At 35.1% G+C, this 144179-nt stretch overlaps 4 protein-coding genes, 1 long non-coding RNA gene and 1 other non-coding gene across 14 annotated transcripts in view; 1 reads left to right on the forward strand and 5 right to left on the reverse strand.

The window, feature by feature from the left end:
* Window positions 1-286: 286 nt before the first annotated feature.
* On the reverse strand, window positions 287-37313 carry LOC18434675 (Mitochondrial substrate carrier family protein). Of its 7 annotated transcripts, none has more exons than XM_088850530.1 (10): window positions 36543-37313; window positions 35366-35481; window positions 29938-29995; window positions 28086-28235; window positions 21820-22030; window positions 20911-20956; window positions 19580-19700; window positions 19338-19413; window positions 18601-18836; window positions 287-413 (listed from the first exon to the last, which is right to left on the reverse strand). In XM_088850530.1, exons 1-9 carry the CDS (start codon window positions 36619-36621, stop codon window positions 18605-18607), a joined length of 1089 nt encoding a protein of 362 aa, XP_088706656.1. In that variant the 5' UTR covers window positions 36622-37313; the 3' UTR covers window positions 287-413; window positions 18601-18604. The 7 variants fall into 7 exon arrangements, 6 of the variants coding, with proteins under 6 accessions (XP_088706656.1, XP_020523231.1, XP_020523230.1 ...); XM_020667572.2 differs by lacking the exon at window positions 287-413 and adding an exon at window positions 7249-7397; XM_020667571.2 differs by lacking the exon at window positions 287-413 and adding an exon at window positions 14847-15080.
* Window positions 37314-40626: 3313 nt separating this feature from the next.
* LOC18434674 (uncharacterized) lies at window positions 40627-43274 on the reverse strand. The gene is given in 3 exon segments (XM_088850531.1): window positions 40627-41320; window positions 41355-42595; window positions 42859-43274. Coding segments are annotated over 3 exon segments (2085 nt in total). The 5' UTR covers window positions 43142-43274; the 3' UTR covers window positions 40627-40759.
* Window positions 43275-70971: 27697 nt separating this feature from the next.
* On the forward strand, window positions 70972-92208 carry ATP3 (gamma subunit of Mt ATP synthase). The gene is made up of 9 exons (XM_011625270.3): window positions 70972-71163; window positions 72424-72467; window positions 72593-72745; window positions 78313-78426; window positions 86324-86451; window positions 88743-88865; window positions 88966-89085; window positions 91117-91238; window positions 91857-92208. Exons 1-9 carry the CDS (start codon window positions 71069-71071, stop codon window positions 91924-91926), a joined length of 969 nt encoding a protein of 322 aa, XP_011623572.1. The 5' UTR covers window positions 70972-71068; the 3' UTR covers window positions 91927-92208.
* An 8576-nt stretch (window positions 92209-100784) lies between these two features.
* Window positions 100785-111558, reverse strand: LOC148780021 (uncharacterized). Of its 3 annotated transcripts, none has more exons than XR_016043429.1 (3): window positions 108825-111558; window positions 101678-101889; window positions 100785-101327 (listed from the first exon to the last, which is right to left on the reverse strand). It is a non-coding gene; the product is annotated as an uncharacterized LOC148780021 (long non-coding RNA). The 3 variants fall into 3 exon arrangements; XR_016043427.1 differs by having other exon boundaries at window positions 101515-101889; XR_016043428.1 differs by lacking the exon at window positions 108825-111558 and adding an exon at window positions 103516-103966 and having other exon boundaries at window positions 101515-101889.
* A 5872-nt stretch (window positions 111559-117430) lies between these two features.
* TRNAN-GUU (transfer RNA asparagine (anticodon GUU)) lies at window positions 117431-117504 on the reverse strand. Its single transcript has one exon. It is a non-coding gene; the product is annotated as a tRNA-Asn (tRNA).
* A 15699-nt stretch (window positions 117505-133203) lies between these two features.
* LOC105420700 (DNA-directed RNA polymerases II and V subunit 8A-like) overlaps window positions 133204-144179 on the reverse strand; it is a 13267-nt gene continuing 2291 nt past the window's right edge. Inside the window, exons 4-6 of the mRNA XM_088850532.1 lie at window positions 138553-138710; window positions 135571-135662; window positions 133204-133612 (exon numbers count right to left, since the gene is read on the reverse strand). Coding sequence (XP_088706658.1) covers window positions 133501-133612; window positions 135571-135662; window positions 138553-138675 — 327 coding nt within the window. The 5' untranslated portion in view covers window positions 138676-138710 and the 3' untranslated portion in view covers window positions 133204-133500. The remainder of the gene's footprint in view (window positions 133613-135570; window positions 135663-138552; window positions 138711-144179) is intronic.

The following is a 144179-nucleotide window of genomic DNA, read 5'->3' on the forward strand; positions in this document are numbered from 1 at the left end:
TTCTTTGGTATTTCTTTTGGTTGGTTTTCATTTTGGATTGACCATGTTTGTGGTAGAATAATATCTAACCAAGTAATAGTTTTAGTAAGAATTATATTAGATTTTTCTATATTGGTTTGGAATAAAATAGTTTGATCCTTCTTATCTGTTTGCATAATATTTGGACAAAGGGAATTCATTACTTTGTAATATATTCGATATACGATAGCTAAGTTTTGGTATCAGAACCATCAATAAAAATATAGTTACAGTATTACTGTAGGCACCTAATTAAATTTACCTCTAAGAAAGTTGGTCTGAGAGTTAAGGCCAGAGATGATAGTCGTCTAAGCAAAGTACCTGCCAAGGCCAAGAAGAGCCGCTTAGGGGAACACGCTGGACCCTTGATCGTCCAGATTGTCATTATCCGCAACCTACAGATAGCAAATTTAATTAGAAATCTTAAAGGTAACACAGTAACTCAACCTCAAACCCTAAGAGTTAAAAATAAGGAAGAGATAATAATCAATGACGTTGAAAAACATATACAAAACTAGAATATTCCTAAAGTACCTATAAAAGACATTTATCAAAAGGGAACATTTAAATTCAAACTTGGATATGCTATTAAAACATTAGAGGAAAGTCTATCAGTAACTAAAAATCAGGAAGACTTCCAACTGTTAACTCAAAAAATAATTGAAAAACATAAAGACAACAATTATAAGTATTTACACATTGGATTAATACAGATAGCCATAAAACCTTTATCTCGTTTAGGATTAAACAACTCAGTGCTCGTATGCCTAAGAGATACGCGGCACAATAAGTTTTCGGACTCACTCCTAGGTATGGTTGAATCCAGCCTTTGTAGTGGACCCATTTATTTCAAATGTTTTCCAAATTTTCCTGTCTCCTTAACCGACCTTAATATTTTAGATATCTTAACGATAAATCTTAAAACCCATGGATCCCAATTAGATATCAAAGGAATTCCCTCTCCGACACTCAGCATTCCTACACCAATACCTAGCATTTCAATACCTCTATCCAATATTCCAGAATCATCAGAAAACGAAAAAATGAAGATTCTTGAGCATAAAACTCTAATGCTCCAAGAAGAGGAACCAATGATAAATGATACTCTAGATAATAGAGAATCTGCTTTTATGGATACCTCAAACAATGATCTAAATAGGATAGCATATGGTAAAACATGGAAACCATTCACTGCTTTACCATACTATAAGAGACCTACCCCTATTGATGTACAATTAGAAGAAGACGCTATACATCAGGCTGTTTCCTATTCGGGCAGATCAATTGTTAATTGGACAATAGATGGTCTATCCAATCTAAAAATATTAGATGTCATGAGACATATGACGATGTTTGCATCCGCTAATAAAATGGAGGGCAATCCGGATCAAGAAGTTGCCAAGGCAATAATAATTGGATTTACTGACTGGTTAAGAGGATGGTGGGATTTCTATGTTGATGATAAAATTAAAAATAGAATCCTCACTAATACGAGACAATGGACAGCTAGAAATGAACAAAATCAAGAAATAATCTATACCGAAAGTGATGCAGTAAACACTTTAATATATACTATTACTCTCCACTTTGTAGGAAGTACAGCTTTATTAGCAGCAAGATCGGAAGATTTGCTGTCAAACCTACGATGTCCTACTTTATCTCATTAAAAATGGTATAAAGATGTATTCTTTTCTAGATTATTAATACGAGAATATTGTCAACTAAATCATTGGAAAGAAAAGTTTATAGCAGGCCTTCCCTACCTATTTGCTGAAAAGGCCAAAGAAAGACTCAGAAAGAAACATAATGGAGTTATCATATACTCTGCCTACACACTAGGAGAATTATCAGCAGAAATATGTGTTGAAGGACTAGCATTGTGTACTGACCTAAAGCTTAAACGCCAACTCGATAAACAACAAATTACTAAATGAAAAGAGCTTGGTGAGTTTTGCGAACAGTTTGGTTATCATATAGATAGAAAACATAACTCGGAAAAACTGTACAAGAAAAAGAAAAAATATAAGAAAGAAAAATATAGGTCTGATAAAGTACATAAAAAATATAAGAAGTCTAAACAACAGAAATTTATAAAAATGTTTTCTCCCTACTCTAAAAATAAAAAGAAAATACCAGTATGTTATAAATGTGGAAAACTCGGTCACTATAAACATCAATGTAAAATAAAAAAGAAAATCGATGCACTACAACTAGATTAGTCATTAAAATCAAAATTATATCATATTATCAATTATGATGATATATCCTCTTCAAATACAGATTCCAATGTATCTTTAATAGGAAATATCGAAGACGATGATTTTATATGGACAGAATTGTCAGATTCCTCAGACTCCTCTTCTGATGAACAATCTTCCCATCCAATGCAAGAATCTACTTGTGCTTGTCCTATCCCCTCACAAAATCTTCACACCTTAACACAAGAAGATAATCTAATTTTAGACCTCATAGAGAAAATTGCAGATCCAGATGAAAAAAGATCTGTTATTACTAATTTTATCAATTTAGTTAAAACAAAAGCAAAAACACCTCCTATCAATAAAACACCAGATGAATATAATTTTGCCTCTATTATGAAAAGAGTAAGTGAACAACATCTCACTAAGCAAAAAGAACCTTCTATCTCAAAACTCAAACAAGAGATCAATGAAGTAAAGAGAGAAGTACACCAATTGAAACAGAGAATTAAAGTTTTAGAATTACAAAATCTATCCAATCAAAATTCAGATACAGATGAAATCGAGTTCAATCATCTCGTCACGACATACAGTCCTGATCCATCAGAAGAAACATCCTAAACGAAACCACTAATGATACCTGAGCATTCTCCTTCAGTTAATCTTTTAGATAAAATTATTATACAAAAATGGTTTGTTCAAGTCACTATCATAGTAGCAGAAGATTATAGATTTCAAACATCAGCCTTAATAGATTCAGGAGCTGATTTAAATTGTATCAATGAAGGATTGGTACCCACAAAATATTTTGACAAAACAACTCAAATCCTAAATACTGCAGATGGAAGCAGACTCTTTATAAATTACAAATTATCGAATGCTGCTGTTTGTAATAATCATCAGTGTATTCAAACACCATTTATTATAGTCAAAGGACTAAGCCAAGCATTTATTCTTGGAGTCCCATTCCTTACCTTATTTTATCCCTTATCCATTGACCATACAGGAATAACATCTATTTATCAAGATGTCCCCATACACTTTGAATTTATTCACAAACCAAAACTCAAATAAATAAATAGTGTAAAAAGTCAATTACAAAACAAAGAAAAATTTCTCTGTACGTTAAAACAAGAAATTAAATATAAATATGTGGAAGAACAATTACAAACTCCAGAAATATTACAAAAGGTCCAACAACTTCAACAACAGATAGAAACTACTATCTGTAGTGAACATCCCAATGCCTTTTGGGAAAAGAAAAACATAATATTAGTCTCCCATATGAACCTGGATTCGATGAAAGACAAATTCCTACAAAAGCAAGACCAATTCAAATGAATACTACTCTACTTGAAATGTGTAGAAAAGAAATTGCTGAACTCCAAACTAAAAAACTTATTAGACCGAGCTCATCACCATGGAGTTGTGCAGTCTTCTATGTCAATAAAAATGTTGAAAAGGAACGTGGAGTTCCTCGATTAGTTATCAATTATAAGCCATTAAATAAAGTGCTACAATGGATAAGATATCCAATCCCTAATAAAAAAGATTTATTAGAGAGAGTAGCAAATGCTTGCCTATTCTCCAAATTTGATATGAAGTCAGGATACCGGCAAATTCAAATTAAAGAAGAAGATAAATACAAAAAAGCATTTAATGTTCCATTCGGACAATATGAATGGAATGTTATGCCATTCGGATTAAAAAATACTTCATCAGAATTCCAGAAAATAATGAATGATGTGTTTAATGCTTACTATCAATTTATGATTGTTTTTATTGATGATGTTCTTATCTTTTCCGAATCCATAGATGAACAAGTCAAACATTTTAATACTTTTATTCATGCCGTAATACATGCTGGATTAGTTGTAGCTGCAAAAAAGAGTACTTTATTCAAAACTAAGATTAGATTTTTGACACAATATTCATCAAGGCACCATTATTCCTATAGATATATCCATCCAATTTGCTGATAAATTTCCTGATCAAATTCTAGATAAAAAAGAACTTCAACGTTTCTTGGGATGTCTAAATTATATTATTGATTTTTATCAAGACCATGCTATGGATGTTAAACCTCTCCATGATAAATTAAAAAAGCATCCTCCACCGTGGGCAAATATTCATACCAAAGCCGTACAAATAATTGAACAGAAAGTGAAAACTCTCTGTTGCCTTTCTGTTCCTCACCCTACTGCTTTCAAAATTATTGAATGTGATGCTTCAGAGTTGGGTTTAGGAGGAATCCTAAAACAACAAGTGGATGGTCATGAACAACTACTCAGGTATACTTCTAAGGCCTGGAATCCAACTCAACAAAATTACTCGACGGTAAAACAGGAATTACTTGTTGTCCATTATGTCACAAAATTTTAAAGTGATATTTTCAATCAACATTTTCTCATTCGTACTGATTGTAAAGCCGCTAAAGATATTCTGCAAAAAGATGTTCAAAATCTTGTTTCCAAACAAATATTTGCTCGCTGGCAGGCAATCCTTTCTGCCTTTGATTTTACGATTGAACACATGCACGGTTCTGCTAATTCCCTTCCTAAGTTCTTGACCCGAGAATTTTTATAGGGGGTGTCACACTGAGGCTAACGACGAAGACACGCCACTCTTTACAGCAAATACTAAGAATACTTTGTCCGATTTACCTACTATGAGCACTCGAAGCAACTTCTCCCGCAATGAGAAACGCCCACTGGAAATAATACCTGTTTTAGATGAAAATCCGCCTTTGGCAACCCTTTCACCTTCTATTTCACCCATTCACCAAATCACCTACCCAGAAGCTCATACTTCCACTCCAGCTTTCACTCTTGCTGAATCAAGACCGACCCAAAGGCCTAATATTCCTCGCTCTTCATTTATCACAAGAGCATTTCTCATGGACATTACCATAGAAGATCACCATATCAATATGGATCCAGCTAAACTTGCTCCCTTATATCTCATCAATCACCTGAATCCTACAAATGGAGTCAAAACTCGTGAATATTATGAGGCCATCTTAATGGAAACAGGGTCCATCTCAGTTATCCATTATTACCAATAGAATACACGAGTAATTGCATACTAAAAAATGCAAATTAAAAAGCTGTTATCATATGAGGAGTGGGGTTGCAATCCTCCTAAAGGCAAAAAGCTAAAATATACTGATTTTTCGTATAAGTATTATAAATATGCCGAATATATAGAAGCATGACACAAAGTATTTTCTTATCAAAACCCAAATCATTCTCATAGTTGGTATATCCAATTTCGGTGACCTATTTTTGAAAGATTCCCAAGTTGGTTTAAAATCTGGTTTTTAATATGGGGATCAACCACTGATATTTTGCCTCCTGCTTTTCAAAATGCCCAGGAGCAGTTTGCTAGTTTTAATAATATTGATATCAATACAGATCCTCACCTTTACTTTGTTTCATTATACCAACTCCCATGGATCATGAAATGGGAATATTCTATCTCTGAGAATAATACAGCCGACCATACTTATATTCCCAAACTTGGCAAAACCATTTCCATTAAATAGTGGGACATTTTTAATATGGACCCCACAACAATCGTCCCAAATAGAATTTCTCCACAAAACCCATAGACAATCCCAATCCAACTGGATATAATACTGCCAATACTTCATTAGATTTTCCCACATATCTGAGAAACATGCTTCAAGCCAATCCCAATGCTACTAAAGAAACCCTTGAACAACAAATGCGAGAAATCTTTGCAAAAGCTGGACGAAAACCAGTTTCATCAGAGGAAACCGTACAATCATCTCCAACCCGTGCAAATAAATACTTCCCACTCGAAAAAACCGATCCAGAAGAAGAAGAAGATGAGGATGATCCAAACGAATACAGCCAAAGACCTTGACACTATGCTGCACTATGCCCGAGGTACTATGCTCACCGACATATATGACAAAGAGGTACTATGCTCACCGACATATACAACAAAGAGGTACTATGCTCACCGACATAAGAGATAAAGAAGACTATAGCCACTCACAAAGACTGTAGCCACTCATGGAAAACGACAAAGCCTACCGACACATGAAGACAAAAAAGATACTATTTCAGGATGCTATTTTGTCTTATTCTCAACACTATTCCAGGATGCTGTTTTGTCTTATTCCCGACCACAAGAATATTTGCTTTTCTTTTTTGATTTTGTCTTTTCCCTTTACGTCTTTTCTCTCTGCTTTATGTCCACTCAAGGCATCTTCCTCCTTTGCCTTCGTCGCGAAGGCTCCTCCCTCTCTTGGCTATATAAGGCATGCTCCTGCCTCTTCCAAAGCAGGTCAACTTGAAGCCTCTCTCCCTATGTTCTGCAACTCCGCTCCTCTTCTTCTCTCTCTTTGCTCTCATACAGCTCTCCTCTCTCTCTGCTCCTCTCCTCTCTCATTACTCTGAAAGTTTTCCTCTCTCTCTACGGCCCATCTTTATGTTTCAACTACTACTCCCTGGCATTTCAGCCGCTGTCCTGACCTCACAACCCATGCTCTCTAGGTCTCTGTCTAATTTCCTACTCTACTAAAACTTAGGTTCTATCTTTCCTTTTTTCTTATAATTTTCTTGTATAATTATGTGCGACTGCAATTTTCCTTCACTCCCTTCATACTGTCCATAGCATTGGAAGCTCTTTTCCAGTTACTGTATTTGTAAATTGTAAGTGTGCATTTAAAATTTCTCTTTTTGTATGTACCAGACAATGCTATGCTTTGTATACTATGATGGTTTGTTAATGTACAATACAGTTTGATGATATGCAATTTAAATTGTTATTTAGTATCAAAATTGGCAATCACACCCACACACAGTGGTTTGTAATAGATATCTCTGTCATTCCGTTTATCTATATACTTCTCTTTTGTCTAAATTACAATCGGATTTTACATGAAATATTAAAATATAATAGTTTACTATTTACCTTCCTGCTTTAGAAGTTTACTGTAGATCCTTGCGAGTTTTGGTATCCGAGCCATCAGTAAAAATATAGTTACAGTATTACTTTAGGCACCTAATTAAATTTACCTCTAAGAAAGTTGGTCCGAGAGTTAAGGCAAGAGACGAAAGACGTCTAGGCAAAGTACGCGCCAAGGCCAGGAAGAGCCGTTTAGGGGAACACGCTGGACCCTTGATCGTCCAGATTGTCATTATCCGCAACCTACAGATGGCAAATTTAATTAGGAATCTTAAAGGTAACACAGTAACTCAATCTTAAACCCTAAGAGTTAAAAATAAGGAAGAGATAGTAATCAATGACATTGAAAAACATATACAAAACTGGAATATTCCCAAAGTACCTATAAAAGACATTTATCAAAAGGGAACATTTAAATTCAAACTTGGATATGCTATTAAAACAGTAGAGGAAAGTTTATCAGTAACTCAAAATCAGGAAGACTTTCAACTGTTATCTCGAAAAATAATTAAAAAACATAAAGACAGCAATTATAAGTATTTACACATTGGATTAATGTAAATAACTATAAAACCTTGAAGTCGTTTAGGATTAAACAACTTAGTGCTCGTATGCCTAAGAGATACGCGGCACAATAAGTTTTCGGACTCACTCCTAGGCATGGTTGAATCCAGCCTTTGTAGTAGACTCATTTATTTCAAATGTTTTCCAAATTTTTCTGTCTCCTTAACCGACCTTAATATTTTAGATATCTTAACGATAAATCTTAAAACCCATGGATTCAATATGACTCCTGGATCTCAAAATTTAACTATCGTATATCGAATATATTACAAAGTAATGAATACCCTTTGTCTAAATATTATGCAAACAGATAAGAAGGATCAAACTATTTTATTCCAAACCAATATAGAAAAATCTAATACAATTATTCCTAAAACTATTACTTGGTCAGATATTATTCTACCACAAACAAGGTCAATCCAAAATAAAAACCAACCAAAAGAAATACCAAGGAATAATATTCTCAACCAAATAATAGAACATCAAGATGGAAATATTGAAATAAAATTTCCAAATAATAAATCATAGGATGATTTAGAAATACATAGAAAAAGGAACAAAAAGCTATTAGTTCTAGCAATAAAATCTTGTCATACAACCCTAGATGTTATAATCCTTCCCTCTCCATCAATATCTACGACATCTTCAGACTTATAACTATAAGGAGTAAAACGAACAGCTGATCATGTAGTAATACCCACTTATACATCTGAACCTGATACAGCAGATTTCCAAATACTCAAGTTACAAGTCGAAAAAGATATAAATATAGAAGAATACTTAGAATATAAATTAACCAAAAAGAAGAAAAAGGTAGATATTGAACATCTAAAACATGATTATCTCGCCCTAGAAAACCAAGGTATTAGAGAATGGTATTTAAAAACATTTCAACCAAGATTAATAGAATTATTTCAATAAAAATACAATAAATTCCTGAAAAAAGAAAGAGAAACAAAAGGATTCTTTATCTGGTTACAAGAAATTTGTGCTCAATATAACATTCAAATTCCTCAATTTAATATTCAAACAATAGAAGAAAAAACTTATACAAGCACAGATGGAACTACTACTTCTAGTGCAACACCTTATAAGGTTGTACCCAAGGATATGGGAGAGAAACATGAATTAATTCCTCATATTGTAGAACAAAATAATTATACTAACCTATATATGCAATCATTAGGAAAACAAGCTGAGCGCATAGAACGACTGATTACTCCTCAACCTAAAGGGGTAACTCCTCCTATTCCAAAAGCTGTTTTATTTAAACCTCCCCCAGAACTTAATAAAACCAAATTTCATGTAGGGGAAGATAATAAAACACTCATAGATCAATTAATATCTAAATTAGCACAATTAGATATCAAAGGAATTCCCTCTCCGACACTCAGCATTCCTACACCAATACCTAGCATTTCAATACCTCTATCCAATATTCCAGAATCATCAGAAAGGGCAAAATGAAGAATCCTGAGCATGAAACTCTAATGCTCCAAGAAGAGGAACCAATGATAAATGATACTCAAGATAATAGAGAATCTGCTTTTATGGATACCTCAAACAATGATCTAAATATGATAGCATATGGTAAAACATGGAAACCATTCACTGCTTTACCATACTATAAGAGACCTACCCCTATTGATGTACAATTAGAAGAAGATGCTATACAGCAGGTTGTTTCCTATTCGGGCAGATCAATTGTTAATTGGACAATAGATGGTCTATCCGATCTAAAAATATTAGATGTCATGAGACATATGACTATGTTTGCCTCCGCTAATAAAATGGCTGGCAATCCAGTTCAAGAAGTTGCCAAGGCAATAGTAAATGGATTTACTGGCTGGTTAAGAGGATGGTGGGATTTCTATGTTGATGATGATACAAAAAATAGAATCCTTACCAATACGAGACAATGGACAGCCAGAAATGAACAAAATCAAGAAATAATCTATACCGAAAGTGATGCAGTAAACACTTTAATATATACTATTACTCTCCACTTTGTAGGAAGTACAGCTTTATTAGCAGCAAGATCGAAAGATTTGATGTCAAACCTACGATGTCCTACTTTATCTCACTACAAATGGTATAAAGATGTATTCTTTTCAAGATTATTAAGAAGAGAAGATTGTCAACTAGATCATTGAAAAGAAAAGTTTATAGCAGGCCTTTCCTACCTAAGTGAACAACATCTCACTAAGCAAAAAGAACCTTCTATCTCAGAACTCAAACAAGAGATCAACGAAGTAAAGAAAGAAGTACAACAATTGAAATAGAGATTTAAAGTTTTAGAATTACTAAATCTATCCAATCAAAATTCAGATACAGATGAAATCGAGTTCAATCATCTCGTCACGACTTACAGTCCTGATCCACCAGATGAAACTTCCGAAACGAAACCACAAATGATACCTGAGCATTCTCCTTCAGTTAATCTTTTGGATAAAATTATTAGACAAAAATGGTTTGTTCAAGTCACTATCATAGTAGCAAAAGATTATAGATTTCAAACATCAGGTGCAAAAACTCCTCTTGTAAAAGGTGAACCACCACAATCCCTATATGAAATCATTACAACACCTTATAAGGTTGTACCAAAGGATATGGGAAAGAAACATGAATTAATTCCTGAAATTGTAGAACAAAATAATTATACTAACCTATATATGCAATCATTACGAAAACAAGTTGAGCGCATAAAACGACTGGTTACTCCTCAACCTAAAGGGGTAACTCCTCCTATTCCAAAAGCTGTTTTATTTAAACCTCACCCAGAACTTAATAAAACCAAATTTCAATTAGAAGAAGACGTTATACAGCAGGCTGTTTCCTATTTGGGCAGATCAATTGTTAATTGGACAATAGATGGTCTATCCGATCTAAAAATATTAGATGTCATGAGACATATGACTATGTTTGCCTCCGCTAATAAAATAGCTGGCAATCCGGATCAAGAAGTTGCCAAGGCAATAGTAAATGAATTTACTGGCTGGTTAAGAGGATGGTGGGATTTCTATGTTGATGATGAAACAAAAAATTGAATCCTCACCAATACGAGACAATGGACAGCCATAAATGAACAAAATCAAGAAATAATCTATATCGAAAGTGATGCAGTAAACACTTTAATATATACTAGTACTCTCCACTTTGTAGGAAGTACAGCTTTATTAGCAGCAAGATCGGAAGATTTGCTGTCAAACCTACAATGTCCTACTTTATCTCATTAAAAATGGTATAAAGATGTATTCTTTTCAAGATTATTAATAAGAGAATATTGTCAATAGATCATTGGAAAGAAAAGTTTATAGCAGGCCTTCCCTACCTATTTGTGGAAAAAGTCAAAGAAAGACTCAGAAAGAAACACAATGGAGTTATCATATATTCTGCTTACATATATAAGTTTTTTCTTCTATTGTTTGAATATTAAATTGAGGAATTTGAATGTTATATTGAGCACAAATTTCTTGTAACCAGATAAAGAATCTTTTTGTTTCTCTTTCTTTTTTCAGCAATTTATAATATTTCTTATGAAATAATTCTATTAATCTTGGTTGAAATGTTTTTAAATACCATTCTCTACAACCTTGGTTTTCTAGGGCGAGATAATCCTTTTTTAGATATTCAATATCTATATTTTTCTTCTTTTTGGTTAAACACTGAGGCTAACGACGAAGACACACCACTTTCACTTGCACTCCGGCTCTTTGCAGCAAATACTAATAATACTTTGTCCGATTTACCTACTATGGGCACTCGAAGCAACTCCTCCCGCAATGAGAAACGCCCACTGAAAATAATACCATATTTAAGTGAAAATCTACCATTGGCAACCCTTTCACCTTCTAGTTCACCCATTCACCAAATCATCTACCCAGAAGCTAATACATCCACTCCAGCTTTCACTCTTTCTTAATCAAGATCGACCCAAAGGCCTAATATTCCTCGCTCTTCATTTATCACAAGAGCATTTCTGATGGACATTACCATAGAAGATATCACCATACCAATACGGATCCAGCTAAACTTGCTCCCTTATATCTCATCAATCATCTGATTCCTACAAATGGAGTCAAAACTCGTGAATATTATGAGGCCATCTTAATGGAAACAGGGTCCATCTCAGTTGTCCATTATTACCAAAAGAATACACGAGTAATTGCATACTCAAAAATGCAAATTAAAAAGCTGTTATCAGATGAGGAGTGGGGGGCAATCCCACTCAAGGCAAAAAGCTAAACAATACTGATTTTTCGTATAAGTATTATAAATATGCCGAATATATAGAAGCAGGGCACAAAGTATTTTCTTATCAAAACCCAAATCATTCTCATAGTTAGTATATCCAATTTCGGTTACCTATTTTTGAAAGATTCCCAAATTGTTTTAAAAATTGGTTTTTAATATGGGGATCAACCACTGATATTTTGCCTCCTGCTTTTCAAAAAGCCCAGGAGCAGTTTGCTAGTTTTAATAATATGGATATCAATACAGATCATCACCTTTATTTTGTTTCAATATAACAACACCCATGGATCATGAAATGGGAATATTCTATCTCTGAGAATAATACAGCCGCCCAAACTTATACTCCCAAACTTGGCAAAACCATTTCCATTAAATAGTGGGACATTTTTAATATGGACCCCACAACAATCGTCCCAAAAAGAATTCCTCCACAAAAACCCATATACAATCCGAATCCAACTGGATATAATACTACCAATACTTCATTTTTTTCCCACATATCTGAGAAACATGCTTCAAGCCAATCTCAATGCTACCAAAGAAACCCTTGAACAACAAATGCGAGAAATCTTTACAGAAACTGGACGAAAACCAGTTTCATCAGAGGAAATAGTACAATCATCTCCAACCCGTGCAAATAAATACTTCTCACTCGAAGAAACCTATCTAGAAGAAGAAGATGATGATGATCCAGACGAATGTAGCCAAAGAACCTGATACTATGCTGCACTATGCCCGAGGTACTATGCTCACCGACATATATGACAAAGAGGTACTATGCTCACCGACATATACGACAAAGAGGTACTATGCTCACCGACATATGAGACAAAGAAGACTGTAGCCACTCACAAAGACTGTAGCCACTCACGGAAAACGACAAAGCCTACCGACCCATGAAGACAAAAAAGACTGTTCCAGGATGCTGTTTTGTTTTATTCCCGACATTGTTTCACGATGCTATTTTGTCTTATTCTCGACCACAAGAATATTTGCCTTTCTTTTTTGATTTTGTCTTTTCCCTTTACGTCATTTCTCTCTGCTTTATGTCCACTCAAGGCATCTTCCTACTTTGCCTTCGTCGCGAAGGCTCCTCCCTCTCTTGGCTATAAGGCATGCTCTTGCCTCTTCCAAGGCAGGTCGACTTGAAGCCTCTCTCCCTATGTTCTGCAACTCTGCTCCTCCTCTTCTCTCTCTTTGCTCTCATACAGCTCTCATAGCTCTCCTCTCTCTCTGCTCCTCTCCTCTCTCATTACTCTGAAAGTTTTCCTCTCTCTCTACTACCCATCTTTGTTCTTTAACTACTAGTCCCTGGCACTTCAGCCGCTGTCCTGACCTCGCAGCCCACGTTGTCCAGGTCTCTGTCTAATTTCCCACTCTACTAAAACTCAAGTTCTATCTTCTTTTTTTTCTTATAATTTTCTTGTATAATTATGGGCGACTGCAATTTTTTTTCACTCCTTTCATACTGTCCACAACACTGGATGCTCTTTTCCAGTTACTGTATTTATAAATTGTAAGTGTGCATTTAAAATTTCTCTTTGTGTATGTACCAGACAATGTTATGCTTTGTATACTATGATGGTTTGTTAATGTACAATACAGTTTGATGATATGCAATTTAAATTGTTATTTAGTATCAAAATTACACCCACACACAGTGGTTTGTTATGGATATCTCTGTCATTCCGTTTATCTGTATACTTCTCTTTTGTCTAAATTACTATCGAATTTTACAAGAAATAGTAAAATATAATAGTTTACTATTTACCTACCTACTTTAGAAGTTTACTGTAGATCCTTTATGGATACCTCAACCAATGATCTAAAAAGGATAGCATATGGTAAAACATGGAAACCAATCATTGCTTTACCATACTATAAGAGACCTACCCCTGTTGATGTACTATTAGAAGAAGACGTTATACAGCAGGTTGTTTCCTATTCGGGCAGATCAATTGTTAATTGGATAATAGATGGTCTATCCAATCTAAAAATATTAGATGTCATGAGACATATGACTATGTTTGCCTCCGCTAATAAAATGGCTAGCAATCCGGATCAAGAAGTTGCCAAGGCAATAGTAAATGGATTTACAGGCTGGTTAAGAGGATGGTGGGATTTCTATGTTGATGATGAAACAAAAAATTGAATCCTCACCAATACGAGACAATGGACAGCCAGAAATGAACAAAATCAAGAAATAATCTATACCGAAAGTGATGCAGTAAACACTTTAATATATACTATTACTCTCCACTTTGTAGGAAGTACAGCTTTATTAGCAGCAAGATCGGAAGATTTGCTGTCAAACCTACGATGTCCTACTTTATCTCATTAAAAATGGTATAAAGATGTATTCTTTTCTAGATTATTAATACGAGAATATTGTCAACTAGATCATTGGAAAGAAAAGTTTATAGCAGGCCTTCCCTACCTATTTGCTGAAAAAGCCAAAGAAAGACTCAGAAAAAAACATAATGGAGTTATCATATACTCTGCCTACACACTAGGAGAATTATCAGCAGAAATATGTGCTGAAGGACTAGCATTGTGTACTGACCTAAAGCTTAAACGCCAACTAGATAAACAACAAATTACAAAATAAAAAGAGCTTGGTGAGTTTTGCGAACAGTTTGGTTATCATATAGATAGAAAACATAAATCGAAAAAACTGTACAAGAAAAAGAAAAAATATAAGAAAGAAAAATATAGGTCTGATAAAGTACATAAAAAATATAAGAAGTCTAAACAACATAAATTTATAAAAACGTTTTCTCCCTACTCTAAAAATAAAAAGAAAATACCAGTATGTTATAAATGTGGAAAACTCGGTCACTATAAACATCAATGTAAAATAAAAAAGAAAATCGATGCACTACAACTAGATGAGTCATTAAAATCAAAATTATATCATATTATCAATTATGATGATACATCCTTTTCAAATACAGATTCCAATGTATCTTTAATAGGAAATATCGAAGACGATAATTTTATATGGACAGAATTGTCAGATTCATCAGACTCCTCTTCTGATGAACAATCTTCCCATCCAATGCAAGAATCTACTTGTGCTTGTCCTATCCCCTCACACAATCTTCACACCTTAATACAAGAAGATAATCTAATTTTAGACCTCAGAGAAAATTACAGATCCAGATGAAAAAAGATCTGTTATTACTAAATTTATCAATTTAGTTAAAACAAAAGCAAAAACACCTCCTATCAATAAAACACCAGATGAATATAACTTTGCCTCTATTATGAAAAGAGTAAGTGAACAACATCTCACTAAGCAAAAAGAACCTTCTATCTCAAAACTCAAACAAGAGATCAATGAAGTAAAGAAAGAAGTACACCAATTGAAACAGAGAATTAAAGTTTTAGAATTACAAAATCTATCCAATCAAAATTCAGATACAGATGAAATCGAGTTCAATCATCTCGTCACGACATACAGTCCTGATCCACCAGAAGAAACTTTCGTAACGAAACCACTAATGATACTTGAGCATTCTTCTACAGTTAATCTTTTGGATAAAATTATTATACAAAAATGGTTTGTTTAAGTCACTATCATAGTAGCAGCAGATTGTATATATATATATATATATATGATAAATTTTAAAAATGCCTACAGGCGAATTGCTACAGTGTTTCGTCCCTGTTACAGACATACATGTCCATGACAGTTTTGGATGGATGGTTTTGCCTAAAAACTGTCACGGACCTACGGGAACCATGACGGTCCCCATATATATTTTGCGTCAATTTTACTTGAAAAAAATTCCGTCACGGACATATTACGTCCGTGACGATCTTTTCTATACTTTCCCATTTACCTTTGGTATAAGGTGGTCACATTAATCTTGACCAATGGATGTGATATTGAGTGGCTGTAATTATTTCATTGACTAAGCTCAAAGTCCAAAAAAAAATTGTCAAACTTTGTGACACATCCAAGCTATCAAATTCACATCGGATGGTTGTAAGTAATTGTGACCTCCATGTACGGAAGATAAATGGTCTCATTGTATATATATATATATATATATATATAGGAAAAGTCTTCCCAACGCCTATAGGAGAAAATAAACAGTGATTTCACCTACCCTCATCACCGTCCAAAGTTCATCGCACGATCACGATTGTCCGATAGTGTTTTATTTTTCATTTTTTTTCTACAAATCGAAATGATCTAAAATTTGGAGCATGTGTACATCTTAGTGAGGCACACCTAAAAAATATATATATATATATAAAAATTGGCAAAACAAATTGATCAAAATACCTTTGAAACATTTTGGGGGTATTTTGGTAAATTTATTTCATGTAAAATATTTTTTTGATATTTTTTGTAGGTTCGTCTATTTTTTATGAACATTCACTCCAAATTTCAGATCATTCTGATTTGTAAGAAAAAAATGAAAACTGAATCATTACCGAACAATTGTGACCATGCGATGAACTTTAGATAGTGATGAGGGTAGGTGAAATCACTATTTATTTTCGCCTATAAGCATTTTGTAGTATCTTCCATGTATACATCTTAGTGAGACGCATCTAATAAAAATATGAAAAAAAATAATTCGTATAATATAAATTAACCAAAATACCCCTATAAATTTTCGAGGGTACTTTGATCAATTTATATATATATATGGAAAGTCTTCCCAACGCCTATAGAAGAAAATAAATAGTGATTTCACCTACCCTCATCACTGTCCAAATTTCATCGCGCGGTCACGATTGTCTGATAGTGTTTTATTTTTCATTTTTTTTTCTACAAATCTGAATGACCTGAAATTTGGCGGGTAATAACATCTTAGTGAGGCACATCTAATAAAAATATAAAAAAAATTATCCGTGTTAAATAAATTGACCAAAATACCCCCAAAATTTTTCGGGGGTATTTTGGTCAATGTTTTTCATGTAAAATATTTTTTTTTTATTTTCGAAGATTCCCCTATTTTTGATGAATGCACGCTTCAAATTTCAGATCATTCCGATATGTAAAAAAAAATTGAAAAATAAAACTACCTAACAATCGTGATCGCGCGATGAACTTTAGATGGTGATGGAGATAGGCGAAATCACTGTTCATTTTCGCCTATAGACATTGTGTAGTATTTTATATATATATACATATATATATATATATATATATATATATATATATATATATATATATATATATATATATATTAAAGCAAATCTCAAGTTTGCAACATAATCCTTTAAATATACAAACACCCCATTGGTCATATTCCCATACATGTACACTCCACCCAAACACGTACACTCCACCAAACAGCTCCCTTGGCTCGTAAAAAAAAGTACAGATTCCTTAGTTCATGTCATGGTTATACAATTGAATTTTTGTTGATTTCATGGTTATACAACTTCTTTTTGTTGTCCTCCATTCATAGGGCATTTTGATCCTTTGTACTTTCCTCTATTTCCCTACTATTGTTTCTTTCCCTTTCTTAGTTCTCTCTTCTTCCGGATTAATAGACAGAACTCCTAACTTGGTAGAACAATCACCCCCCTTTTTATTTAGTAACATAGTCACGTGATAAGGTCATGTTTATTTTTTTTGGGAAAATTCTCCGTACGCCTGTTTAGAGGCCAATGTACCTTCTCTCTTTAGGAGAGGTAAAATCAGTGTGGATTGAACCAATGTGGTGTTGGAATAATCAACAGCATAACTAATCAACCTGTGCCTGGATCCCAATTATTGAGCAGGTCAGCTGGCTTTGGCTTTTGGGGACAAACTTTAGGGGTGAACCCTTGACCTCCGTCTACCATTAGGTTAAAGTCTGAGGAACATTGTTCAAACTTAGTATACATCAATGCACATGCACTATCAGTTAGAATTTTGTAATCCATTCTCTTTAGAGCAAAGGTCAAACATGAAAGTTCCAGGTCTAAAGAATGGTCAAATAGGGTCAGTTACATGTATGCTATTATGATTTTAAAAAAAGTTTGTTGACAATGTTATCATACTTGAAATATTAAACAGCATTAAGTTTCAACAGTATTACCTTATTGCATCGCATTTCCTTTTTGCATGTCAAACGTTGGTAATTTATTATGATTTCATATGTGAAATAAACTTACAACATATGATTATTTATTTGAATTCCAACTTAGGATACATAAGTCTGCATATGATCACGCATTTCACATGTCATTCGTGAGTACATATGCTCCATTACAGTCCAATTTTCATATTCGACACTGACACAATGCATGAAATTTATGATGCAGAATAACTTCAAAACAGTTACCATTCAAACAATTTGAAAGAAAGAAAACTAATATCATAAAGGAAGAAAAGTTTCTCCAAGCCTAGACCAAAGGGTCCGGCACTTGTCTAATGGAACATAATCTTCAATCAAATGACCCAGTTTAATAAGAAGGGGTCATTTCAGGTATCTATACAAGCTTGTGAAGAGGGAAGAGCGTTCTTTGCTCAAAGGAATTCTAAGAATCAGGCTTCCATGATGATGATAACAAAAAGAACAATTTACAAAAATCGAAGCCACCAAGAACATTAACATTGAAATTGGTAATGTTTTTTCCACAAGAATGGTAATGATTAGCGAAGATGAAGGAAACTCACGAAATCAAGCAACTTTTCTCATTGTCGAAGAGCCAGTGTCAATTGATATGCTTGCGATTTCATGGACATCACGTTCAACTCCATCATTGAAATGGTCTCTAAGAAACTCAACTGCCATGAAAGTAAGAGCGGAAGCAGGCACATACCATATGATTCGAGGCACGCTTCCCCTAAAGAAACCCTTTGCTCCTTCCATTAACCATATCCTCCTCACTGCATCCGACCAACCCTTGTACCTAACAAACAGTCAAAAAAAAATCCAAAATCTAAATAATTCTTAACAGTAACAATAGTAGTCATCAGAAAAAAAACATTGAAACAAATAATAAAAATTTGTCTAACAGGTAAGCGATTGAGACTTCTTTGCCCAAATCTTATAATTATCCAAACTATATGTTAGAGTTACTATAAAAAAAATAAAACATTTATGTATCATTGGATAGTATAGAAACTACTTTCATGGATTACATAAGACAACTTCCATTATTTAGGCCACATTAGGAATGCCATTATATGGTGACTTCCATAATTTTTTTGCGGAGCCGCTAATGGTGGTCCATCAGAAAATGCAACAATCCCCAGTTTTCCTTGGTGGTAACTTTTTTATTCAAAACTAGTAATAGTTAAAGCTGTAAGACACTGGAAAGTTTGGTCAATTATATGGGCAATTGTCTGTGAAGGATATTTTATACTATTCACCAAACTTTAGGACTAAATGGAATAACCAAAAATGGTACCTAACTGGAGAAGATCCCTGAACTTGCAGCCTGGTCTTGATGACATCTAATGGAGTTGTGAGGTATGCACTGACGCCTGCCAAAGACATTTAAGGGAAATTAAAGGCTAGAGACGGAATAGACTTGGTCAAACCCAGTCTATCCAAGGTAATCCAGAAAAATATTGAATGTGTGCATAAATTAAAACTTAGCAATACAAGCATTGTGTGTGTGCGCACGTGTGTGTGTAAGAGAAAGCTTACCACCAGCTAATCCACCCAGTATGAGACCCTCAATGGAATTATAGCTATAAGAAGTTGGATAAAGCAACCATCTCTTTTTCGAATACTCTGCGAAATCCTTCAAGGCCTCATAAAACATAACCTGCATTTATATGTACTCTCCAGATCAAAATGTCAACATTCAGAGCAAAACACAGAATAAGTTGAAGGCTAGGCATCCCCAGATAAATGTAAACATATCACATTAAAATTAAGTTCCGATAATGGACAAGGATTGAAATGGTCTTCTCTAAACTGGAAAACATAGAGATGATTGCATTGTAAAAATTGAGTTCCACAAAGTACGTACGACAAAGGGTATTTTATAAAAGGGTGTGGTTTCTATAAGGCTGAGGCCCTAACCAATCAAAGTAAGGCGCATGTTCAAATAGTGCCAAAACATGTCGTTTCCATATAAGAAATCTTTGTAATGACCTGAAATTTTATTTTTATATCTAATTATAATATTTAAAGATTAAAAAATAGTGTAGATCAAGCAGATCTATGAACACTTGAAAATCTTAGAAATTGACGGTCTAGACAATATACTACAAGATGCACTATTTCCAAGACTTGAAATCTACTTTTTCTCATGTCTATACATCTTGAGGCCGAGATGATCGAATGGAGGGATTCTTAGCATCGAAACAACATCTTCTAGTGATTTTTTGAGGTGCGCCTTAAATTGATTGTTTAGAGCTTCACCCTAATATAAACTTTTTCCTTTATAAAATAAAGAGCAATAGTCCAAAGGTCCCTATGGCAGTTTAGTGAACAGGGTATGGTTTGTCATGCCTTGTACTATCAAGAGGGCATTCCAAACTTTTTTCTTCTTTTTTTTTGTATTGGTGTGAGGACAATCAAATCTCAAATTCTCTTGCATCCAATGGGACTCCCAAACAACACCTTACTGGATCTGTTTAGCTTGCTCTATAAGGTGGTCAAACTTTGAAGGATCTAATCCAGTTCTTATCCAAGCAAGAAACACGTACAAACTCATGTGGAGAAGTAAAGCATACACATCCTGAGTATGGTATAACAACAACCACCATGGATGGAGATAAATAATAGTTCTGATGATGAACATTCACCTTGGAACTACTTTCATTTTCACTGACAGTCTTAATGACAAGCAGTCACACACCACTTGTGTATTGTATACCATACGGGAATCTATATGCCATACTTAACCTTTTCAAGTGTATGAAGTATGAGCAGCTAGAACTCCCATACAAGATTATTAGTTAAAAAGCAAAGTAAAAAAAAAAAAGAGAGTTAATGTTGTGATAATGTAGCTTTGTGAGGAAGAATACCATTAGACCTGCAAAGGGCACATCTCTAACAAGTGTAGACCCATATCTGTTAAACCAAACCAAAATAGATTAAAAATGTGAATGACTTATGTCCCACATGTATTTTGCACATAATGAATTATAGAGATCCACATATGTAAGAATAATTTATCCATGCATACATGACACAAAAGACTCAAATGAACTTAGATTATCACCACTATTGGAACGTGACTAGTAAAATCCAAGACTAAACAAATCCAGATCCACTAAAATAGACGAAAAATGACGTAGAATGTATAGACCATGGATGCCAACAAAATAGCAACTGGAGCAGCCAAAGAAATGCATTATAATTGATGAGAAAGCCAATGGCAACATACAGCCAAGAATATAACAAACAAAAAATGAATTGCATCCTATAAGAGTGCAAAGTCTTCATATAGCAGTCTTCTTTCCTTAATAAGCAGCATCGGTTAAGAATGATAGTATGCATTCATGAGTATCAAGATGTGGTGGCAAGAGTATGAAAAATATGTAGCAAAAAGACCCAAGAACCCTCCAATTCAAAGTCAAGCCCAGAGAAAAATAAGTACTTAACATATAGCATTCTACAAAAGATATACCACAATCCAATGGAACACAATATGTAGCATTCCAAAGGGTAAATCCAATCCAACCTATTCTCGTAATGAACAAAAGTGGAGATTTTGTTTTTTTTTTTGTTTTTTACTTATCAGAAGGTGGAGATTTATTGTACTGGGGCCTACCAGAATGGGCAGTAAAATGCAATTCGGGTCACTGCCTACTGCCATTCGGGCCACTACCTTCTGTACACCATTGGATTATAGTATTCTTCCCAAAATAAATTTAAGAGAAAAGTATTGTGCACGTCTAAATTGGTCCCCACAAGAAGAGATATATAAATACCCAGCATACAATCCCCTTAATCCTTGCTGCTTCCTAATGGAACACGCTGCCTGAAACATTCCAGAATAGTATCCATACATCTGCTCCCCAGATTTGTGACAGATATTTTCCTTAGCAAGAACAGCACTCCAAGATTTTCTTGTGCCTTGGACCTGCATACGCTGTTTCATCACTTCGCATGGCACATATACAAAAGACCCAAGAGTGTCTCCTGAAGAATAACGAACAGCAAATAAAAAGCTTACGACAAAGCCATGCATAAATAGAGCGACATATTCAGTTCAAGATATTTAGAAAAATAAAATTCAGTTCAAGATATTCAGTTCAAGATATTTAGAAGTGATAAGATATTAAGATATTCACTTCTATATGTTTTTTTTTTTGATAAAGTTAACTTTGTATTACTGAGAAAAGATAAATTACAGAGATAAGATGATCGGCATCTCTCAGTAAAAAATGAATCAACCAGCCATGTACAAAAATGGGCTTATAGAACCCGCCCGATTACAAAGATATACAAGGATATTCACCTTCTAGATGTTAAAAGAGAACAAATCAAAAGAGATGCTCAAATGCAAATGGAACTTCTTAGTGTTGCGTCATTTAGAGAAGAAAATTGGATCAGTAGGAACAACATTTACACTTATGGTGCAATTATCAAGAATAGCTGACCCCAAATAGTTGGTATAAGGTTTGGATGATGATAATGATGATGGTGCAAATCTCAAGTATCTATGACGAGCATGTCATCATTCAAAAGGAGTATTAAGGAAATATTTAAGAAGGTCACATGCACTTGCTAGAAACAGGAGCATAGAGCTAGCCTAGTCTTCACAAGGGGTTGAGCTTGGGAAGTGTCTTGTTTAGTTAATGTAGGGCTGACAGAGAAGAGACCAGTGGCAATCAGATAATTCTTTTAGTAAGTAGGATGACTGCTTTTTTTTTTAAACTGTACTGTATTGTATTAAAGGAGAATTACAGAGTGGGGGGGGGAGAGAGGGGCTAGAGACCTCCCACTAGACGGGGGTTCTATACTAAAAAATGGGCCAACCACAGAGTGGAGTACAAAAAATGAGGATAACCCCTTACATATGCACAGGAATACTTAAACCTGTTTTTACTTATACTTTACTTAGAAAGACTATTTAAGTAATACGGATAAGGAGGTAAGATCCTAGGTTATCTTAGAGGGCCATTCCAGGATCACGCATATAGCTATGAAATTTGCAAATATTGGCGGTGACTTGTAACGGTAGATAGAGATTAATAGATGGGAAGATGGGGAAGCAGCATGCGATTATACTATAAAGGACAGAGAAAATAGTTGAGGGTATTGGATTTCCTCTGATGGAAGGCTCAAGGCAATAGAAATGTTTCTTTTCTTTTTGTGAATAGTGGGAAACATGGATGGAGTATGAAGATAGTTTGCAGGGAAGTAAGGAAAACATAGAAAGGATGGAAAGTCACACGACAAGTGAGAGGCAGCCCAAGAAGCAACGGTTTACTAGTTGCAAAAATCATCTAGACTATAGGATAATCAATTTTCATAACGATGGTGATTCACTTGCTACCATAGAAAGTTGAGAAATAACAATATATTGGCTAACAAAAATACTGGTCTAAAGTCAGTTTCGGTCCAAAAATTTGGCTGCGAAAAATAGGGTGACAAAATATGGATGACCAAAAATTTGGTAAAAGTACCGTGAGTATTTCAGATTTCGTTCAAAAAAAAACAAAGAGAGATATAAAGTTTGAGATGTATAGGTGTTATAAAAAAAAAAAGATGTTATTTTATAGATGTCATGAAATATGATTACAAAATTTGCAATAGCAATCCACAATTAATCGATAAAAATTATACTGAACTAATAAAATTAACTAAATTACTTTATGTCTCATCCCATGAACCAAAATTGATTACAAAACAAGGCAAACCTAAATATTATGAGGCATAGTAGAGTCATCAAAATTAAAAGAAAGGTAAAGAGCTATGGAGGGCCGGCATGTCCTCACAGTCATATAGCCACATGTTATCATGATCAACATTATTTGTGGCCGTAACTCTAGCTCTCTTTTTATTTTTTATAAAATATGCTTTTTTTAGGGACTATGTCCCATTTAGGGGGAATAAGTTGCTGAGTATTTTTTTTTTTTTAAAAACCATGGGTACCAGGATCAAGAGTGAGATTAGATGCCGGATTGAGAACGGGACCATGGTATTGATAAATGCATGAAGATCCATGGGATAGGAATCAAGATCCGTACAACATTAGTTAAAAGGGATCGTGATCCCATTATGAAAGGGGTACATACAAATTTATCCAGGATCGAATGACAAAGTACATGGGATTGAAGTCCGTCTAGCTTAGAATCAAGGCTCCCAAGATAGAGTACTCTAGCTTTGGAGCGAAGTCCTTTAAATGATATGGTTAATTTTTTTCTGAATTCAAAAACTAAAGTATCATTAAAGGGAAATGTTTATATAGAGCCGAGGCTCTAAACAATCAAATTAGAGCCCACCTCAAAAATTTCCCTAAAAGAAGTTGTTTTGCTGCCCAAATATCCTCAAATTGATCATCTCCACATCAAGATGCATGAACATGAGAAAAAAATGGATTTCAAGTTTTGAATAGTGCATCTTGTAACGCATTTTTGAACCGTCAATTTTCAAGATTTTCAAACTTTCATAGATCTGCTCAATCTGCACTATTTTTTAAGCTCTAAATTTTATAAATAAAGATGAAAATATATTTAAAGCTGTCACAAAGATTCCCAATATTGAAACCACATTTCTCGACATTATTTGAAGGTGGGATTTACTTTGATTGCTTAGAGCCTCAGCTTTATACAAACCGCACCAATCATTAAATACAAAGAATCTTGTTCTATTTTTTTTTTTTTTTTTTTTTATATTATTGGAGTGAGTATCATAAGTGAAGTGAAATTGAAACCCCAAAATGAGGATTCAAATTTCAGTCCTCTGGGATAATAGAAGCTCCAGAGTATGATGGAAATGTAGTGTGCTTGTTTTCCCTGGTTTGGGTCCTTTGGCTTAGATGCGATTAGGCATGCAACTGATCAAACACCGTCTAAATTAAAAAGGAAAAAAGGGGTCCAAAGGCAAAGAAAGGGTCAACCTGCAAAGCGGATATAGTAAATGAGAGGGCATTAGAGATAAAGATCAATTGCATAATGCTTATGGAGCTTCCAATAAGTGAAATGAAAAGAATTTAAGTTAGGACATAGCACAACTTTAGCTACCATACATCATCTACAGATTCCATAACGTAATATGGCAACAGCTTGTACGTTATGGTGTTTATTTTCATTACTTACAAGGTCAAAGTTCAAACTACACGCTTCAAACCCTGGTTGGAGTTGTTGCCATTGGGACTGTTTCTCCACTGGTTGTCTCTATACCGAAAGCCAATTCAGATTTCAGAATTTTTAAAGTTAAGTGCTCTTACACACACACACACAGAGATTATGGGCTAGGGAGTTAGAGAGAGGATGGGTGGGGAAAAGGGGGCTGTCCAGTACATGAGACTCGACATGGGCGAGTGATCTTCACTACCAATGTAAAAGTAACTCAATTCCACATTGGTGGAGGCTCGAATCCACTTTACTCATGGACCCATGATTTAGATGAGAGGGATCTGAATCCCATTAACCAGGAAGATGGATCCCCAACTTTGAGCATCTAGATCCCTAAATTCAAGAAACGTCTGGAATTGAGATCCCTTGTCCTCGAACACAGAATCGAGCTTCCAGGGCAAGAGCGACCACCTACTTGGGAGATCCCGGTAACCATGGGAAATACATTTTTTTGGCAACACATTTTTTTGGGAAATATAGTGGTGACATATTTTGTTCAACTTGTTGGTTAAATTAAAAAAACTTCTACATTAATGAAGATAGGGAAGTTTCAAAAAAATATAAAGCATCATAAATATTTTCAATCGAACTCCTAGAAAAAGAGATATATGATTCCACATATCGCGACACATCCTAAAAGCCAAGCAAAAGTATAATAGTATCACATAGAAATCACCACATTTTATTAGGAAACCCCAAAATTCCAATCTCTAAATCTATGTACTCTGATGAAACAGGGATCTAATTCAATTCATCTAAAAATATCATTAAACCACAGAAAAAAGATTATACTTGCAACATACAAACCACCCAAACAAAAGGTGATCTATAAGCCTCCCGCTCTCTCTCCTCTGCCTATGCAACAGCTGTATACCTTGCATCCTACACTTGAAAGTCTACCATGACAAAAATTTGTCCCCAAATGGGGAATATCTTAAACCATTGATTTCGCTTTTCTTTTATAGCAAGCAAATCAGATTTTCCTGAGAAGCTTATTTATTTTTACAAAACAGAGATTTTTATTTATTTCCCAAAATATGGATTTGAAGTCAAATGGAGATAAGGAAGTTTTGTAGTTTAAGAGTTTGATTTACAACAGAATAGGAAAGTTGATTTTTAAAAAAGTTCTAAAAAAATCAATAATGCACATTTTAAATGGTTTAAGCAACGCAATTTTTCGCAATTTTTTCAATAATATGGAGTTTAAATCAAATTCAAAACACCTGAGTTCTTTCCTTTTTATTTTAATTTTTGGGAAGGACATGTTTCTAATGGGGACATGCTAACTATGTCTGCAATAGGATGGAACTCAAAAGGAAAAGCAAGGTAGCAAAAGGCTTTTAGGGAAGGTTGAAAGACCCGAGAAGTGGAGTGTGCCTCAAGTTGTGAGGAGCGCATTGAGGCCTTCCCTTGGACTATTTCAATTATTTTCTTTTATCTATTATTTTGGGGCAAATATGAGACTTGATTAATGATGCAGACTATGCAATTAGGATTTCTCGGGCTTTGAGGCTAGCCTTATGCATGATTGGAAACCAATTTTGTTTCACTGACTTTGTTGAAGAACAGATTTCTATCCATTCCAGATTTCAAATCTCACCTCCCAGGAATTAAAACTAGTCCCTCGTTAGACTAACACTAACTAATGGCTGCTAAATTGGTTTTGTTGGAATACTACCACAAAAAATGTAGATTTTAACCTTATCAAGGTTCATGTTGTTCTCCAAACATGTTATAGGGTGTTAAAATGGAAAATTAGTGACCGATCTTTGATAAGGTCTCATCATATTGTCAATAGGGAACTCATACCACTTGATACCATTTTTATCTTTTGAATGGTAATACCACTTGATTCGCACCAAAAATGAGATGGTAAGAAGAAAATTATATCACGGTAAGTCTTCCGAACTTTAATTTTATTGTGACCTGTTTCCAAATTCTGGAACCAGATTCAGCTGTTGGATCTTCTCCATATTGGTGATAGCTTCACATAGACAAGTAACCAAATTGATCTAGAGTTCGAAGAAAAAAAAAAAGTTGATTCAGTGAGGACAACAGAATGAAGCTTTCTAATATCGTTGACCTGGGAGTAAACGTCTTTTCGAATCAGTGCCTTTCGAAATAATGATAGTTTGAGAATAGGTAGTTGCAGGTGCATGAGTGCAAAAAACTTTTGACTCACTTAAATCCATGGAGATAGTGAAATCCTTACCAGTGGACGTTTCTAAATCCATAAAAACCATACTATCTCAATTCTAGTGGATATACATGAATAAGATACTCATCCTATATGTCTAGGCAATGTATATTTATGGGACTCTTAGGTGCAACCACATGTTAAAAACTGACAACAAAAAGAATGCTGGCTTTTTTGCCATTCCAGATCTTCAAAAGTGGTTTGCCATCATCATCCGGCCTTTTTCGTCTACCCCAGAAAGGCAATAGTGTAATAGACCTTCAAAAGATTTTATTTTTTTTCTGAAATTGTTAACATGACCGTCAAAAGAATATTGTGCATTAAAAAGTAAAAATTGCTACGAAACATTAGTGACTTGAATGGCCACATTAAGTTGTAAGATGCAACCCACAGGACACAACACAAGAAAAAGAGAAAGTGCCAATAGTCATGGGAAAAGTGAACCTATCTATCATATTTATGCAACTGGAGACTGGATATGAATGCTCCATCCCCTATCTTAAAAGATGCACCACAGTTTTCCACTACCATAAACATACTCAATTCAGCTGAACAATAATATTAGATGCTAATATTGTTAGATAATAGCTACATAAGACTAATCCACCGAAAAGTATAAGAGCGGGGCGTGCCTGGAAATTTTATCATTATTTTGTAATTGCTAAACCATCATGGATAACTAGTAATTGCTTACCAACTCCACCAGCAATGAAATGTGCCCAATGACCCCCCAAATTAGGATGCATTTCCTCCACCCACTTTTTTGTAGACTCGATAACACCAAAGTACGTAGCACCTGTGGCTAGTGATCCAGTCAACCCAGGAGCAATTCCCCGATAAAAGCCTGCATGAATTACAACATTAGAGCAAGAGTAGAAGAGATACTATACGTCAATAACCAATGAGCCACATAAGCATTATAGTAGGTGATATAGGCAATCGTAATCATAAGCATCTTGATAATTTCTGAAAATGAGAAGGGGCAAGATGAGAAGCCTTTTAGAAACACAGAATATAATGGGGAAAAAGGAGCATAATTACAAGGGCTTCAAGTCTACAGAGATCCTATTCCACTATGAACATATATGATTAGAAACATAGATACAATTATAAAAATCAACTGTACATGATTTCTCGTGCCTGGTAATAAATCAGACACACCTGATGTCATACATAAATGAAGTGGCAACACTGTACATATCACTATCACTAATAAGGCCTAGAATTTCCAGTCATCTTTGGAGTTAGAATGCCCAAATTATCCAATTTGGTGAATGTCTCTGTAATAGTAAAGCAAGGAAAGGTAGTTTACATGGAAAAGTAACTCTTTTTCAGGATTATAAGCAATGAATATTTATAGAAATGGAAACCTTTAAATAATTGACGCAATTAACACATTCTAAATGCAAATGATTCACCCCAGAGATACCTTTAAGACACCTAATTTTGCTGAAGCTTCGCGTGGCAACAATCTGTTGGGCCATTTGGACTGAAAGAACAGAAAGGACCTCTATGAGCTCATCTACCATTGCTTCCAGCATAGAGGAGCAGGTCAGGGCCTAAGTGATCTTCTAAGCACTAGTTAAAAAAGAATTCCGGGGCTGCTCAATCACAGATTTCCTCACACAATAGAAAACAATGGCATAGAGAGATGACAGAGATCAGATGCTTAGAAACCTTGCCTAAAGTACTGTCAAGTTAAACTTTGATAGTAATTCTACAGGAAACTCAGGTCCCTCGGGACTAGGAGGGGTCTTACGAAATCATGATGCAAAGTTCGCATCACATTCTCTGGCGCTGCTGGTGCTATTGATCCAAAGAGGCAGAGGCCATCAGCCTCCTCTCAGGAGTTCGCCTCCAAAACCAAATTGGATATCAATAATCTCTAAAGGTGATTCGTCTAATGTTCTGGCATGGGAAAAAGGTGATTCAAAGGACACGTGGAGAACAGCCCGATATTTTGATGAAATTTGGGACAGACATTAAATTATATAAAGGCAATTTTTGAGTGCACATGGAGAGAAGCAAATTGCCTAGAAGATACACAAGACAAGGCGGGAATACACGGGATAGAATTCTTTGTATCACCACCAGTTCTGTAAATCAATTTTGTGTCTCAAACTATGTTGATATCAGAGAGTTATAGGAAATCTTTTACATGAGCATACATTAATGCAATCCAAGTTACTAATCAAAATAAATAAATAAACAATTCTGTTTCAACACAATATTACATCGCACACTTTAGTAGGACAACTTGGATATAATCATAATGATTATTAACTTGGAAACAAAGAGACATTGGTTCATGAACAAATCCTAAGACCGAACATGAAGATATATTGTACACTCAAGTTACCTGTACCTCACTCATAGTTTGCTCCACATAAACATCAATTATTTTTCAAGTTTATCATATTTTAAGTTTATCATAGATGCTAATAAGTTTCAATGGTCAGCGAAATCAACCCTAGGATTCCAAAATTAGTTCTTTATTCAGCACTTGCAACAGAAAATTTAGTTTGAGCAAATTGAAAGCCATCTACCTCTTAATCCATCTGCAGTCCAAACCGTTCGCACCATCTGTAATATGCTCTTTTGGCCCTAAAAAAGTTAAGAATGAAAAACAGGAAACAAATAAACAAAAATTATAATTGCGGCAGAGAAATCTACAAGTTCACAAATTCTAAGAGTATTTCAGAACAGTAGTATATAATATTTATTAAGTCAAATTAGCAAAACCATCCTAAACAGCATGTTCAGCCAGAATGAAACAACTCAATATAATGCCATTTCTTACGAGTAGTTCAAATGTAAAAAGGTGCCTAGATCTTCCAGACATGGTTAACTTTAAGGTCCTTTAACCAACTAATGCATTATATGTTGGAAATAAAAGAAATAAGCTTTATTGTATTTGATGGACAACTGTCATTTATCTTTTGTTTAGCCCTTATTTATCTTATGTCTCCAAATAAAGGCAGTAATTCCAACAATATCCTTCTTCACAAAGAGGGTATAATCAGCGTGACTTCTTTTGAACCTAAATTTCAGCAGTGCCTCACTGAATTTTTTAAACTATGCTCTCGGAGACTGTTTAAGTCCATATATTGTATTCTTTAACTTGCAAACCTGTCCTGTCTCCCCCTTAATCTGAAAGCCACAAGGCATGGCCATATAGATTTCTTCTTGGACGTCTCCATCTAAGAATTCATTCTTAACATCTAGCTGATGGAGTGGCCACGATTTATTTGCAGCTAGTGAAAGAATAATCCTCATAGTGTTCAACTTGACCACATGCACGAAGTGCCTTGGTAGTCTATACCGGGAGTCCGGGTGAACCTTTTGCAACCAATCTTGCTTTGTACTTTTTAATGGTACCATCAGCTTTGTATTTTATAGTGAATATCCATCGACATCTACAACAACATCTACAACCTTCTTCCCTTCAGGAAGGTTAGTGATTTCCTATGTATTATTCTGCTCAAGTACTCGCATCTCGTCACCTATAGCAGCTTTCCATTGAGGTTGTGAAAGTGCTTCTGCAATACTGAATGGTATTCTAACAAAAGACAGATCACAAAATTGTAGGATATGAAGTTTTCTATAGGGTGTTGAGTGCAAGAACTTGTATCCTTACGAATAGCAATAGGTAAGTCCAAATTAGGATTCTCTGAGAGGATGAAAGAGCAACAAGGGTCAAGAACAGTTTCTGATTCCGGGTTAGCATTCGTGGTATGGTCGCTTAGAACTTCGATTTATACCATTTTCTTCCTCCTGGTATACGTCTCCAACTCCTTCTCTGAATGTGCACTATTCCTTTCAGATAAACCACTTTCTTCATATAGAAGTGTAGGAAGGGGAACAGCTGATGTGCTCTCTTCACTAAACTATATCTTATTCTCGCCTTGAAGAGAGCACTCATGACCTCTAAAGGCGAAGTATGGAACAGATTCAAAGAAAGTGACATCCATGGAGACATAGCGGACCTTGGTAATAGGATCATAACACTTGTATCCCTTCTGATGAGACGGATACCTCAGAAAAATACATTTGGCAGCTTTAGCATCAAGCTCGTCCCTTTTTGGACCAAGGATGTGGACAAACATCCACAAAGGTACAAGGAACATGAGTGAGTTGGGATGAACAATTTCTGTGGGAGATTTTACCTCAAAAGCACAAGAGGGCATATGCGTTATATTAAAAAGACACCATTGAGAACTGCTCAAACCAGAAAATTTTTGGAATTTTCATTCCCAATAAAAGAGCTCGGGTGACTTCCAACAAGTACTTATTTTGTCTCTTAGCTATACCATTCTGCTAAGTTGTGTATGGACAAATTGTTTGGAACTCAATCCCTTGATCAAGAAGATAATCTCAAAGTTTGTTGGACATATACTCACCCCCATTGTCAGACCGCAAGACTTTAATTTGTGCATCTATTGAGTTTTAACCATTTTTTGATAAACTTGGAACTGATTAGCAACTTGATCTTTGTGTTTCATTAGATAAACAGCTGTAAATCCAAATCAATCAGTCCACGAATGTAACATAAAAACGAAATCCAAACACAGATGCAACTGTTGACGGACCCCACACATCAAAGTACATAAGAGAGAAAGGGACATCACGCGTTTTATTGACGAATAGAACATGAAGTTCTACAATGTTTTGACAACTCACAAATGTCACATTGCAATAGAATTGACCCAGAGACTCAAACAATTTACGAACTAAAGAACGCAAAGTAAAAGACAATGCATGACCAAGTCAGGTGTGCCACAAATACACCTTTTCTTTATTAGCAATTGAAGATGTGGTTGTCACAGTCAAGGCACGATCAGGAGTCTCCAAAATGTACAACCCTCAATTTTCACGACCATGCCCAAATGTCTTTCCCAACATCAAGTCCTGGAATATACAGTGAGAAGGGAAAAAGGATATATTGCAATTTAGAGTCTTTATGAGATTACTAACCGACAGGAGGTTACTAGAAAGATTAGGAATATGCAAGGTGGATGACAAGTTAACAAAAGTAGTAATATGCATGGTTGCCTTGTCCTTGATTGGAATAAAAGATCCATCTGATATTTTAACTGATTCACGACTAGAACAATGGATATAAGAGGAGAACAAATCAGCCATACCAGTCATATGTTCAGTTGCTCCAGAATCAATAACCCAAGGGGTTTTAGAGCAATTTACATAGATATGATGCGTTGATGCACATATACCTGATTGTCCAATGTGAGATTTATAGAAGGAAGAACTTAAATGGAAGTCAGCTGCTTGAGATCCAACAGCTCTCTTTTAGGAATAGTCACCAACTCTTCTTGAGGTTCAAAGGAGATGGTGTCTTGCTGCCCTTGAGCAACTGGGGTAGTACTTTCACTGATTGTTGCTGAATTTATGGAATTACTACCCTTATTGTGTATGTTGATGATAGTGTTATGATAGGGGATAATGAGTAGGGCATTAAAGATCTTAAATCTTATTTAAGCAAGGTGCTTCATGTTTGATATCAAAGATTTAGACCCCTTAAGTCATTTTTTTGGGAATTTAAGAAGCGAGATCAAAGAAAGGGATAGTCATCTCCCAGAAAAAATATGCGTTACTTGTTACAACAAATGGGGATGTTAGGATCTAGACTTGCAGATACTTTGATAGAACTCAATCATAAACTTCATGAAGAAAGGGGAGAGCTACTCAAAGATCCTAATCAGTATCAACGAATAGTGGGCAAGCTTATATATCTCACAATCACTAGACCAAACATTTCTTATGCGGTTAGCATGGTCAATCAATTTACACATGAACCACATAATCCCCCCACCTTGATGTTGTGTACAAACTACAAAAAAATAAGATATCTCAAGTTTGCACCAGGGAAAGGGATATTTTTCTCAATCAAGTACATCATGATGTTGCAGTTTACATAGATGATGATTGGGTTGGTAGTCAAACTGATAGAAGGTCCACAATTGGCTATTGTACCTTCGTTTGGGAAACCTGGTTACTTGGAAAGCAAGAAGCAAAATGTGGTCGCAAGGTCTAGTGTTGAAGCAGAATACAGGGCAATAACTCATGGTACATGAGAAGCAATGTGGATCAAAAGCGTTCTTTTTTATTTGGGTGTTAGAGTTAAGCTTCTCATCACTCTATATTGTGACAATGAAGCAGCTATTCATATCGTAGAAAATCATGTTTTTCATGAAAGGACTAAACATATTGAAGTAGAATGTCACTTTATCAGAGAGAAGGTTGCGGCCAAGATCATTCAGACTCCTCATGTGAAGTCTAAAGATCAATTTGCAGATATCTTCATCAAAGGGATTGGACGGGACAGATTACATGATATCACAAGCAAGCTAGGCATGATTGATATTTATGCACCAGCTTGTTGGGAGTGTTGGAAATAAAAGGAATAAGCATTTCTATTTGACGAATGGAACCGTCATTTAATTTTCGTTTAGTCCTTAGACATTCACTTTCCTTCTCTCTCTCTCTCTCTCTCTCTCTCTCTCTCTCTCTCTCTCCCCCGTTCTTCTCCTTCTTCTACATCATCTTTATCTTCTTTCCCCACTCTCTCTCTCTAGATCCCACCAAACTGTTTTCTTCTCTACTTTAATTTCAACTCTATATACCCTATAAGGCACCTTTCAAGACTTCAGGTAAGACAACATTAACGGTTGCCTCGAGGTTTGGCATTTAAATGGTGTTCAAATGAATGAAAATTATTTTGACAACATGAATACCTCCAAACAGCCACAAATACAATGTTTCTGGAGCAAACAAAACATATTGAGACAAATAAATATTTCGTTCATTAGAAGTTAGCAAGTTGACTGAATTAAGAGTAGTTTCATTGCAGCCCTTGGAAAAGAAATGTCTAAGTTACTGACTCGCAATTAATCTCCACACACCAACCCAAGCGGTGTTAGACCCCATTTGGACACACTAATAGTCATATCAAAGAAATAGCTCGGCTTACCTTTATGGGCTAAAGAAGTATATTCGCTTTCTCGGGCGGAGGAAACAGGTTCTTCTTTTTCATAGTCTTAGGGGCATTTCAGAGGCATTTTGTAGATAATCAAGATTGCAAAAATAGGCTGCTCAGTGAATAGTAGCAGACCAACCTGAGATATCTATCATTCTTAGATGGGTGGATAAGAAAAGTAGCATCATTGCTAAAATTCCGTGCACGCAAATGGGGCCTTAAAATGCATCACTATTCATGTTGGCATTGTCACTGTCTATGTTTCTTTTTTGTTTCATTACAGTTTTTCATATGGACATTCTCATAATTTATGCTCAATCCCTTTTTCAGACAAAAATAAACATCCTTTAAATATAATACATTTAAACTCACATAAGGAAGAAATAAAACATTTGATTACCCTCCCAATATTATCTTAATTCTTCACACAAGGAAATTTCGGATAAAATTCTCTTCTATATTTCACCCTTGGACTAGGACACATGATGTAGAGCCACAAGCCAAAGCATGGACTGGCACCTTACGTTCTACTAGGCAAATAGGGACTTGTATGGAGTTAAATGCACTTCCATTGGAAGCAAGAAGGTGAAAGTACCAAGTAAATTTGCATTAAGCAACAGGATAAAATTAGGCATCTAAAGTTAGTTTTTTCGGAAGTTTTGAAATGAAAGAGCTAGAATTCAACAGCTTAAAGAAAATGTTCTTCAGCTGCCCATTCCAACTTAAAAACATGGTAGAAACTATAAATGGGGAACAATGCTTTTGTCCTACATACCCAGAATTTAAGCATTAAAATATATATAAAAAAAAACAAAGACAAAAACAAAACAAAAAAAACTCCACATTATGTAAGCAAGCTATCCGAACACATATAGACCCAAGAAAAAAGAAAACCTATACTCCAATGAAATATCAAACTTTAGCTACAGCTTGAAGCTTTATAAAGAACTAAATGCCGGGGAAAAAATTCATATTGTTACCTTGCATCCATCAATTATAGCTGAACTTTGCAATCTAGTTTTCAATGTGTCTATCGGGTGCATGATACCTTCCCCAAAAGCCCCAGCTAGGCCACCCCACACAAATTCCCTCCATACTACATGACAAGAAAAGCACATCAGAGGCCTCCAACATGTATACTATGGAAACATACCATCAACTACATCAATAATATGCATAAGTACAATATGTAATCGCTCAATAGCCATAAAACTTAATGGACATTTTCACCATGATGCCAGCCAGTCAAGATATGGAAAACGAAAATTCAATTGGCATATAGTTCTTAAGCATGTTTTATAAGTCAATAATGTAATGAGATTAATTAGGGAGCCAATATAGTGCTCATGTTTAAAATATCAATACAACACTAGGAAATAAATGGGTATCAGTTTCCATCCTATAATAATATCAACTTTCAAGAACTAGGCTATATTTTCTTTTATGCATAACAGTTGCATCAAAGTCCCAATAGAAATTTTTCCTTATCTCGGTTTTTTTTTTTTTTTTCTGATTGGTGTTTTGTAAAGATGAGTGTTACCACAACTCACAAGAACTTTAAGCAATCATCTAGGGTTCATAAGGTGAATTATGGCTTGGCATTGGAGATTCTAGCAATCCAATCTAGACTACCCATTTACAGAGCCAAATGCAGTGTTTGAACATTTTATTTTTTCCTTGAGCGATGATTAAGCTTCAAATACTATACATAATGAAATTCCATTCTAGTTAAAAGGTAACAGCAAGAAACTGAATACAAAATAAACAAGACAAATATCTCCCAGAAAGAGAGAGAGAGAGAGAGAGTTGCCATTCCAAATTCAGAAGAGCAGGAGCTCCAAACAAATTGACCCTCATATTAAATGAGAGAAGAGAAATGCTATCCAGAAGGGAAAAATCACAAATTACAAACAAAAATAACCATCAAAGTAGACGAGAATAATGAGGGAAATGAGATAGAGAATTGTCACTCCAAATGGAGAAAATCAGAAGCTCGAAACAAATTAAGAGAGACAGAGAGAGGGATTTTATTCTACAATTAACAGATAGTGTCAATAAGTTATCATTGAAATGAATAGAAGAAATGCCACCATATCTGCAGTTTCAAAAAGCAATAGGATGAAATTCATAGAAGATAGTGAATAAAGAGCAGAGTACCAAAGAACTGAGCGGTGTTTGCAGTGCTCAGAGAAGTTCCAGCCACTTTATCGCCCTCTGGGCTCATTGCTTCAACCATGGACGCCAAAACCTTCACGTTGGAAAGACGGAGTGACTCCTGGTATTTGACGGTAGGGGTTTGGGGTTTAGGGTTTAGGGTTGGAAAGAGGGAGTGACTCCTGGTATGTGACGTTGGGGGGTTTAGGGTTTTCAGAAGGCGAGGGCGAAGAAGTAACCAAATGTTTAGAGAGAGAGAGAGAGTGCTTGAAAAACGGTATTAGGCTTCAGGGTTTAAGTCATAGTAGAGAGAGAAATGAAACCCCACCATTTGAAAGCTTGAAATGAAAGAAAGAGAGCCGAAACATACAAGAGAGCGAAAATGGGCTGGATGGGAGGGAAGAAATTGGTTTTGAAAAAAAAACATTGGGCCTAAATCCTAGGGTTACAAAGGTTAAAGGAGAGATGTGACCGTTCGATTCATCGCTTGTTTGATGAACAACAGCAGTCAAAAGATGGAACCCAAATTTTCAAATCACAAAGAACAAGAGAAGTCAAAAGATGGAACCCAAATCACAAAAAATCTCGTGCTCACCCGTTTGGAGTTGTGTTGCTCACCCTAAATAGTTAGAAAAATGCTCAAATGAATAATGATGATGATCATAAAAAAATTCTCCTAAATACATCTTTCACCCAATGGCCTGTTTAGTTCCCTAGATTGAGATTTTTGGGACTCACATTTTAAGGATATGTGCCAAAAAATTGTGTTTGGATGCATTTTGATTGAGCGATTCATATTTATGTGGGAATTCACTTTTCCACCTTTTAAACCAAATAGTTGGAAATGATAATTTTACCAAAATAGGTGGAATTCATATTTCCCGTACATGATGGACTTAATTTTTGCGGTAAGTTGTATTGTACAAATTTTTTGGGATCTACCTAAAAGAGAAATGAAATGACTCTGGCTCCCCCTTGCATCGACCCTATTGCTATAATATGTAAATAATATTTTATAAAAACATATATTATTTTATATTATATAATATTAGATAAGAGTAAGCTGGACAACTATAATGAATAGTAATATAGGTCGAATGGGAGCTGTCAGATCTTCATAATGTAGTTCATAATGCATATCCATATGAATTTTAATATTTTTTCTAAAAATCGAATCATAATGAAATTTTAGACGTGTGTAAAGTAGGGCACACAATTAAAAATATATAAAAACATATTTCTCAAAATATAAAATAACTGAAATACCCCTAAAAATGATTGGGGTAATTTGGTCATTTTAAATTATTGAAAATAAATTTTTTATATTTTTATATGGTGCACAATAGTGTTAGGTATATATACCCAAACTTTCCTCTTAATGAGATTTATAGAAATTAAAATTAAAATATTGATATGTATTTTGAACCACTCGATGATGATCTGGCAGCTGAAATTCCACCTATATTACTATTCATTATAGCTACCCACCTATATTATTATTCATTATAGCTACCCAACTATTGTTAGCTTTTTCCATTAAAAAAAAGGTGCGGTTTCTATAAAGTTGTAATATTAAACAATCCAATTAAGGCGCGCCTCCAAAATTTATGTAATTTTGGTGTAAAATGTTATTAGGATTATCTCAAAATCTATTTTCATATCTAATTATAAAATTTTAAACTTAAAAAATGATCAAAATCAAGTAAATCTATAAATATATGAAAATCTTGAAAATGGACAATCTAGATAATGTGTTACAAGATGCACTATTTCTGGAATCCAAAATATTTTTTTTTTTTAAATCAATAGGTGAATCTTCAAAAAATATAAAAAAAATATTTTACATAAATTTTTTTGACTAAAATACCCCTGTAAAGTTTTAGCGGTATTTTGGTCAATTCCTTTTTAATGGATTATTATTTTTATATATTTTTATTAAATGCATCTTGATGAGAAGAACATACATGTAAAATTTCAAGTGATTTTGATTTATAGAAAAAATATTAAAATTCAAACACGAAAAGAGGTCGTGATCGTCAGATCGGCCCAGATTCAATCTGGGCCATTGGCATTTACTATAGAAGTCAACTAGTGGGCGTACTTAATCCACTCCCATATATATATATATATATATATATATATATATATATATATATAAGATACTACAAAACACCTATAGGTGAAAATGAACAGTGATTTCGCCTACGCTCATCACCGTCCAAAATTCATCACACAGTCACGATTGTCCGGTAGTATTTTTTTTTTTCATTTTTTTTTTACAAATCGAAATAATCTAAAATTTGGAGTGTGTGTTCATAAAAAATAGGCGAATCTATGAAAAATTTCAAAAACATATTTTACATGAAATAAATTATCAAAATACCCCCGAAAAGTTTCAGAGGTATTTTGGTCAATTTTCTGTTTTGTAAATTATTTTTTTTATATTTTTATTAGGTGCGCCTCACTAAGATGTACACATGCTCCAAATTTCAGATCATTTCGATTTATAGAAAAAAAAATAAAAAATAAAAAACTACCGGACAATTGTGATCGTGCAATGAACTTTGGACGATGATGAAGGTAGGTGAAATCACTATTCATTCGCCTATAGACGTTGAGAAGACTTTTCATACGTTGAGAAGATTTTTCATATATATATATATATATATATATATATATATAAGATTGCAACCTTAAACAATCCACTTAAGGTGCACCTTAAAATTTATCATAACATTTAATTTTGTTGTAAAAAATTCTTAGTATTATCTTAAAATCTATTTTCACACCTAATTAGAAAATTTTAAAATATAAAATAGTTAAAATTAAGTAGATCTATAAATATACAAAAATCTTGAAAATGGACTGTCTAGACAATGTGTTGCAAGATGCACTATTTTTGGTACTCAAAAACCTTTTTTTTCATATTCATACATCTCGATGTCGAGATGATCTGTTTTTTCAACATTAAAATAACATTTTCGATAGATTTTTGAGGTGCATGTGTGATTCTACATTTTAAGGTTGCAACCTTATATAAACTTTTCCCATATTTATATATATATGGCGCACCTCAAAAATTGTTTCGATGCTGAACAATCAAATTAAGGGGTACCTAAAAAATTGTTTCGATGCTGAAAAACCGTCAATTTGAGAATCTCAACTTCAAGATGTATGGACATGAGAAAAAATAGATTTCAAGTCTTGGAAATAGTGCATCTTATAATGTATTATCTCGGCTGTCAATTTTCAATATTTTCAAGTATTCATAGATCTGCTCAGTTTACACTATTTTTTAATCTTTTAAATTTTATAATTATATATGAAAATAAATTTTCAGGTCCCCCACAAAGATTTCTGATACTGAAACAACATGCTTCGGCGTTATTTGAAGGTGCGCCTTGCTTTCATTGGTTAGGGCCCCAGCCTTATACAAACCACACCCTATATATATTTGTATATTGTCTATTTAGAACTTGATAGCATAAAAACTGACTTATTAATGCAAAGTTTAACATATTTCTAACTAAATGTGAGGTGGTGTCAACACCTTGTATCTCGGCCATGAGCACCCAAGCTTTATCCAAATACTCTCACTTTGCATAACATGCTATCATCACATTCCATGACACTGGTCTCTCTCCAAATTCTCACAAGGAATTCCATGAACCTCTGATCAAGACCTATAATTCCCATACAAACCAAATAAATGAGCAACTCACACAAATATCATAATATGCAGTGAGTTTTTATCAAACTGGCTGCAATTATCATAATTTGCAGTCAATTTGATTATGGCCTTCATACTTTGAATATGAAGGCCATAATCAAAGCATATATAGAGCAAAGGCCATTAAAAAATAGGCACTAGAGATAAGCTATTGGGTTCTCCAACATGTTGAAAAATAGGCGAACTGCCTCGAACTTGCATTCATGGTGAGCTAGTCCACTGTTTAAGATTGTCATACTCTAGAATATCCATGCACAGAAAGGAGCAGGGAGAAAATGAATGCCTCAAGAAGTTGCTGAGATGACAACCCAGACTTTGAGCACATCACATGCCACATGGAGGGACATGCAAGTCAAATTTTTATGGGTGAGGCCATCTGCCAATGCATTTACATCCCTAAATACATGACAAAAAATACAAATGCCGCTTTAAATTGATAGTTACAGGCATATGTTTATGAATCCAGTATGATTCCTTTGTCAATCATTTCTTATTGGAGCATCATAGCTACGTTCAACTTATCTGTCTTGCAACACCCATCAAGCTATGCATTGTAAGTCACCAAATCAGGCATGATCCCTCTCTCTATCATTTTGTGCAATAGTTCTTTGGCATCACTCAGTCGGCCTTCTTTACAATATCCATCAATTAAAACAGTGTAAGTTTGAGTATCTGCCTTTTCACCATATTTTATCATGGTATCCACTAATTCCATGGCTTGCTTGGACCTTCCATCTTTACATAAGGCATCAATTAACACAGTACAGGTGACAACATTAGAACAAAGCCCAATTTCTAGCATTATACTGAACATTTCTGTTGCTTCCCGTAACATTCCATTCTTGCAAAGTCCGTCAATTATAGAAGTGTAACATATTACATCGAGGGGTATTCTCTTTTCAAGCACTTGAAGAAATAATTCCATTGCGACATCTAGAAAGCCCTTTTTGCAAAGACCATCCATAAGCATACCATATATGACAGCATCTAAGTTCATGTCATTGAGAGAAATCTCATCTAACAAAGCCATTGCCTCCTCAATTCTTTCCTCCTTGCAAACCATCCATGAGAGTGGTATACGTGACAATGTCGGGGGGGGGGCATCCTCTCTTACCCATTTCTTTGAGTAAATCCAAGGCTTTTTTAACATGGCTAGTTTTGCAAAGTATGTTTATAACAGTGTTATATGTAATAATATCTGGGTGTAGGCCATTATGGTACATTTCCTCTAATAAGCCCAATGCCTCCTCTATTCTCCCATCCTTGCTAAGACCATCTATGAGTATGTTATATGTGACAATGCTGGGGCGACATCCTCTCTTCCCCATTTCTTTGCATAAAGACAAGGCTTTGTCCACATTATTGGCTTTGCAGAACATGTTTGTAATAGTTCTATACATAAAAACATCTGGGTTCACGCCATTGCGGTCCATGTCCTCTAACAAAGTCAATGCCTCCTCTGTTCTCTCTTCTTTGCTAAGCCCATCTATGAGCGTAGTATACGTGACAATGTCAGGGTAACATCCTCTGTTTCACATTTCTTTGCATAAAGACAAAGCTGTGTCCACGTTATTTGCTTTGCAAAACATGTTAATAAGAGTGTTATATGTAATAACGTTAGGGTCTAAGCCATTACAGTTCCTGTCCTCCAACAAAGACATTGCCTCGTCAATTCTCCCTTCCTTGCTAAAACCACCTATAAGGGTAGTATATGTGACAGTGTTCGGGCGACATTCTCTGTTCCACATTTCTTTACATAAAGACAAGGCTTTGTCCACATTTTTCGCTTTGCAAAGCATGTTTATAAGACTGTTATATGATCGAACATCTGGTTTTAAGCCCTTAAGATGCATTTCCTCAAAGAAAGCCATTGCCTCCTTTGTTCTCCCTTCCATGCTAAGACCATGGACGAGTATGTTATATGTAGCGTTTTTGGGGCGGCAAGATACTCTCTGTCCCATTTCTTTGCATAAATACAAGGCCTTGTCCACATTGTTGGCTTTGCAAAGCATGTTTATGAGATTGTTATACATAACAATATCTGGGTTCAAGCCATTGCAGCCCATGTCCTCTAACAAAGACATTGCCTTGTCTGTTCTCCCTTCCTTGCCAAGACCATCTACGAGCATGCGATACGTAACGACATCTGGCTGACAACATCTATTCTTCATTTCCTCGAGTAATGCCAAGGCACCATCTAGATCATTAGCCTTGCACAAGCCATCCATGAGAGTACCATATGTAACAACAGTCGGCAAAAGTTTCTGGTTTTCCATATCACGAAACAGCTCCATAGCCCTCGCAACTCGCCCTTCCTTGCACAATCCTTTCATCACCATTGTCAATAGAATAACATTGAGATGGTAACCCATCTTGTGAATAAGACCAATAACTCCAATTGCAAAATTGGCTTTTCGGGTGTGGCAAAAACAATTGATTATGGTGTGTGCCATACGAAAATTAGGAGAAACCCAGATTCAACCATTGTTTTATAGAGAGACAAAGCCAATTCTTGTTGTCCAAATCTAAACAAGGATTCCATTACGAAGTTGCAGGTGAAAAGAGAGGGGGTGGAGTCGCAGAGCATACCTTTGAAGAGAGAGACCGCCTCTCTCAACCCAACATCCCCTTTTCCACAGCACGACCGAATGCGCCTCTCCAACTCTAACCCTTGTTGCAATTTAGGTTCAGAAGAATGTGAGCTCCGCCTCCTTCTATCAACAACCGAGGAAAAAGAAGCGCAAAAGGCAGAGTGAAGAGAGAGAAAATAGGAAGGTAGGTGGTGATAGAAGAGCCTACAATGTAAGGGGGATGGGCATAACAAGCCATGGTGGTTCAACAGGGATGAGGAAATAATACCTCTGTATCTCATCTCATTTTACCTTCAAAAGAAGATCACAGAAAGGGTAGAAGAAACTCAGTTCATCAAACAATTATATACATTTGTAGAGAGAGAAAGAGAGATATATGTAGAGAGAGAGAAAGAGAGAGGCAAATCAACAGAAGGTCACCATCCCAAATCGCATGACCCTTTCCCTACAGCACAGTTGTTGGGGGACTCTGCGAAGTGTACTCCCGCGGGAGCACAACGTCCTCCCGCGATAGCATATATCTTTTAACGAGCGTATATGCTCTGCTCCTTCGGCTGAATTAAGTGCATCTACTCCCGCAGTAAGAAGACCTACTGGGGACGATTTTTTTCAATATGAATTTCGAGATCACATAAGAGTTCGCAAATAGGTTATTTTCAAATAAAAAATTTGAATTTTGAGCTTGTTAACACCTGTCACCCTCAAAAAATTGGACGGCCTTTGAAATATTAAGATGTCACTTCTTCAAAGGATTTTGTATAATACAAGACCATTCACTTTTAGTAAAAGACAATATCTTAGCCATGAAATGTGAAATTCCATCGTTTGAAGTATGTCATAGTATTCAATAAATTTTATTTTGGACTTTATGCCTAGTCATAACACATCTCAAACCACGTGACTTTCATTTAATGCTCAATAATATTGTGATGTCTCTATAACAAAAATAAATAGTCTTATGGTATATATTTCCTTTATAATGACATATTGGACGTTTCGAAAAGATGCATTGCCTGATTTAATCAACTAAAAACAATGTTTTAAGAAACCCCAAGACTCCAAGTGACGATAACATATTCAGGGTCAAATTCGTTCATGCATTCCATATCATAGAAACACATGTCTTTCTTATATCATATACTAAAAACGGACAAGTTCTAGAGGTTTAATCCTATGTTACAATTTACATCAACCTCACTTAGGCTAAATACCTTTGATTCGGGTCATGAAATCTATACATTCGATTCTAAAAAAGAAAATACGCAGTCATACATAAATGGAAACAATACCATGGGTATATGGCCCGTATACCTTAACTTAAACGTAAGGGTACTGTAGTATGACTTGTTCTTCTTCGATATTAGGCTTCAAGTGGGCTTGAAAAACTATAATCTCTCTCTATATATCACATATGGCTCAGGAAACAGTCATAGAAGTGATTGGTTCTGGCGATACAGTCACTTTCTATCTCTATCTCTCATACTATCACATTGATTCAATCCTCTCAATTCAAAGGAATCGAACACATCTCTTCATCAAAGAATGAGATTTACATAGATTTATTAACTCTTAACTACAAAATCTTCAGTCCTTATCCATCTACTGGTCTGCATCCTCAAAATTATGAAGTGATAAGCGCAAAAAGTGCAATCATCACATATATTTTGAGCGTATGTCTTCATCTTCTTAATCTAATCTTCAAAGTGATAAGTATATGTTTCAAATGCTCATACAGGTTTCTACTGATGATGATCACACATCTCAATCAATTCTCATCCTCAATTTAAATTCACGAATCCCAAATTCAATAGATTTATCACGTGAGCAAAATCAGGGATTTTGTTATCTCTGATCGAGCATAAGTTCAGCTTCTACAACACAGTCCTAACATGTCATCGTATTTCTTCAATTGATTTTAGATGGTAGATCCATTAATCATGAAATTTAGAGGGATGAAATAGGACTCAGAGATAAACACAACAATCCAAGTTTCACTTAAAATGGATCGTGGATGAGAGAGATCTCATCCGTCAAAGTTAACCTATTTCTATTGGAAATTGTGTCACTGGTGCAACCGCTTCTTAATGGAAAATCCTTTGAATTTGAAATTCGGTAAGCTGAAATAGGGCGAAAATTGTGTCAGCAGAACCAGTATGATACCAGTAGATTGCTAGTGCAATCGTTTCTTAATGGAAAATCCTTTGAATTTGAAATTTGGTAAGCTAAAATAGGGCTCAAATACGAACGCAAAAGTCTAGTTTCACTTTAAATGGATCACGGATGAGAGAGATCTCATCTGTCCAAATTAACCTAATTTTGTTGGAAAATGTGTCAGAAAGACCAGTGGATTGCAGGTGCAACCACTTTCAAATGATAAATCCTTTGACCATGAAATTTGGTAAGATGATAGATAACTCATATATCAACACAATTGTCCAAATCTTCCCTCAAGTGGATCTCATATGAGAAAGATATGGTCCGTCCAAGTTACTCGGTTTTTGCTGAAAACTGCATCAGCATAACCTGTGGATTGCGGATGCAACCGCTTCAAATGTACAAGTCAATAAATGCTGCACCTTTTAAGGATGATAAAGCATTGAATCACGAAATCCAATGGTCTTAATTCCATGAGAAAATTCCTCATATTGTTGGAGAAATCCTAATTTTAGTTACCAAGTGTGATCCTAGCTGTAACGCACAGCGGATGAAGCTTTTAAGGCTCAAACTACTGGGCGATATGGATGATGAGTTAAGCCACCTCCGATTGATATGAAACTTCAAGGAGAAGATTATAATGCCTCAAACATGGATCCTTGAGAGTCTTATCTTAATTCCAAAGCATGAAGTTCTAAAGGTGTCAGTCAAGGCATATATTAACTGACATGAATATGGACATTGGTTAACCAAGTCCAAATATTGTCCAAGTTCTATCACTCTTGGACTTTAAAGCATATGAGGCCTTACACATATATATCTTCAGGGATTTACATAAATATAACAACTTATGGCTAAGTTTCCCTTATGCTCCATCTGTTAAAACCCTATATTCTTAACTGACAGGTTAAAAGAGTCATATCACATCTCGTCCAAAACTCCTCTAATATCCAGTGGAGAGGCATTCATGTGCCATGGAAGTATATGTATCCCAGATTTTCGTCTCAAATTAAAACATTTTTATGATCTCTTGTAGTAAACCGTAAGTTAGGATGCATATATATAACTAATGATGGATTCAAGAAAATATGTATATCAAATTGCATCAGGCTCCTCCACATATCACATGGATAGACTTATAAGGCCTTAAGAGTCTATGTATTTTAGAACTTGTCTCACAATAAGATGACTTTCATATCTTCTATCATCAACCATAAGTTAAACTTGAACATGTGTAACTAACGAACTATCGGTATCTTATCTTTCATCTATCGTAAGTCAGGACATATAGGAGCCGATTGACGAGTTAGGTTCCAAAAGGCATATTGGGGCTTCATATCATGAATCCTGAGCATATCATATGTTCATATCATTGGGCATATCTTAGCAGGTGTTATCAAGAACCGTACTCGTATCTTATTGACCGTCTGTTAAGACAGTTATCCAGCGTTCATCATTGACTTTATTGTATATTTGTCATCTTCAATCTATCAAGAGTTTGTTAGAACACACTTAATCTCATATGTAACAAAAAACACACCCAACATATACAGAAACCAATTTGTAAATTTTCTTTTTTTGAGGTTAGTATGTGGTTTTACATCCCTAAAATTTTGCGTCATAAAATTACTCCTACATTGGTCTTTGCCTCATGGAGTAAATGTACAATGCACTCAGGTAGGACTAAGAAATCTTTTTGGTTTTTAAAACAGTTAATTGAAGTGCTCTCCTCTACTGACAAAGGGACTCAATTGTACGGGTGCAATGTGATCATAGACTTGGGACTCGATAGGAAGACCTGACCTATACCCTTGTATGAGTTCAAGATTTGGACCAAGCGGGTAGGGTTTAGGTCCAAATTTTGGACCCTATTTGGGTATAAATCCAGGTTTATGTGGATTCGACTAGGACCCAGCCAAATTTTACTAACTTATTTTAAAGAAAAAATATAAAAAAAAATCCCTTTATTTTGAAGTCATTAGAAATAAACACTAAAATTTTCAAAACCTCATTCATACCGCTTTTCACTACTGTTGTATTTTTTTATTAAAATACTATTCATGGTTTTCTCAGGTCTCTGAAGGCATCACAGTCCACTCAAACCTATGATGGTTATAGAGGGTTCAAACCCTGGTCGTGTTGGATTTAAGTCATCATGCAAAGTTTGCATTTGAATCATCATGGTACATACATGACCATGATGGTAGGCTACATTATAATAGTTAATAAAAAATTGTGACGCAAACCACAACAGTCGCACCACCGTGATAACCCTTTCACGTACCTTAAATTATTATAATTACATTATAATCGTGATAGTTAGATAGCCCAATCACATATGAAGGAGTGTTGTAATGGCTAACTAAGTGCCACAACCATCAAGGTTTTGTAAGTGTTGTGATTGTCCAAATAGTAACCTACCTTCATGGTTTAGCCATAACTGTGAGGACTTAAACCCCAAACCAAGAGGGCTTGAACCCTCTACAACCATCACGGCTATGGGTTAACCGTGATGCCTTCACGGAGCAACGAATACCATGAAAGGTAATTTAGTCAAAAAATACAAATAATGGTGGAAATGATATGAATGAGGTTTTGAAAAATTTAAGGTTTGTTTTTAATATCCTAAAACTAAAGAATATTTTTTATAATTTCTATATTTAAATATAATACTACCTTTACTCACACACAAACTCTCTCTACCTCTCTCTATTTTTGATTTTTGGGTCAGCTTCAAGTTCCTTCTAAATAATTCGGGTCCAGTTCGGGTTAGGTCGGACCCCGACCCAACCCGACCAGTTCAACGGGCCTATCCGGCTAGCTTTTTTTAAGAACTTATCAAACAATTTTCTCATGGCTCGTGTGTAATGGTATGCACTATATCTCTATAGGCACAGTTTCTATGCGTCCAGCTCGCATGTAGAAATGCAGGCTTGGCAATAAATATATTTTTTAAATATAATTTGATTTTAATTTGTAGAGAATATATAATGTTTAACATGGAAATCATGAATATGAAAAAAATAAATAAATTGAAGACTTGAAATAATAATTATATTAAGAAAATATTTTGACCATTAGTTATGCTTGTTGTTAGATGGACGATCTATTTGCATTCATCTTTAAAATGGATGCTTTATACCTCTAGACCACATATTGTAGAAATGCAGTTCAGCCCCTGCATGAAACAATTTTCCAATCTCTATTTCATAGGGTATGTGTGGATAACAAAGCATAACACAATTTCTTCCCCCTTTTTTTTTTTGATAAATGGTTAGCAAATATTATTGCAACATCAAATAACTTGCAAATCACTACAAAACCAAGTTGGAAAAGAACCTAGGCTTAATTAGTTAGCGCTTGACTATTTACAACGCTATATCCTAGGCTTAATTCCTGACAAGGGTAGGGGCCCTCCCCTCAATGACTCATCCAAAATAAAATAAAAAAATACAATACCAAGTACAATGCATACAAATATAAATTTTACTACTTTTACAACCCACTTAAAAGTAAACAAAGAGTAAAATATTAATAAACACTAAAAAAAAAGAGAGTAAAATATTACTACAATAAACTGCCCTCCTAATCACATTATTTTAAAACCAGCAAAAGATCTTGAGCAAGTGGTTAATTCAGCTGGATCAGCTCCAACCTTTGCCAATTCATCAGAATGGAGATTTTCTCTCTATACACAGTAAAATATACATTCTCAACCAATACACAAATCTTTAAATCCCTCCAAAGACATTGTCAATCTCCACGGTATACCATTTCTTCTTTAATCTATCTTATTATGTTTAAATAATCTTCTTCTACAATGATCTTCATGCAAAAGTTTTTTACCGATTTAATCCCCTTGTAAAGTTTACCTCATTTCAGCCTCATTTGTTGTTACATAACCCACTAGTCTATAATATTTTAACATATTGTCACCATTATGGTTTTTAATAACTCCACTAATCCCTACTTTTCTTTGGTTCCCAAATGAATTTCTATTAAAATTTAACTTGATCCATCCATGCATTGGAGCCTCCGAATTTTCTGGAATTTTCTTGACCTCAGTTCTTTTATTAAATATTATATATTAAGTCTACATGATAGAGTCCCCACCATTATTCTTTATTAGATGACCAATCAGCACAAGTAGCCTAAACGTTTTCACATAATTCTTCCTTCTTTATTACAGTATGTTCAAAACATCTCATATTTTTTACTTACAAACAGCTCCCATACAACTGCCCCTTTAATGGTTTTTCACATTAACTTACTTTTGTTACTCAAACCAGATAAATTCCATTGTAATAATATATCTCAAAGTTGCATAGGGACATTGATCCATATATCTAATATATTAACAACCCAACACCATATAAATTTAGCAAATTTACATTACAAAAATAAATTATCGAAAGTCTCCTTGTCTTGTTTACGCAAAAAATAAACATTTGGTCCTCTCTTTCTCAAAACATTTAACATCAATAACTTTTTCAATGATGAATTCCAAATTAAAGGTCTTATCTTTAAGGGGATAGGTACCTTCCATATTTGGGCCAAGGTGAACACATCCTTGGTGTTTGGCTCTCCTATCATAACATCTTTCTTTGTAAGACAATAATAAAACTGATGCAATTGGATTAGGCATTGCCTATGTTCCTCACTTAAATTCTGATCCACTCTTATGTATCTTCATTTCACATCCCAAACAATTATGAACCTTTCTCCAATAACCATTTATCGCACAGACAAACTCTTCGAAGTCACTTTTCCAAACAGCTCAGGGTATTGCACTTTTAGAGGTCTTTCCCCTAACTATTTTTGTTGCTAAAATATTTCATTTTGTCCATCCCCTGCAAACATGCTTGTATTTCCTACAAGAACTCTCTATTCCGAACTATTCCTTTTCGAATATAGGATATACTTTATTATTTGAACTTTGTGCGGTTATACTCGGTTCCTTGTCTTCTTCATATTTTTCTTCCAAAATTCTTATCCATAGTTGATACTCTTTTATTGTGCATCTCTACTACCATTTTGTCAAGCACTATTCATCAACTTGGGTCTTTTAATTCCCACCCCCTATCTCCAATCGGAGTACATACTTTACTCCAACTAACCAAAACATAACTTCTTCTTATCCTCAGTTTCCCCCTATAAAAATTTCCTCATGAAAGCTTTCAACTTCTTTGCAGTGCCATTTAGCATCTTAAAAAGAGATAACATAATAAATTGGCAATTTTAAAAACCTTATTTTTATCAACGTTATTCTCCCTCCTAACTATGAAAAATTTGATTTCCAAAGATCCAATTTATATTGAATTCTTTGTATAGAAGGTGCACTGAGTCTATTATTTCTAGATAAGGGCAATCCCAAGTATTTAACGGTTAATTTTCCAACACCACACGTTACAATTTTTGCATATCTTCACCTCATCCTCTACACACCTAGCCCCAATTATATGCATCCTTTTTAAGGTTAACTTTCAACCCAGTTAGCTCCTCAAAGCACTTCAAAAATTTCCTAAGAGTAACCATATCTAAAATCACATTGTCTATTGTCTATATGCCATGGGCTCATTCAAACGCATTCATTATCACTCAAAAACAATTTTGTTTATGGGAAATATACGTTTGGGCTTGGTAACTTTAAAAAAATTACGCATTGGTCCATAAGTTGCAGTTTTTATGGTGTGAGATTCAACCTCCCAATTTTTATTTTTATTTTTTCCAACTTTGTCTCTGATCTGATGTTGCATACATAAGTCAGCGTGTTGATTTTATTTTTCATTTTTTCAAAGTTCCATTAGGGGGTTCGATGTCAAAAAATTGAATCACCTCATTCATAGGGTGGTCTGTTTCAAACAACAGATGCCCCTACACTTTATCTCACTCTATGGTGCGTTTTGATATTTAAAACATTGGACTTCTATATACTTGTAAATTTTATTATTTCACCAGTCTGATGTTTCAAAATCAAACATCTCTCTACTTGGAGCACATTCTTGCATTTTCACTAGTCTGATGTTTGAAACAACCTCTTGTCCAAACCACTGACATAATAGAAAGTAGTTTGATGTTTCAGACTGCTCTATTATGTTTTATTTTTTCTTTTATTTTTTATAGGAATTCAAAGATTATATTAAAAACTAAAGTGAGATTACAGAGTCAGAGACAGCTGTCTCAAATAAAAAAGTACCCCCTTTTGCAAGAAAATCAGCCAACACGTTGGCTTCCCTATAAACATGTGCAAAGGAGAAGTTAAAAGGTATAGAAAGGTCTAAGATCTATAACAATACAAGTCTCAACTCCCAAAGCGACTTCTGCTCCCCTTTATACCAGTTAATGACATTCAAGGAATCACCTTCAATAATACATAAAGGTCCCAAATTCCTAGCTACAAAAAATTGCATGCCATGAAAAAGTACATAGAATTATGCATATTTTGCAGTTCTCTCCCCAAGAGGGTCTGCATAAGTAAAAACAATATTTTCAAACCAGTCTCTAACCATTCATCCAAAGCCCGCTAAACCACGGTTCCCTAACTAACTTTGTCAAAGTTGAGCTTAAAGACCCCCAATAATGGGGCCACCCACCTTCTTTTAGGCCTACATTTAATAAAACCCATCTGAAAAAGATTCGGTAAGTTTCTCCTAGCATCTACTTCCGATATATCATGGCCAACTTTTGTAACCGAAAGATAAAGCCAACTTAAGTGCAAGATCTTCCCCAAAATTCTCTCAAAGGGCAAACTTATCCCATCAAATACTCTCATATTCCATTCCTTCCACACCTCCTACAAAATCAAACGTCTCGTGATTTGCCAGATTACCAAGCCTATTCGCGGTAAAAAAAAAAGCGACAAATTTGAAAGAATTCCCTCAACTTTTGAAGGTATTACCATCGATATCCCAAACATAGTTAGCAAGTCGGGGAAGATCAATATATCGGCTCACCATAAAATCGGAAATAAATTGTTTTTATTTTAAAAAGTCAGATGAAAAAATCAAGTAAAAAATACAGATCGGCAAAAAATACTTTATGTAAAAATATCACAAATATATCGGACTAGGCTCAAAAAATCGGAGTAAAAAAAACAGACATGTTCAAAATAAAATTAAGTATAAATCAAAATAAAATTAAGTTGAAATAAAAAATAAAATAATAAGTTGCTGATAAATATACAATATGAATTTTCTCATTAAATGCTTTAACAAACCTCACACATACTTAGTACATAATGCAAAAAAAAAAAAAAAGGGGGCAATGTGAGATAAGTAGAATTGAGTTGGGTACATATTCATTTCTCTGTCCATATGGTAACCATCTCTTTATAACTATAGTTAAGCAATGGGAAGATGTACACCTTTTTTGGTTAGATGAGCAACAAACGCTGTAGACCAAGAAGAAACACAGAACAAGAAGACGAGCATTATGCAAAGTGCGAGAGAAGCAAACACAAAATCTTCCATAAGAAAAGCAGAGTGAATGAGAGAGCATGCATAGGCACAAAGAAACAAGATGGACATATCTCAGAGAAGATGAAGAACACGGCGGACATAAAATCTCAGAGAAGATGAAGAACACGGTGGACATAAACCCTAATCCAAGATTTCCAGTCATGAATTAGGACCGAGGTGGGGCCTAATCTGGTTTTTTTTTTTTAAGCTTTTGTTTTAGGGATTTACTAATCCAAGAGTTTCAGTCATGAATTTGGTTTGGGGATTGAGCTCTAATCTGTCTTATTTTTTCTTTTTTTTTTTGCAAGCTTTTGTTTTAGGGATTTAAGATGTTGTACAAATTGTGATAATTTGGGTCTTTGAGCCCTAATTTGGATGGAATTTTTTGGTGGAATTTTGCCAAGTCAAAATTTGGGGATTTTTTATTCAATGGTTTTTATAGTATTTTATTCTAATTTGATTCAATGGATTTGAACATAACCCTAAGATAATAAACCTTAACAATATACTTGGGGATAAAAATTTATTTTTTAATGAAGTTTTTTTTTTTTTGGAAATAATATACTTTTTTAGACACCATGGAAATAACAATTACATAAAACAGGAAAAAAGTTTTCATCTTTTAGAAGAAAAAATATACAGGTAAAAACACAAAGTTTTTTTGGACCGATTTTTTCATAAAGATCAATAAGGCATGTTTCAGACATTTATGTGAAAAAAACACGTATTTTTGCCGATCTTTTCAAAAAGTCGCAGTTTTATACATTTTTGAAACAAACTATGTATTTTTGAAAAAGTCACATTTTAAACATCGACTTGCTAATTATGATCCCAAGCTGAGCAAAAAACCAGCTCCATAATCGATAAGTAAATGGACAATGGAGAAAAAGATGAGCATCTATTTCACCATCCTCTTTGCACATGGAAGATCTTATCTTTCTTGATGAGATTATCAATAGTTAGTACCTTATTTTGTACTGCCAACCATGAAAAAGCTTGCACCTTACGAGGTAATGACCACTTCCAAATAATGGTAACTTCAGGCATGGATCACCTCCATCGATCATGAAACATCAACTGATACATTGATTCAACCGAATAAATTTCATCTTTATCAATATCGCAAACAACCTCATCAACAACATTTCGAGGGATATATACTTCATTTAGTAACATTAATAAATTAAAGAATTCAGAAAAGATATAATATGAAATCATATTGTATAGAAGATTAATATTCCATACAATCTGATTACCCTTGTGCTCATAGTAATCAAAGATAACAAAATTGGGGTTATCCATCCTTTGGAATAAAGGTGGAAAAATATATTTCGAAGGTGAAACACCTAACCATTTGTGGTACCAAAAGGAGACGTTGCTTCCATTGCCTAAAATCCATCGAATGTCCTTGAATCAAAGTTTTACAAGAATGAATAGATCTTCAACAATAATACATCCCCCTATTACCATTCCTTGCACCAACCCACATTCTAAATGTATCCTCACCATAATTCGAAGCTATCATTTTGTACCAAAGATGATATTTGAATATTAAACTTCTCCACCACCATTTACATAGTAGGGCTTGATTGACAATTTTAATTTTCCTTATTCGTAAACCTCCCTCCTTTTTAGGTGTGCACACCCTATCCCATCTAAAAAGATGAAACTTTTTAGTATCCATCGATGAACCCCAAAGAAAGTTTCTTATTAAAGTTTCGATTTTCTTGGCCACCGATGAAGGGATTTGCAAAATAGACATTTGGTATATTGGTAAATTCGACAACCATGCCTTTACCAAAGTTATTCGTCCCCCCCAAAGAAAGATATTTAAATTTCCACAAATCAAGCTTAACTTGGATCCTTTGGATGACTTTATCCCAAACAGTTAACGGAAGTCGACCATCCGAGATTGGCATCCCTAAATAAGTTATTGGAAAATTCTCCACCTTACACCCCATCACCTCTGCAATCGCCCAGACCATATCATTCGTTACAATTAATGCTAACTACTGTAGTTTTCTCAAAATTAACCTTAAGACCTAAAGCAACTTCACAACATCTTAAGAGTATGACAATGTTACTAATCTGATCAACCTCAGCTTCACAAAACAATAAGGTATCATCTGCATATTGCAAATGAGAAATACAAGGTCCCTTATTTGGCATCTGAAAGCCCGAAAAATGCCCCATCCTTCCGACATTTCTCACAAGCAAACTAAAGCATTCTGCATAAATAATGAAAAGGAAAGAGGAAAGACCTCGAGATGCCTTAAAGAAACCAGTCGGACTTCCTTTATATAGAATAATAAAATCTGTTGAAGACAAACATCCAAAAATCCACTTTCTCCAGTTTTCACCAAATCCCATGTTCTTCATAATGTATAACAGAATACTCCATTCGACCCCTGTCATATACCTTTTCCATATCTAATTTAATAACCAACCCAGCACTACCCTCCTGTGCCACCATAACACTATCAGAAATCAACCTATCCTTGATGAAAGTTGATTGTTAACCTGAGATAATAAACGGTAGCACCATTTTTAGCCGTTCCGCAAGGACCTTAGCCACAATTTTGTAAAGACTTGTTAAAAGACTAATGGGTCTAATGTTTCCAAGATCAGCAATGACCGACTTTTTAGGAATCAGTGCAATAAAGGTGGAATTGACCCCTCTAAAAAATTCTCATCTCCTAAGGAACCCCCTAGTCATTTCCAATAACTCTCAACTAGTCAAATTCCAAAACTTATGAAAAAAGTTTAAAGGAAAGCCATCAGGACCAGGTGCCTTATCACTTGGCAGAGAAAAGACCATTTTTTTTTTTTAATTCATCCATTGAGACATCTCTCTCCAAAAAAGACATTAAATTTGACGGTAGGACATTAAACTCTACCCTGCTTAATCGAGGGGTACATTTCACCTCTGAGGAGAATGCTTTTTTGTAAGTGATTGATGATGGCATTTGTCACGACCCCACTCTTTGGCCCCTACCGTTCACGTCGAAGGGTGGCAGGGTGTGGGTTCATAATTCAGAGGTAGCGAATGCTACTCAAGTCGGAGTGGAACGTTGTTTTAATAAAGCGGTAAACCGAGCAAATCAAGAAAATAAAGAAACTCTATAAAAAAAAATACACAAGATCTGGGTAAAATAAAACTGAAACTTATATTATTACACAAACAACTTGGAGTAATACAATTTGTTCAAGGCATCGATGGTCCGGGTACACAACATCTAACTTCAATACAAACAAAAACATGACCCACGACCGCTAGACACATACAAGCAAAAGATCTATTCGGCAGGTACAAGCTTTCGTCGACCAGATCAATCACCCCACCAGCTGTCCTTAACCTGCGGCTTCTACTCTACAGGGATGGAAAAAGATGAATGAGCTATAAAGCCCAGTAAGAGGATCTAGTTGCTATGCACCAGTGATATACCCATCCAGGCATTATGAATAATTCTTTTGACTCTAAGCAGTCATAGTGGAAAAAGCATTCAATTTAGCAATCTCGTTAATACATTCATCACGGATGGCATATCGAATATCATGACTATCATATAATCAACATACTATCATCATTCACATTCACACATCCAATCATTATCTACTCACTCCTTAAATTCACCCATTCCCGAAGTAGAATCCTTATTCATCAGGCCAAGCCAATATCATTGTTTGAGACTTCAACCATCACTCGGGAGAGAGGGCAATGCCAACGAGTGCCCATTGGTAATGCCCTCACACTCATACATACAGTCCCCAACACACTTTGGGGTTTTTGATATGCACTTCTCTTAAATCACTTTACAATTATCAAACACAAAGGGGGTCATGCTTGGAGCATACCGTCAGATCACACGTCACTTGACATTCATCACTCGACATTTATGCCTATTACAAGATTAACACATGGAATTCACCATTTTGCTCTCATTGGGGTTTCGAGATGATCTTTACTTGCAACTTTAAGTACTCCCGTAAATCTTTCAAATGGCGGTGGTTTGAAAGAAAATGGATCTCTTTTGGTTGGTTAAAAATATGTGGCAACAGAGGCATCAGTTCTGAGTTTTTTTATGAAAGCTATCCATAGTGACATATCTTTGCATTTAATCATATAACTCTTAAATTTGGAAGAATTTTGAAATGCACGCAACATGTGATTTCAAGCTTACTCCCAAATCTTTTAAATGACAGTAGTTTGGAAGAAAACGGACTTCATTTGGTTAGCCAAAATTCATGACAACAGAGACGTCAATTCTGCATTTTACTGAAACTGCCCACAAGGACCTACTAGTGTATTTTGGAGTATAGCTTCTCATTCGTGAAGAATTTAAACAAGGTTTGAACATGAACATTGTAGTAGACGCCTATACGGTTTAAATGGAGGTGATTTTGAGGTATTTGGGCACCTATTGGTTGGTATTCTGTACAAAATTGATGACAGTAGCTGGAATTTTGATGTCTGTTAATCAGTGACATAGTCATACATTTTAAAGTGTAAATCCCTAAATATGAAGGATTTCAAGATTACACAAGAAACAAAGTTATAGTAGTTAAGCATATCTTTTATTCAATACTGATTTGGGCCCATTTCGACATCGTTTGGTTACGGAATGATTTGATACAAAAATACCCACAGTTCCTGAAAATTTCATTTCCCCATTCCTTTTTCACATTTTTACTACATACTCAAGCATAAACAATATCTTTCAAGCTACAGTTTAGTATTCAGTCAAAACCTACTTCACTTAAACTAGATTCACAATAAGATTTTGCAAACATTTTCACTATTTGCATAGACTAAACAGGCATGGATTCAAGCACCTAAATTCCAAGACTTCAAGCTTACTATTGCACATCCATACACATATTTCTACATTCTACTAATCTACACTTCATGCTTGAATAAATTAATGATACATAGCTTCTAAATCCACTTACATGATAAGAAAATGGTGCTCCTAAACCCTTCTTGCGCAGTCTCCTCAAGCTTCCCTTGGTGAGTAGTAATGGGGTAACAATGGGTAACGGACTTGAGAGTTAGCTCTAGTGTGAGAGAGAGAGAGAAAATGAGAGCGTGCGAGGAATGATGTGAGGGAGAGGAAGAGGGCTTAAATTCTCCCTCAGATGGTAGGTGGCAGCCTAAAATTGACAGGTGGCAAACAACCTCCATGCAGCTGGACAAGTGGTAGACACTAACCATGCACGGCAGTGCTACACAAGGCGATGTCATGTGCGACGATGCCACACACGGCGTTGCCATGCACGACAATGCCACACACGATGTTGTCATACACGACGATGGCACACACGGCGTTGCACTTCTATCTCTTCACAGCCGGCACTCCCTCTCTCTCTCCCTTCTTCAAACGGCATTGCCTCACTCTTTTAGTCATGTATGTCTTTTCCTTTTCTCTGACTTGGGAAAAATTTTGGATCGTTACAGCATTAGATATCCCAATGTTATCATCAGGGTCCACTCCACAGTTCAAAAGACCAGAAATATCATTATGATGACTTTGCGCGTTTAATGAAAAAACTTGGTATTTAGATCTCCTTCCTTCAACCATTTCACTTTAGATCTTTGTTTCCAATGAATCTCTTCAACGCTTATAAGCTCTTGCAACTCATTTGTTTTAGAACTTCTCTCCACAATCAACTCCTCAAACAAAACTCCAGAATGTTGCAATACTAAGTCAGCCTCATCTATACTCCTTAACACTTTCTCAATTTTTCCTTTGACAAAAAATCTCTCTTCTTTTTTCCAAGCAATAAACTTATGCTTAACATTTAAGAGCTTCTTGTGAAGTTGGAAATCTTAATAACCAAAAGAAATAGTATTCTCCCAAGAACTTTTAATAATGTCTATAACTTCTTTCTCCTACAACCATCCAATTTTGAGCCTAAAAGGTTTAGGACCCCTGAGACAATTTTAGAGTTATGCATAATAGGGATATGATCGTAGGAAAGCCTAGGTAAAGCTTTAACTGAGGCAAGAGGCAAGAATTCAGACCACTCTCCAGACACCAAAAACCTGTCAATTTTAGACATTGACAAGTTCATAATACTTCCATTATTCCACATAAAGACAGTTCTTGAAATAGGCAGGTCTATAAGAGCATGAGACTCTATAAATCTGTTAAAAAAGACGCATAGCAGACGTAATTGTCCCACCATGACTACTTTCGTTCGACCATCTGATAAAATTAAAATCTCCCCCTAAGCAAATCGGATAGTCAAAATTAAGAAAGAAATATGACATATCACAAATGAACAACAAAAGTATGGAGTCCATAAACATTCATCAATCCCCACTGAAAATCAACATTTGGCCCTACAAAACCTACCACCAAAAAGTTCTATTTTCTAACAACATAAAAGGAAAGTAAAATTGTTGGATCCCACAAAATCCACAGTCCTCCAGAAGCCCCTATTTAGTTAATCCCTGCAAAGTCTATTGCCTCAGGACCCCGCACTTCCCTAACACCGATAAACTGAGTCTTGGAAGTTTGGTTTCCCACATAATTAAAACAATAGGCTTAAACTTACTAACCAAAAAAAGGACGTCTTTCTTCCATTTGAGGTCGCTCAAACCTCCTACATTCCATGAAAGAACAATCATTAAAAATGTTTAGTACATGAGGAACATGGTCCGTCCCTACTCGTACCGAAGTAAGCTTCTTCCAGGATCAACGCTTCCTCCATGGCCTCATTAAAGGTCTCTTTCATAGCCACCGACGAAGGAGAAGAGCTCACTTCAATAAACTTGTTCATCCTCGATGATGACTCGCCACGGTGAAGTCCTCGAGCGAGCAACCTCGCAAATGATGGTATTCCCTTCACCGGGCTTTTGCCTTTCTTCTTATTCCTTCCCCCTTCCTTGACAGGAATTAAAATGCTTACTAGCATAGGGCTTCTCCTTCCCAGTAGCTTGATGTTCTTTATTATCCGCCTTTTTATTCTCTATAATTTCTTTAAAGATCACCCCAATCGGTATATCAAAGTCTATCCCACTATAAAAAACAATTGAGGCTACCTTGTCCCGTTCTAGATCTTCTTAGATCACTTCCTCTGGATTCAAATTAACTGGTAAGACCTCTAGAGCATGGTCGTTCAGAACTTCTACCACTAGGCTTACAGCAACCATATGAAGAAGCAAAGGTCTCTCCTCGATGCGGATAACATTAGAGGGGCAGAAGTGTCAACTTCCACCATGGCTAACCTAGCATCTTATATGAGGCTATCATTATCAGAACTAGCATCTCCACCATCTTCCATCACCTCAGGGACAAACTCCCCCTCTTCCACTACCACATGCTCTTGAACCTCCTCAATCACCACAATGGCCAAATGATTGATTGCCGAAAGATCAAAAGCAGGCCTTTGAGAAGATCGGCCCTTCCTGACTGCCTAACGGTGCAACAAAGGGTACATCTTTCCTAACAAAGCTAGCGCAAATTGGAGGGCCACAGTCGAATGAAGACGAAGACTAGCAATCGCAAAGACATAAGTTAGAATAAAGCAGTTAACCCTCTATTGTACAGAGGCCAACTCCACCGCCTTCACCTCTGCAGTCGGAAGCTTTGAGGAAACCTACCCTCATCCACGTGTGCTAGTGAAAATACCGGGCAAGCCACCACGTCGTGTTCATCAAATCCTTATCCGGTAAACGAGCTTCATATCCCACCTGCAGAGATATGTCGTTTGCCTTCCTCATTTTGGGCTTAGCAAAAGCATGAGAAAAATTCAGTGGACCCTCTCATACTGCTCTATTATGTTACCCAGCAATTCGACATTTTGAACTTCAAACCACTTTGGCCTGACCCAACCTGCGATGAGAAGCCATTTATGCACTCTCTCTCTTTCTCTGTGTGTGTATGGACTCTATTTGCATCTCATACTTGCTCCCCATCTCTCTGCAAGCATCTCTCTTTTGTTTGTGATAATGTTTTGCTTCCACTTACCATCTCTCTTTTATCTTCCTCTTTTTAACTTCCCTAAAAATGTAGAAGCCCTAAATATCTCACCTCTCTCTCTCTCTAACCCTTTGTAATTGCATATATATATAAATGGGAAAAGCTTTCATACGACCTTTCGCATATAGGTAGGAGGTGCAACGGTTGGGATAAAAGCCATATAAAGCAACGGTATACAATCCGTTCTCCCCTTTTTTCAGCGAAAAACCCCTTTCGCGCCCAAATGCTCGCTGAAGCTCGCAGAAGCACTCTCTCTCTTTCTCCACGAAGGATGCTCGCTGAGGCTCGCATTGCTCGATGAGGAAGCTCGCGATAATGCTTGGATGGGCGTTGAAGAAAACCTTGCTCGAAGCTTGCTGCTGAAAAAACCTGTGGTGCTCGAAGCTCGTTGAGGAAGCTCTATCCCTAACTCGCCTGAAAAAACTCGTTTCTCTCTCTAGCTCGCTGAATCTCTATCCCTAACTCTCTGAAACTCCCTCTCTCTGAACCGAAATCGAAACCCTCGAGTAAACCCCCTCTCTCTCTCGCTTGCTAAAACTCTCTCTCTCTATCTGAAATTGAAGCCCAAATTGAGTGGGTTTTCTCGTTGAAACCCTCTCTAACAAATCTCGTTGGGTAAAGGAAGGCAGCTCTCGCTGAAAAAAAAGGTAATTTATCTCTTCTCAATCTTAATCCCTCTTTACTTTCAATTGAATCAAGCCTACTTATTCTGGTTTTTCTTCGAACATATGGATTTTTTTTTATGAGTTCTCTGTGTGTGCCATATTCGACCTTCATATCTTCTTTTATTGCTTTAGATGTGCACATAATCAGTTCTCTGTGTCTGCCATATTCGGCTTCATACTATTATGATGGTTTTTTTTTTAGTTGCTCGAATGTAGTTTTGTTAATTTAGATGGCTTTCTGTTTTAGCCCATTTGTTTGAATGTGGTTAAATATAATAAACCACAAAAATGGTGCTGATGTTTGTTGTATTTTTAAATCTTGAATCCAAGAATCGATTGAATTGTCATGTAAGATCTTCATGAAAAATCAATTGAATTTGCTCATTGTTTATTTATGGTAATACGATAAGGCCTTGTAAGAAATATGAACTTCATCCTATGTGAATTGATTAACTAGTTCAGATTGGTGATTAGTTGTTGACCTGTATGGAATTATTTAAAAAAATGAGCTGATTGGTGTTTTCAAAATGTATGTTTAAATTACTCTACTATATGATGTATGAGGCAGATCCATTAATGCAGCCAAATTCATTTTTGTTGTCTATGAGGCAAATTCTGTTTTTAATGAAAAATGGCATTGCAATTCGCTGCATTCTCCATGGTAATTTAAGAGTAAAAAAAAAATCTATGTTGGTGGTTATTTGGAGTTTGGGTTTCAGGAGTTGAGTATGCCGTGTGAAGCATTGGATCCCATGTATAGAACTCCAAAATCCAAAGGAGTGGTTTTGATCTTGAATGGAACATTGGATCCCATGTATAGAACTCCAAATGTGAATGAGTGGTTTTGGTCTTGAATAGACTAGTATCAGAGTGGGGGACCACCTATGAAGCTCCATCAAGCAATTATCTTTCAACCTTATTCACACGCAATATATCTAAGAGATTTGTTTGTGCGAATCTTAAATCCGGTGATTATGATGTAATTGGTCTTTTTCTTGTAGCCCATGGCTGTTGTGATTGGCATTGTGCAAAAAAAATAGAGCTGTAAGGTATTGTAATGGAGTTTTAGTGGTGTTTGCTTTTAGTGGTGTCATTTATTAAAAAGTACGTGAAGTGTTGAAATCATTAATTGACAAATAAAATATATTTTATTTGAGAATTTGTTCTTTCTTTTGATTGGTGAATGAGGGAGACGTGCCATTGCATTTATTTCTTACCGGTTTTGATACGTTTCCCTTGTTCTCCTTTAACAGGTTTGGACAATGTTCCCATGTGATAAGCATTGTATAATGGACGACGTTGTGATAAGCAATGTAGAATGGACGACATTGTGCACTCATGTGCAATTAGAAGTAAAGAATGAAAAGCCATTTCAGAACTGAAGGGTATAGGGGCTAGTTAAAGGTCAAATAAAAAGAATAAACATTAAACATATTGTAATTGTAGTTTACAGAGTGCTAAAAAATTGTAACCTTTAACTAGTATTTGTTTGATAATTGTTGCTTAACAGAGGATATGTACCTTTAAATAGGTCAGGTTTTTAAGATTATTAGATATAACAATGCTCATTAATGGTGTCTTAATGTTATTGTTGTTTGGGGTTCACTTCTTGTTATCTTAATGCTATTGTTGTTTGGGGTTCTTTTGATTTCCAGGTAAACATCCCCTCAGTTCAATGTCGAGCACTAGAATTTGGCTTTGGCATTGATATTGTGAAAATAGGAGGACCTAAATTGTTGGGAAGTTGGACTATGTTATGGTTAGCCATTGAAAAAAAGAATCAATATTCAGAATATGGGTCACTGACATCAATTTGGTGAATAAGTTTGCCAAAAATGAAAATTTTCTTGGACATTTGGCACGATTGTTTATGAAATTGTTTGCAAATGTTTACTTGTTTAAGTATTGGTTTTGTAAAGGATTATATATTCGATAGTGAAATTGTTTGCAGATAAGGTTAGTTTAGCAGAATGCTGCAATGATTGACTTCTAGAATCTAATGATGCATTTATCACAACAGAATATCATATTTGTATGCCTGGTTCTCTAGATAGTGATAGATTCACTAATGTCCTACAAGGTTGAAGTTTATGTCCTCCTAAAAAGATCTGAACTTATACATTAATAGTGCACGATATTCAAACCACTGCATACTCGCAAATTAAATATATGTAGGAAAGTAGGGGAAGCTGACTTATTGAGAGGAATGTAGATAGGAAAGGAAATTATGTAAGATTACATATGATAGCAATCTTAGAAATGAAAATAACAGAAACAACCATTGCGCTATTCTCTTGTGGTCCTTCAGATTCAGATTGAAGGATGAGAATAAAAAGCTTAAGTAAAGAACCATGTTCACTATCCATATAGATGGAGTTCTTCAACTTCTGGCTTTTCCAAGATAAAAAATCAACAACAACCATTGCGCTATTCAATGGACAACTAGCTGAAGTCACGGATGCTATTGCATAATAAATGAGTTATATTGGTATAAGGAGTGATTGTGCTTCTTATGCTTTAGCGATTGTCACAGATGCTATTGCATAATAGTGATTGTGCTTTAATGCTTCTTATGCTAAAAATCTCATAAAAATACAGAAATTTTAAAGGAGAGAAAGGGAGAGAGTTGAATTCCACAACTACAAGTTGAACCATAATATGTGAACGAGTTTAATTCCACAATGGGAATAATTACATTAATAAAAAGAAAACCCAAAATACTATCACATGTTTCGAATAAGGACTACAAAAATAGAAAAGATTGGGCACAAGCATACACACATTTATTATACACAAAAAATACATCACAACATTTTGCCTTAAATTGTTGTAGATTGCGATGCCTTAAGTTGACATACATCCATTGTTGTGTATTGCAATGCCTTAAATTGACATTTTGCAAGGCGGAAACATATTCATCACACCATTGGAAGAATCCATATAATTGGCACTTGTAGTAAATCGTGTTCAGGTTATTTGGGCTTGCCAATGCTTTCGTAGCACAATCTATAGTGCACTTAGGGCCTTTGTGTATATCCTCGATTACTTGTAGATGAGATGATATTGTTATGGCCTACAATAATTGCATCATAAACATAGTGTGAAAGATTGCATAACTACACATCGTTGAATTCTTGCGTTTTATACAAAATACAGTTGAAAAAACAAATATTTGACAATTTTATACATAATGGTACATGAGAGGGTAGCACTTAATGATAACTAAAGTTTGAACATAGTTAATAATACATTATGAGACACGATTATGAGCAGAGTATCACCATTCAAGCATCACAGATCACGGAACCTGTTATAGAGAGAGACAATTAGAGCAGGAACGAAATTCTCAGACTTGCAGCCTCTTTTCTACAAGATTACAAATTGACTTCACAATTTTGGTTTTTCTTGTAGACATAAGATCATAGAAATCATATAACGCATTAAAATTCTTAGAACCCTAAAATTCTCCAAAACAATTCAAATGTAATGCCAAAAACACATAAAAAATGCACCAAGTAAATCACGTGTGGGTGCACAGTCCACTTATGTCGCTACCTCATAACAAATTGGCAAGTCACATACTGCACATCATGCTAATACATTATTATAGCCATATGCATCCACAAATCAATATCTATATACAATCCTAAATACTTGAAATGGAGATATTTTTTCAAATGGCACATTGTACAGCTTTTGCAAAAACATCAGCAATGCATCTGTCATGATAAGCAATCAAGTGACATGTAAATGCAAGACGCATTGGTAGATTGATGTGTGTTATGAAGATGGAAGGCTGAGTTGGATGTAAGTTGAATTTTTAGCTATCAAATTGGTGATTGCTGATATTGCAGAGTTAAATAGTCAATGAGTATTCTTGTCATTGAGTGCGCCTGTTTATAAGTTTTGTTCCTGAAGTTTTGAAATATGATTTGATGGTTTTTCAGGCTCAACTAAATTTTAACAAAACTACATTCAAACAAATGGGCTAAAACATAAAGCCATTTAAATTAACAAAACTACATTTGAACAACTAAAAAAAAAATCATAACAGTATGAAGCTGAATATGGCAGACATAGATAACTCATTATGTGCACATCTAAAGCAATAAAAGAATAATTGAAAGCCGACTATGGCACACACAGAAAACTCATAAAAAAAAATCCATCTGATCAAAGAAAAACCAGAATAGCAGGCTTGATTCAATTGAAAGTAAAGAGGCATTAAGATCGAGAAGAGGGAAATTACCTCTTTTTTTTTAGCAAGAGATCTTCCTTTACCCAGCAAGATTTGTTAGAGAGGATTTCAACGATAAATCCCTCTCAATTGGGGTTTCAATTTCAGATAGAGAGAGTGAGTTTCAGCGAGCTAGAGAGAGAGAGAGGGTTTAATCGAGGGTTTTGATTTTGGTTCAAAGCGAACGAGAGAGAGAGAGAGAGAGAGAGAGAGAGAGAGAGAGAGTTTCAAAGATGTTAGGGATAGAGATTCAGCGAGCTAGAGAGAGAGAGGCGAGTTTTTTTAGGCGAATTAGGGATAGAGCTTCCTCAATGAGCTTTGAGCACCACAAGTTTTTTCAGCAGCGAACTTCGAGCAACCAAGGTTTTCTTCAGCACCCATCCTAGCATTATCGTGAGCTTCCTCAGCGAGAAATACAAACTTCAGTGAGCATCCATCCTCATGGAGAAAGATAGAGAGAGAGAGAGAGAGAGAGAGAGCTTTTGCGAGCATTTGGGCACGAAAGGGGTTTTTTTTGCTGAAAAAAGGGGAGAACGGCTTGCATACTGATGATTTAGATGGCTTTTATCCCCGCCGTTGGTCGCACCTCCTACCTATACGCGAAAGATTGTATGCAAGCTTTTTCCTATATATATATATATATATATATATATATATATGTGATGAGATGTAAGCCCAACGATTCAGATAGAATTTGGGCCGATCTGACGGTAATAATTGTATATTTTTTCTATAAATCTAAATCACTTGAAATTTTACTTCTCATCAAGTCATACTAAATAAAACTATTAACAACATTATTAGTACACTATAAATTAACTAAAATACCCCTATATATTTTAGGGATATTTTGATCCATTTAATTTTTATGAATTAATTTTTTAAATATTTTATTAGGTGTGTCTATTTTTTAAGATTAGAAGTTCAAAATATTTTTATTAGATTCTCATATTTTTGATGAACACACACTCCAAATTTCAGATCATTCTGATTTGTAAAAAAAAAAATGAAAAATGAAACATTATCGGACAACTGTGATCATGCGATGAACTTTAGACGGTGATGAATATAGGCAAAATCACTCTTCATTTTTGCCTATAGAGATTACGTAGTGTATATATATATATATATATATATATATATATATATATATATATATATATATATATATATATATATATATATATATATATATATATATATATATATATATATATATATATATATATATATATATATATATCATTAAGCAATGACAAATTTGAAATTTTCACAAAAGTACAATGACATTTTTTAAGTTAAAGTCCTGAAATTTTATTTGTAAAGTGTCGTTGTCTTTTAGTTAAAATTTCAATTTTACCCCTTATGGAGATGACAAAATATCTTATGTCTTGTAGTAATATTTACAAAATTACCTCACAAAGGTAACATATTTAACAACATAGACTACAGAATTAATAAATCCACCCTTCACAACTCTCTCTATCTTGAACCTTTGTAATTTGAAAGGTTGTGAAAGTTATAATATCCATATATATATATATATATATATATATATATACTATTTGTTTGCATTTAAATCTAGAATGTTTATATTTATTGCTTGTAGAGGGGTGATTTTCATATACTGCATTATATATGAAATACTACATTTTGTTTACATCCTTTTGTTCCACGTCTTTAGATTCATATATGATGTGCTGACAAACTATTTGAATATATATTTTCTGTTTGTGTTTGTTTGTTATTTTGTTTAATTTGTAATTTTTAAATTTATTACTTGTAGAAGAGGGTTTTTTTGTGGAGTGTGTTAATTATAAGATACTACATTATTTTTTCATATTTCACTTTATTGCTGGTATTTGGATTCATATTCGATGTTTTAACAAACTAATTGAATCAATGTAATGATACAACAATTAGGTACGGGTAATTTGTATATAAATCTATCTAGTTTTCGTATGGTTTCAGTATTACGAGTTACGGGTATTAATGATTTGTTTATCAATATATTATGTGTCCATGTGTTCGTTAATTTGTTCCTATGAGCTTGTCTTTGGTTTTAGTGGCTCTAGTTTGATGGCTCTGTTTTTCTTCTAACAATGGTTATGAGAGAGCTATGTGCAAAAGAGAGAGAGTTGTTGGTGCCTCCCCACAATTTTACTTGCAGAGAGGGATGCGGCTGAGAGAGAGAGAGAAGGGTCACAAGGGCTATAGGATTTAAGCGGATTATATAAAAATTATATAAATTATTTCCCCATGTTAATACGTGTAGTTTCATTTTACCATGTATTGGGCCATTTTATGGTAAAAAAGTATTTTATTTGTATATGCATTTGAACGAATCAAACATATGAAACACAATTTACATACGTAAATATTTATTGGGGAATATTTACATGTGAACCAATCATACTCAAAAATTTACCTAGGCAAAAAATATTAGTTAAAATTTATCAATGCAAGGGTTACTTTTTAAATTCCGTTTCTATGGGGTACCGAAGAAAATTTCCCAGAATTCCTAAATTGCTCCATTGGAATACAAAATTTTGTATTCTAGAGTTAGACGAGATGAGCATGGAGTAACTTTACTTGGGCTGAATTGCTATGGGTTGGATGAGGTTTATATGAGTCTTTAATAGTGTAAAAGTAAGGCGCACCCTCTAAAACTTGTTTGGAGAAATATTTGAAGTATGGGAAACTTTATGATAGCTTAAAAATATTTTTTCACCCCTAGTTAGGAAATTTAAATTTTCCAAAAGTGATACACATCGATTAGGTTTATAAATATTTGAAGTTTTTTTAATATGGACAATCCAAATAACTTGTTACAAGATGTACTATTTTTTGGGCTTGAAATTTTGTTTTTTTCATATACACAAATCTTGAGGCGGAAATGAGAAATTGAAGGATTCTCCAATTTTAGAAAACGGTCTTTTGGAGGAATTTTTAGGTGCAGCTTACTTCAATAACATAATGTTGCAACCTTATATAAACTTTTTCCAATTACTAAAGGAAAATTATTTCATACGACGGTGACTGTATTTCTATATTTGGAGTCGTCGAGGTACAAAGCATCGATCTTCAAGATGGATGCAAATAGGTGGTCCATCTAAAATTAATTGAAACTAACGGTCCAAATGTTTTCTTCATATAATTGTTATTGTAATTTTCAAAATTTATTTATTTATTAATATTCATGATCTCCACGTTAGAGATTATATGTCCTTAAAAATTAAGTCTAAAAATCCATCTCAAAAATAGATTTTTAAGGACTCATTTCTACATGGATTCCTAGAAACCGTGTCCATTACTAAAAGGACATGGTTTCTATGCGGCCGGCCTGTATATTGTAGAAATGTGGGCTTGACAATATATATATATATATTTTAAATATAATTTGATCTTAAGTTTTACAGAATATATAATCTTTAACATGAAGATAATATGAATTTTTTAAAAACTAGAAATAATAATTATATTAAAAAAACATTTAGACCGTTAGTTACAATTGTTTTTAAATGGACGACTTATTTGCATCCATCTTTAAGATAGATGCTTTATACATCTGAACTGCATATTATAGAAATGCAATCCAACGCATAAAACAATTTTCTTTACTAAAATGCCTCTTAATTTTAAAACTTTTTTAGGTACCGTTAGGAAAGTCAAAGACAAACCTTGTAGCGTTAATGAGGTATAATGGGTCTCGGTTCTCGAGTACCAAAGAGAGCTCCACTTGAGTATAAATTGATTTGCAAAGGCTCTCCAAGGATTCGTCTCTCTCTTGTATGTATCATCTTTTTATGAGTATTTTTTAGAGAAAAATACAAAAACACCTTAAGATTACATTTTTTATGTAACTTACCCCCAATTTAATTTTTTCTCACTTTTTTCCCTAAAATAAACTTTCTATGCAAATACCCACCAAAGGAAAATTTCAATTTTTAGATGGAAATGCCCTTCTTGTACACAAAAATCATTTTGGCCTGATTTAACGTTGACTTTTGGACCCCAATAGTACATTGTTGGAGCGCACGTGACAGTGGTGGCGCCCACAAATGCATGATCGTCCTTTATACAATGCCGGACTCTTGGAATCCCATAACATTTACTGTCGGACCGTCATTTGCAATTGCCGAACCGCACTTTACACAGTGCCGGAGTCCTATTGCTGGACCGCACTTTACACAGTATCGGAGCTCTATTGCTTGGGAGCCCCTATTTTGGTGGGATAGAGGAGAGAGAGGTGTGGGTAAGGTAAAAGTAAGAGAGGGTAGTTTAAACATTTTTTTTATTTTTTATTAGGGAGTATTTACATAGAAAATGTATTTTGGGAAAAAAATGATAGAAAAAGTTAGGTTGGGGTAAGCATAGAAAGTGTAGTCTTGAGGTTATAAATTTTTTTTTTATCCTTCCTCTATGAACCTTAATTTAGGGCTCTAATATATGAAATTTTGAAGTCCTAATTTTCAGTTGTATGCATCTTAACATAGGCTTTTTTTTTTTTTTGTTATATTTCATCTCAACTCTTTCATCCTCTAGCAAAATTTTCTAACCCTAATTTTTAAAACCCCAATTTACAGCATTATATCATCTAAAATTGATTTTATCCCAATTTTACCGTTTAAAACTTCTCCTCCCATACCAATTTTTTTTTAGGATCCGGCTTCTATTGCCAAGCCCTAGAAATGTGGGCCTATTAATAAATCTATTTTTTAGATGGATTTTTGGACTTAATTTTTAAAGATATGTAATATCTAACATGGAGATCGTGGATATGAAAAAATAAGTAAATTTTAAAAACTATAGATAAGAATTCTAGTAAGAAAACATTTGGACCATTAGTTTCCATTGTTTTTAGATGAAACACCAACTTGCATCCCTTTTTAAGATGGATGCTTTACACTTTTTGGGCCACACATGTAGTCAAGCGATATAGCCCGCATGAAACAATTTTCTTTATCTTTTTTATCCTTAATTTACTGTAGTATTTTTTCAATTTTATTAAAAAAAAAATATATGGTTGTAAATTAAGGATAAAACAAAATCCGGCCATATTTTATCTAGCCCTATTATGAAATCTTGTGTATAGTTTTGCACTAATTGCTTTAAAAACTTCCTAATGAGTTAACATCTAAGGTAAAAGTTTATATAATGTTGCAACTTTAAAATGTAGAATTAAAGATGTATTTCAAAAATCCATTAGAAAAGGCTGTTTTAATGTTGAAAAATCTTCTAATTGATCATCTCGACATCAAAATGTATGAATATGAAAAAAAGAAGGAGATTTTGAATCCTAAAAATAATGCATCTTACAACACGTTATCTAGATTTTCTATTTTTAAGATTTTCATATGTTTATAGATTTCTTTGATTTTAACTATTTTTGGAGTTTAAAATTTTATAATTAAAAATAAAAATAAATTATCAAATAATTTAATAATTTTTTACACTCAATTACATGGTAAAATTTGGAGGTGCGCCTTAATTGGATTGTTTAAAGTTGCAACCTTATAGAAACCGCACCCAATATCTAGTATAGCTCTATGGAGAGTAAACGAAGCTGCTAGGTCAAACGGAATAATATGTGCTCGATGCTACAATTAGCGAACGCAAAATAAACGGGGCCCTGAAGGCCTCCCTCTCTCTCTCTATCTCTCTCTCTCTCTCTAGGCTGCATCTCTGCATCTTTTCGATTGAAGCGAACATGGCGATGGCGTCGTTCAGAAGAGAGGGACAACGTCTCTCTTCAATGCTTTACTCCCACTCCATTAACGCCCTCAAATCAGGGGTTTCTTCGCAGTGAGTTTCCCATTTATCATCTGTGTAGACTTCTTTTATCAGACTGTTGATTGTGTTGTAATTTTTTTTTGTGGAAAATAATTTTTTCTTCTGCTTTGATGTGTTTAACAGTGGGTATCAATCTATGTTGAAATGATTGATCAATCAAGATGTTTTGAGAAGGATTTGTAGACTGGAATGAGTCGGGGTTCTCCTGATGTGGTTTCTATGGGTCATCCAAATTTTTATTATCATATAAATACAATAAAATATTATTTCTTTATTGTGTCGAGCTTTGTGAGTGTTTGATCTATGGAAAACCCTCATTTTTATTGGATGTAAAATGCATGTTATCTACAATGTGTAGTTCCCCACTTGGGTATGTGAATTTATCTATTATTTCAGTTTTTTTTAATAATTGAGAAATATTGATCGATATCTACTTGGTGACCTGGGTTGACTGATTAGTGTATTTGGGCATTAATGGAAGAAAGCTGGTTTTCATTATAAGGAGACTGGAGCTTCATGGGAGAATTCAAACTAGTTTTTCCATACCATCTGTTTTTTTGGTTCATTTTCTCAGGTTTTGGAGGGATCAGTTTTTGATTTATACTTTAGATTTGGATACTAGGCCCTTAAAATCCTATACTTGAAGTTACAAAGTATGGGAAAATGGAGACGAACTCTTATATGAGTGGGCGAGGAAGTCAAGTGCAATTTAGTGGTAGTGGACATGGTTTTGAACCAGGAGGTTGAAGTTTCTCGAAAAAGTGAATCACAATTTCACCCGTAACATCACACCATAAAGTTTCTTATGATATGGATTCCTATTACAAACTTGAACGGTGTAGGGATAATAAAATGGGTCTTTTGAATTTTCTATTTTAGACGAACATGTGGGCAATGGGATGTGTTGTTACATCAATATTGTCTTGGTGTTGCCGTATTAATAGAAAAAAATTATCTGTGATGATTTACTGCTGAAAGGTGCATGCTTTGCTCTAGTGATTTAATTGTTGAGGATCAGTTTGTCTTTGAAATATAATTTTCATGGATGGATTTTAAACGTTGATATAGATGTGTACCCACAGATTTTAGTTTCTATAGAAGCATAATTGCATAGCACGTATTGTACATGGATATTTTACTTTCCATGTACTGCTTAGGTAGTAAATTAAAAAGAAATTTTTTGCACTATTAGCCAATTTTCACTTTGTGTTCTCTCTCTCATCCTCACTTCATGCCTTTTCTAATTCGTACTCGTTAAAATTGGGTGTACAGGGAGTTAGCCCCTGTTGGAGCACGTTCAATTTCCACTCAAATTGGTAAGCTTCCATTTACTTCAGTACTGTAAATTCTATTACTAGCAAGACTCAACCTGTTTAATAATGTTTAAAGAGTATGGTATCAACAACTATGGATCTCATTGGTGACTGTATGTTTGTGTCAGTGAGAAACCGAATGAAAAGTGTTAAGAACATTCAAAAGATTACGAAGGCTATGAAGATGGTTGCAGCCTCAAAGCTTCGAGCTATTCAAACAAAGGCGGAAAAGTCACGGGGCCTTTGGCAACCATTTACAGCACTTCTTGGGGATTATCCAAGTATGTACCATTTGTTATAACTTATGATACTGCAAGAGAATGATCATATGTTTGCTAGTGTTATCAGCTATCAATTGAATTGCGCATTTTAGTTAATCGTGTTATTTGTCAAAAAATTATCTCTTAAGTAATTGTTGTAATTGATACGTGAGTGAATATCATAAGATTATCCTTGATGGATTGCATTTAAATTTATAGTTTTATCTTTCATGGATATGTTAGCACTCATTTTGATTCGTTCATTGCAAATTTGACTTCTTTTCCTGGCATGTCTTGTCATGCCTCTAATTTGTGAGTCCTACAATATTCTTTAGAATATTTCATCTCTTCTGATTGCTTCTGTGGCTTGTTGTGCAAGATACATTCACTGATTAGAAATCATCCACATTTTTTTGTGTATGTCTATGTATGATACATAAGTATAGAACTCAAATGTGGAACTCTATCAAATTTTCTACAATGGGGGAGATGGTTCAGAAATTGGTGCTTTCAGTCATACCTTATGTAAACTTCTATACAAATACAATGTTAACAGTTCTCAAAAAAAATTGGTGCTTGCATGAATTTTTGAAGTATGATATAGTTTGAGCAGTAGGAGAATGAGACATCTAGGGAGCTACAATGAAAAGTCTATTGGGGAATTTGATGATAATGTCATAGGAAAACATATGGGAGGTATTTTGACTTTAAAATGTGAATAAATCAAGGGAGAAAATGCAGACCATGTTGATTAACTAGTGACGTGGAGAACATTGGGTAAATCTAGAAATTTTATTATTATTATTATTACTATTATTTTGGGGTTTGGTGGTGGGGGGGGGGTTGTGTGATGGGGGAAGATGGGTTAAGTGTGAGTGAAACATAGTTGAAGTGTGTCTAAATCTGGGAAACGTGATCACACTAGTCATTGAAATTTGTTTCTCATGAATTTGACTTCCGATTGTGTTGAGTGTTGATTCATGCTTTCATACACTTACGGTGCATAAATTGTAGTATAATGTAATGTATATTGTCCCATTTGTATTTGAATTCAGCGAATGCCAAGTAATTTGTTTTTATATCCTTAATTGACTTACTATAAATAACTATGAAAGTTAGAAGTAAACCACATATAAATATTGGCTCCAAATCAAAGGTTGGAATCCCAAGTCATCAAAACTGTAATGTCAAGTTAGTTTAAAAAAAAAAAAAATGTAATGTCAAGTGATGGTTGCCAAACACCATCCTTTATCGAAAAATATGTGACTTCATTGGATTCTCTTCATGTGTAGGGTAAGGAGATTCTTGTGTTTGCTAATAATGTGAACAACTTCTATTGCTTGGCGCTGGCCGACCAAATCCATCCACTCATGGGTTTGCCTTACGGGTGATGGAATAGCATGTATGCTTTGAAATGTGCGGTTTTTCTTGTTTATATGTCTTTGAGCCTCAACTTTGACAGAGGAGAGCTGTTGGGAATTATATATGGCCATGTCTTTCATTTCTTCATATTTTGCAAAGGAGAGCTTAGCTATCGCAGCATATCTTTTTTGGAAACAATCTACCGCAACATTCTTATATGTAATAATCAATCGGTATTCGAGTGGGAGTCGTCCAATCCAACCGATTGATGCCAAAAATGAGGATGTGTGCATATGCAGGCAGACCAATGTATGTAGATGTGCAATTTTTGTAATGGACCCACATGAGTAATTTTTTGTAGTGATTATTGCTTAAGTAATTGTTTTTATCACCCTCCATTCCCACTGTTAACATGGGATCGAGGACTTAGGCAATACATTACCATATCAGATTTGTTGAAACACTTCTAATGACAACATAATGTCAAAGAGAATTTCAACGACACGATTCTTGTTTACATTGATATTTGGGTTTGTAAATTTGAAAAAATTTAAACGTATTGTTCAATGGAATTCACTCCCACATTACAATACTATGGACAAGTGAACTTTAGAAACCTCAAATCTTAATCACAGCGGATCGCGATCGCATTTAGTAAAGAATCCGCCTTGTTCATATATGAAACGTGTTTCCTAAAAGTTAGACATCCCTTTAACTTACCATGTACGGACCTCTTTCCCCCAACCACAGATCTTTGAGCCTACCTTGTTTCAGGCTTCCACTCCTAATCCCGAAGCTCTTGTCGTCGCTCCCATTCCCGGTAACTATGATAAAAAATACACAGGCCTCTGCTTCATTGGAGTCGCATATCGCAATGGTGCTGGAAAAATTTTGGGCATGCAACCCCACCCTGGCCAATCACAAGTTTCCTTTAGCACTTTCTTCAAAGCTAAGTTTTGGCTCACGTACTTCAGGGGGTAGTGAGCACCCATGGCACCCACCATGAAGGATGGATATTTCTGACGTATACTGTTCTCGAAACCTCAGACCTGTTATTGTCCAAGTTGTTGAAGGAATGACCTGAAAAATCCTTGCCCACATGCCATATAATTTTGCTAGAGGGAAACTTACAATTCAACATATCGGAACCTCTCCTGAAATAAGGTGTCTTTCAAAACCTACAAGTCATCTCAATTTTCTCATATTCCCTACAACAATCCCCTCCGTTCATCTTTTCTTGAAGTCATTTTTTTTTACCTTACAATGCCCATATTTTTAGAATATTTACCAAGTCCCAAGCCCATCTAGGTGTCTTTTTATCTATTTCTTTCTCTCCTCACTCTTTCTTTATGTTCTCTCGCTCATCCCCCGTCTCCCCCCATCCTTTCCTCCTCTTTTCCCTTTTTCTTTCTTCCTTGTGCAGTAGAGGCTGTGTGAGCTTTTTTTGTATCCAGAAAAAGGTGAGTATTTGGAGCTATATCCTTGTTTTCTGGTTCAGAGGCTGAAGAAACAAAAGGAAGAGAAGAAAATCTTTCTATGGAGTGAACCTGGACAGGTTTTGGGAAAAGAAGAAAAACCAGGAAGAGAAAAAGTGAGGAGACGAAAAGGATGATAAAAAGAGGAGGTAGAAAAAAAAGAAGAGGAGGAAGGGTTTGGTAGTATTCCTAGTTGGGGTTGTGGGTGTTTACTGCTACTTTTTGTTGCTTTAATCATAATTTCTTCTCCCTCTACTGTCTTGCCCTGTTTTCTTTGCTTAGCAAACATAGCTCTACAGTGATCATTGCTTTGCAGGGCATGGGAATTCAGTCGTAACCCATATTCAAAGATTTTACTGGAAGTGGTGAATATGTTTTAGAGCTCAGACAACATATATAGAATAGCAGAGGGTTTGAGAGTCAAGGGTAAAGGCATTGCTCATATTAGGTATGAATAGTTCGTGAGAAGTTTCTTCTAAATTCTGATTATAAAAATTCTTTCATCGAGTACATGGGGTTCCCTGTTCTAATTTTGGAAGACCAGTTGAAGATTTCAATGATGATATGCTTTTGTTAAGCTTACAAAAGGGATGGAGCCTAAAGAAACTGAAAATGAAGAGAGAGAAACATATCAGGAAGACTGAAGAGATGGAACTGATTTGTTAAGTAGGAACCATGAAATCTATAGTTTGAGGGAGAAGAAGATACCACTGGTGCTAGCACTTTCTGTGTAGTTTCACAGGAGATGGATATTTTGCAGAGAGGGAAACACAAATCCTTTCGGAGAACTAAAGGAAGAAGAATGGGTTCAATATGAAATTTATGATATTGATTATTGAACCAGAGTAGACTTGTGAGCTTGATAATATCAGCGCAGTTGATTCCCATACAGAGATGCCAAATTCTATAAAAACCTCAGAAAATTCAAATTTGGGAGATGAAAAGCGGCCCTTAACCCTGAAATTTTGCAAATTTCTAAACCCTATTGAAATCAAACTAAAGGGCATTTTGAGTCAAATAAAAATCGATTTTGTGGAAAATTGTACGGAGCGGCTCCGTTTTAGGGTAAATGAAAAAATTGAGGCTGCTTGTAGGGCTTTACAATTGGAGTTGGTTTCTAAGACCTTAGTTTGGGACAGGTTTGCTATGAAAAGTTTTCATTTATATTATAACAAATTAATGGGTGGTGCAAATTAACATGGTATTCTTCTAATGAGTCATGAGGCCCTTGTTGGTTACAAATGAAGGTTGTAGTTGTTGCCTAAATAGGAGGTAACTGTTTGGCTCTTTCTGTGGAATTTGATGAAGTGGTTTTGAATCTAATTTGTATGAGAGAGGTCTTATGGCTGTGTAATCAGATTGGATTTGGAGGGCTCTTCGTTTTGGCTTGAAAGGGAAACTCTTCAGCAGATTCGGGGGATGTCTTTTGGTGTATTTTAAAAATAAAAATAAAAAATGCCAAATGTCATAGATATATTTTCTGAAATTTTGTATTCTATGGGTACTTTACAAAATTTTGAATGTATGAGGGGTGTTTCCAAAATTTTTATTAATATATTGAATTCAAGGCGCGGCTGTGGGGAGGGGGGGAGGATTTGATTTTAGTCACTTTGGTTTGGGGCCTGAAGTCGAAGACTTCAGCCGTTCTGGCCCAAAGCAAAGCTATCTGAAAACATGGGTCAAGGGTCTAAAACTTGAAGCTCGGTGGTCAAGAGTTTAACCTTGAACTTTGTTCCTTCTAAACAAGCTAAACTTTTTGCACAGAAAAAGAAATGAAAAAATGAAGGAAATTGAAACCCTGAGGCATTCAATTACAAATATAATTTGGATAAATATTTTACACTTCGTACAAATACCATGTTATGTACTCCAGTACTCGGATCCAACATCTACCTTCTATGCTTTTGCATGGATGTCGGAGGATGAGTTGTTTTTCAGTTTTAATGCCGCTCATGTTTAAAGTGGGACCAGTCTCTCTTCACCACCATCAATGGAAAAATATGGAAGGTGAATATTCAGAGTTGTATTCTTCCCCTTTTAAGGCCACCCTTGTTTTAAGCAGGAAGAGTTATTCATCTCTAGTTATGCGTAGTATACAGTCTCACATGAATAGGTTAGGAAAAAAACATCGAGCATCCAAGATCTATTTGCTTCCTTAACTTGATGGACATGTGATTAGCATTATTCATCCAAGCAGATATAGTTGGGGTTGAAAAAAATTACTAGCTTCTTTAATACAGTTTCCTTCCCATTATTTCGATGTGTCTCTTAGTTTTAATTTGAGCAGAATGGCGTACCATGATTCTTGTAGCCGACCTAAATTAATTGGGAAAAGGCTTTAAAGAAGATGATGATGATGTCTCTTAGTTTTAATTTCTTAACCTTGTTCTGAATTTTTTAGATATTTGTTTCTGAATTGCTAACATTTTTCACAAATATTGTTATGCATTTTTTTTGTGTGTGTGTGCTTGTGTGCGCATGTGCGTTTGTGTGTTTGTTTGCATGTGTGTGCGTGTCAATATGTAAATCCAGACGCTTCATATAAATTGACGATGCATGTTGAAGATTACTTGTGCAACCTGATTTCTCCCTCTCGGATGTATTCATTTTCTTTGTTGGATTAAATCATGGTTTCTATGTGCCTTGAGTTTGCACGGTGTTTCTAACTGGATCACTTTATTGTTGTCTATCTTTTTCCCACTCTATTAATATTGAATTGACGTTGTTTTATTTGATGCTTTCTAATTCCAGGCATTGATGTGAAGAAGAATGTTATTGTTACTATTTCCTCTGATAAAGGTCTTTGTGGTGGTATCAACTCTACTTCTGTCAAGATGAGCAAGGGTTTCCGCAAGCTGAATTCTGGTAAGATTTAGAACATCTCTTCTTAGAAGTAGAGATGAAGTGTTGGTTAAATTTGTTGATGAATAAATTGGAAGAGGTGCATTCAAGGTGGTTTAATAAATTGTTAGAAAATTTGTGAATAAAGAAAATCTCCCCAAGAACTTTTGTGTGGAGTAATTGTAGGCTACTGTTTGATGTCAATATCGGCTTGATTGGTGGATTAAGAATTTGGTACTTTCAACAACTTAAGTTGGTTCTATGGACATTTATTTCTAAAAAAACTACTCTAAGACGACGTGTGTTAATACCAAATTATGCAGTTGTTTTCTATTAATGGTTGGCCTAACAATCCATGAAATAGATCAGATGATTAGAACAGATCATTGACAGTTAGAACCAAGGTTTGAAAATTTGGCGTTCCGGATCAAGAATCGTTGATGCAATCTGTTTCCCTCCATATATCGGGAACCGGCCAGGTCCCCCTTGAACTTGTCAGATATCTGACAAAACCGGCCGATTTTGGTCTGAACAGGAATGAGGAAACTTGGTAAGTGCATTTTTGAATTTTTTTTTCCAGTGCACTTTTGAAATTTTGTTTTAAAACGAGGGACAACAGCCCGTAGTTTTAATCTCAATAAGATTTTATCTTTATGTGGGCCCTACCTTACACATTAATGAGTGACAACTGATTGTAGCCCCACCTTTTAACTCGCGCGTGCAATTGAGGATCGATTCTGGCCTTTTATGAAGGCTTTGCATACTCGAAATTTTTGATGTGGGACAAATCTTTGTTCCCACCACGATGGTGTGACTAAATGGGGCATCTATAGGTGTTTAATAGGGTGGGTAGAAGAGTAAATTTTTAAGTAAATATACAGGTGTTTAAATAGGGTGGGTAGAAGAGTAAATTTTTAAGTAAATATACAGGTGTTTAAATAGGGTGGGTAGATGAATAAATTTTGAGGTAAATAATGAAATATAGTAAGTTTGTCAAAATTTTTTTTTTGAGGTCAATGACAGTAACTCATTTAAGCATAAATTTATGCCTCTACGGGTGTTTAATAGGGTGGGTAGAAGAGTAAATTTTTAAGTAAATATACAAGTGTTTAAATAGGGTGGGTAGAAGAATAAATTTTGAGGTAAATAATGAAATATAGTAAGTTTGTCAATTTTTTTTTTTTGAGGTCAATAACAGTAACTCATTTAAGCATAAATTTATTTTTTTCTTTTATTTCATGAAAACAGGATTACAAATTCATATTTGAGCCATAGGCAAACTTTATTTTATTTATTAATTTATTTATATTAAAATTTATAATGTATTATTTTTTTTATAGTTGTGCATAAGATTTTTTTAAATTAGATGATATTATAAGATAGTTTAAATTTATTCTTATTTGTATAGTAAAATAATTATAAAATATAATAATTGCAATTTTAGTATATAATATTATAGTTGGTTAGGTTGTGATAATATATGGAAGTGTTTTTTAGTATTTTTTTTGAAGCATGTTTAATTTAGTATCATAATATTATATTATAATTAATTATTATATAGACATCCAGACAGGGAAACATTGTCTCAATATTCATGTATTTTTGCACAATAATGAAAATACATAATATAACAACCCCAAACATTTTTCGAAACTCAAAAAAACATTATTTTTAGGGATTTTTAGTGATTTTTTGAAGCCAAAACCGACCGATTCTCCAATCCGGATCGTCGATCCGACACGATTTTTGAATTGACCAATCCGGGTCACCAATCCATTTTTTTAAACCTTGGTTTGAACTGTGTCTATCCTATATTTACGTGAGAATGACCACTTTGTGCATAAGCCAAAGGTTAGGACTGTTTCCAGCCCACCCCTCCTGAGACCTTGCTTAGGTGGGACCAGCACCGGGTATGGCCCTTTTTTTTTATTATATTTTTTTGGGGTGGGGGTTAGGGTGTATTTGATTTTGGGACTTATGTTCTATCCTAAGGGAATATGGTTTTCATGTTAAAAAGGTCACCTTTTTTATCTTTACAGCCCTCCACATTTACTTGTGGGGTGTGTTGTTCGATTGAAATAGATAGGGAATATGTGTTCATTTGATATCAGCAAGTGGAACCTTTTCCCTTCATTTTGTTTTGAAGAATGTTCACTTATATATAAAATAAAGTAACGAGTTACAGTAGAAAACAGAAGATGGCATCCCACAAATTGGGTGCTCAGTACACAAAAGTAGATACGAAGAGAGAAAGGGGGGAAGAGATAACAGAGAAAAGAAAGAAAAAGAAGGGAGAAAATGGTGGCTTCATAACATAGCCAAAAAGCAGAAAATTAAAAACAAATTCTTCAGAGTGCTGGAGTATCTTCATGGTGTGCTTTGAGTCTTCCAGCGTTGCTGACCTTGCTGCTGAAGCAAGCTAGGGCCAAAAGAGTGAAGGCTAAAGAGGAGAGATGTAGCATTGAGAGGATGAGAGAGATATGAAAGAGGTTTAGAAATAAAGGGAGAACATCAGAGAGGAATAATTGAGAGAGAGATGAATGTTAAGGGGCAACGGGGAAAGATGATGAGTATCAACATGACTGAAATCCCCAAAAAGAAACTTTTATGTTGTCAATTTCCTTATGTAATTTTCTAAAGAGATAGGGTAGAGAGAGGGGACAGGAATGAGGGATGAAGAGAGGGAGAGAGAGAGGATTAGAGAGAAATCAGTCTTCAAAACTGAGCCTGATGAGGAAAGAAGCTTTGATGTGTGTGTTGAATTTGGAGCTATCTTCTGATAGAGCTTCAATATCCTTAGTGGGCTTGCTGCAAGAGGTATTGTTGGGGGTGGGGGGGTTGTTGGTGTGAAAGGGAGAAGGGGTGGAGGTAGGTATAGAGGGGTTTGAAGAGAGAGAAAATTCCTCAGAGAAGGGTTTTGAAAACCAGAAAGAAAAGACGGAAGAGAGTGGCGAAGGGTACGAAAACAACACGAGCTACTATGTAGATTACCTATTTCCTCAATTGTCAATATATAATTTTTTTCCCCTCTTTCTTTTCTTCTTACTTCTTTTTTTTTTTTCTCATCTCAGTCCCCACCCCTTTTTTTTTCTCTCTGATATTTCTGCTGTAGACATAGGGGATGAGAGAGGGACAAGAGGTAGAGGTAGACAGATAAGGGAGATGGGATTGAGGAGGGGGTTAAGGGATAGAAATAGAGAAAAAAGGTTGGAGAAAGGGTACAAAGTGAGAGAGAGAGAGAGAGAGAGAGAGAGAGAGAGAGAGAGACGATAAGATAGAGGAACGGGGATTAAAAATTTCGAGCATACCTGGACACAGAAAGGTGAGTGAGCTCAAAGGTTGGTGTTAAGAGAAAATGAGGGTGGGGAAGGTGCTGTGGGCTTCATCCTTGGCAAGGTGATCAGCAGCTTCATTGGTCCCTCGAAGAATGTGGTTGAAGCGGCACGTCGCTGCAGATTAGGTGGATGTAATCAAAAGTGGAATTTAGTCGCCACGTTGGTATTGCGAGGTTGGGTGCCCAGCTGATCACATCGCTAGAGTCACTTCGACTTGAATTTCTGAGTACAGAGAGCTGTAGTGGATCATCTTCTTTAGGCCTTACAACAAGGCCAGGGCTTCAATGTTTGTGGAGTCAGTAGCACCCAGTGGCCCAGAAAATTGGAATTGGCAAAGAGTGCCCCCATATCTAGAGGGGCCGGGATTGCCTAAGGAAGCACGATCTGTGTTTAGTTTTAGGGTACCCCATGGGGGGCGACACCAAGAGGCTCTAATGGTGGTGAAGGGGACCGAGATAACAACAAGCTTTGCCAATTACCTTTGAGATAGGAGATGGGGATACAAGAAAAAGAGGGGATGGAGGAAGCCCTGAAAGAGATGAGGGATAAGAGGGATTCAGAAATGGACAGGGGCATTTGGCTACCCCGCAAAAAATCCTCGCCTTTCTCTCTAGCCACATGGACCAGAAGAGGGCAGCAATTGCAATGTATCAAAGCTTAATACCGTTGGAAGGATAAGGAGGGGAAGTGAAGACTAGAAGAAGTCCTCTTGGGACCAACTGAGGTGTGACCCAAAAGAGGCCAAAAAGATGAAGGATTTTGGACCATAGAACAGAGATGAAGGGGCCATGAATAAAAGGATGGGGTGTATTCTCCTCCTTTTGGAGGCAAATGATGCATCTATTGGGAAGAGAGATGCATCTCTTTTGAAGTTGGTCAAGAGTTAGAACTCTGCCTCGGCGAAGGGTCCACAGAAAGGCCGAGACCTTATGAGGTATGGGGAAGGACCAACTTTTGTTAAGAAGGGGAGATGGGTTCAAGGGGGGAAGGAGAGAACCATAAAAGGAGACTGTAAAAATACCTGAGGGGTTGTGGAACCAAATGAGGGAATCTTCTCTGAGGGAAAAACAGAGTTTAGAAGATGGAGAAGAGAGTTGAGAGTAGGGGGTCTAGGATAGAGAAGTTCCTATGTGATCGACATAGTGGGCGATGAGTGCATCTTGATTAGCAGCACGAAGGAAACGAGGGAAGAGTAAATCAAGAGTTTGATCACCTAGCCAGAGTTCTTTCCAGTATCTAGTCCTAAGACCATTACCTAGTTTGAATCTGAAGAAGCTTTTGAAAGTAGATTTGACTGACGAGATGGATCTCCAAGCCCTAGAGGCTCAGAACAAAGGGAAGCGGGGAAGCCACCCATTCTCTTCGATTCCATATCTAGCATGGATGATGGATTTCCACAAAAGAGGATCAGGGGAGGCATATTTCCACCACCATTTCCCTATAAGGGAAAGGTTCATAGTCCTAAGTCTCTTAAACCCTAGACCACCAATATTTTTTGGAGTGCAAATGATTTCCGAAGAAACCAAATGGAATCTATGATCCCTAGAGGTTCCAATCCAAAGGAAATCTCTCATGAGCTTCTTTAGCCGATTAGCAACCAAGGCTGGAATAGGGAAAAGGGACATTTGGAACACAGGAATGTAGGCCAAAGTGCCATTGATGAGAGTAATTCTACCTCCAAGAGAGAGGAACCTACCCTTCCAATTTGCGAATTTCAATAAGAATTTTTTCATAATAGTATCCTAAAGGTGTTTGCTAGGTTTCTTAAACATAGCGGAAGACCCAAGTTGGTAGAGGGGAGGGATTCAATGGCACACCCATGGTGTTGGGCTAGGTTTGAAGCCTCAGAGTCACTGACCCTAACACCTAACAATTTGGTCTTGGTCATATTAACCTTCATCCCAGTGGCAAGCTCAAAACATATAAGGAAACGCCAGAGATTATCCAGCTGGGTGGGCTCGGCATCGCAAAAGATGAGTGTCATCTGCGTAAAGTAAGTGAGAAAGAATGGGACCTGAAGGAGAGGTGAGGAAGCCCCTAAGAAGGCCCTAGTCATAGATCCTAGAGATGGATCTAGTAAAGAGTTCCCCAATGGGGGTAAACAAAAAAGCCGAGAGGTGGTCTCCCTACCTGAGACCACAAGAGTCCGAGAAGAAGCCCATCGGGGAGCCATTGATAAGGACAGAAAAGTGGGGGTTGGAAATGCAAGCCTTGATTTAGGATCTCCACTTGATTCCAAACCCTATATGCGACTGAATTTCGTCCAAGGTACTCCAATCAACACGATCGTAGGCTTTTTCCCAATCAAGCTTGATAATTGAGCCTTTTTCCCCAGATAAGAATTTGGAATGGATGGCTTCATGGGCTGCTAGTGCCCATCGAGGATTTGTCTATTAGCCACAAAAGCTGATTGGGTATAGGGGAAATAACAGAGTGTAACACCTTTTGAAAGCGAGAGGCCAGGACCGTAGCAAGAATTTTGTAAGAGGAATTAAGAAGGCTAATAGGTCTGAAATCTCTGAGTTTTTCAGCCCCTTCAATCTTAGGGATAAGGGCGATAAATGTACAAGTAAGGGTAGAGTTCAAACAACCTCTATGGAAGAATTCCAAGCAGAAAGCAAGAATGTCGGGTTTTAGGGTATCCCAAAAATCTTGAAATATGGCGACTGGAAAACTGTCAGGGCCAGTGGCTTTATCCCGACCAAGGTCCAAAATGGCCTTATGGATCTCCTCCTTAGAGAAAGGTCTTTCTAGCCAAATGGCATCCTCACTGGACAAGGAAAGGAAAGAGATGCTACCTAGAGAAGGCTTAGGAGAGGATGGCAGGGAGAAGAGGTTTTTTAAAGTGTTTGACTATAAGCCTATTGATCAGGTCAGGTTGGGAGAAGATGCGATTTCCTACACTAAGTTGAGTAATGGTGTTTCCTCTCCTCCTGACACTAGCAGTTTTATGGAAAAGGCTGTATTTTGGTCCCTGACCTTGAGCCATTTAATTCTGGACCTTTGAAACCAAAAGGTCTCTTCCTGCTTACAAAGAAGAAACATATTTTCCCTAGTAGACACCTTGTCTAGAAGCTCCTGGGGAGAGAGAGATCTCGATTCTTCCAGAACATTGAGGGATTGGATAAGGGTCGATTGGGCTAGAATGAAGTCCATAAAATTGCCTGGAATGGATCGGCTCCACTGTTTAATGGAGGCCTTCAAAAGTTTGAGTTTTTTGATAGGCAAAACCTTGCCCACCCAAAAACATTAAAAGATGACCCCCAGTTCCTAAAGAGCTGGTGAAGGCCGGTTCTTTTAACCAAAAAAGTTCAAATCTAAAAGGTTGATTAACAGGGGCGAGAGGGCTAGCATCAAGGATAATTGGTTTGTGGTTAGAGGTAATCTTAGGGAGGGCAAAAGCATGAGAGCTTGGGAATTTGGTTTCCCAGGAATTAGAGATCAGAAATCTATCGATTTTGGTCATGACTGGTACGACAGCATGGTTGGACTAGGTGTAAGCAGCCCCAAAAAGTGGAATGTTCAGCAAGGGGATACTGTCAATAAAATCTGAGAATGCTCTCATGGAGGCCGTGATGCTACCACTGGAGCTCTTCTCATGAACCCATCTAATGACATTAAAAATCACTCCCCAGGGGTTAGGGGACATCAGAGGTGGGCATTTCAGATAGGAGCTCAGGCCAAAAGTCCTGTCTAGCGGTCGGGCAATTGGGATCGTAGATAATGGAGGCTTTAAGCAGGATATTATCAAAGACTCTTCAAAAAAGGACATTAACCGAAAACCATGAATGGAGGATTGGAGCAGAGTTGGGTTCCAAAGCACCCAAACTCCTCAAGATGCCCCCTGAGAGTCTTTAGCGACCCAATTGCAGGGGGGTCCTACCCCAAATGTCCCTAATGAGAGGTAAATTTGGAGCAGGGAGCTTAGTTTCAACCAAACCAAGGATAAGAGGGAAATGGGAAGAGACTAAAGAGCGCATGGCTCGTGCTTGGTATGGCTACAAAGCCCTCTAGTATTCCCACACCTAATCTTCATCTGGGGGAATTAGGATGGCGGTATTAGTTCCTCCTAGACCTACGCATTTTAGGGCTAGTGGGTAGGGAAGCCACCAGGGGAGAAAGCTTGGAAGATGATGCAGACAAGCTATGGTTAATATTGGAAAACATATTTGCTAACGTTCTACAACCTTTAGGATTGGGGGAGGGAGCACTTATCTGAGAGGCACCGGCATTTTCTTTGAGGGAGTTATGTTCCCGTCGAACAGTAACCCCATTGATTGAACCGTGGCTTTTTTCCCCTTCATTTTACCATTTGAATATTATACTTTTTTCTTTGTAACATGCTGAAAACCTAGTTCAATTCTTTAAATTGTTGCAATACAAATAGGCATACTCATGCATTTAAACACACTAATTATAGTCACATGGATCGTCTTCCAGATTGTTACTTAGCATATGACTCTAACTTCACATGTGGCACAATTAACAGATCAATTTCCTTTTGGCTTTTAAGGATACTAGCTGATGATGCTTATTTTTTCTTTTGTATTTATGGTAATCTGGAAATCAATTTTTTTTGTTGTCAGGCCCAGATAAGGAAGTAAAATATGTCGTTTTGGGGGAAAAGGCAAAGGCCCAATTAGTGCGTGACTCCAAGAAGGACATAGAGATTTCCATTACTGAGTTGCAGAAGAACCCTTTTAATTATACACAGGTCATATAATTATTATTGCTTCGCATTTCTTAGAGTTATTTGTTAAAGGTGCCCATGGCACTTTCTTTTCTCTATGGGCAATCAAGTGTTCCATTTTCATGAAAGCCTCTCTCACTCTCTCTCCTTTTTTTTTTTCTTCAGAAAAATAAAAAATTGAAATCAATAAAGAAAACTTTGTCCTTGCGGACGACATTGACAGCCAGTTATGTCAAAGGAAAAAGATTAAAAAGAGAAACAAACTGTGAAATACTATTTTGGAAGTGGAATTTTCACTTGTGGAAAATATTTCGACGCCTTTTCTAGAGGAACACAAAGTGAAAAAAATGCAGACAGCTTTATCTTAGAATGTAACTTATTGGTATCGACCGTGGTGGTAGATGTTTGCCCAACAAAACTAAGATGATTAAGTTTGTTTGCTTGATCTTTCAGTGTTTATGAGTGGATGTCAAGACTGTTCGTACAATATCCATGGATAAGATTGGATATTGTGGATAGCGCAATCTCGAGAATAGATTCCATTGAATTTGTGTTTCATCTCTTGTTGGTGCCTGATAAGGTCCTTTTATCCATGGTATTTGGTGTTTGATTTTGGAAACTGTTTCTTGAAGTCTCTTGGGATGTGACACTTCGGATGAAATTGTTTGGATTTTTCACGGAAGTGAAAATTTGGAAATCCTGGAACCTTTTGTCAATGGTAATGTTAAATTCTTAAGGCATGATAATTTTATCTTTTTACACCATTTAAATTTCACTAGTAAATTTAAGTCTTAACAACAGCGAGAAATAGGCCTCTTTGCAGATGTGGTACTTTTGGTTGATATTATAAAGCGCAATTGAGCTCAATTTCTGCCTTAGCTGGGTAGCTCATGTAATATGTTCGTTGCATTCATTGATTGGTCCATTCTGGTATTCTTTTAAATATTAAAAAATACTAGTTGTTATACATACACGTAATACTTAACACGTTTAAAACATTCTGCAATGGTTAAGAAATGAGTTAATTTACTGTTCAATCAAATAAGAAATTGAAGGTGGATTTAGGATTATAGTTTAGCATTTCTATGAGTGTAATTGTTTTTCATACTGAAGGTGCGTATATAATGTTAAATTTTATTTTATGTTGATAAACTATACTTATAAAACATTTTTCCTTTTTTTGCATCAACTTGCTTCACAGTGAACCACAGGATGTAAATGGTGGTGGGTGGGGAGGGGGTATTAGAAAGAAAACGAAACCATCAAACTAATGGTCTGATCCAATAAAAAGGTCCCTAGTACTATGTCCAGCATGTGCTATTGAATCTGCTCTGACATTGGCCATTTGTGGCAAATGCTATAAAGTGAATGGCTGCTCACAACAATCATCATAAATCCTTTCTCTATAATTTTTGTGAGTTTCCAAGGGGCACCATCCCCTTGAGCCCAACAAAACGACAACAACAAAACGACATATTTGTCACCTTTGACCATTTTCATCAAGTCCTTTGCATGGAAACCTCTGAATTCTTTTGTAGCAAGGCCCCAAAAAATGATCATATCTCTTACTTTATTTCTTACAATACCGGCTCTTGAAAACTTCTCAAATATCTATTTGTTCCCCTCTAACCATGAATCCCTTTGAATGGCAACAACGCTGAGTTTCCACAAGGTTCTACCTTTTCTGTAAATAGGCAGTATCTCCAACTTGCAAGCACCTCCATAGTTTAAAACAATTTATTAAGTGTCACTTTTTTATTTTATGTTTTCCTATTTTCATGAATTTCCCTTCTTTTTCTTGAAAATTTCAGTTGTTTTTAATTGGCTTAGCGCACAAATTTCTTATTTTTGTTTTTTTTTTTATTTACTAAAGCATTAATGTTTTTGACTTGTGCCCTTCGACATGACCCGGCATGTATTCTTATGGGGTCATGAGAGACTGAGCCAGCATATGTGGATATTAAAGAATGATTAAGGTAGGTTTGTAATCAACTCCAAAATATTAAGTCAACATTTATCAAAAAAAAAAAAAAATTCCAAAATATTTATGCTGAAGAACACTGGCCCCAAACTAACCGAACTGGTGAACAGAAGGATAACATTTTGAACTTATGAAAACAATTAAAATATCATTTGAAACAAAATCTTTTGATAGGAAAGGTACCCTACGAACCATAACACACCATGTATAAGACCACTTCAAAAAGAAAACTGTACTATGAATTAGTTACCCTAGTTTCTTGGTGATTCGCCCAACTTGTAATTGGTCCCTTCCATCATTTCATCATTGGTTCATAATGATGTGTTTCTTTCAGGTCTCTGTCCTTGCTGATGATATTTTGAAGAATGTTGAGTACGATGCTTTGAGGATTGTCTTCAACAAATTTCATTCTGTTGTTTCATTTGTTCCAACTGTGACCACAGTGTTATCCCCTGAGGTATAGGGTCACTCTTTTGGGTGCTAGTAATAATCTTAAAAGTAAATATAGAAAACCCATTCACCAATTTTGTAGTTTGCTTTGTCATGAATGGGTACAGGTTGTGGAGAGAGAATCTGAAACTGGTGGAAAGCTCGGTGACCTGGATTCTTATGAGATCGAGGGGGGTGAGACAAAAGCTGAAGTGCTTCAGAATCTAACAGAGTTCCAATTTGCTTGTGTGAGTCTCTATTTTATGTACTTTTATTGTCTATTCTACTCATATACGTATTGCTTTTTCATGTCTTTATTTACTACTTATTGTAAGAGTCCGTGAATGTTTGTCTAGATAGTGAGATTAAGTTGACTTTCTGATGAGACTATTTCCTGATAAAATTGAGATTTTGGACATTAGTTTAGCAGTGTTGGCTTTGAACTGGATTAGGAGTCACATTGCCCATGCATCTCTTCCATGATTTCTTTTGGGAATTTGCTTCAACTAAAAAAAGAGCAGAGGACTTGTTGCTAACTTGAAACTGTGGGGTTGTTCTCGATTGGAAAAAAGAAGACGATCGCCGGACCCGTTGGATTGACCTGAAATCAAGTATTAAGTCATTCATTATCCTTTTGGTTCAAATTCTAGGTTTTCTTGTGAAAACGATATCACTTACTTCCCTAGAAATAGCCCATAATAACCAAGAGTTGTTGTTACAGTTTAACAGTTTAAAAAAAAAAAGAAAAATACAAGAGTTGTTGAAGACTTATCAATTAAGGCAATTCTTCTATTGGAAACCAAAACCCTAAACAAACATCGAAGAGTCATGGGTGATTACCAGGGCACATTTGGTAATGGGAAGCTGGGGAATCCCTAAAACATGGAAGTTTGACTTCCCTAGGAGCTTGTTGATATTTGGAAGTTTTGGAATACTTGTTTGATATCCTGTTTGGAAGTTCTCGAATATAGAGATTAAGCTTTACAGTGAATTAGCAGAGAGAGAGAGAGAGAGAGAGAGAGAGAGAGAGAGAGAGAGAGAGAGAGAGAGAGAGAGAGAGAGAGAGGTAGGTAGGTACGGTTAGAGAAAGAGAGAAGGTGCGCAGTTTTAGAGAGAGGGCACATTTAGAGAAAGGAGTTAGCGAGAGAGGGCATAGTTAGAGAGACTAAGAGAGGGTTTTCAGAGAAAACTGTTAGAAAGGAGTGAGAGAGATAAAGGGCATATTTTGAGAGAGAATGGCATTAGAGAGAGAAAAGGCTCATTAGAGATAGGACATAGAGAGAGAGGATACAGTTAGAAGAGGAATGAGTTAGAGAGAGAGGGCACCGTTAGAGAATTAGGGAGAGAAAGGGCATGGCTAGAGAGAGAGTGGAGCTAGAGTGACTTTGAGAGGGAAAGGGCATGGTTGGAGAGAGAGACTACGGTTAGATAGAGAGGAGTTAGAGAGAGAAAGCACACAATTAGAGAGAGAAAGGAGTTATAGGGAGAATGGGCATGTTTTGGGAGAGGAGTTATAGAGAATACATTTAGAGAGAGTTAGAGAGAAATGGCATGGTTAGAGAGAATTTAGATGAGGAACATGGTTTATAGAGAGATAAGTTAGAGGGAGTTAGTGAGAGAGGACATGGGAAGCCAAAAAAAAAAAAGTTAAAAAGGTGAGAGGCTAACTTCCTGACAAACACGATCAGCAAACTTCCATAAGGGGATGGAAGCTACAGGTTATCATTTTCTGAGAACCTAGAGCTTCCGAAAGCCAGTTCCCTGTAGCACTTCTTGTTAACAAATGAGGAAGTGCTATGGCATGTGTCCCCAAGGATTTCTTGTAGTGTAGGAGGCAAACAAGGAATTTCCTCCAAAGAAACTGGAAAGTCTTGTTTTCCATGATTTGTAACTTCTGCTGAGTCCTCCCCAAGTTAAGGGAACAATGATTAGAGCTAGCCACCCCTCCTGTCTAATTTCTAAAGAGCCAAAGAGCCCATCATCTTAGAAAATTGATGATCTACATCCCATTTTACAATGGCATTTCTTATTTTCGTAGACTATCACTATCCTGCATGCAATATATGCAAAATGAATGATTTATACTTCATGGTGTTCACCTATTATCATTGACCAACTTTCTTTGAAGCTGTCCATGTCGCGATCGAGAGAGAGAGAGAGAGAGAGAGAGAGAGAGAGAGAAGAGTTTATAACTCCCATAAAAATCCGGAAACCCTCTATATATTTGAAGTAACTTTTAATAGTTTAGTCAAATCTCCTACTGAAATGGGTTTTGGCAGGTTTTGTTCAATGCTTGTATGGAGAACGCATGCAGTGAGCAGGGCGCAAGGATGTCTGCCATGGACAGCTCTAGCAGGAATGCTGGAGAGATGCTTGATCGTCTGACTCTCACTTACAACAGGTCTCTCTCTCTCTCTCTCTCTCTCTGACAGACACACAGGCACACACTAATCTATTTCCACAATCAAACTACATGCAAACGTAATCAGGCATAATAACTATCCATTATGGATGTGCATGCTATACTTCTGCACGTGTTCTTTTTATAGAAAAGTATATAATAAGACTATTTATCTTTGGTATAAGGAGGTCATAATTCTTTTGACTACTGGAAGTGAATCCGGCGGTTAAATATATACCAATGACAAGGATCAAAGTTTCAAAGAAATTTTGTGAACTTTTTTACACACCCCAAGCTGTCAAATTTCACATATGATGGGTAGGTTTAATTGTGACGTCCTTTTAACAAAAATGGACAGTATTATAGTACACAGTCTCTACTTATATTTTAAGCATAATAAGAAATGTCTGATTTCCTGAAATGATATACTAGACATATTGGTCCCACTTAGCATTTTACTAGATTAAGCTTTCTCCCCTCCTTTTCTCTATGAAACAAAATAAAGCTTGAGGTACGGAAAAGAAACTTAAATCTCTATCTCTTTGCCATTATAAAATAAATAAAACGTCATTATAATGCTCAAAGACAAAACAAACCATCTATTTCGTTACCTTGCAGGACCCGTCAAGCGTCGATCACTACAGAGCTGATAGAGATCATTTCAGGAGCATCTGCGCTAACTGGTTAAGAAAGCTCCTCTTCGTTTACCCCCTTGTTTTGTTTCCCAAAGATGAACATCTTAATAAATTCTCCGCATTTCGTTTTGGGAGTGTCGGGGACGTACAATGCTTCTCTTTTCGATCATCGGAAAATTTATGTTTTGCTCAGCGTCTTCTGGAATTTCATTTAAAAAAATTGGGGCTGTCCTGCCTGTTGGATAAATCTGTATGGCATGCCAAGTAAATTCTGAGAGAAACTATTTGGGTTCCTTTTTTTTAATGCAATATTGGTAATAAATGGGTTTAGTTTCTGTTGGTAGAGTGCTCATAAATTTTTTGCCTATAGTGTGCTCTCGCAGGTGTATAGTGTATGCATATTCCCCCAAGCGAAATAACAACATAACAGTAATGTTTTATCCAAAATTTGGGATTCATTTTAGAGTCACCATATAACCTTATGAAAAAAGGAAATGAGTTTGAGTTTTTATACAGATCCAGGCATAAAAATTTTCAGTCTATTCAATCTCAGGGGACTCTTTTTTTGGCCACATATACTCCTTTTTTTGCCCCCTTTTTTACTAAGTTGGTTCTAGATTAAGGAGGTTGCATGCCCAAAAATTGGAGTAGGAAAATACTTTTTAGATATGGATGGGGTTTCTATGAGTCCGCCAACTTATGAGGGCCCCACTAAAATTCATTTTAGATGATTTTTTTTTTTTTTTTTCTAATTTTGTTTTGTAGGTTCATCATATAGGCCAAATGACCATAAATATGAAAAGAAAAATAAACTTTTAAAGTTAAAAAAATAATATTTTAGTTTTTTTGTATGCACCGTCGATATCATATTTCTGGACAACAATTTTCCATCAGATATATTTTCCATATGGATCACGTACCAATAGGAACACAATCTTTCAGAAAGCAGTAAAAACTTCAACTGCGCGTCACTTCGACCTAGGTCAAGAAGCGACATGATGATAACACTCGTGTAAATGGAGTAAGGGAAGTCAAAATACCAACGTATTTTTTTTGGTTTCATGTTTCTTTAACTTGAGCCATGATAGAATTGGAAGTCTAAACATCACGTGGTCGCACTAACCACCTTGATCACCTACCCATTCCAAACACCCTAATTAGGGCTGTCAGTCTGGTGGGGTTAGGTTGACCCAACTTGGGCTTGGGTTTGCGATTTGACTTTTGAAGGCCATTGGTTGGGTCTGGGTCTAGGTCTAGGTGTATGGGTATTAGATTTGGGTCAGGATGGGTTCAGGTTTAGCCATGATCGAATTGTTTTAGGTCAAAATCTAGCATAGATTGATTTGGGTCAAGATGGGTCCAGGTTTAGCCGTGACTTAATTGTTTTGGGTCAAAATCTAGTATAGACTATTTACCTTTGATACAAAGTGGTTATATTAATTATGACAATTGGATGTGAAATTTGGGTGTTACAATTATTCTATTGGCCAAGCTCAAATTTCAAAAGAAATATTTTTGAACTTTGTGATATATATATATATATATATATATATATATATATATATATATATATATATATATATATATATATATATATATATATATATATATATATATATATATATATATATATAGAAAAGTATTTTCAACGCCTATAGGTAAAAATGAACAGTGATTTCGTCTACTCTCATCATCGTTCAAAGTTCATCGCACGATCACGATTGTCCAGTAATATTTTATTTTTAATTTTTTTGTCTACAAATCGGAATGACCTGAAATTTGGAGCGTGCGTACATATTAGTGAAGCGCACTTAATAAAAATATAAAATAAATAATTCGTAAAAAATAAATTGATCAAAATACCCCTGAAAAGTTTTGGGGGTATTTTAGTTAATTTGTTTCATGTAAAATATTTTTTTGATATTTTTCGTAGATTCACCAATGTTTTATTAACACACTCTCCAAATCAGGTCATTCCGATTTGTAGAAAAAAAAAAAAAAAAAAACACTACTGGACAATCGTAATCGTGTGATGAACTTTGGACGGTGATGAGGGTAGGCAAAATCACTGTTCATTTTTACCTATAGGAGTTTTGTAGTATCTTCTTTTATATATATATATATATATATATATATCTTGATCAGAACTTGATCCCACCTGACAGTTTGGATTCGGGTTTGATCGACTTGGACCTAACAACTTGTGGAGTCTGGTTCGGGTTTGGACCCGACCAGACGAATGCTATAAACTGCACCTTTTCCGAAACTTGAAATTTAGAATTTCTTGAATGGCAATCCCAACCGGCTCATTTTGGCAGTGTTATAACTTGCATATGCTTCTCTTTTATGTTACGTTCCAAATGTTACCATATCAAGCCAAAAGATTATATGCTCTCAAGGGGGCATCTCAAGGTAGGCAACTTCTGGCATGAAATAATTACAAAAATCCATGCATCTATCTATCTAACCATGAGGTAAATCAATAATTGCTCCTTTGATACAGAAAAAAATATACACCATTCAGTAGTTTAAATCAACTACTACTCCTATGATACAAAAAAAGTATACACCATTCCGTAGTTTCGAATAAATCATATAGCAATTCTCTCTTTATGAAAATATTGAATAAATGAGTCAATGCACCAATATCAGCCATAAAAGGTCCAACCCATAACAAATGAGAAGCTACATGACTGAGCTCCAACATAATTACCTTGATATAGTTGACTCTTCTAAGTACTTGAATATTTCTCAACTCTTTCGGTGCATTCACTAATATTCCTTGTGAACATAGTAGCCAAATAATCCTAATCTGTTGTATAAAGAAGACATTGTATGATATTTTATGTTACGTTCCAAGTGTTATTATATCAAGCCAAAAGCTTATATGCTCTCAAGAGGGCATCTCAAGTGTAGATTTGATGTATTTATTAGATAAGATACATGGAATAAATGGTCTAGCAATAAGCTCAACTTTGATGGAAGTTCTTTTGGAAATCTAGAACGTGAGAGTTTTTTGTTTTGTTTTTGGAGATGGGGTAGAGATAGGTAAGAGATCATAAAGGACGGATATTATTATTTTTTGGATAATTCAGTGGAGAAGACAACCCTCTCCCCGTTTTTTGAAGTAGATTAAAAGATAATGGGGAAATCTTGAAGCAATATTTTGGGCTGTGACGGCCAATGAGGCAAAATTAAGATTATTACTGCGAGAATCTAGCCATGGAGAGGCATAATTAAGATTCTTACTGCAAGGTTTGAATCTAGCCATGGAGTTGTTCAAAAAATCATAGCTGAGGGGCATTTAATGTGAGAGAGATATAAAGGTTCCTTGGTTTATGTTCAATTTATTGTAGATATTTGAGCTGGGAAATTGAACAAGAGAAAAATTAAAAGGTATGATTTGATTATGTGTATGCTTTACGTTATTTTTCGTCTATTTTCTTTCATTTTTATTTTGTATTTGAGGACTTAATACATAATTATAAGTATGATTGTAGGATTATTACCATAAAAATTTGTTGTTTATAACATAAATTATGAGCTCATTATATCATTTTTAAGATTTTACTATAGATTAAAAAATTTAAATAAAGAACATTTTCTTTGATATAAAGCTCACCACTAAAAAAAAAAATTCCGTACTTATTAATATCATGTATAGCTAATCTTTTAAAAACTTTTAAAGTTATCAACAAAATAATTTCATTTTTTACAATAAATTCCTTTTTTTGATTACTTATATATATATATATATATATATATATATATGTATATATATATATATATATTAAAGATTTTTACCACAGATTAAAATTTTTAAACAAATAACTTTTTTTTTGATACAATACTCGCCACTAAAAGGAAAAATTATTTAAAAAATAGATTATGAATTTCTATACTTATTAATTTCATGTTTGAACAATTTTTTAACAATTCTAAAGTTATCGAAAATTAATTTTGCAAGAAATTATTTTTTATGATCACATTTAAACAATTTTTCGGCGTGAGTTCGAGTAACTTGGACCGATTTGCACCGACTACTGTAGCAGCAAACCAAACGTTAAAAAAACTATATAAAAAATCCAAAAAAAAGAGAAATGTATGTTTAAACTAAGATTAAGCAAAACATTTCAGAATAATGTTAAAAAATATTAAAATATAGATTTTTAAAAAATCAACTTTTGATTGGGGGTATTTTTGAAATGATCCAAAACAATAGGAAAAATATAAAAATAAGTATTATAGGCAAACAAAAAATATAAAAAATAAGTATTTATGGTCAAACCATTTTTTCAATCTTCGCCAAAATGACAGAAGACATAAAAAAACATATCCAAAATAAATTTCTTACTTTTTAGGATTTTTATATTTTTTTGAATGTTTTTAATGTGCTCAAGTTGGACACCCAACTCGGGACAACTAGGACTCGACAAGTACCAAAGCTCAAATAACTCAACCGAGTAGAAACTACTGGCCAATTTTTAAATAACTATTTTTTTACCTGTAAGCCACAAATCTCTCGATCACTCAAATTTCTCTCAAAAACCAATCTTCGTTGGAGCTCACGTTTCCCCTATGTCTTATGTTACCTTGGGTGAAGAAAATCGAAATGATAATGAACTCATGCTACTCTATCTTATCTTGCCTTGGAAAGAGAAAATAAATCTTACAATACGATACGATTTATTGTACGATTTATTTTGTATTAAAAAAAAGAAAGAAAATAAATCGTACAATAAATGTATCATGTGTTGTGTTGTATTATCATCCACCTCTTAGGTCCAGTTTTTATGCTTTTTTTTACCTTCTTTTTTGGTTCTTAAATACATTATGTCCAATGTGTTGAATCGCTTCTATTAGAGAGTATTGAATTTTGTTTCTTAGCTGATATTTTATGTCCTGGATATTGTTATATTGCATAGGTGATTGTTGCGCATCTTTCACAAAACTAATCTCTTGAATATCAAATTTTCATGAATTCAGATGTTTAGTTTGATGAATATTTCTTATTGAGATTGACGAAGTTTGCGTATGTGATGTTGAAATATGAATACTGTATTTGTTTTATATCTTATTCTTTTCAAGTTTGTATATCTTATTCTTTTAAGTTTTGTTTTATTTGGGCTTTATTTTTGCTCTATCACCCTAATTATTATTTTTAAAATTTTCTTCTTACTCTAGAACTTAAACGCCTTCCACATTTACGGATGTATATTGATTCTCTCCAAGGGATGTGCTACACAATTTATAAGATCGATTATTTCATTTGTACGTACAGTGTATGTAATCCAACTAGTAAAGATAATTCGGTAGTGGGCGAACAATACGGAAAGGAGCAATATATTTCAAGATGAGGGGTAGCACCATAAAATATATTGTATTAATATGTCAAGGTGTTATATTATAGGTAAACAAAAAAGAAAAACTTAAAATTAGGAATTCGTCATATATATATATATATATATATATATATATATATATATATATATATATATATATATATATATATATATATATATATATATAGAGGAAAAGTCTTCCCAACGCCTATAGGCGAAAATGAATAGTGATTTCGCAATCCTCATTATCATCCAAAGTTCATCGTACGGTCACGATTGTCAAGTAGTATTTTATTTTTTATTTTTTTTCTACAAATCGGAATGACCTGAAATTTGGAGCTTGTGTTCATCGAAATAGATGAATATACAAAAAAATATAAAAATAATAATTCACTAAAAATAAATTGACCAAAATATTCCCAAAACTTTTGGGGGGTATTTTGGTCAATATTTTTATGTAGAATATTTTTTTGATATTTTTCATAGATTTTTTATTTTTTATGAACACAGGCTCCAAATTTCAGATCATTCTGATTTGTAGAAAAAAAATAAAAATAAAATACTATCAGATAATCGTGACCGTGCGATGAACTTTGAATGATGATGAAAGTGGGTAAAATCACTGTTGTGCCTGTAAACGTTTTGTAGTATCTTCCTTAACCAATCAATGCAATGATAAATGAGAACCGTTCTCTCTCTATAATGTCTTTTACGATATCTCGTAGTTCTCTCTCTAAATATGTAAAACCGAAACATCTCAAACTCCTCAAATCCTCTCTCTTATAAATTCACAGATATTTGCTTACCCCTCTCTCTCTATCTCAGGCTTTGAAGAACTTGCAAAAGAAGAAGGCCCGTTTTCTTTAACGAGGTCTCTCTCTTTTACCCTTTTTCTCTCTTGCATGTTATGTTCATTGTAATTAACACGTACATTTTTTTGGTGAAGAGATGGGTTTTCTATCTCGCAATTTACTTGATGAGCTAGTAGAAGAAATCCTTGTGAAGTTGCCGGCACCTTCCATCCTTAGTTTCCAAAGGGCCTCCAAGTCTTGGTATAGCCTCCTTTCCTCTCCTTGCTTTCTAAAACTCCACTCTCACTTCTCATTCTTTCTTCCAACCTTTTGCACTCTTCCACCCATTCTTACATATAAAGCCTCTTATTCTCACCGTCTCCCTCAAACACCATAAACACTTCATGCAACTCCGTGAACTACATGCCTCTTCATGGATTCCAAGAAAAATAAAATGCAGCAATGGCGTACTTTGCATATTAATTAATAGGGGTGCCTTATGCATTGGCGTACTTTGCATATTAATTAATAGGGGTGCCTTGTGCATTGTCAACCCTGCAACAGGCCAATTCACCTGCCTTCCCCATATTCATGGGCTAGTCATTTTTGGATTCCATTTTTACCCCCAAAATTGTAAATTCAAGGTGTTAGCAGTGCTTTCATTTATTGGAAGTTACAGTATCTTCGACACATCCATCGGAAAATGGGTGCTCTTCGACAACATAGCGTCTTTCAAAGCTCTAATCTACGGCTCGCTAGAACTCAAAACCATTGAACATACATGTTACAACTACATCTACAACTTCAACCCCCCGTATGATATGCAGCTGATTAGTTTCGACATGGTGAAAGAGGAGGTAGAGATCATACTAGCACCACAACAAATAAATTGTGATGATGATGGTGAGGTGGTGGAATAGGATGGCTGTGTTTCAATTGAGAGTGGGAGGTTGAATGGTTTGTTATCAAGTGTGGAGGGATTATATCATGGTCATTACCTGTCCTCCAAACCCACTTTTTGATAAGAAGGCAAAAAGGAAGGTGGTAAAAAGAAGACGAGCTTTGCTCAATCATGTCCAAGTGCAAAAAGATGAAGACATCTTCCCTAACAAGACTCACCATAGTTTTCAATATGGTTTGGTGGTTTTTTTATGGTTAGACACTCATGTACTATGGTTTTCAACATGGTTTGGTGGTTCTCATAGTTAGACTCATGTAATATGGTTGTTTGTCTTGGTTAGACTCATCTAATGTGATTGTTTGAGTTGGGCTTGGCGGGTGACTGCGAAATTTTGAGTTGGTTGTTTTCTTATGTTCCATTTAAGTTGAATTTATGGAGAAACTTTGGCTGTAATTTATTTTTCATTACAATTTTAATTGATGGCTCTTAACTCTATCTTCTTGCTTATAACCCATTTGTATGTGTGAATGATCTCTCTCTCGCTGTTTTATGACTGTTTCGTGCCAATAAAAATTGACCAGGCTTTAGTGCTCTTATCTAGTAGTGAATATTGATTTGATAAGGTCTTGATAATTTTGAGTTAGAATATCAAGCACCATGCCAAAGGGAAGGTGAATAAAGTATATGAAGAGGTCATAGATGAACTAGATCTTGGGACCCCCTCAATGTGAGCCCCACAATCTCTTGCTCTACCCTTTGGGAAAAAAAAAAAAAAACAAAACATATATGGTATGTTTTGAATAAGCCTTATAATTGTATCCGAATTGATGTTTGCATGGACATGTCTCCTGCCATATTAGCTTTTAAAGCCAAAGTTATGAACACTCTTTGTTTTTTTCTGTTTTTCTTGAAGGTTCACAGTTGCTAATATAACCAAAGTAGTGAACACTTTAAACATATATTAAAGGAAAATACTACACAACGCCTATAGGTGAAAATGAACAAATGAACAGTGATTTCGCCTACCCTAATTACCGTTCAAAGTTCATCGTGCAGTTACGATTGTCCGGTAGTGTTTCATTTTTTTTCTACAAATCGAAATGACTTGAAAGTTGAATTGTATATTCATCAAAAATAAGGGAATCTTCAAAAATTAAAAAAACAATATTTTACATGAAAACAGTTGACTAAAATACCCCCAAAAAGTTTCGGGGGTATTTTGATCAATTTACTTTTTACGGATAATTGTTTTTATATTTTTATTAGATGCGCTTTGATAAGATTTACATACCTTCCAAATTTCAGGTCATTCCGATCTGTAGAAAAAAAATGAAAAATAAAATACTACCAGACAATCGCGACCGAGCGATAAAATTTGGACGGTGATGAGAGTAGACGAAATCACTATTCATTTTTGCCTATAGGCATTGGAAAGACTTTTCCATATTTAAATATGTCCCTCATATTTGCGTTCATGTAACATTGCTGACTATCCACGACTGGTACCATTGGAATTAGTTGCTTTTTCCCAAAACTATTTACAATGAATCATCATCGATTACAAACATAGTCCTCCAACAGGAATGCAGTGTTCATGGTTTCAAGTGTTATGCTTGCTTGCGTGGGTAACAATAAACTCAATATTTATTGGCTCACTGGCTTGACTAGAATGTACTATTGGTGAGAAGTATAACTGAGACATGCTTTTCAAGGTTTTATCCTGTATAATTTCCCATTGGACTTCTTCCTTTCCCTTTTCCAAATATCCATCTGGTAGGAGTAAATGCAACTAGGAAACTGTCACGTCCCTGAACAAACCAGAATTGAGTCACACAGTATAGATTTAACATAATCTCCCAAAGAATATTTGAGGAACCTTTTATAAAGAAAAATTTGTTAGCAAATGATATACATTTATATGGCAATTCTGTTTTCCTATAAATCAAGAAGTCCACTGCTCAAATCAGGATACAAGTAATTTGAAATAATTGCACATAACATGTTTACAAGTCTATTATCTCTTATTTTCTACCATTTCTTTCTCCTGTTAATGTGAAAATTAGACTTGACCAGCCAACTTAACCCGAAAAACAGTTATAGACACAAACTAGCCTAAACCATGGCTATGCAGATGAATTTGAACGCAACCCAGCATTTGATCCAGGAAAATCTCCCATCATTTTTCTTGCCAGTTAGAAAAGCCTCATTCCAAGTATTAAACACTGCATGAGTCAAGTGTCTTGTCAACATGGCTATATCTTCAGTAGTCACATTCCATGTATTTGAAAATGAAAATCCTCCCTTCCTCCTCTCAGGTTTAACTCCAAGAAGACCCACTCTCCAAGGCCTCCATCTCCATGTCAAACCACTAAGAGTTTTAGATTACTTCAGAAGGCAAAATCACCAGCAACTGCCCCCTCCTAGACATAACAAATATGGCATTTTCAAATACTTTCTGATACTTTTAACAGAACAAAAACCAATGGCAGTTTTGTAATTGTTATAAAACTAGTATCACATATGAAAGCAGGTGGCACTTTAATGGTTTGACGTTTTGAAGCTAGAATTGTCAAAGCAATGAATTGGGAGAATGAACTCGAGTAGTACCATTAACTATCAGGGAGTTTACCATCCTTGGGAGCTGAAGAACTGAACTATCCAGAAGGGGAAGGATCCTTCTAACGGTTGATATGAATAATACGAAACTTTGAAAAAAACTTTTCAGAACTGAAATTCAAAGCTAGGAACCAACATCATTTGGATATCTCACCAAATATTGGTTGGACAGATAATTCATCCTCTTAAAACTCACAACGGTCCACATTGGCACCACCTGATTGTGGCTTTCATGCTCATTTGATGTAAACCATTGCATATGTTCCTCTGGAAGTCACAAACACTCAAGCAAACGAAGCTTAGCAGCACCTACATAAGCCTTCTTATTCAGAAAACGTTCAACCTTGAGGGATAATTTTCCTTTCCCTGCATCAATAATCAGTATTATTAGAAGCAAAATAATTTCAACAGGTTTAGCAAATTGGTTTTATAATTTTAGAGCTCAAGAACAATCAAGACAATATTATATAAAGAAAAGCATAAAATCACTTCAAGTTAACAAATAATACCCTGGGGAATACACTTCATGAAACATTAGGCTCTTTCATCCTATGCATTTGTGGCACTGAGAGAAGAGCAACCATTTCATCCTTAGAGGAAAATAATGAGAGTAGGCTTCATGATTGCCAGCAATGTAAATTGTAACACTCTAAAACTCTAAAACTCTAAAATTGGAGGGCCCAGTGACACTATCAAAAACATATATGGGTAGGTTAGGTTTTCAAATCAGTGGGGTTCTTGCTACTTCACTCATAGACATGTACTCAAAGTGTGGGAGCATTGAGATTGCCCTCGAGGTTTTACAGACGTTACCTGAAAGGAGGGTCGGCCATTGGACAGCAATTATCATCGGGCGAGCAATGCATGGTCTAGCCAATCATGCTCTCGAATTATTCAAAGAAATGCAAAGTATGTGAGACCTCATGCTCTTACATTCCTGGTGTGTTGAATGCATGTAGCCATGCCGGTATGGTCCATGAGGGTCGCTTGTATTTCGAGCTCATAACCCATGAATATGGCATCATACCGACCATTCAACATTATGGTTGCATTGTTGACATGTTAAGTCGATCTGGTCATTTAGAAGAGGCAAAGGGTGTCATAGAGAGGATTTCTCTGCGATCAAATGAGGTAATTTGGGTGATTCTACTTGGTGGGTGCAGAAAACATGGAAACATTGAGATTGGTGAGTATGCAGCTAAGCGTGTGATGGAGTTAGATCCAAATGCAACTGGTTGGTATGTATTTCTCTCTAATATATATGCAGCCGCCGCTGGTCGATGGGATGATATGGCGAAGGTGAGAAAAAGCATGAGATGGAGAGGGGTGAGAAAGGACCCAGGTCGTAGTCTGATCAATCATGTTGGTGTGATACATGAGTTCATTGTCAGAGATGGATCTCATCCTCGAACTGAGGAAATTTACTTGAAGTTGGATGAGATGCACCAAAGATTGAAGTGTATGGGATATGAACCAGATATAACTCAGGTCTTGTTGCATATAGATGATAGTGAGAAGGAAGCTGTGTTGTCCTATCATAGTGAGAAGCTGCCTCTGTTTTACAGAACAAATTCACTTGGAGACGGGGGAATTTGGAGGACATAAAGGGATGCATGAATTGTTTGTGTTTGATTTGGACATGACTTGGTTTAACTTCTTCTGTTCTTTTTGTTTTTGGCTACATAAATTCTCTGCCTAAAGAAATGGTATAGAACTCCAAGGTGCCTAAATAAATTCTCTGCCTAAAGAAATGGCTACATAAATTATTGTTTTTAACTTTCATATACCACACCTAGGGTGTCTTACAGTACTTTATATTTGATTGCCCCTAGTTGTGTATAGGGGACACAAAAATGGTGCAGTTCCTTATGAATTCAATACAGTCAAATGGTGCAGTTCCTTATGAATTCAATACAGTCACAGAAATCATCTTAGATTACATAAGAAGCAATAGGAATGGAATGACTGATTCAAATGTAAACTGTAGCTTACTTTATGATATGGAACAGACTTTCTTTGAGTTTATAAATACAGAAGATGGCTAAACTAAGTACTGTGCTGTAGAGGAGGTGAAAGTATTCAATCAGAGCTCAAGGCTTTAAGTGTGAAATCAGAGGGTGGGGAGTCTATCATTGACTATGCTCACATCTGCTTGTTGAAGATAGGATGCCTTTTGACCTTTCTCTAAGCAAAGTTGAATGCTGTCTGTTGCATGTTGTCCCCTTGGAGATGAGGCAGAGGATTAGGGCTTGACGCACATGAATGAGGCAGACATTTCCTAGGATAAATCATATTCATCTTCTCACAGAAGTTGTTATATTTTTCATTAAAAGTTGAAATGCTACTACTTCATGTCTATAGTAGAATGAAAAAACTTACCATGTGAAGGCATATAGATATTTTATTTGAATTTCACAATCAACTATTCTATACATTTTTTTGGTTCACAATCTTATTGTGAAAATATTTTCTTTTGAGTATATGATATGACAACTCATAAAAATCATATAAACTAATATAATTTTGAATAAACTGTATCAATACTAATGTTTCATCAACAACAAGCGTGATTTGGTAACTTTTTCTTTTTTTTTGTATGTTTTTTCATTTAATTATGAATTTCAAAATTTTCATGAAAATTTTATGAGTGCTTTGAACATTTTTTAAATTTTGTTATTTCTTTTTGGTTACTTTATGAAAACTAACAAATACTAAACTAAGTGCTTTGAACATTTTTTAAATTTCGTTATTTCTTTTTGGTTACTTTATGAAAACTAACAAATACTAAACTAGATTGTAATATTTAAATTCTTAAATTGTGAATTTAAATTTTTTAATCTCTGAAATAAATTTCACTTCTTTATTTATTATAGGAAATAGGAAAAAATCTGGACACTAATTTTATTTTCTTTCAATTTTTTGAAAATTAAAAATTTTAAGTGCGTAATTTTAGGCTTAACATACTTAATCAATTGCTTCACTTACGCTACAGCAGTCGTTTTTTCTATGGCGCCTGACCTGCACCCGCTAACCAAAACTTACTATCACAAGTGCCAAGTGCCTGCTACAGGAACAAAAGGGACTTTTTTTCTAAAGCCACTCACCGCTTGTGCCCTTCCCTAGAACAAGTTTCTTTTGTTAACTTCGCTTTCAACAATGGCAAGGAGTTTTCTACGAGCCGAGTAAGCGCTGAAGTAGTGGGTCGGGTGTTGTTCTATAGGTCACTTAGAAGGGCTCCGGATAGTTGTTCTATTTTGGAGAGGAACGTTATGGTTGTTCCCTCGACTGACCGAACCCTCACTTCAAGAGGGATGTAGATGCTCCTTTCTGGGCTGAGGGGAGTTCTGCCTCCTTGTCGTAAGAAGATTTTGAACTATAGCTACAAGAGAGAGGAAGCATGTTCGCCCACTAGCAATTGCACTAGATAATGTGGCGTGGCTTAAAGAAATAGTTTATGGCTAAGTTTTTTATTAATTTTTTATTTCCATTCTACTTTTACTTTCCCATATTTTTAAACATTTTTGCCTAATCATAAGTTTAAAATAAAAAATAATTTTTAAAATCTTTCATATTTTAAAAGAGAAGGTTTATATAGAGCAGAGGCTCTAAACAATCAAATTAGAGCCTGCCTCAAAAATTTTATTAGATGAGATTGTTTTGTTGCCCAAATATTCTCAAATTGATCATCTCCATATCAAAAAGCATGTACATGAGTAAAAAATGGATTTCAAGTTTTGAAAATAATGCATCTTGTAGCACATTTTTGGATCGACAATTTTTAGTATTTTCAAGTCTTCACAGATCTGCTCAATCTACACTATTTTTGAATCTTTAAATTTTATAATTAAAGATAAAAATATATTTTAAGGTTATCACAAAGATTTCCAATATTGAAACCACATTTCTTGACATTGTTTGATGGTGAGCTTTACATTGATTGTTTAGAGCCTCAACTTTATGCAAACCACACCCTATTTTAAATTTATGATTTTAAATTATTTAGATTTCCATTGCACATTAACATATTTCTTAAGGATTTTTACAGTATAAAATAGTATATTCTTGAAGAAAGTTTGTGCCCCATAAGAGTAGCTTTTCAATTGTTTTTATTAGGGCAAGCTTTCTATGCTTTCCCTACAACATAAAATTTATATAATTCCTCTTTGTCCAACTGTCTGGAGGGCTAAAATTGCCCCAATTACAATGTCACATCTCTACACTATTTTATTTTTTATTTTGAATGGAGGGCTAAGATTGCCCCAATTTTAAGGGGTATTTTGATTATTATATTTTATCGAAAATTTATTTTTAATATTTTTTATAGTTGAGATCCAATGAGAGGATGGGACATACCAAATTTCATATTCATAAAATTTTTATAAAAAAATTTAAAATAAAATACTTTGAGACATCGGATCTAAGCTCAAACGGTGAGTAGCTCTTTTGATCAAAATTGGACGGCTGGATGGTAGGGGAAGCATAGATCTTCTATGCTGTAGGGGAAGTATAGAAACCTTTCTCTTTTTATTATATAATTTTAAATTTGTGAAGTTTTCATGCAACACATATAAGCCACCTCTTTCTTTTTGATAAGCAAAACACAAATCAGTATTCCTATTAAATGATCTTTTAACACGAAAATAAAAAAACTTCTATGGCTTGTTTTAAAAAGTTTGTAACATATAATAATTGAAGAAAATAATTTTTGTACTTTTTACGATCTAACATTAAATTGTTGCCTCATAGGTCTCTAACATCTAACTATTGCATAATAGATCGCTTTGGTTATTGAATATTTGATCACTGTTCTACCGATCAATTTTACGTACAATGCATGTAATTCGACTAGCTTCAAGCATTTTCACAAGGTTTAAAAAGAAAACCAATAATTGATAAGGATAGGAAATCAGAATTAAATTGATGGAAATAAATATTTTTATCGGAACACATGAAGGTTGTATCTTATTTCATACTTCTCTCTTTCTTTGCCATGTTTCAAAATCTCTTATTTATGAAGTAACAATCAGAGCGCCATAATCCGGTGCTGCACCCGCTTACGTAGAGTCTTGGAAGGGGTGAGCTGAAAACAGTCCTAACTTTTATTATTTTATACATAAAGTGGCTGCTCTTAGGACTTGAACCCGCTCTTGCGGCTACCTGTGCCTTTTACCGTCACAACAAATGATGACCCCTTTATGAAGTAACAAGATTACAAATACAAAATGCCAGTAATAATAATATCAGAAATATATAACTAGACAAGATATCCTCTCATTTATTAAAAATTTTAATATATAAGATTGAGATTAATCGAAAATAATTAATCAATATCATCAATTACCAAATATTTCCAATATATATTGTGTGAACAAATATAACAACAAAGCATCATTTTGTTAAGGAAAAAGTTTATGGAAGTACAATGCTCTAAACAATCAAATTAAGGTGCACGTGAAAACGTTGTCTAGAAGATGTTGGTTAGATGCTCAAAAACCTTCAAATTGATTATCACGACCTCAAGATGCATAGACATGAGGAAAAAAATGGATTTCAAGTTTTGAAAATAGTGCAACTTGTATTGTATTTTTGAACCGTCAATTTTCAAGACTTTCAAGTTTCCATAGATCTACTTGATCTACACTATTTTTGAAGTTTAAATTAGAGATGAAAATATATGTTAAAGCTATCACAAAGATTTCTCGTATTGAAACCACATTTCTCGACACTATTTAAAGGTATGTTTTACTTTGATTGTCATAGAAATTTTTTAGTATGGTAACCTTCGCCCCCTACCTGTTTTATTAAATAATCAAAAGAGGTTTCACATAAACACATCTTATACAACCCTTGGCGAGGGAACACTAGATGAAAGGTAAGGCAGTACAAAATTGGGCCTTGCATTGCTAGTCAGCAAAAGGTCCAAGCTTGGATATACTATTTGCCAAAATTAAATGCAATCTCACACTTTCGTGTGTTATATATGCACGCAGTATTTTCAATTGGCAAAAGATAACTATCAGCATTGTGGTAAATGAGAATCAACATATGCAGTTAGGAGCCTCATGGTTAAACATATATTAATGTCAAATTTTACAATTTTCTGAATTATTTCAGTGGCACATTAAACATGAAGCGTAATGTCAAATTTTACAATTTTTTGAATTATTTCAGTGGCACATTAAACATGAAGCGAAAAGCAAAACTGTGTTTACCAATTGTGTAGTAGCCAATAAAAATGAGAATCTTTGGATTGAAAGCATGCTGGAATGACCTCAATAACAAATGAGATTGTCTACAAAGAGACCATTTATCTTTTGATAATGGAGGTTACAACTATTCCCACTTATTAGATGTTAAATTGGATGGCTTGGGTTGAGTCATGAAGTCCAAAAATTTATTTAATTTTTAAAACTGTGTGTCAGTTGAATGAAATTCTTACAACCACCAATTTTAAAATTTAAGGGACAAGAATACTTGCAACATCTATGTATAAAAGATAAATGGTCTTTGCAGATTATCCTATAACAAATTGGATAATTGCCTCTTTCTTTGGAAAACAATTTCAAGTGTGCGCATAATGAAAGGAAAAATAAAAACTAAATATCATATAATCTACAATTCAAGTAATAACATCACAAATACCTTGATTACTATGATAGTAGATCAATAAAATTGGAACTGATTTTAACACCCTTATTTTGTTACCAAATTATAAACGCCTCAAACTTACTACTGTTACCAGAAAATACAATGGTATTATGATGAGCCCAAAAAATTCACATTTTAAGATTTAACACCATTACAAATGGCCCATGCATGGCAAGATCTCCAAAAAGAAAAGTAATTTTTAAATATTCAATAAAAAAGTTAAAATTTTATTTGAACTTTGTAATAACTTTTTTTTTAAAAAAAGATGAAATTACCTATTTTTTATGATTTTTGAAAAACCAAAAATTTTAAATTTCACATTATTCAAAAACCTAATTTCTTTAAGTATGTGACGATAACATGTGATCCCACTTTGCTATACAGACCAATCTGTGCACCTAATCTTCTTACTCCCAAACCCAATTAAAAAATCTAGAAAGAGAAAAGAAAGAGAACAAGAAAATCCTAGAAAGAGAAAATAGTAGAGCAAGCACCTGAAAACAAGCGCCACAATCAATTCCTTTTCGCTACAAAGCAGAGCTAGCAACAACAACGTACCCAAAGCCAATGCCATGAAGCCTCAAAAACCCATAAAAAAATTCACATAAAATGACGATTACAGGAAGAAAAACAATAGAATTGTGAAATTATACCTGGAATGGCAGAAGGGGAGGAATAATAGGCAACCTTTGATCGATGGACGCATCGATCAGAGGCCATCGCATAAGAGAGAGAAAGTAGGAGTGTAACGATGAAGAATGCCATGCTTTCTTCGATTTAAAGGTTCAACAAACTACAAATGTGAATGGAATGAAAATGGGGAGGTTTTACAACAATTTGTGAGTGGATAGAAGTTGTCAACATGCATAGAGGAAACAAAGCAAGTTCAAGAAATTAGACATGGGTTTTTCAGTTTTCACAGCCACAACAGTTTGTGACTTCTTCCTGAACTAGTATTTGTGAAGGATCATCATGGCCACTGGTTTGAGCCCCTGTTGTGACTCGAACTGGTGGGCAATTTTGAACACAATGGTGGTAGCCGGATCTTGAGCCTCAAGCGAGTAAGGAATTGCAGCAATTGTGGGTGACGAAATTGTCGATAAGGGGATCTGGTTTTCACAGTGGAGTTTTGGGGAAAACCTTGTCAATTTCGGAGCGTTTCGAGGCTGCAATAATCTGGATCTTCGTACAAATTATTAGGGTTCAGGCTTAGGCTTGAGTGGTTAGAAGATGATGCTACATCTCTCTAGAAGGCAGCTCTACATGATTATGTAATTTGGGAGAGCGAGAAGAGAAGAGAAAGAGAAGCCCAAATTCATGATTATCAAATCAAAAGCCTCTTCGAGTGGATTTTTTTGGAGAGCCAGAAGAGGGAGAAAGAGAAGACATAAGGGTTTCATTGCCTCCAAAGATTAATGGGTTTTTAAAGGGCTTGCAGGTATCCAATTCTAGAGAGATAAGCAAGGATTGGGTTTAGAGTCCTTTTGTAGAGGGTATGCAAAAACCCAAGTTTAGAGAGAAACCAGGGTTGGGCTTAGGTTTTGGTCTCTGTTTTAGAGAGAGAAACAACAAGGTTTCTAGAGAGAGGCACCTTGGGTGCACGTTTCCTCTTCAAAGCTTTGATGAGAGAGACGAAGGGGCCTTTAGGCACTTTATGTGATCAATAGCAGAAAGGATAGGGAGTTTTAGAGAGAGAGATGGGATATTGTGATTTTTTTTTGGGGTAAATCGTAGGGGACTTTAAGTGTGTGTTAGGGCTGCAAAATCCATGGAGGAAGAGGATGGAGATGATGGAGGACTTCGGGATCGTGATTTGCTTCTGGTTGGTTTGAATGGGCTGGAGGAAAGCGTGAGAGTTGCAAAATCGACGGTTGTGGGATGCTTTAGCCCATCCTCAAATGATCTTTTTGAACTTTACTGGGCTAGGCGCTGTGGGGATTTGTCTCATCTTTCGAGTGTATAACTGATAGATGTGCTTTCGTGTTGATGAATGTTGAGGAGGTTAAAAGGGCAATTAGTACGATGATATACACTTTGATCATTAACTTATGGAGTTTTTATGTACATTTTTCTTTTTTTCAAAAAAACATATGCTGGATCAAATTTTTTGGAGTACCTTTATATGCTTGGCATTTAAGTGTGTTTCGTAAGTTAGGTACTCTATGTGGAGATTTTTTGGAGGCAGATATGGGCAATTTCCATAATGAGGAAGCTTCTTATGTATGGATTAGAGTCGAGCAGAATGCTTTGCCCCCCAATCCAAGCAGGTTGAGGATTTTTGTGGGGTAAGAGAATTTCCTCACTAGAGCGGAAGTTGAAGGTCGAAAAGTTCAAAAGTTAGATCCAATTGTGCTAATGAAGTCTGAGAAAGTGCAACATTCCTATAAAGTACTATCGGAAGATAATGATTGGATGGCTATTAGGAGAGATCGCGGTAAGTACAAAGTTGTGCATTAGATAATGATGCAGATAAGGCTCATCAACCAAGATCGATGATGGGAGGCAGAATTGAGGCTGCATTTCCAATTCCACGTGGACGGATGGATCAGATGGAGAATATTGCATCTGCGAAGTTAGAATTAAAAAAGTTTTGGGTGGCAAAAAAGAAGGTGGTCACTAATGAGGTGTCAAAGGCATTATTTAGGAAAAGAGAATTTTCAAAGGGATTTGGAGTTGATCGGGACTCTAAGAGTTTTTATAATTTTACAAGGACAACTGTGGAGAAAGGGCAATGCAGTTATATGACAGATAGAGACATAATGAGAAATGAGCTCATTTCTAGGGAATTGAAATTGACAGATGTGTGGATGATTTAGAAGGTACGAAGATTCTTCAGGAGGCAGGGGATTTGATAGTGTCACGATCCCGCAATCTGTCGCCCTCCGACAGGGGTCAGGGGGCAGGGTTGTGACAGATAGTGGCTAAGAAGGGTGGCGCAACGACATTTTTATCTCGTGTGGTTGGGTGTTGTTCTTTCAAGCCCTTGTCAAATCTGCCTTTTTTGGAATTAGAAAAAAGGCAAATTAGGAGAAAGGCCAACCCCATTATCTCTCTCTTAGACTTCCTATTGGTGGTAAGAGTCTTGCTCGTCTCTAACAAGAGTTGGGTGAAGGCGTTGGGAGAAGAGTGGGCTGCAGGCATGGTGGAGAGATTCCTCCCTTTCAAGAAAGATACTCAACATAAGAAGGAGAGGGAGCCTCGGGTTTCTCTAAAGGCCCAAGGGCTGCCCATTATGGTTTTGGAAGAAGGGGCCATGGCAAATCATGTTCATCTTGAGGCTGAATCTCTTTGAATGTGATGGTTGCTGACTATGATGAAGTTGATATGCCATTGGAGATGGTAGGGGAGGTAGAGGTGCAATTAGCTGTAGAGGAAGGGGGGGCGGGGGGGGGGCTTGAGTTTCATCAAGGTGAGGGGGTAGAGGAGGAAGTCATCCCCCCTTTTAGATGTGATGCTTGTCAAAAATTCTGTGGTAGGAGAGATCGAAGTTACAAAGGAGGAGGAGTTGGCACAAATCTTGGATTCAGCAGCGGACATTGAGAGTCTTTTAGATGATGTGGGTATATTAGATGTACCCATTACTACAGTCATGAAGGTTTTAAAGGCGAGGAAAAAGTGGATGAGGTAAAAGGTAAGAGTGATGTGACTGCAATTGTCCAAAATGCTGCAAAAGAGAAGGAAAATGGTAACAAGATGATTATTGGAGAGAACGCGGTCAAGCCGACTCGTTCATTCTCTAGACTTGCAGCGAGAAGAAATGGGGTATCGGAGGGGGCCATTCTTTTTAGGGAAGTAGACCCAGGTTCTGTGAACACAGACAATTCCACCTCTATCGGCGATCCACCTTTCGCTGAAGATGGTGTTACATCTGGTGATTATGAGGTTATTAGTTGGAATGCAAAAGGTCTGAGAGCGACGAAGAGAAAACGAGAAGTCTTATTGTTGCTTCAGAATCACAAACCTAACATTTTGCTTCTTCAAGACACAAACTCCCTAGTCCTTCCCTTCATGATATTAGAAATATTTGGGGTATGGGTTCGGTAGATTTTGTTGGGGTAAATGCGATTGGAGCTTCGGGAGGTATTTGGACTGTTTGGGACTCATCTGTAATGAAATGTCTGAATTTTTAATTATATGATCGTTTTTGCTTTAATATTTTTGAAGGTTCAGTAGTTGGTTTGAAATGGTGTATGGGCCGAATGTTAAAGTGTTGAAGGAAGAGTTCTTACAGTCACTTTCTAATGTTATTTTGAATGTGAATTTGCCATGGTGTATTCCTGGCGATTTCAATATGATACGATGGCCGGATGAAATATCTTCTAATGCATATTTGAATAGAACCATGCATTTATTCAATGATTTTATTGTTAGGTACGAATTGATGGATCTCCCTATAAATGGATCATTTTTCACTTGGTTTAATAATAGTGTTTCGAACCTTATCATGAGTAAAATTGATAGGTTTTTGGTGTCGAAAGATTGGGAAACATTATTTCCTTTGGCTAAAACAAATGCTCTCAATTAGTTATCATCTGATCACGTTCCGATTTTCCTAAGTGCTGATGATAATTCTTGAAGGCCTAAAACCTTTTCGTTTTGACCTTGCATGGTTGGAAGAGGAAGGAGTGTTTGATATGATAAAGACGACATGGACTAATGCTATTGTCTTGGGTTCAACATTCATAAAAAACTTTTGAGTGTGAAGCATATGCATATGCTAGTCCGATGGAAAAAGAAAACTCACTTTTGCCTGCAAAATAAAATCAGGGATACTTTAATGTGTTTGGAAGGAGTGGAGGGTGTGGTACAGAATGGAGGAGTACTAACGACCGCTTTATAGGAAGAAAAGAGTAAGCTTATATCGACTTTACACGACTTTTTGCGTCCAGAAGAAATATATTGGAGGCAAAGATCGAGGGTTAGATGGTTGAAAAAGGGTGATTCGAATACCAAGTTCTTTCATGCCATTTCGAATGCTCGGTGTCATTAAAATGATGTGTTAAGTATTTGTTTTGAAGGGGTGGAGGATAATAAGAGTGATGAATGGGAGATGAAGTTTGTGGAACATTTTTTAAAAGTCTTTGCAAAGGAGTTACATATAAAGCATAATTTTAATGATTTAGGATTTAAAGTGCTACCAAGATCGGTTGCTTTGTCTTTGGAAGGTATGGCATCAGATGAGGAAATTAAAAGGGTCGTGTTTGCTTTGTCAGGGGATAAAGCCTCAGGTCCTGATGGATTTCAAGTGGTTTTCTTTTAAAAAATTTAGGATCTCACAAAACTAAATTTGATGTTTATGGTTAATGAGTTTCTTTCAAAAGGAGCAGTGAATAAAGCTAACTCAACCTATATTGCTTTGATCCCCAAAAAAGCAGGTTATAAAAGGAATGTCGGATATCAAACCTATAAGTCTTTTGACTTGTCTGCATAAAGTTTTAGCAAAGTTACTGACTGATAGACTTAAGGGAGTCCTTAATTTGGTCATTTCAGAACCACAGTCGGCCTTCATTAAAGGGAAAATTATCACAGATGGAGTCTTAATTGCACAAGAATGCGTTCATTCGAGAAAGTTGCAGAGGAAGCTAGGAGTATTGCTTAAATTAGATATGGAAAAAGCTTACAACATGGTCGATTGGGATGTTTTGTTGGAGGTGTTGAGATGTATGGGTTTTGGGGAAAAATGGAGAAGGTGGATAAAAGGGTGCATTTCTTCAACGCATTTTTTAGTGATGGTTAATGGAAGCCCAAAAGGATTTTTTAAGGCATCAAGGGGATTGAGGCAGAGAGACCCGCTTTCTCTGTTCTTATTCACAATTGTTGCTGAAGTTATGAGTCTGATGATAAAGAATGTAGAGAGGAGAGGAAGATTTTATGGATTTAAGGTATCTGAAACATCTCTTTTGACAGTGACTCATCTGCAATATGTAGATGATACTTTGATGTTTTGTTATGCAGAGGTGGAACATATAATTAATATCAGAAGGTTCTTGTGCTGTTGTGAAGTGGTGCTCGGCTTCAAGGTCAATTTTGAGAAAACATCCTTGGTGGGGGTGTAGTGTTCAGATGTAATGTTAAAGCGGTTGGCTTTTCATTTGGGATGTAGAGTAAAGAAGTTTCCAATTAGTTATTTTGGCATGCCAATCTCGGATGGCAGAATCCCAAGTCGGTGTGGGATTGGGTTTTAAAAATAGTAAACACAAAACTAGACTTGTGGAAAGTTAAGCATTAATCCATTGGGGGGAGAGTTACTCTAATTCAGTCATCAATGACGAATTTACCGATATACCAGATGTCCTATTTAGTAATGCCGCGTTCAGTGTCCAAAAAGATTGAACAGATGATGAGTAACTTTTTATGGGGTTCGAGAGATTTTGGCAATAAATATCATTTGGTAAGTTGGGAGAGGATTTGCACACCAAAAAGAGAAGGTGGTTTGGGAATTAGAAAACTCAAATATGTGAATCAAGCTTTACTTTCAAAGTGGTGGTGGAGATTAATAAGCCATGATGGGATGTTTTGGAAAGAAATATTAATAGCCAAGTTTAGAGTGGACCATCATAATCTTTGGATAGGCAGCGGGGGAAAGGATGTTCTTAAATCACCGATATGTAAAGGAATTCTTCAAAACAGGTTTTTTATGATTGGTGGTTGTAAGTGGATTTTGGGTGATGGGAAAAAGATATATTTTGGAAAAGTAAGTGGGTGGGAGATTGTTGCTTGAAATCGACATATCCGTTGGTATTTGGAGCCACAAATCAATAAGATATCATGGCATCTTAGACCTTTGATTGGGATGCAAATATTTGGTCTGTAAATTGCAGGTACAACAGAGTTTTGAACCCAGTGATTGATCAATATACTTTGCCTCTTGGGGATATTCATGGGTTTACGCCGCACAGAGAGAGGGAAGACGAGTTGGTTTTAGGGGTTGAGAAGGACGGTATTTTCTCAGTTAAATCAGTGTACAGTCTGTTGTTTCATGATATGATTTGTTGGAGTAGACCATTATTGAAGAGAATATGGTGGACATATGATGGTGGTGCCGAGTAGTCAGATGAATATTTTGGGTAGCATGAAGTTGAATTCTCTACCAATGGTGGGCAAGATGATTTGGGAGATGGTAAGAGCTACTATGCTTTGTGAGATCTGGATGGAGTACAATAGGAGGACATTTGATAACAAAGCTCTCGAGGTGGAATTGGTTAAAAGAAAGATTCTACATTCGATTCGGAGTTGGTTCTCCGTGACAAAGTAATGGTTTGGAATGATCAAAGCGGATGTTGAGATTAATTTTCGTAATTTGATGCGTCAAAAAGTAATGAAAGTGAGACCAAAAGGTAGGTGGAGCTTACCCATGCTAGGGAGTATCAAACTTAACTTCGATGGAACTCATTAGGAAACCCATGCTTATCTGGAGTTGGAGGAATTTTGCGAGATGCATTTGGAGAGACGATCTTTTGTTTTGCTGGCCCTTGTGGGGAGGTAACGGCTAATGAAGCAAAATTGGTTGCATTAAAGTGCGGAGTTCAGATTGTGAGTCCGAAGAATATCAAAATGCCATGTATTGTAGAAGGAGATTATCTGAAGAGCAATGCTATCATGCAACCGTTGTATAGTAATATGATGCAACAAGGTTAAAAAACCATGTTATAGCCATTTGTTTGATCCAAAATTTGAAATATACATTCTTTTCATTCTAATGAACAATAAAATAAAAATAAAAAATTGAAAACGCAACCTAGAAAGTATTTTTTTAGCCCAATTAACAAAGGCCATTCATTTTGGTGAGATGCTTAGATCTAGGCCTTAGAAAGATTTTTTGATTTCCAATTTTTTTGGATGGCTTTATTATCATTAGATGAACAATGTTAAAGAAGAAAAAAAAATGATTTTGAGTTTATAGAGGCTAAGATCTTGAAATTCACAAAATAAATGATCTAGATTCGTCGTCAGAGATGACTCATTTTGACCATATCGACCATATCTAAGGTTCAAATTTAACCTTTTTTTTTTTTTGCAGATTGATTATTGAGATGAAGAGAGTGTATGTGCAAAATTTGGGGTCATACAAATACCACAAACATGATTTTCTAAAAGTGTCGTTGCATTATACTATGATACAACCAATGTATTGAATCATTGCTCTTATTTGAATGTGATAAATTGGTGCAATAAAATATCCAGACCACTATGGAACTTGAGGAGGAAATGGCTAAATATTATGGATATGTGTGAGGGTCTCCAAATCTCATTTCAACATGTATATAGGGAGGCTAATGACATTGCCGATGGATTGGCAAAACGAGAGGTGTCTATGCAGAATTTGTTTATTTCATATCTTTTCCCTTTTTGATTGACTGTAACCTTTGACTGATTAATAAAGTTTTAGTAACATTGTTAAAAAAAAAAAAATGTTCTAGAAAATTTCGTTTTCTGAAAACCCGAAATTTTAAAGTTTTTGGTTTTTGAAAACTTGAAAATTTAAAGTTTTTAGTTTTTCAAAAATCGAAATTGTCCTGGTTTTGTTTTTTTTTATTTAAATTGTTATAAAATCCCAAAAAATGGATATACAAGTAATAACGAAAAGTATTCAATTTTTTTGGTGATATCGGATATTACTACGGATATTCACATAATTTCCCTAAAAACATATTATAAAAAAAAACCACACATTAAAATATTATTAAAAAAATCATAAAAGAGAGCCAAACGTTAAATTAAAATATTATAAAAGAGAGCCGCGCATTAAATTAAAAGAGAGCTGCGCATTAAATTAAAAGAGAGCCGCATATTAAAAAAAGGAAGTAATATCGGATATACGAGTAATAGCGAAAAGTATTCAATTTTTTTGGTAATATCATATACTAATACGGATATTCACATAATTTTCCCTAAAAAATATTATTAAAAAAAAAACAAACATTAAAATATTATTTAAAAAAAATCATAAAAAAGAGCAGCACATTAAATTAAAATATTATAAAAGAGAGCCAGCCGCATATTAAAAAATAGGAAAATACGCTAGAAGGAGGGCTCGAACCTCCAGCCGCATATTAAAAAATAGGAATATACGCTAGAAGGAGGGCTCGAAAAAATAGGAAAATACGCTAGAAGGAGGGCTCGAAAAAATAGGAAAATACGCTAGAAGGAGGGCTCGAAAAAATAGGAAAATACGCTAGAAGGAGGGCTCGAAAAAATAGGAAAATACGCTAGAAGGAGGGCTCGAACCTCCAGCCGCATATTAAAAAATAGGAATATACGCTAGAAGGAGGGCTCGAACCTCCGACCTTGTGGTTAACAGCCACACGCTCTAGCCAACTGAGCTATTCCAGCTAGTTTGTTGTATCTAAAAATTTTAATAAATTATTTAGTGCAGATAGTTGCATTCCGAAATCGTTGGTAATGAGCCATCTCTCTCCAAAGGATTGCCAATGAGCCATCTCTCTACAATCACGACCAATGGTTTACTAATATCCTTTGTTTCTCTCTTTTTCTAATGAGCCATCTCTCCCTCTCAACATTTAGAACCAATGGTTCAATATTTCTCTCTCTCTCTCTCTCTCTCTCTCTCTCTCTCTCTCTCTCTCTCTCTCGTAATGATCCATGTCTCTTTCTATGTTTCACACCCTTCCCTTGAATCTCGTCCTTTTGAAATTGATGTATGAGTTATTATTTCAGCATATAACTATTATGGGAAAAGTTTATATAGATCCTAGGCTCTTAACAATCAAATTAGAGCGTACCTCAAAAATTATACTAGAAGAGGTTTTTGATGCCCAAATATACCCAAATTGATCATCTCGACATCAAGATGCATGAACATGAGAAAAAAAATGGATTTCAAGTTTTGGAAAAAGTGCATCTTGTAACACATTTTAGGACCGTCAATTTTAAATTGTTCATAGATCTACTCGATATATAGTATTTTTTAAGCTTTAAATTTTATAATTAAAGATGAAAATATATTTTAAGGCTATCACAAAGATTTCCAATATTGAAACCATATTTCTCGATACTATTTGAAAGTGGGCTCTACTTTGATTGTTTAGAGCCTCGGCTCTATACTAACTGCACCCAACTATTAATAATATATTATTAGAGTTATTAACAACGAGAAAGTATATAACAAGACCGTTTACCTTTTGCATAAGGTGATCACAATTAACCTTGACCATTGGATGTCAAATCGGGTGGCTGCATTTATTTCATCGACCAAGCTCAAAGTTCAAAAGAAATTTTCTCGAATTTTATAACAGACCTAAGTTACAAGATTCACATCAAATGGTTGCAAGTAATTGTGGCCTCAATGTACAAAAGGTATATGGTCTCATTGTATATAATCCCATAACATAAAGAGAGATCGTAATATCTATATGTGTGTGAAAAATTTATATAAGGTTGCAACTTTAAAATGTAGAATCATATATGCACATTAAAAATCTAGCGAAAATGTTATTTTAATGTTGAAAAAACACTCAAATCGATCATCTCGACATCGAGATGTATGAATATGAAAAAAAAAAAAGTTTTTTATTCCCGAAAATAGTGCATCATGCAACATATTATTTAGATCATCTATTTTCAAGATTTTCATATATTTATAGATCTATTTAATTTTAACTATTTTTGGAATTTAAATTTTTTTTAATTAGGTATGAAAATAGATTTTAAGATAATACTAAGAATTGTTTACAACAAAATTGCATGTTATGATAAAATTTTAAGGCGTGCCTGAATTGGATTGTTTAAGGTTGCAACCTTATAGAAACCGCACCCTAAGATATATATATATATATATATAAGGGTGTATTAGTAAATTCAAAGTTGTCGTGACTCAAAAATCATTACGGCCAAAGAAGAGCCAGAAAAGTGTAGGGACTGTTTCCGATTGACTCGAATTATGGTGGCAAACTTTGTCAGAACTCTATCTAATAGGTCAGCTACTACTAATAATACATTATGTGTGAATAATCGTGAAGAAATAATAATAGATAATATAGAAAAACAAATTCAAACTGGAACATACCTAAGGTACCTATTTCAGATATCTATAGTAAAGGAACATTTGAACTTAAAACTAGTTTTTCTATTAAAACTATAGAACAAAGTATTTTTGTCATGGAAACCCAAGATAAATTTCAACTACTTTCCCCAATAATGATCGGGAGATCATAAATGGAAAGAATATAAATATTTACACATTGGTCTTGTCCAAATAGATGTTAAATCTTTAACTAGAACATGACTTAATAATTCTATCCTACTCTGTTTAGGGACAGCAAACATAAGCAATTTACTGATTCCTTGCTAAGAATAGTAAAATCCATCCTATGTAACAGGCCCACCTACTTTAATTGTTTTTCAAACTTTTCGATGGCCCTAACAGGTCTAAATCTTTTAAAGGTCCTAACCCTAAATCTTAAAACTCAAGGTTTTGATATGGACCCATGTTCTCAAAACTTAGCTTTTGTTTACCAAATATGTTATAAGGTGATGAATACTTTATGTCCAAATGCTAGGTAAATGGATTCAAAAGGTCAAACAATATTTTTCCAAACAAACATGAAAAAATCAAACCTTGTCATACCCAAGTCTATAACATGGTCCCAGGTAAAATTACCTGAAAGATGGCCTTTGCAAGCAGAAGCCCAAATTAAAACCCCAAAAAACAAAGACCCGGAACAAATAATAGAATATTCTGATGGAGAGATAGAAATCAGCTTTCCATCCTCCAGAAGGACCACATTAAGGATAGCTGAATCTAGTGTCAGGGATCCTCCCAAAAGTTTACCTCTTCAATTCCACAAACAGAACATGAAAGATTATCTTCTCATAGAAGGACTATCATCGAAAGACTAAATAGAACTCCAAATCAGGTTCAACAACCAGTCTACAGAGTTGAAACTCCAGGTTCTTCTGAACTAGAAGAACAAGAACCAACTCGTTCCGATCTAGACTTTGATATTAATGTTATTCCAAAGGAAGAATTTGTAATCGACAGAGAATGGATAAAAAAGGACTTTTACTCTGAAGAAAACAAATTAATAAGAGAATGATTTTTTAAAGAATTTAAAGAACCTCTGAGAGATGCCTTTCATTCTAAATTTAATAGATTTATGATAAAACACAATGCATCTTTTAAATGGTTAAAATATATAGCAAAAGATTATAACTTCAGAATTCCAAAGTTTGAAGTAAATATGGTAGAAAAATCTTTGCAAACCTTTCAGACCTCCAAGGGAGAAACACTTGAGTCTATTCATCCCGCTGAGACTAGTCTAAAACTTACAGGAGAAAAATTAGGGGAAAAAGTTGAAATTAGAGCCTCACTTCTAAATTAGGACCCAAAGAAAGCAATCAAAGCATGGCCAAACTTAATGGAATACCTCATATTATTGAGCAAAATAATTATACAAACATTTTCTTCCAGACAATAGGGAAACAAACCACCCGAATAGAAACTGCCATAAACAAACTAAAACCAACTCTCGAACCCAGAAGCCTAGAAAAGAAAAAAGAAGCAATCCTGTTCAAACCTCTTCCATCTATTGAAACAGGGAAATTTAGACTGCAAGGAATTAAGAAAAAAGAGGAGAATAGTGAGTTAATTGACGAGTTGGTCAAAAGATTAAAAAAATTAAATATCAATAATAAGGGAAAAGGCCAGTCTTCTGGTACGAAAGAAGGAGATGTTCAGGTCCTAAAAAAGGCACCTGATGAAGAGATTGAACAAATGGAAAAAGCCTTTAAGACTGACAGCTTAAAAATAAATAGGATTGATTATGGAAAAAAGATAAGACCAGTATCCCAAACTAGAATGTACTTTCCTAGACCTACTCCAATAGATCTACAGATAGAAGAAGATTTAATATCAACCTCAGTTTCCTACTCAGGAAAATCCATAGTGAATTGGAATATTGATGGTACGGCAGAAAACCAAATCCTATATCTCATGAAACATATGACTATGTATGCCACCACATGCAAGGCAGGTAGAAATCAGGACCATGAGATAGCCAAAGCAATAATTTGTGGATTCACTGGCTGGTTAAGAGGTTAGTGGGATTTTCATATGAATAAAGACTCAAAAAATCAAATATTAAATGCTACAAAACAATGGATAGTCAAAAGAGAAGATGATCAAGAAAATATAGTACAAGAGGGTGATGCAGTTAATACATTGATTTATACTATAACCCTCCATTTTATAAGAAGTACTGCTCTGTTAGCAACAAGGTCTGAAGATTTATTATATAATCTTAGATGTCCAACACTCTCTCATTATAAATGGTACAAAGATGTCTTCTTCTCACGACTACTATCAAGAGAAGATAGCAAATCAAACCATTGGAAGGAAAAATTTATAGCTGGTTTACCACATCTCTTTGCAGAAAAGGTAAAAACCAGACTAAAAAACAAACATGGGGGACTCATTCCTTATTATTTATATACCTTAGGTTAGTTATCAGTCGAGATTTGTGTTGAGGGTCTGGCTCTATGTACAAACTTACAACTCAGAGACAATTGGAAAAGCAAAGAATAACGGGGAGGAAAGAGCTAGGAGAATTTTGTGAACAATTTGGATTTAATACTTTACCCCCTTCAAAGCCTTTTCCAAAAAGAAAACATGAGGCAATAAAAAGAAGGAAGTTCAAACCTTACCAAAAGACAAAAGATAGATTCTCCAAAAAAATCCTAAAAGACACCTTCTTTTAAATACAAGGGAAAAAGAAAAATCCATGTTTGTTACAACTGTGGCAAAGTTGGCCATTACAAGAACAAGTGCAAGGTCCAAAAGAAGATTAATTCTTTAGAATTAGATGATCATATCAAAAAAATATTATTTGAGATACTCCAGATTGAGAATGAAACTTCGGACTCTTCTGAGTTAGAAGATATGTTGATTGGAGAAATCAATGATGAAGATATCATTTTCAGTAGCTCTGATTCAGATTCTGACTATGAAAGTGACCCTGAAAAAGAAAAAGAAAATTGTCAATGCAACTATTATAAGGCAATAATAGATATGAATGGATTGAATATTAATATCCTCACAAAAGAAGAAGATTTAATTATAGATCTCATTGTCAAAATAATAGACCCTGAGGCTAGGAAAGAAGCCTTAGTAAAATATATCAATATGTCAAAAACACCCTCTAAAAAATCCAACTCTTCTCTTGTCCCTACAAAAGAAGACTATAGCTTTCAAGATATTTTAAAAAGAGTACAACATAAAACCCATACAGAGAATGAACCCTCAATATCTGAGCTAAGATATGAAATTAATGAAGTCAGAAATGAACTAATAGCCTTAAAATCAAGAGTTTAATCATTAGAATTAGCTCAGGATCCAATCCAAGAGATAGAAGAAGATATAGAAGAAGATATAGAAGAAGAATTTGATCAGTTAATCACTGAACATAATATTCACCTACCACAAGAAGTAGAAGATACCCTTCAAAAACCCGAAACTTCTGGAACTGGTATGAATATAATAGAGAATGTACAAACTTGTAAATATATAAATTTAGTAGATAAAATTATAACTCAAAAATAGCTTACCAATATCAAAATTGTGGTACAAAAAGAGTACAGCTTTCAAACTACTGCTTTAATAGACTTTGATGCAGATCTAAACTGCATCAACGAAAGATTAGTATCAACTAAATACTTTAGTTAAACTACTCAAATCCTTAATACAGCAGATGACAGTAAAATGCTCATAAATTACAAATTAACAGATACTGCAGTTTGCAACAATGGTACTTGTTTCAACTTTCCATTTATAATGATAAAAGGCTTGAGCCAAACAGTTATCCTAGGAACTCCTTTTCTGAATATGCTCTATCCAATAAAAATAGATGATACAGGAATAGAAGCAAGTATTGAAGGGCATAAGGTGAAATTTACCTTCATTGAAAAGCCCAGAGTCCATGAGATTAACAAAATTAGAAACTTGATTTCTTCCAAAGAACAATTTTTGTACCATCTAAAAGAGGAAATAAAATATAAAAGATAAATTGTCCCTTCTAGAAATACAAAGCAAAATCAAATCTTTAAAAATAAATATGGAAAAAGAAATATGTGCTGATATCCCTAATGCCTTTTGGGATAGAAAACAACATATAGTAAAATTACCCTATGAGCCAGATTTCAGGGAAAACAAAATTCCTACAAAAGCTAGACCTATTAAAATGAATAATAGGCTACTTGAAATCTGTAAGAAAGAAATAAAAGATTTGTTAGAGAAAAGGCTTATCAGAAAAAGCTCATCACCATGAAGCTCTTCGGCCTTTTATGTAGAAAAGACCTCAGAAATTGAAAGAAGAACTCCAAGACTGGTCATAAATTACAAGCCACTCAACAAAGTCTTGAGATGGATTAGATATCCAATCCCAAATAAAATGGATCTTTTGGATAGATTCGTTAATGCTTGTATATTTTTAAAATTTGACCTCAAATCAGGCTACTTGCAGATCCAGATTTTCGAATAAGATAAATATAAAACTGTTTTTAATGTTCCGTTTAAGCAATTTGAATGGAATGTCATGCCATTTGGGTTAAAAAATGCACCCTCTAAGTTCCAAAATATTCTGAATGAAATCTTTAATCCTTATATCAAATTTATGATTGTCTATATTGATGATGTACTTGTTTTTTCATAATCAATTGAGCAACACTGGAAACATTTAAGTATGTTTATCATAGCAATAAAAAATGCTGGCTTAGTAGTCTCTGCTAGAAAAATAAATCTTTGCCAGACAAAAATTATATTTCTAAGGCATAATATTTTTCAAGGCAGAATTATCCCTATTGACAAGGCAATTGAATTCGCGTCCAAATTCTCAGATATAATTTTAGGCAAAACTGAATTACAAATATTTTTTGGTTGCCTAAATTATATTTCAGATTTTTACAAAGATTTAGCACTTGATGCAAAGCCTTTATTTCAAAGATTAAAAAAAAATCCCCCAGCATGGACAGATGAACATACCGAAGCAGTAAAAAAGATCAAAATAAAAGCAAAGGAATTACCATGCCTAGCCCTATCTTGTCCTACAACATTGAAAATAGTTGAAACAGATGCCTCAGAGCAAAGGTTTGGTGCTATACTAAAACAACAAATAAATAATCAAGTGCAGTTGGTCAGATTTACATCTAAAAACTGGAATCTTGCTCAACAAAATTACTCAACAGTAAAAATGGAGATACTTGCTATAGTCCATGCCATTACTAAATTTCAAACTGATATACTTAATCAATCATTCCTTCTAAGAACGGATTGTAAAACAGCTAAAGATATCCTCCAAAAGGACCTAGAAAATCTCGTGTCCAAACAAATCTTTGCACGATGGCAAGATATTCTTTCTGCTTTCGAATTTACTATTAAACATATTAATGGTCAAAACAATTATTTGCCTGACTTCTTGACTCGAGAATTTCTGCAGGGAGGGCAAAAGAGGCAAGCAACACCAAAGGCAGACAATGGACATAGTTCCTAGTCCAGGTTCATCCCTGGCATCCCCATCAACACCAAAAAATCTAATAAGAAAACAAATTCAGGATATTGACATATCCCTCTCTCAAAATCCAATATGCACTCAAACTCCTAGTGAAAAAACAATATACTTAGAGAAAACATATATTCCATTGCTGGTCATTGCAAATGAACATCAGTCCAAACGTCCGACCGAAGTAGCCGCCTTATATCTCATGCAATATATGCATCCTAATAATGGAGATAGATGCAGAGAATGGTACGAATGTATCTTAATAAAAACAGAATCAGTTTTCATAGTCTATCATTCCAGAAACAATGATAATGAAATAGCATATTCTAAATTTCAAATAAAAAAATTTATCACTTATAAAGAATGGGGACTGGACCCTTTAAAACCAAGGGCCATCAAAGCAAAAGGATTTAAAATCAAATCCTACCATTATTATGAATATATAAAGGCTTAGGATGAAGTCTTCGCGTACCAAAATACAAAAAATTATCACAGTTGGTACATCCAGTTTAAAATAACTGACCCAAATGATTCCCCAAATTGGTTTAAAAACTGGTTCTCTATATGGGGATCCACAGATCAGATACTTCCAACAGAACTCCAAATTTCTCAGAGGAAATTCTCTTATTTCAATATATATATATATATATATATATATATATATATATATATGAGTTTGTCTAGAGTCAACAACCCCTAAAAATACAAAGGTTAAAGTTAGAAAGGGTTGTGATGAGTGTATTTATCAAAAAGATGATTATACTTAACTACTAAGCAAAGGCAAATTTGAAATTTTTATAAAAGTACAATGGTATTTTGAAAGTTAGTATCCTGAAATTTTATTTGTAGAGTGCCTTGTCTTTTAATAAAAAATCTCAACTTTACACTTTATGAAGATGACAAAAGTACTATTTGTCTTATAGTAATATTTACAAAATTGCCTTTACTTAATGATGAAGATATGACTAAAAGTAACTTTTTTAAAAAAATAGACTATAAAATTAGTAAATCCACCCTTCACAAGTCTCTTTATCTTTAACTTTTGTAATTTGAGGGGTTGTGAAGTTTAGATTATCCCTATATATATATATATATATATATATATGGAAAAAGTTTATATAAGGTTGCAACCTTAAAATGTAGAACTACGAATGCACCTGAAAAATCCATCGAAAAAAGTTGTTTTAATGTTGAAAGACCCTGTGATTGATCATCTCGACATTGAGATGTACGACTATGAAAAATAAAAAGACTTTGAGTCTCAAAAATAATGCATCTTACAACATGTTATATCTACCGTCTATTTTCAAGATTTTCATATGTTTATAGATCTACTTGATTTTAACCATGTTTGAAATTTAAATTGTAATAACTAGATATAAAAGTAGATTTTGAGATAATCCTAAGAACATTTTACATCAAAATTATATGTTATAATAAAATTTGAAGGTGCATCTTAACTGGATTGTTTAAGATTGCAACTTTATGAAAACCACACCCTATATATATAGGAAGATACTACGGTACGCCGATTCGTGTACAGCTACAGTAAACACCGAACGGCCCAGATCGAATATGGGCCGATCTGACGATCACGGATGTTCAATAGTGTTTGATTTTTCATTGTTTTTATACAAATCAGAATCATATGAACTTTGGAGCGTGTGTTCATAAAAACTAGGCGAATCTACAAAAAATATCAAAAAAATATTTTACATGAAATAAATTGACCAAAATAGCCCCAAAATATTTCAAAGGTATTTTGGTTAATTTATTTTTTGTGAATTCTTTTTCTATATTTTTATTAAGTGTGGCTCACTAATATGTATACACATTCCAAATTTTAAATCACTCTGATTTGTAAAAAAAAAAAAATTAAAATTCAAACACTCTCGGACAACTGTGACTATCAGATCGGCCTAGATTCGATCTGGGCCGTTGGGCATTTACTGTAGCGATACGCACATGGGTGTACATGAAATTTTCCATATATATATATATATATATATATATATATATATATATATATATATATATATATTATGGAAGATACTACAAAATGCCTATAGGTGAAAATGAAAAATGATTTCGCCTACCCTCATCACCGTCAAAAGTTCATCACACGGTCACGATTGTACAAAAAAATATTTTACATAAAATAAATTGACCAAAATACCCCCAAAACGTTTCAGAGGTATTTTGGTCAATTTTGTTTTACGAATTATTTTTTTTATATTTTTATTAGGTGCGCCTCACTAAGATGTACACACGATCCAAATTTCAGATCATTCCGATTTGTAAAAACAAAAATAAAAATAAAACACTCAAGACAATCGTGACCATGCGATGAACTTTGGACGGTGATGCGGATAGGAGAAATCACTGTTTATTTTCACCTATAGGTGTTGGGAAGACTTTATATATATATATATATATATATATATATATATATATATATATATATATATATATATATATATATATATATATATATATATATATATATATATATATATATATATATATATATACCAATAACACGCCAAGATCTAAATTCCAGTTTTATCTTAATAACATTGGAAATACTGTAGTATAGTCTAGTAGAGAACGTAAAAGCGTAGTATAATATAAAAAGCAGCACATAATGATGATAAGAGAAGTTACAGAGATGTCTACTATGATCCACGTAGTATGAATACTATTTCGAATTTTTATTCTAATGATTAATTTAAACTGCATATAAACAAGCTTTATTTCATAGAGTTAAAAAAGGTACAGGGACAAAGGCAATAACAAATCACTTACAATTTACAAATGCAGTAACTTGAAAAGAGTGCCCATTCGTCCGGACAGAACGAAGGTACTTTATGTAAATTACAATCACACATCTGTGTACATCGTATAAACAAAAGAAGTATGAAAAGATCTTACTCGATAGGGGCTTTCCTCAAAGAAGAGAAGTCGGCAGAGCTTTTAAGAGAATGCGTCGAGTAAGTAAGGAAGAGAGGAAGTTGCAGAGAAGAGATCGCAGAGATGGAGATTTCGACCTGTTTTTGAATGAAGGTTTGGAGGGGCTTTTATAGAGGAACGGAGCAGCTGAGGTGGAAGATTTGTTGAGACTCAATAGTGACATGATAGACGCGGAGAGGCTGAGGTGGAAGATTCGCCAAGATAAGGATAAAAAGAAGGGATGCGACTTAAAGTAAAGCACGAAGGGTGTGATGTAAAGTAAAGCAGATGTGACTTAAAGTAGGAAAGATGCGAGAGAAAAGGAAGAGAAGACGTAAAGAAAGGCTAGACTTGACATAAAGTAAAAAGTAAAAAAACAAATGTATCTTGCACAGTAAAAAAGTAAAACGTAACTTCCTGCGATCTCTTCTCTGCAACTTCCTCTCTTCCTTACTTACTCGACGCATTCTCTTAAAAGCTTTGCCGACTTCTCTTCTTTGAGGAAAGCCCTATCGAGTAAGATCTTTTCATACTTCTTTTGTTTATACGATGTACACAGATGTGTGATTGTAATTTACATCAAGTACCTTCGTTCTGTCTAGACGAATGGGCACTCTTTTCAAGTTACTGCATTGGTAAATTGTAAGTGATTTGTTATTGCCTTTGTCCCTGTACCTTTTTGAACTCTGTGAAATAAATCTTGTTTATATGCAGTTTAAAATAATCTTTAGCATAAAAATTCGAAATAGTATTCATACTACTTGGATCATAGTAGACATCTCTGTAATTTCTCTTATCATCATTCTGTGCTGCTTTTTATATTATACTACGCTTTTACGTTCTCTACTAGACTATACTACAGTATTTTCAATGTTATTAAGATAAATTTGAGGTTCCTGTTTAATATTAGAGGATTCAGGTTTATCTTCCATGTTACGTAGTAGGTTAGCAAATTCTATTTCTTCTTCATCTTCAGAAGGATTATCTATTAATTCGGTTAATTCTAATAATTTAATTCTGTTTTTTAACTTAGTTAGTTCAGATTTTACTTCATTAATTTCGTGTTTTAGTTCAGCAATAGTCGGTTCTTTTTTAATTGACTAACTCGTTTAAGTATGTCAGAGAAACTATATTCTTCAAGAGGATTTATTAATGGTGTTGGTTTATTACGTGTTTTTGCGATTTATATATATATATATATATATATATATATATATATATATATATATATATATATATATATATATATATATATATATATATATATATATATATATATATATATATATATATATATATATATATATGGAAAACACTACGCAGCCCTTATAGACGAAAATGAACAGTAATTTCGCCTATGCTCATCACCGTCTAAAGTTTATCGAATGGTTACAGTTGTCAGGGAGTGTCTCATTTTTCATTTTTTTTCTACAAATTGGAATGATCTGAAATTTGGAGCATGTATTCATAAAAAATAAGACATTCTAATAAAAATATAAAATAAAATAATTCGTATAAATTGACCAAAATTCCCGTGACAATTTATGAGGGTATTTTGATCAATTTATATTTACGAAATATTTTTTTCATATTTTTATTAGTTGATCCTCACTAACATGTACGCTCGTTCCAAATTTCAAGTAATTTGGATTTGTAGAAAAAAAATAAAAATTAAAATACTACTGGACAACTGTGACCGTGCGATGAAGTTTGGAATGATAAGGGTAGGCGAAATCACTGTTCATTTTTGCCTATAAGTGTTCGAAAGAGTTTTCTTCTATATATATATATATAAACATCAGATCGGATCGGATTGACCTTGACTCGAGATCGACTCGACCCGACAAGGTCCATCATGGACCTAGACTAAGACCCGATCCAAATTAGATTTAGTCGTTTGGACTCAAATTTAACCCACCGAGTCTAATATTTGGGTCTAGACCCGGATACATGTAAGTTCGGAAGCCCAATTGCCACCCCCAATTCAAGCCCAAAGCTCAATTGGACCATGAGGTCCTGGTTCTAATTCCTCAAACCTAAATTAGGTTTCTCGAATGTTACAATTACTCTTGCCTATCATATATGAAATCTGACAACTTGAGGTGTGACAAAGGGGTGTCACATAGTACAAATAAATTCTTTTTGGGTTGTAAGCCTGACCAATAACACAACTCCCGCTGCTCGACTTTATATTCAACCTTTAAGGGTGACTATGATATTCTTGTACCAAACAAAGGTAAATATTCTAACTGCACATTTTCCGATTATTTTTTGGGATTGTATATAATGAGATTATTTATCTTTATTACATGAAGGTCACGATCACTCATACACATTAGATATCAAATTGGAAGGCTTGGGTTAGTTACGAAGTTCGAGAATTTTTTTTTAAAACTTTCAGTCTTTTCAGTGACACTCTTACAACCACCCAATTTAAAATCCAATGGACAAGAGTGATTGTGACTTCTTTGTATAAAAAGTGAACTTATATAGTAACATTTACTTCATGGGATTAAATGTGTGCGAACCATAGATAAATACCCATGTTCCATTGTCTTACATTATATTTAAAGGGATTGTCTATAAAGAGACTATTTATCTTTTGTACATAAAGATCACAATCATTCTTATCCCTTAAATTTCAAAATGGATTGTATACAATGAGACTATTTACCTTTGATACAAGGTGATCACAATTATTTACAACCATCTTATGTGAAGTTTGATAGTTTGGATGTGGCACAAAATTCAAGAAAATTTCTTTTGAAGTTTGAGCTTGGTCAATGGAATAATTATTGCAACCCAATTCCACATCAAATGGTCAAGATTACATATAAAAAAAAAAAAACAAAGTAGTTGTAAAAGTGTACACAAAATTCCATATAAAAAAAAAATTAGACTTCGTGGCCTACTTCCAGCCATCTAATTTGACATTTAATGCATGTGAATAATTGTAACCTCTATGTATAAAGGATAAATATTCTCTTTGTAGGCAATCTCATATTTAAAACTCCTCTAGCAAAGTCCAAAACTAATTTGCCTAAAAAGTAGAAGGAAACGAGTCCAAAATATTAAGTGAAGCAAAACAAAGTCAAACCATGATGGAAGCTCATAATAATTCCTTATTATTACTCCCCACCGTGGATGCATATCACATATGGTCGATATTATCCATCGCTATAACTTTAGAAGGTAATTTCCTACATATTTTTTTCTTGTGTGTTTTTTTTAGCAGAGCGTATGTATGGATTATCTTTTCATTTTCATCATTATTCTCTCTGGCTTTGTACTTCTCTGCCCTTCTTACTCTTCTTTGTAAATCAGGCATCCGCTTGAGATTGCGTATTAATTCCAAAATCCTTGCTAAGTCCTCTTTGGAAAACAAAGCAATGTAAAAAGAGCCATTTTGTGCTAGGAAGTCAAAAGGAAACGATGTTCTTTTGTGATTCCTCCCATCATTTTGGCTAGGCCTGAATCGAGCCACGCAAACCCTAACCCTACCCAGGCCCTGTTCTCTAAACAGCCAGCCCGAACTCGGGCCTGCCCTGACAGGAGCCCTAAGCTCGCTCAACCCTAGTCTCTAAAGGGCCAGCCCGAACTCAGCCTGGGCCTGACAAGAGCCCTAAGCCAGCTCAACCCTAGCTCATTTTGGCCTAGCCTTTGTCCTCCCCAAGTTTATTGGTCAACAAGAAAATCAAACCATGAGCATAATCAGCTCGTTAAAAAGATTGGGAAAGGATCCAAACCTTGCCGGGAATAGAGCAATAAAAAAAACCAATTAGATTAAGTGTAAAAGAACGTCAAGAGAAACCCAAAAAAACAGCCCACAGTCGCATCACCTTCACATTATTTTTTGTGAAATTAACTAAAATTCATTAAATATTTTTTAGGAATTATCAGAAATATATTTTAATTTTTTATTAATTAAAAAACTCCATATTTTCACAAACCTCATCCATATGTTTTTTTTTCTTTTTTTTGACAATTTTTAAATCAAAATAATCTGTACGATAATCATATTAATCGTATTATCGTGAAGGACCTGTGCATCACTCTACTTAAAATGCCATGATGACGGTTAAAGGTTATAGATTGGTATCGCATAATCGGACAGAAGGGAATGAATAAAGAAAAAGAATAACAAAAAAAACGATAGAATTGAACAACCGTACAGGCTTTGTGCGTTGCATACGGCTCTGCAATGGAATCGACTCTTCTATCCGAAAAAGAAACAAATAAAATCTATTAGATCCAGATCTTTAATGGTACTTTAAGTGGTAACTACCACCGCATACCATATGGCATTTAAAATGGCATCAGGACTAGGAGTATCACAGCACTCGAAAGACGTAGAGAAATAGAGGAGCTTGGCAACATTCCCAAATCGGAGATACAGACAAGTTTCTCGAGAGAGAGAGCAAATAGCAATTCTTGCAGAGAGATACCGTGGCTAGAGAGAGAAAGCAAACAGAGACGCCAAGCAACATTCCAAATTAGAGAGAGAGATCACGACTTGGTGGAGAGGGAAGAGAGAACAGACTCAGATATCTACATATCGTGTTTATGGAGTGAGAAGATTAGAGAGAGAAATAAAAAGAGAGAAGATTGAGAAAGCCAATACATGGGTTTTTGGAGAGAGGAAGGTATCTCTTAGCTTTCTCCGTAAAGTGCTCCAGGTCCCCTGCAGTATGCGGCTTATATCAAAAGCTTCTAAAGCTTAAAAGAAGAGAAAAGCTTCGAGTCCCAATAAAAGCAAACTTCGTGGCCTGCAAAATGAGGAGCAGAGAGCCCGAGAAAGAGAAGGCTAAAAGTCTAGAGAGAGAAAGAAAAGCTTCTTTCTCTTAGAAGGTAGGCACATGAGATCGAGCTTCAATCACAATCCAGGAGCTCGCTATTTCATGAGCTTCTACTGCTTTCTCCATGTTATTTCTACTCTTTTTCTCTCTCTAATTCTATGTCTCATGCAATATAATTACATCACTTAAAGTGCCGTAAAACATGTTAAGTTCATCACGGTACTTTAAGTACCGTAATGCATTGTCTTCGTAGTAATATAATTACTATTTTGAAAAAAAAAAAAAGCTAAAATTTAAAGAAAAGTATGGAAGTTTAAAAAAGTATACAGTTTTTTTCTAATTTGCCAAAAATTTAAAAATATTTTTAATAATTTCCCAACATTTTATTACCTTTGCAATATGCCGTCAAAAATTAACTGAACTAACTGAAAGTCCATCATCTTCACTTATTAAGCTCTTCAGGTGGACAATGGCCACGGCGCTTATTGGTTTTATTCAACATTTCCCCTAATTTATTGACAATGTTTACAAAATTAACGACCACAACAAACCTGCTTAATATGTTTTCATTGGCAGTCATTTATTTCCCATGTTTACACCAATCAACCAAAAGAAATACAAGGAGAAAAACAAAAAAAGCAAAAAAACAAAACCTTTTGAATTTACTAAAATTTCAATTTGAACAAGGATCTCCCAAATTGTATGAACCATAATTGGTTTCATAACTTTGTCAAATGCTCATTACACTTTATATAATTAAAAGTAGAAGCTAATTAGTAGTCCAATTTCCCTTCATTACTTCCTCTTTCTCCAGTGCGAATTTAAAAGGGGGCCACATGATGCTATATATAACCATGCACCACCCATCCACAATCGTGCGTCACACAGATCAGATACCAAGTTGGGGTACAAATAAAATTAAGTATTTCCTAACTTATAGTAGAAGTTCATAACAAGGCTACTAATGCATTTAGTATACAGCAAGGTCTATGGTCTTCCCACTGAGATTAAGTAATTCGCATCAGATCTTAAAAGCCAATCAAAAGGTTTGTAATATTAACAGAATATGCCACTCAAACTGTCCTCATCAGAAGAAACAATCTCTGATCCAGCTCAAAATTAGCCGCATTTGAAGGATCACCCCTCAATAACATTGGAAGCCCACCAAATGATGCATAGATCTCTCTGCACAAAAACTAAACATAATGAGGGAGATCTAATTGCTATATATTCCACTATACGATCGCAAAAATAAATATCAAAACTAGTGCTTCATAGTACAAAAGTAGCAGACATCATTTGGAAACAAGCTCAAAACATCTAGGTTTTGTTGACCATCTAAACATGCTCATCTGACCATTTAATTCACTCCCTATGGAGCAAAAACTATCTTTAACTACGCGCGCACACACACACAGAGGGAGAGAGAAAGGGAAAGAGAGAGAGAGAGAGAGAGAGAGAGAGAGAGAGAGAGTATAAGCAGAAAACACGCATAAGAGTTAGAGAAGCACTAGTAGTTTATAATGTTCAGTACTTACCAGCAAATGTCCAACAAATTAAGATGTTTCATGCTGCTCAGAAGCAGAAAGTACAGTATCGAGTTTATTTCAGTGTTATGAAATTTCTTAGTGAAGAACTAGTGACTACAACCATCAACCCATCTGCTAAAATCTAAAATACTTACAGTACCAGAAACATAATAAAGGAATGACCAAAATACTTAAGTTGGTTAATTGCCAAGTGTACTAAGGAAATGACCAAGATATCCATAAGATAAAAAAATACATAAATAAATACATACATTTGATGTGTATTCTTAATGAGTAGGATGATTTCAAACATGACTTGGAAGTACCCTGTTGCCACATTATTTTATAAAATAGATAAGAGGGGTTTTAAAAAGGGAAAATATCTAGAATGTGAGTTGTGTTATGTTATGAACTATCAACAATACCCTCATAAATTGAAATAACAATGTATCCCCCCATTACTGACTTCCGCTAAATGACTGAAATCCCCAAAAGCAGACTTTAGAGGCCTTTGCATTTGCAGATGAATTGCGATGCTGTGAATGTTTAGAAGGCAAAATATCATATCTATTATGCAGTGTGTGTGTGTGTGTGTGCGTGTGTGTGCGTGTGTGTGTATTATATCACATATGCATGGTTTTTGTGTTTTTTTACTTTATCACATCTATGCATGTTAAGATCACTATTATCACAAAACAACACACACAGACTCCAAAAACATATTTATCTTGAGATCGACGGCCTCCTCTATAAGGAAATTCATAGTTTTTACTCATGGACATAAGCTAAGGCCCTTGAATTTTGTGGCCTTGATAGCTCACATATTAAATATCCTTTAGAATGATACATAGGCCATTCCATTCTAATATAATGAGTGTCCCATTTTTGTCTGTTGGACAAGTATAGGTGTGGGCGTGCCGGCAAGCACACCATGGCCAGTTGGTTCCTTAGTATCAAGTGAGGTTATCATGAGTCATAACCATAAATTGAGTTCCACATAATAGTAAACATACTGGGTAACATCATCCAAAACTCAACTTGAAATCTCAGCAATGCTCAAATAGATTTCTGAGTTCAAAAATATTGTACACTAGTTTCTAAGGATCAAATTGCACAATTCATTCATCAGTTGATGATTATTATACTAAAAAAATATAATGCTTCTGTGCTGTCCAAAAGCACAATATCCACAATTAATAGTACTGATAATTCAATAGCATAGAGAAAAGCTCTGACATCAAGGAAAATCTTAACAATGGTTTTAGTTTGATTCTTCACAAAGGCATTCAAATACATTCACTTCATATAACTTCACATCACAAAATAAGGAGAAAACCAAGTGAAAGGGAATTCGGATAGAACGCAAAATGCTCATTCAGTAAAGACTAAATTGTTGAAACAAATATACAAACCATATATCAACTACCCCCCTTCTTAACTTCACATATCCTACTTATTGTTGAATTGAATCAAATGAAATCAACTCAAAATTAGTATGAATTGCCAACAAAACAGCACACAGGCTCCTAGACCACTCAACACATTTCAAACTTTAAATGTAACAATCTAGTGTAACAATCTTAGCTTTAATATAAAAAAATTCAGAAGACTTACACTTTGACGTTGGTTCCAGATTCTTCGGAGATCTTATACAGCTTTCCATGCAAAACATACTCAAATTTGTCTGCAAGTGATTTACGTCCACCCTGGATAGCAGAAACATCACACACTATTTTACGATCTTGCCCTAGAACAATATCACAAGTAAATCTACTAGTCTGTGAAATCATAATTTGAAACATATAGTTATTTTTGAAATTTAACATAGATAAACATAATTTAGAGAACAAAATAACTTTATGGCTAAGATAATAATTTATCCGGGTGCAGCTAGAAAGTGCTCATCTAGCACATATGTACAAGAAAAAAGGTTCCTTGTGCATTAACACCAAGGACACCACATAAAAAGTATCTATGGAATGCACTACCATTGTCTCAAAATGTTTGCCTACAATCCAATCCAACCAAGAACGGCATACCTTTGAATGCATCAGATACAACTTAGACAGTATTCGATGAATTATTGACTCCTCTTAAGAAAAAAAAAACATAAAGGAAGACAAATAATGTGAAGATGAAATGGCTACATGGTTGAAATCTTATGAAAAGCAGGGTACCTCTAGCGACGAGATGCAGACAGCAGTGCAATAGTGTCCCAACAGATAAAAAATATGCAACCTACTACAGAACCAACTACAATGTGACCCAAAGGGATTGGCATTACGGGAGCATCATGCACCGACCAACATTGACTTGAAGTGCACAACTTGGATTTTTTCTTTTTTTGCCTAATTTTCTTGTGTTGTTGTTCTTGCTTTAGCCTTGTTAGCGTTTAACATACAGTCTTCTCTTCGTGGTGCTTTCTCATTAATCAATATATTCTTTTGAAGAAAAGGTTAACAATCTTATTAATCTTGTCTTCCAGTTTTCTAGTATGTATTTCTTGCAGAGGTTTAAAATTTTATTTTGAACAATAAAAAATTACCTTATTTCCTAGTTAATTGTGGCGAAAATTTCATGAGAACAGTTGAATGTAATTAGGACTACTTCCAAAAATACTCCATCTTCACTGAAGAGGAAAATAATCACATGATTGTGTGCAAGTGTTTATCCTTGAGAAAATCAAAGACAACTTTAACTGTATGTTTGAGTAAAAATATACCAACATTGACAGGAGACATTAAATGAGAAAACATCTTTCACCCAATAAGAAATAAAAAAGTTTAAAAACCAGGCCGCTCTTCAAAAAGGTATTTTGAGAAGTACCAAGAGGCTCTTCAAAAAGGTATTTCTTGAGCATTGTCACAAAAAAGTACACTTAAGAAGTACCTAGCAGCCTAGTGATTTGGAACTCTTAGTCTAGGACATAATGTTACCAAGCGGCTCTCCAAAAAGGTATTTTGAGAAGTACCAAGAGGCTCTTCAAAAAGGTATTTCTTGAGCATTGTCACAAAAAAGTACACTTAAGAAGTACATAGCAGCCTAGTGATTTGGAACTCTTAGTCTAGGACATAATGTTACCAAGCGGCTCTTCAAAAACGTATTTTGAGAAGTACCAAGAGGCTCTTCAAAAAGGTATTTCTTGAGCATTGTCACAAAAAAGTACACTTAAGAAGTACCTAGCAGCCTAGTGATTTGGAACTCTTAGTCTAGGACATAACGTTCAAAGCTCAACTCCAAAATTTACCGATCAAATGAGGAGCTGTACTTCACAAAATACAAATCAGAAAGAGAACAAATGGTGCATAACTTGCATTATACTCCAAAGTGGTCTACTGAAAACGATATTCCTTATCTAAATTGAAATAATGAACCTCCCGGATCTAAAGAAACAGTGATCTATTGAAAAAGATAAAGAAGAAGCACAACACCTATTCAGGTGTCCAACATGGCAGCCAAAATGGCCAATCGGGAAAATAGATCAATAAATTAAAGTTTGTGTAGATTAAAAATTCATAAAGTTCAAAGAAACATGGGAACACCAGTTAATTTTTTGAAGTTCCAACAGAAAGGAAGTATAAACAACATGTCTTCCTACTTTCCATAAAAAGTGACAGACTTAAAAGATATTTAACAGTTTCAAAGAAATGCCAAGGACCTTTAATGTCAAAAATGTCAATAGGACTTTAGGATGGAACCAAGGTCCTAATGTTTGAAACATGAACAGGTATTTAAGAAATGGATAATGTTTCTAAGGGCAATCAAGAAATGTTGATACAGGTCATAGTATCAATTTGTATCAGTAGATGGCAAACACAAAAACCAGTGTGCAGGTTGACACATGCTAAAGGTGTAATAATGAGAAATAAAAAGATGAAAAGAACAAAGTGAGAAGCGAGCAACAATTGGAATTTTATTTTTGCTTGCACATAATGGACCTAGAACCCAAATAAAGTTTGTGAAGTATGAGCTAACTGAAATTTGACCTGTACACTACCACAAACTCTCACTATTCCTTTTCTGCTGTGCAAGGATATAGACTATCCCCATTAAGAAGCTGAATTTGTAAATGAGCGGGCAAAACCCAAGACAACAAGAAAAAAATAATGCAACGTCTGGAAAATTGAGATCTTCAAGGACAGTGGTAATCCCTTTTCCATTGAATGGAAGTTCTTTTGTAACATGATTTCACAATGGATGGTTACTATATTAATAAGAAGAAGGTGACATTGTACATTCATTCGGCACATTGTATTTGATACAGATAAGGCCTTGTTGGATAACTCCGTCATGGCCAGCTAAGCCGGTCATGTCGATCCCAAGCCCGGGTAATGGAGGAGGAATATGTTAGGTCAGGCGGCCAGCGTAAAACGTTGTCACATCTTTTTATGAAGCCGACCCCAAGTAGTTGGGATAAGGCTCGGATGATGATGATGGAAGATAAGGCACTTTCATCCTCTAAATGGAATCGAATCACACCAGAGCATGGCATACAAGCTATACAGTTAAGCCCACTAGAGCATATAGCTGTGCGTTGAGGAACATATCAAGCTAGGGATTGACAGATCAAAGAAGGTGAAATGCAGATGCATATACCTGAGTAAAATAACCAGTATCAGGAGTCCCATCCAAGATTAGAGTTGGAGCCAGTACCATTGTAAATTTGTCACCCACATTAAGAGGATATACCTCTGTATTAACATCTAACTGCATGAACATATCAAACTGCTCGCTACGTGCTTCAATTCAGGAAACTGAAAGCCAGTATTTTCAAAAGCCTCAGCTCAAAAGATATACGAGAGGAACATAACATGACAAAGAAAAGATTGAGATTGGTTAAAGAAAATTGCTTGTACAAAATAGCATGCTAATCAAATTTTGAGATCTCCCAAAATCAACTTCCAACTCAATTTTCACAAAATGGGGACTACACTCACAGACAACATTCAACTACTGCTACAACAAATTCAATACTCAAATAAAATTACTTATAGGTGCATCAAAGGCAGAGAAAGATGAACACACATATAAGGCAATTTTTTTTTTGATAATACAAATATTAAATTTTGAATGTATCAAATATATATTAAGACACCAAATGTGCAACTCTAAATTCTATATTGACTAAGCACGCATCAAGTTACATAAAATACCTAGCATACATATCCAAGAGAGAACATATGCAACATTAGAATAGGATGATAAACTAATGCATCATTAAGCGCAGATCTGTATGAAGTTACAGTTTAAGAAATGCACATATTAAATTGCATACCAAGTGAGGAGTTTGAGCAGGCATCCCACCTATCGTATTAAGAGAAAATTACATGGACCACCCTTCCACAAACTTTCTATACATAAAATCCCCTGTATTTTTTATTCACATCATAAAACTTGTTACTATTCTCTTTCTGCATTGACCGCCCAAGGTGAAATTGTTAGGTAATTTTGGATGAAAATACCCCTATCAGTCAAACACAAAAAATTAAAAAATTAAAGATTAAAAAATTAAAAATTAAAATAATTTAAGTTTAAGGTTGGTTCAACCCTTGGAGGACCGGACTGACCTCGGCTCCAAGAACTTTCCCGAAGGTTGAATTGGCCTTAAACTTGAAATTTTATGTATTTGACTAAGTGGGGTATTGTCATCCAAAATGACAAAAAAAAAGGTTTATGGTGTGAATAAAAAATTATCGGGGTATCTATGTGTAGAAAATGCAAGGTGGGAGGTCTATGTAATTCTCCCTTGTCATCATCATCATCTAAACCTTATCCCAACTATTTGGGATCGAGTACACGAAACCTGTTCCACCATTCTGCGCTATCAAAGGCCATACTCTCAATTAGATCATAAGTCATCATATTTTTTTCTATTACTTCCATCCATATTCTTTGCGCCCTTTTAAAGACTTCCACCTAAAATAAATCACCCTTCCTAACCGGTGTTGTTCTAGGTCAACATTACACATGCCTAGACCAGCTCTATCTACTTTCCCTCATTTTATTGCCCATTGGAACTAACCTTAAGCCCCCTCAAATGTATTCTTTCCGAATTTTATCCTACCTTCTCTTGCCACTCATCCATCCAACATCCTCATCCTCAGCCAATGTTTCATAAAACGCTAGGCGGCCAGCCCAACGCCTAGCGACTAGGCATTGGGCGGGCGCCCTGAGGTGAAAAGTTTTTAGAAAATTGCATATATGCACATATATGCAAATATTTGTGTTAATTTCGTATTTTTTGCATTATGCGTATTCTAACTAACTTTTCAAAAAACAACTAAACAAGAAAATAACTAAAAATGACATCTCAAACGAACTCCAATTCCTCTCACAACCAGAAGAGCTAGTTATTAAACTGAAACATAAATAGCAATCTCCTACATGTTTGGAGCACCACTCCCATGCTGGCTGCAATTTGGGTGCAATTTCCATAATTACTTTAACATTGTCATAATTCATAAAGAAGTTTAGCGAATTTAAGATACAACATTAGTCATTAGGAACTCAAAAGAAAATTTCCAAATGAAATAATATTACCTGGATCTGATTTGTCCTTCGTCTCATTGCCATTTCTTTCCTGAACGACTTCAAACACACTTCTACAAAATGAGTTCATCAGTGGACATTTTATCTTGGATTTCCATGTTGAGAACTAGTCTCTCAAGGCACTCACTAAATCCATCCATGATTGCATATTTCCTCTCCATATCTAGGTCAGCATAAAAGAACTTTGGGTTCAAATAGTATCCAACTACATGCAAATGATATATTAAGCTGCCTATCCCACTTTCATTTACAATTTCCCAAATTGGGCCAAACTTGGCCTCATCATTGCCCAAATTCTCTGCCATCTCCTCCTTAGCTCCTTCTAGTGTATCATATATAAAGCCCATAGAGGGCTTGTCAGCATCAGCCAAGTGCAAGACCTCGACCAAAGGTAGAAAAACTGCTAGTGAGTGCTTCATCCCAAGCCAAAAAACTTTAGAAAGAATAATATGTCATTAGCCCTCTTTCATTTGGGATCTCTAGACCACCTAAACTATTCCAATCCTATGAAGTGAACATAGATCTCAATAGGATCCTCTTGCCAAATATGCTCTAAGACTCGGCCACTCAGGTAAGTAGTAGCAAACCTGATGACCACATGCCTCACCAGCTCCTCCTTTTTGGTGAACTTGTATATCATCTTAAGATTAATAGTGTGGCTGAATATGGACTTTGTGACCTCCTTAGCCATCGAAAATGTCCCTTTAATACTAGACAAGTCGCCAATGAATTATATGCTCCTCCCCAACCTCCTCAATGCGCTTATCAATTAAGGATAATATATAATACACATCATGAATCTCTCCAAAAGCATCAATGGAAGTCAAAAATACTATAGCAAAGGGACAATTCACCAATAGGTTCATGATATTCCCCCTCATATCACTTCATGCATCAGTCATTATGGAAACCCTGAACTGCACCCATCCATCCTCATGTAAACCACGAAGTGAGTCACCCATCCTTAGTGTGTTCTACCTCTTTCTTCAATAGTGGCTCTGAAATCTCATAAGGGGTTGGGCCATTCAACCCTAGCCCAAATTGGCCAATTGCGTCAACATTGTATGGAAGCCACTTAAACAAGCATTATTAAAAGAAATGCCAGCATGATAAAACCAACTAGCAATATACTAAATTACCCGGCCTCAATTTTCCTTCTTATATCTCTTTTCTAGTGTCGTTTCTCTTCCCCTTACCCTTTCACTTTCTCAACTGCAGTCTTCGGGTTAGGTGTAAAAAATATAATCAAAGGGCATGCATCAGTCATTATGGAAACCCTGAACTCCGCCCAACCATCCTCATGTAAACCCCAAAGTGAGCCACCCATCCTTAGTGTGTTCTACCTCTTTCTTCAATACTGGCTCTAAAATCTCATAAGGGGTTGGGCCATTTAACCCTGGCCCAAATTGGCCAATTGTGTCAACATTGTATGGAAGCCACTTAAACGAGCATAATTAAAAGAAATGCCAGCATGATAAACCAACTAGCAATATACTGAATTACTCAGCCTCAATTTTCCTTTTTATATCTCTTTTCTAGTGTCACTTCTTCGCCTTACCCTTTCACGTTCTCAACTGCAGTCTTCAGGTTAGGTGTAAAAAAAAAATCAAAGGGCCCTTTTATTCAAGGCCTCTTAGAACTCTGAGATACTGCCACCTAGCCCACCTCCTCTCCCCCTTCATCATCCTCATTAGTGTTTTCATCATCAAAAATATTAACGCCAACCCTCAATTCTGCATTTCTTCTATATCCTTCTCCTTTGGTAATCTTTTATTTCAGCTTTCATATAGTTAAAATTCTCTTTCTTTACAAGATCATGAACTTTTGACATGGGGCAATATTTCCTCTAATACTGGCAAGATGTTTCTTAAATTTATTTATCTCAGGATTCAAAACAATCCACAAAAATTGCACAGTACTTTGTGTATTTTTTTTATCCCGGTTAACATAATACTTCCATCCCTAATCCCAACTCCTATTTGACCGCATGGAAGACATCTAAAATCTGAAAAAAGAAATCTCAAATATTGATTGTAAACCAACTTTTTGCCCGGTCTTTGTTCTTCATTGTTTTTTATATCTTTCGAGCTAGAACTCACCTCGCAAAAGTCTTCAAAAACCTTCACTAGTAACCTAAAAGAAATTCTGAAAATGAAGAGTAAGCTTTTGGATGCTTTTTCAAACATCATATTCTTTTTTCAATTCAAAGATATCTCAAAATCAATCAATTTGAGAGCTTAGATTCGAAATGTTTTACACTTTGGCAGTTTAGAATAGCTCCATAGTCATTTATGTAAAATTAGTGGGCCAAAATGACCTGAAGTGCCCTTGGGGTCACTTTAATCTAAAAAAAAAGGGCCCAATACCTAGGTGCCCACCAAGGACTGCGCACTAGGCACCAACCTAGGCCGCCAGGGCAAGCACCCAGGTATTGACGTTCATGGAGGCTGTAGAGGCCTAGGCATGCACCATAAGGTCCTTTCAGTGCTTAGGCGGTGAGTGGACCATTTGTTTGAACAATGATCTCAACTATGCTCATTCTATAATATGTTGTTTCTTGACCGCCCAACATTCCATCCCATAAATTATGGCTGGTCCTACAACCGTCCATCCTATAAAACTTCTCCTTTCAGTTTCATTGGTATGCGACGATCACATAGACTCCAAAAGTGCATCTCTATTTCGTCCACCGAGCTCTAATTTTATGAGCAACATCTTCCTCAATCTCTCCTTTCTTGTGGATTATTGACTAAATATATCACGCTCTTTCGAGCTCACTATGTACAAGTATCCTCACTACATCACTCAAAAAAGGTACATAATCGAAGCTCTCAATGTTGAGGGGAACAACGACCATTCCCTTGGGAGGGCACATTTGAAATATCAAGGTAGGTTACAAGGGGATATTTGGGATGATTTAAAGCTCAAAATTCATCCAAACATCTGGGATCAGAAATCAACTAAAAGTGTTTCAACATCTACCTAGTTATTCTCAAACTTTGGATTCTAGCATTCAGTTCTTCAATTTTTATACACATGTTATATAAAACATATACTTTATTAGATATTACACGCAATATATGTAATTGTGTATAGCATATGAATATATATATATATCCCTCAAGCACAAAGCGCCACCTAGGCAGCCAGGGCCCAAAACGTTGATAAAGGTGACGCAAACTACTTTTTAAAGGTATAACTTTTCACATGGATGCCCATTTAAGGTGATTTGGAACTCAAATTTGAAGGTCTCTCGGAGATCCATGACTATATCCTTGGGCTTTTTTACCAATTTGGATGTTTCGGCCCTCAAATCTTTGTTGAAAAGCAACTGAAATTTTTATTAGGAATATTGGCATTAAATAAGAAAGTGTGAAACTTCGATTTTATTTTAGAAAGTCAAAGTTATTTCCCATTTGTTGTTAGAAGTGTTCCACAAATTAACTTCCTAATTTTGTAAAGGGGCTAGCTCCCAAAATTATAAAGGATCTAGTTCCTTAATATAGGAAGGGAGAGATTTTATGATTGCCTAAATTTCAAGTTAAGGAAGATAGGAGGTTCCTATATCTATAAATAAAGATGTAGGCCCAAGGCCAACGATGATAGAGATTGAGTTGAGAAAAGGTTTGCTTATGATTGATTTAGTTGATATCATTTCGGTTAGTGAAGATGCC

The sequence above is a fragment of the Amborella trichopoda genome, chromosome 10 (genome assembly GCF_054954075.1).
Source record: "Amborella trichopoda isolate Santa Cruz 75 chromosome 10, AtrichopodaSantaCruz75HAP2 v2.0, whole genome shotgun sequence".
Lineage (NCBI taxonomy): Eukaryota > Viridiplantae > Streptophyta > Magnoliopsida > Amborellales > Amborellaceae > Amborella > Amborella trichopoda.

Coding starts and splice junctions, on each gene's coding strand:
- ATP3 (XM_011625270.3), top strand. CDS start 71,069: ATGGCGATGGCGTCGTTCAGAAGAGAGGGACAACGTCTCTCTTCAATG. Junction 72,746..78,312: donor ACTTCTTGGGGATTATCCAA/GTATGTACCATT, acceptor TTCTAATTCCAG/GCATTGATGTGAAGAAGAAT. Junction 89,086..91,116: donor CAGAGTTCCAATTTGCTTGT/GTGAGTCTCTAT, acceptor GGGTTTTGGCAG/GTTTTGTTCAATGCTTGTAT.
- LOC18434675 (XM_088850530.1), bottom strand. CDS start 36,621: ATGGTTGAAGCAATGAGCCCAGAGGGCGATAAAGTGGCTGGAACTTCT. Junction 22,031..28,085: donor TTTCATTGCTGGTGGAGTTG/GTAAGCAATTAC, acceptor GTTATTCTTCAG/GAGACACTCTTGGGTCTTTT. Junction 19,701..20,910: donor TGCCCTTTGCAGGTCTAATG/GTATTCTTCCTC, acceptor ATATAAATGCAG/GTTATGTTTTATGAGGCCTT.